The following is a 144,179-nucleotide window of genomic DNA, read 5'->3' as shown; positions in this document are numbered from 1 at the left end:
GAGAGACAGAGAAGATCCTCACTCCGGAGACACAACTGACTGGACACCTCCGGATGAAGTGACCATTCTCCTTGGTCCAACGCCTGTCGACTGCGATGGTCCGCCTTCCAATTTTTCACCCCTGGAATGTGTACAGCAGAGAGTGCTGGAATTAACCTTTCTGCCCACCTTAGAATTCCGGCTACTTCCTTAGCTGCCAGAACACCTCTCATGCCCCCTTGGTGATTGAAATAGGCCACGACCATGGCATTGTCCGATTGAATCTGTACCGGACATCCCTGGAGACAAACTGTCCAATGATCCAGGCAAAGCCAGATCACTCGGAGCTCCAGTACATTGATCGGTAGCCTGGACTCCCCCAGGGTCCAGACCACTTGAGCACAATCAGTGCCGAGGACGCAGGAGAGCAAAGCCACCAAACCAAGGACCCCCTTGTTCTCCGGTTCAACATGATCAGATTGTCCAGAGACTGAGGATCCTTGTCCCACTTCACCAGAATCTCCTTTTGCAGAGATCTTGTGTGGAACTTTGCAAATGGAACTGCTTCGAAGATAGACACCATCAGGCCCAGCACCCGCATGCAAGTTCAAAGAGATGACCGTTCGCTGGACAGCAGAAGCTGAATCACCTCCTGCAACTCCTGAAGTTTGCCAGAGGGAGAAACACTCTGGCCCAGGCCGAGTCTGTCCCAAATACTCCAGGCTCGTGGACGGGACCAGTGCAGACTTCTGAAGATTCAGAATCCAATCGAACTTCCTCAGCGTTTGCACAGTGATCTCCAAGTTGGCCCACAGAGCAGTCAACGCAAAAGCAAATTATCTAGGTACCCCAGTATCGCGATCCCCTGCTGACACAGTAATGCTAGAACCGGGGGCCAGCACTTTTGTGAAGACCCGAGGAGCAGCGGCGAGACCAAAGGGTAAATCGGCAAATCAGAGGAAGCACTGATGGGCGATACAAATGGGGATGTGAAGGTAAGCCTCCATGATACTGATGGATGCAAGGAGGTCTCCCTGCAAGTCTTGCACTGCCCCATAGAGATCCTGTAACCGGTCTGGGGATAAGTGTAGGTTGGAAGGAAAGAACCTTGCCACGACTTTGTGGACCCACTTGTCCTGATTTAGGAAGGTCCACGGGTCCGGAAAACAGCAAAGATGTCCCCCCACCCCTTATTTTCCAACACTGCCTTAACCCTCTTGGGCAGGAGTTCACCAAAACTTCACAGGTTGCCACTGGAGTCCTCTTCCACTCTTCCATGACGACATCATAGAGCCGGTGGATGTTAGAGACCTTGTGCTCCTCCACCTTCCGTTTAAGGGTGCCCCACAGATGCTCAGTAGGGTTTAGGTCTGGAGACATGCTTGGCCAGTCAATCACCTTTACCCTCAGTTTCTTTAGCAAGGCAGGAAGTGTGTTTGGGTTTGTTATGTTGGAATTCTGCCCTGCGGCCCAGTCTCTGAAGGGAGGGGATCATGCTCTTCTTCAGTATGCCACAGTACATGTTGGCATTAATTATTCCCTCAATGAACTGTAGTTCCTCAGTGCGGACAGCACTCATGCAGCCCCCGACCATGACACTCCCACCAACATGTTTGACTGTAGGCAAGACACACTTGTCTTTGTACTCCTCACCTGGGTGCCGACACACACACACACTTGACACCATCTGAACCAAATAAGTTTATCTTGGTCTCATCAGACCACAGGACATGTTTCCAGTAATCCATGTCCTTAGTCGGCAGCTTGTCTTCAGCAAACTGCTTGCGGGCTTTTATATGTGCATCATCTTTAGAAGAGGCTACCTTATGGGATGACAGCCATGCAGACCAACTTGATGCAGTGTGTAGCGTATGGTCTGAGCACTGACAGGCTGACCCCCCACCCCTTTAACTTCTGCAGCAATGCTGGCAGCGCTCATACATCTATTTCCCAAAGACAACCTCTGGATAGAACGCTGAGCACATCCACTCAACTCCTTTGGTCGACCATGGCGAGGCCTGTTCTGAGTGGAACCTGTCCTGTTAAACAGCTGTATGGTCTTGGACACCGTACTGCAGCTCAGTTTCAGGGTCTTGCCAATCTTCTTATAGCCTAGGCCATCTTTATGTAGAGCAACAATTCTTTCAGATCCTCAGAGAGTTCTTTGCCATGAGGTGCCAGGTTGAACTTCCAGTGACCAGTATGAGAGAGCGAGAGCGATAACACTAAATTTAACACACCTGCTCCCCATTTACACCAGTGACCTTGTAACACTAACGAGTCACATGACACCAGGGAGGGAAAATGGCTAATTGGGCCCAATTTGGACATTTTCACTTAGGGGTGTATTTACTTTTGTTGCCAGCAGTTTAGACATTAATGGCTGTGTGTTGAGTTTTTTTTGAGGGGACAGCAAATTTACACTGTTATATAAGCTGTACACTCACTTCTTTACAGCAAAGTATAATTTATTCAGTGTTGTCACATGAAAAGATAATAAAATATTTACAGATATGTGAGGGGTGTACTCACTTTTGTGGGATACTGTAAATATATATATATATATATATATAAATGATATAAATACATACACAAATATTACAATTAGGTTATAATCTGATGTAAATCGTATATATAATCAATGTCACTGGTAGCTTTTCAAAAAAGAAAACAAAAACAATAGTCAGGTATGTCTTTATCGAGCAAGAAAACTGCAGGATAAGCTTCCCTCTTCTGCATAATTTACCATAATTATACTTTAAGGATCAAAATAGACAGGAAAACAAGTAATTAACATGTACAGCTGTATAATTAAGCAAATGCATGGTATAAACTGAACTAGCCCCAAATTAGTCCTCATCAAGGCTTCCATACAAACCAGAACAGAGTGCAACCATTTATCCACAATCATACTTTGGGGGGGGGGGGGGGATTTACTAAAATTGGAGCAGAGGGAATCTGGAGGAGCTGTGCATAGTAACCAATAATCTTCTAAGTTCAGCTTGTTCAGTTAGGCTTTGGAAATGAAAGCTAGAAGCTGATTGTTGCATAGTTACATCGTTTAGAAGGTTGAAAAAAGACACAGGTCTATCCAGTTCAATCTATTTATGTATTTGTGATTTTTATTCTCTAACAAATCCCATTGCCTCGTATGTTATGCTTCCCAAGGAAGACATTGAGGGCTCATTCACAACATCTGCAGAGACCTGAGTTTTTTTGCACTAGGAAAACGCAGGTCTCTGCAAGACACAGAGAAAACAAATGCCTTTTATGTGTCCTGTTCACACCAAAACTCAGTTGAGATGTGCGGTGAAACTAAACTGAAGGAATCTACAGGTGCTGTGTGTGTACTAGTATCCTGACAGCATGGCCACAGCTAAGAGGGGGCAGCAGAAAGAATCGCATGGTGGACCAGAGGGGGGATCAGTGTGGCGGGGGAAGAGTGTGGGGGGGTGGAATTACAAGATCCAATTATTTGTGTGTCTCTGCCTGCAGCTCCTTAAAACCAGCTTCTCCTCCTCTCCCTCCCCCCAGTTTTCACCTGCTGCAGGGAGAGGCACATAGGAGATCAGTTCTTGTAATTGCCCCTAATATTACCCAGCACTGCCGGCTTCCCCTCCTGTCCCTCCCACCAGCAGCTGGCACCAGGGGGAATTTTTCAGTCTGTAAAGTAGGGGAAAGAGCTACTAGGAGCTTTTAAAAAATATAAAGATAAAGGAACACTATCATCATTTAAATTTCACAAAGAAAATAACAAAAATATGTAAAAAGGAAATAAAGACCACAAAAATTCAAATTCAAAAAGAATGACAGATTGCAAACGATAGCAGGAAAAACCCCATAAAATTCTTCAAATATATTAAGAGTAAAAAGGTCAGGTCTGAGCATGTAGGCCCTTTACTAAAAAAATTAGAGTGGGTGACAAAAAGAAGGCAAATTTATTAAATACAGTGCCTTGAAAAAGTATTCACACCCCTTCGATATTTTCCACATTTTGTCATGTGTGCCTTGAAAAAGTATTCACACCCCTTCGATATTTTCCACATTTTGTCATGTTACAACAAAAAAAGTAAATTTATTTTATTTGGATTTTATGTGATAAACCAACACAAAGTGGCACATTCCCATCAACTCTGACCATCTTCCTTGTCCCTGGGGAAGAAAAGCATCCCCATAACACGATACTGCCACCACCATGTTTCCCAGTGGGGATGATGTGTTCAGGGTGATGCGCAGTTTTAGTTTTCTGCCACACACAGAGTTTTGCTTTTAGGTTAAAAAGTTCAATTTTGGTCTCATCTGATCAGAGCACCTTCTTCCACGTTTGCTGTGTCCCCTACATAGTTGCATAGTAGGTGAGGTTGAATAAAGACAATAATCCATCCAGTTCAACCTGTGTAGGTGTGTGTGGCTGTAATCATCTCACATAGCCCTGAATGTTCTGATCCTTGAGATGTATGTCTAAGAGTCTTTTGAAAGCCACCATACTACCCGCAGAAACAACCTCTTGTGGTAGAGAATTCCACAATCTTGTAGCCCTAACAGTAAAGAACCCCCCACGTTGCCTGAGGTTAAAGCGCTTCTTCTCTAATCGCATTGTATGCCCTTGAGTCCTCATGCAATCCCTACGACTGAACAGCTTTTTTCTAAGCTGAGATCCTTTAAAAATTGCTGTCATGTCCCCCCTCAGGCGTCTCTTCTCCAGGGAGAATAAATCAAGCGATTGCAGATGCTCTTCATAATTAAGGTCCTCCAATCCCCTAATTAGTTTAGTTGCCCTTCTCTGGACTCTCTCCAGCTCCAACACATCCCTCCTGAGGACTGGCGACCAGAACTGGACAGAGTACTCCAGATGCGGTCGGACCAGAGTTTTATAAAGTGGAAGGATTATAGACTTATCTCTGGAATACATACCTTTCTTTATGCATGCTAATATTCTGCTGGCTTTAGCAGCTGCCGCTTGACATTGCATGCTATTGCCTAGTCTATCATCAACCAAGACTCCTAGATCTTTCTCCATTTTTGATTCCCCCAAGGGTTCCCCTCCTAATGTGTATTGTGCTTTTATGTTTCTAGTCCCCAAGTGCAAAACCTTACACTTCTCCACGTTAAACCTCATTTGCCAAGTCGTTGCCCACTCCGTTATTTTCTCCAGGTCATCCTGTAGGATATCTGCTTCATGCTGTGCAGTTATTGCCCTGCCCAATTTTGTGTCATCTGCAAAAACTGATATCGAACTACTGATCCCGTCCTCAATGCTGTTTATGAATAAATTGAACAAGGTTGGTCCCAGGACTGAGCCTTGGTGCACCCCGCTTGCCACCTCAGACCAGTCTGAGTATGCGCTGTTTATTACCACCCTTTGGACAAGCCCTTTTAGCCAGTTCCATATCGTACATGGCTTCTCACAAACTGCAAACGGGACTTCTCATGGCTTTCTTTCGACAATGGCTTTCTTCTTGCCACTCTTCCATAAAGGCAAGATTTGTGGCATGCACGACTAATAGTTGTCCTGTGGACAGATTCTTCCACCTGAGCTGTGGGTCTCTGCAGCTCCTCCAGAGTTACCATGGACCTCTTGGCTACTTCTCTGATTAATGCTCTTAAACTGCTGGCAACAAAAGTAAATACACCCCTAAGTGAAAATGTCCAAATTGGGCCCAATTAGCCATTTTCCCTCCCTGGTGTCATGTGACTCGTTAGTGTTACAAGGTCAAATAATATCCCAATAAATATATTCACCTTTTTGGTTGTAACATGACAAAATGTGGAAAATTTCAAGAGGTATAAATACTTTTTCAAAGCACTGTACCTTCTGCAACTCTGTGTATACAAAGGAGCATGGGGGAGCTCATGTCTATAATGGGGATGGTATTGACACAGCCCCAAATCAACCACAATGGCTCAAAATTGATATGGTCCAGAAATATTTAGACAGACTAAAAGTGAATAAAGCACCTGGACCAGATGGCATACACCCAAGGATCCTAAAAGAATTGAGCTCTGTCATTTCAAAACCATTATTTCTAATTTTTAGTTAATGACTGGGATAGTACCGCTGGATTAGCGTAAGGCCAATGTGGTGCTTATAAAGTGCCTTGCGAAAGTATTCGGCCCCCTTGAACTTTGCGACCTTTTGCCACATTTCAGGCTTCAAACAAAGATATAAAACTGTAATTTTTTGTGAAGACTCAACAACAAGTGGGACACAACCATGAAGAGGAACGAAATTTATTGGATATTTCAAACTTTTTTAACAAATAAAAAACTGAAGAATTAAGCGTGCAAAATTATTCAGCCCCCTTAAGTTAATACTTTGTAGCGCCACCTTTTGCTGCGATTACAGCTGTAAGTCGCTTGGGGTATGTCTCTATCAGTTTTGCACATCAAGAGACTGAAATTTTTGCCCATTCCTCCTTGCAAAACAGCTCGAGCTCAGTGAGGTTGGATGGAGAGCGTTTGTGAACAGCAGTTTTCAGTTCATTCCACTGATTCTCGATATGATTCAGGTCTGGACTATGACTTGGCCATTCTAACACCTGGATATGTTTATTTGTGAACCATTCCATTGTAGATTTTGCTTTATATTTTGGATCATTGTCTTGTTGGAAGACAAATCTCCGTCCCAGTCTCAGGTCTTTTGCAGACTCCATCAGGTTTTCTTCCAGAATGGTCCTGTATTTGGCTCCATCCATCTTCCCATCATTTTTAACCATCTTCTCTGTCCCTGCTGAAGAAAAGCAGGCCCAAACAATGATGCTGCCACCACCATGTTTGACAGTGGGGATGGTGTGTTCAGGGTGATGAGCTGTGTTGCTTTTACGCCAAACATAACGTTTTGCATTGTTGCCAAAAAGTTCGATTTTGGTTTCATCTGACCAGAGCACCTTCTTCCACATGTTTGGTGTGTCTCCCAGTTGGCTTGTGGCAAACTTTAAACAACACTTTTTATGGGTATCTTTAAGAAATGTCTTTCTTCTTGCCACTCTTCCATAAAGGCCAGATTTGTGCAGTATACTACTGATTGTTGTCCTATGGACAGAGTCTCACACCTCAGCTGTAGATCTCTGCAGTTCATCCAGAGTGATCATGGGCCTCTTGGCTGCATCTCTGATCAGTCTTTTCCTTGTATGAGCTGAAAGTTTAGAGGGACGGCCAGGTCTTCGTAGATTTGCAGTGGTCTGATACTCCTTCCATTTTAATATTATCGCTTGCACAGTGCTCCTTGGGATGTTTAAAGCTTGGGAAATCTTTTGTATCCAAATCCGGTTTTAAACTTCTCCACAACAGTATCTTGGACCTGCCTGGTGTGTTCCTTGTTCTTCATGATGCTCTCTGCGCTTTAAATGGACCTCTGAGACTATCACAGTGCAGGTGCATTTATACGGAGACTTGATTACACACAGATGGATTCAATTTATCACCATTAGTCATTTAGGTCAACATTGGATCATTCAGAGATCCTCACTGAACTTCTGGAGAGAGTTTGCTGCACTGAAAGTAATGCCTCGTACACACGTGCAGATTGTCGGCCGAAAAGATTCGGCCGATTTTCGGCTTGTTAGTATGATGCTTCCGACAGCCGACAGCGCACTTTCGGCAGAAAAGAATCTGTCGTGCAAGCATTAAAATTTTTGTTTGCCGACACCAGAGTGGCCGATTGTTCGCCAGTCAATACAGAATTCAGCCGACAGACAGCAGATTTGCAAGACTGGGCATGCTCAGAAAAGAAAAAAAATAGGGAAAGTTAACCATCACATGACATCACTTCTGCAGTCGGCTGTAGTCGGCGGACAAAATTCTTGTGCAGTCTTTTGCACTTTTCAACAGACACGACAGCCCGGGGACAAAAGACGGCCGATCGTTCGGCCGACGATCTGCACGTGTGTACGGGGCTTAAAGGGGCTGAATCATTTTGCACACCCAATTTTTCAGTTTTTTATTTGTTAACAAAGTTTGAAATATTCAATAAATTTCATTCCACTTCATGATTGTGTCCCACTTGTTGTTGATTCTTCACAAAAAATTACAGTTTTATATCTTTATGTTTGAAGCCTGAAATGTGGCAAAAGGTCACAAAGTTCAAGGGGGCCGAATACTAAATACTAAATACTAAGGCACTGTATTTAAAATAGGATCAAAGTCTTTACCAAGTAACTAGACACGTTAGTTTAACTTCTATAGTTGGGAAGATGCTGGGGAGTAATAAAAGGCCACATACTGTAGATGAATTCTTGCTGGATAAAAATATTTTAAGCAACAGACAGCATGGATTCATTAAAGACAGAAGTTGTCAGACAAATCTGATTTCTTTTTATGAGGAAGTAAGTAAATCCTTACACGGGGGGGGGGGGGGGGTGGGTGTCTGTGGAGATGGATTTTGCAAAAGCGTTTTACATATGGCTAATGTGTAAGGTAAAGTCTACAGGCTTGGAAAAATTAGTTTCTAAATGGATAGAAAAATGGCTAAAAGACCGTATTCAGAGAGTAGTGGTTAATGATTCTTACTCTGAATGGTCTAAGGTTATCAGTGGTGTACCCCAAGGTTCCGTGTTAGGCCTTTAGTTTTTGATATACACTGCTCAAAAAAAAAATGAAAGGAATACTTTTTAATCAGAGTATAGCATCAAGTCAATTCAACTCCTGGGATATTGATCTGGTCAGTTAAGTAGCAGAGGGGTTGTTAATCAGTTTCAGCTGCTTTGGTGTTAATGAAATTAACAACAGGTGCACTAGATGGGCAACAATGTGACAACCTCCAAAACAGGAAGGGTTTTACAGGTGGAGGCCACTGACATTTTTTTCCCTACTCATCTTTTCTGACTATTTTTTAATCATTTTGCATTTGGCTAGGGTCAGTGTCACTACTGGTAGCATGAGGCGATACCTGGACCCTATAAAAGGTTGCACACGCAGTCCAACTCCTCCAGGATGGCACATGAATACATGCCATTGCCAGAAGGTTTGCTGTGTCTCCCAGCATAGTCTCAAGAGCATAAAGGAGATTGCAGGAGATAGGCAGTTACTCTAGGAGAGTTGGACAGGGCTGTGGAAGGTCCTTAACCCATCAGCAGGGCCGCTATCTGCTCCTTTGTGCAAGGACGACTAGGATGAGTACTGCCAGAGCCCTACAAAATGACCTTCAGCAGGCCACTGGTGTGAATGTCTCTGACCAATCAGAAACAGACTTCATGAGGGTGGCCTGAAGGCCCGACGTCTAGTGGGCCCTGTGCTCACTGCCTGGCACCGTGGAGCTTGATTGGCATTTGCCATTGAACACCAAAATTAGCAGGTTCGCCACTGGCAACCTGTGCTTTTCACAGATGAGAGCAGGTTCACTCTGAGCACATGTGACAAACATGAAAGGGTTTGTAGAACCCATGGAGAATGTTATGCTGCCTCTAACATCGTTCAGCATGACCGGTTTGGTGGTGGGTCAGTGATAGTCTGGGTAGGGATATCCATAGAGGGACGCACAGACCTCTACAGGCTAGACAATGGCACCCTTACTGCCATTAGGTGTTGGGATGAAATCCTTGTGGAGCACTTGTCAGACCCTATGCTGATGCCTTGGGTCCTGAGTTCTGATTTTACCAATGTACAAATCCTCAGTAAGACCTCATCTGGAATATGCAGTTCAGTTTTGGGCACCGGTTTTACAAAAAGGATATCGGGGAACTGGAGAAAGTGCAGAGAAGGGCAACCAAACTGATAAAAGGCATGGAGGAGCTCAGCTATGAAAAAAGATTAGAGGAACTGAATTTATACTAGGAATAGGAGATTAAGTGGGGATATGATCAACATGTATAAATACATAAGGGGTCCATATAGTGATCTAGGTGTTGAGTTATTAACTTAAAGATCATCATAGAGGACAAGGGGGGGGCTCTTTACATCTGGAGGAAAAGAGATTTAATCTCCAAATTTTGAAAGGTTTCTTCACAGTAGGAGCTGTGGAAATCTGGAACAGACTCCCTCAAGAGCTGGTTCTGTCCAGCTCAGCAGATTGCTTTAAAAATAAATGGATTATTTCCTAAATGTACAGTACATAATAATTTGGATAATAATTTTTATAGGTAAAGTTGTTCCAGGAAATATCCAATTGCCTCTTGGGGGATCAGGAAGGATTATTTTTCCCCTGCTGGAGCAAATTGGATAAAATTTCTGTGTATAGGATTTTAACTTTTTTTTCCCTTTTATTGGTTGAACTAGATAGACTTGTGTCTTTTTTCAACTATGTAACTATGTCATTTACCAGCCCCTTCCTTTTCTGAAATAACATAGTCCGTGATCAGTACTGATCACTCACTGTGTTCATTAATAACTGAAGCACAGTATACATGATATGCTATGCTTCAGCGTATGAATAAACAGGAGCCTCTGTATAAAGCCTCCTGTTCGTTCTTTCTGCAGTACACCTAAGGCTGCAGAGAAAGGGATTGAGGAATGTTCTCAGTCCCTTTCTATTTGAAAATTGAGACATCAGCGGTCTGTTAAGACCCCTGATATTTCACCTAGCCCCTCTAAAAAGTACTGAGAAAAAATGTAAAAAATAGAAAATTCTAATGAATAAAAAAAATGTTGAAAAAATATTTTAAAAATGTAAGGCCTCATTAAGACTTGCAGTTGGGGGGGGGGGACAAAAATGCGCAGTTAAGCTATGTTGTTTTTGCCACCTGCCAACCCCCCCCCCCCCTTCCCATCTTAAACTGCAATAGGCAGCAGACAGGGCTTGGCATTACATATCCTATTGCTAAGAGCGCTTTTACACGGATATGTTTTTTCTGCGTTTTTACAGTGCAAGAAAAACGCAGGGAAAACATTTCCCTTCCTTTTTCCTTCCCTTTCCATAATCCTATGGATCCCATGGCGATACCGAGAATTAGCTAATAGCACAAATCCCCTGACTAGGAACACTTTTAGGATATGGGATGGCCTGCGTAGGCTATACAATTAGGAATATAATGCACCTTTAATTTCATTAATAGACACTAATTATTTTTAACCAGGAATAGAGGATTACTTATAGTTTGTTGGATGGGCAAAAACGAGGTGATACATTTACAGGATGTGATGAGAGGGAATAGAATATGCATATTTTTTTAGACAAAAATGGGGAAGCATGTCACTAGATAGATGGGGGTATACACAATTACAGCACTTCTCACAATCATTACCACAACCATTGCGAGGGAAAGACAATTTGAGGTCATTAGAGAAACTTTTTAGCTCCCCCCAGTGCGTAAAGCAAAGTATAACTAAAATATATAAAATACTGGTAAATGAAGCAGAACCTGTATACCCACCATACTTAGGGAAATGGGAGCAGGAACTAGGAGGCATTCGGGATTTGGAAAATCGGAGCAAGGTCTTGAGATTAGCTTGTTTCTCATCAATTGATGCTATGACAATAGAGATGTGCTACAAGCTCTTCACCAGGTGGTATGTAACCCCGCAGGGGGTGTGGGGGTTCGAAGCAGACGTCCCCCCCAACATGACCTTCACATACCTTTGGTGGGAATGCATAAAAATACAGCCTTACTGGGAGGGGATCATCAAGGCAATTCACCATATTACAGGAGAACCTATACAGGTAGAACCATTAAGATGCTTGTTCGATGGCACAGAAAAAACGGTATCCCAGTACAAGAAGACTCTAGTGCCCCATTTATTAAATGCAGCTAAAAGTTTGATACCAAGATTCTGCCGAATGCCAGAAGTCCCAAGTATCAGAAAATGGGTTGTAAAGGTTGATTGGTTGAGATCCTTTGAAGAAACAATGCACATAGTGTAGTATTTTCCTAGGGAGTCCTCTACTATCTGGGGGAAGTGATTGAAGTTCAAAAAATATACGGGATATATGGATATGCTTGATGTCTGAGGTTGTTGACAGATGTGGGTTAAGACACTGGATTTTCCGAGTCTAAGAGGAGTGGTCATAACCTTGAAATGGATATGAAAGAGAAACCTGGTCCTTTGGAGGGGTTTTTATTCTACTTTTGAGGGAGGGAGCAGGTTTTCAGAACTGTTATGTAAAATGTCTTGAATTAATGATTAAATGTGTGTAAGGGTTTTTCACAGGTGCAGGAGGCCCAAAAACATATCAGAAATGCACAGGAAATGCATCTAAAACATAGCAATCACAATTTTGCTACAGAGCAGTGTGAAAGGGGCCTAAGTCTGTGAGCTACAAGAACCCCTAGATTCCATCACTGATTTCCCAGGGGAGACCCTGCTAATAGGTAATTTGCATGTGTATTTTTGCATAACTGTGCATAACCTTTTTTTTTTTTTTTTTAGACTTTTTAATATTGAACCTCATCTGCCATGTAGCTGCCCAACACCCTATTTTATTAAGGTCTTCCTGTAATGATGCTATAACCAGTGTTGAAGTTATTTCCTAACATAAATTGATGTAATCCGCACACATAGAAATTCAGCTCTTGACTCCAACCAGAAGCCTGGGGCACACTGTTTACATATTTAGACCATTCAGAGTCGTTTATCCCTGGACCCGTTCAACTAATCCATTTTTCTATCTATGTACATACATACAATTTTCTCATCTCCGGACTTTATTTTATGGATTAAATGTTGAAGAGGTACAATATCAAATTATTTAGCAAAATCTAGATAAACTATGCCTACAGGGCTTCCATCATCCAATTCACAGAACGAGAACAGATTGGTATGACCAGATTGGTATTTCATAAATCCATGCAGGTTGTTACTCATGATACCTTTATCACAGACAAATTTCTGTTTACCATTCCTTTAAATACCTTACATATCTATTGACGTGAGGCTGATGAGTCTGTAGTTTCCTGGTATACATTGTGTTTTTTTGTTGGCATTTGCTCTATGCCAATCGTTTAGTACCATTCCAGTCAGTAAGGTGTTGTCTTGGCTATAGTTGAGCTAAATTTCCCAAGGACCCGTGGGTGTAAGCCATGTGGACCTGGTAATTTTTGTTTGTTTTGTTAATTTTTGTTTACAATAGGTCTCGCTAGTCTTTTTTGTACCTGGATTTCAGTCAACCACAGAGGTAACTTCAGAGAAACATCAATAATATTATTGTTAAGACTATCAAATCTGTATTTCTTTTATCTGTAAAAACTAAAGAGAAAGAAAATTTAAAAGAGAAGTATGGGATTTTTAAAAAAATGTACAATCATACTTACCTAGGTGGCTGCAGTATCGGTTTGATGCCGCATCTGTCCCCCACTGGCTCCAAGCCTGAGAACAGATCTCTGCTCAGGGAGCTCTGAGAACTGAGTGATCGGTGGTGTCTGATCGCTGGGTTCTCAGAGCTCCCCCAGCAGAGATCTGGTGACTGTCATTCACTGTCTCTCTGTTCTGCTCGGACCACCCCCCCCCCCCCACACTGGAGCACTGGGCTGTGGAGGGGGCAGTAGCGACTGGCTAAGGCTCTAAGTGGCCCACTTAGAAACTGAGCAAGGTGTCGGTGCAGGCATGTGGGTGGATCCTGACTATATGGTCACAATCTTTCCCGAGCCAGGACCAGCTCTGTGACTTCAGCCCGCTGTCTGCTGAAAGCAGGTCACAGGAGTGCAGAACGAACAGCACTTTTGTGATCCACAGAAGTACAGCAAAACAAGCTTTGCCTGTACTTTTCCTTTAACCACTTGCTTACTGGGCACATATATGCCCTTCCTGCCGAGGACAATTTTCAGCTTTCAGCGGTCAAACTTTGAATGACAATTGTGCGGTCATGATACACTATACCCATATGAAATTTTTATATATTTTTTTTGCACAAATAGAGCTTTCTTTTGGTGGTATTTAATCACCACTGTTTTTTATTTTTTATTTTTCTTTGTTGCTAAACAAGCAATTGTGAAAAAAAAAAACAGCCGGTTTTCACAGTTTGTTAAAAAGTTTTTCAATCAGGTACATTTTCTCCTTCATTGATGTGCGCTAATGAGGCTGCACTAATGAGCACTGATGGGCACTAATTATTAGTACTGATGGGCACTGGTAGGCATTGATTAGCAGTACTGACGCTGGTAGGTGGCACTGGCGGGCACTGATTAGCAGCACTGGTGGGGACAACATTGGACTGATGTCCCTCTTACAGAAGCTGGTGATCAGCTTTATTTTTTCTCCTCACGCTGTCAGAGAGGAAAAAAGCAGATGACCGGCTTCTGTTTACATCAACTAATCAGCTGTCATTGGCTAACAGCTGAACACGTGGTAAAGGGCTTTTACTCCGATCTGTGATCAACTGCTATCGCAAGGATGTTTACATTCCTTGCGATAGCAATAAAAGTGATCAAAAATGTTCTTTTAAAGGACAGTATAAAAAATAATAATTAAAAAAAAAAAATAGTTTTTAATTTATAAGTGCCCAAAACCCCATACACAATAGTGAACACATACGTAGGTCAGGCTCACATATGCACCACACATGTGAGGTATTACTGCGAACATCTGAGCAAAAGCAATAATTCTAGCACTAGCCTTCCTCTGTAACTCTAAAGTGGTAACCTCTAGAAATTTTTAAAGCATCGCCTATAGGAGATTAAGTACTGTAGATTGGGGCCATTACACAGCATGATATGTTAGGTATCTATTTACTCAGTGTAAAATCATCTTTCATATTATACAAAAAAATTATATATATTTTTTTTTTTTTTTAAATTCATAAAGGTGTATTTTTTTTTAAATTGCGTTTGAAAAACCACTGCGCAAAAATATATATATACCCCAATTTTTTTGTATAATATGAAAGATGATTTTACACTGAGTAAATAGATACCTAACATATCATGCTGTGTAATGGCCCCAATCTACAGTACTTAATCTCCTATAGGCGACGCTTTAAAAATTTCTAGAGGTTACCACTTTAGAGTTACGGAGGAAGGCTAGTGCTAGAATTATTGCTTTTGCTCAGATGTTCGCAGTAATACCTCACATGTGTGGTGCATATGTGAGCCTGACCTACGTATGTGTTCACTATTGTGTATGGGGTTTTGGGCACTTTAAAAAAAAAAAATAGTTTTTAATTTATATTATTATTTTTTATACTGTCCTTTAAAAGAACATTTTTGATCACTTTTATTGCTATCGCAAGGAATGTAAACATCCTTGCGATAGCAGTTGATCACAGATCGGAGTAAAAGCCCTTTACCTCGTGTTCAGCTGTTAGCCAATGACAGCTGATTAGTTGATGTAAACAGAAGCCGGTCATCTGCTTTTTTCCTCTCTGACAGCGTGAGGAGAAAAAATAAAGCTGATCACCAGCTTCTGTAAGAGGGACATCAGTCCAATGTTGTCCCCACCAGTCACAAATTGGGGTATATATCATATTTTTTTTTTTTTAAATTCATAAAAGGTGTATTTTTTTTTAAATTGCGTTTGAAAAACCACTGCGCAAAAACCATGTGACATAAAAGATTTCGACAACCGCCACTTATTCTCTAGGGTCTCTGCTGAGAATATATATAATGTTTGGGGGTTCAAAGTAATTGTTAATAAAAGTGATTAATCAGCGCTAACCAATAAAAAAAATGAGTGACCCCAATTAATTGCTAAATATCCAGATAAGGGGACCGATGGCTGCCAACATAAAAGTGCATTCATCTAACACCAAAATGATCCAAAAATGTATAAAAAAATGTAGCGCCAAAGGATAAATAATAAATAAACGCAAAGTAATTGTCTAGCGGAAAAATACTGATTTTAACCTGTGCGCAACAAATGTCAGAAAAAGGCTGAGTCAGCAAGTGGTTAAAGTGGTTCTTATATAAGCACCTGTCTGGTATTGAATGGTATATTGGTCGGTTCCAATATGGCATTGGCCACATGTGTCATGAAAGACCAACATATTCCTACGTTTCAGCACAGCTTTCAGCTTATTTATAAAACCATGGACAATCAGGAATGCACTAGTCACTTAAATTTAAGCTGGGGAATTTCACACAAAATTTCAATTTTACCACTTTTTTGTTTTATAGAATTAGTCAGTTTTTTCATTATGAAAATTCAGGACTGTTCAAGAACGATACATAAAGTGTATTTTTTTTAGTGAGAACGTCATTTCAGCATTTACTTGAATGTATTTTTTTTTTTTTTTTTTAATTATGGCTTTTGGATTCATGTTTGACCTTTTGATTTGTGCTGAATGAAATATAGAGATTTGTTGATTATTCAATGGCAGGATACCTTTGTGACTTACAGCCAGCATTCTACTTCCTGCATAGCAAATGTTGAGATAAGATATCAGCCACAGAGGAAATACATTTTTTTATGAAAACAGACTTACATTGCGAGATGGAACACAAGAAATCCTCTGCAAAACCAGTTTGCGTTGAGAACCTGGAAGCAGAGAATGCATATGGAATTAGGAAATATATCTGCCTCCATAGATATATTTTATTACAGCATGATTGAGAAACATTTTCTAAAACTGTAACACCAATAAATTATATCACGCTGATATCCTTAACATATTTAGGTATAACCCCAATTCCAAAAAGTTAGGATGCTGTGTAAAATCTACATAAAAGCAGAATGCAATGATTTGCAAATCTCATAAACTTGTATTTTATTCACAGTAGAAAACAATGTTTAAACCAAAAAATTTACCATTTTAAGAAAAAAAATAAGGTAACTTTGAAAACGATAGCAGCATCACATTTCATAAAAGTTAGAACAGGGCCATCTTTACCACAGTGTAGCATCCCTTCTCTTCTTTTAACAACACTCTGTAAATGTCTGGGAACTGAGGAGGCTAGTTGCTGGAGTTTTAGGAAAGGAATGTTGTCCCATTTTTGCCTGATATAGGATTCCAAGCATCAAATATTTCCAATTGGTGAAAGGTCTGGACTGCAGGCAGGCCAGTTAAGTACCTGGACTCTTCTACTATGAAGCCATGCTGTTGTCATAGATGCAGTATACTGTTTAGCATTGTCCTGAAATATGCAAGGCCTTCCCTGGAAAATACATTGTCTGGATAGGAGCATATGTTGCTCTAAAACCTAAACATATCTTTCTGCACTTATGGTTTCCAGACGTGCAAGCTATCCATTCCACACGCACTAATGTGTGTCAGCACAAGTCTGACCATTGGAGTACAGGCAGGCTGTGCTCCCAAATAGAATGCAAAGAAGAAAGCTGACAACACTGGGATGTATGTGCTTCCATGCCCAATTTTGGTCAGTGTGAAATAGGAAAGCAAGAGTGCAAAATTTAAAGATTGCTGACAAAAAAAGCTCTTGAAATTTCAGTACAGACACTGTACTTCTGGAGAAGGGAATGAAACCACAGATAACAAAACAACATACTATATTAGGTTTTTCTGACTAGAGTCCATACCTTAATCATGTCTCTAGCTATGTATTGCATATGTTAATACAGTGCCATCTTGTGAAAGTCACCAGATACTACAGGTTTCAAAGAACATAAAAACTTGTTAAATCACATGACAACAAAAAGATGGAATTTTCCTCATTTGTGCATCAGCTTAACCAAAAGATGACATATTGCTGACACATATTCTTTGGTCACACTGGGCCTTGTTTTTCCACCAAAGTATCCAAAATGAGAATTGTTTGCATTACCCAACAGCATGCAAGGTCCATGATCTGTAAAAACTTTGCATCGCTATTCTCTACATTGTAAAGCAATGTGCAAACTGTTGGTGCTATATAAATACTGAATAATAATAATAATATTAATAATAATCTATGGGATTCAATTCAAGATCTAGCAAGGCAAAGATGTGGTCTGTCCACTCCTATCATTCTTTCAGAATTAAAAAAAGAATATGCTGATGTTATGTTGTTATTAACATACCCCCAGGAAATACCTTGAAAAAGATCATTCAAATTAGTACAAAAAATAAAAACTAGTACAAAAAATAAAAACTAAAGAAATCAACACCTCTTTAATATGGTCTAGTACAGCAAGGGGCAAGGTGATATTGTTGGAAAGTAGGAAACTTTGGACAGCTCTTATATGCTGCTAGGAAGCTGTCTATTGTACAATTGCAAATACACTTTGTGGGGTAGATTTACTAAAACTGGTGCACACAGAATCTGGCGCAGCTGTGCATAGTAACCAATCAGCTTCTAGGTTTTATTGTCAAAGCCTAATTGAACAAGTTGAAGTTAGAAACGGATTTGTTACTATGCACAGCTGCTCCAGATTTTGTGTGCAACAGTCTTAGTAAATCTCCACCTGTATCTGTTTTCTGCGAACCTACACCATTTTTTAAATCTACAGAATAAAAAAAAAAATAATTGTGTGTGCCATTATAACGTCTGCCAGGTTTTTAATATTGTGTGTGTGTGTGTGTGTGTGGGGATTCAATTTCTCAGTTTGTCTTGATGACTATTGTCACGAGGACAAAAAGTATGGGCATTGAAACATTTAACAATTGTCACTAGAGATTTCCCCCACTTCCTGATGATTCTTAAGGGCAAAAAGTGAAGTGAAATTTCCCCAGTGAGATACAGAAATCAGGTAACACCCTGACAATGGGTTAACTAAATATTTGCCCTAAGATACACTTCAAGACAGAGCAATGAGTAAAGAAACTGTGTATGCTGTAACAACCAATCTTATTCTAATATACACTCACCGGCTACTTTATTAGGTACACCTTGCGAGTACCAGTTTGGACCCCCTTTTGCCTTCAGAACTACCCTAATTATTTGTGGCATGGACTCAACAAGGTGTTGGAAACATTCCTTAGAGATTTTGGTCCATATTGACATGCTAGCATCACGCAGTTGCTGCAGATTTGTCAGCTGCACATTCATGATGTGAATCTCCACAATATTACAAAGGTGACTGTGGAAGCCATTGGAGTACAGTGAACTCATTGTCGTGTTCAAGAAACCAGTTTGAGATGATTTGAGTTTAGTGACATGGTGCATTATGCTGCATGAAGTAGCCATCAGAAGATGGGTTTGTAGTCATAAAGGGATGGACATGGTCAGCAACAATACTCAGGTAGGCAGTGGTATTTAAACAATGCTCAAATGGTACTAAGGGACCCCTAAGTGTGCCATGAAAATATCCCCCACACTTTTACACCAACAACACCCTTAACCATTGATACAAGGCAGGATGGATCCATGCTTATGTCGTTTATGCCAAATTCTGACCCTACCATCTGCATGTCCCAGCTGAAATTGAGACTCATCAGACTAGGCAACGCTTTTCCAATCCTCTATTGTCAAATTTTGGTGAGCCTGTGCGAATTGTAGCCTAAGTTTCCTGTTCTTAGTTGACAGGAGTGGCACCTGGTGTGGTGTTCTGCTGCTGTAGCCAATCTTTTTCAAGGTTCGATGTGTTGTATGTTCAGAGATGGTATTCTGCATACCTTGGTTGTGACGAGTGTTTTTTTTTTTTTTTTTAGTTCTATCATCTTGAGCTCTGACATCAACAAGGCATTTTCATCCACACAACTGCCGCTCACTGGATATTTTCTCTTCTTCGGACCATTCTCTGTAAACCCTGGAGATGGTTGTACATAAAAATCCCAGTAGATCAGCAGTTTTTGAAATACTCCGACTAGCCCGTCTGGCACCAACAACCATGCCATGTTTTAAAGTCACTTAAATCCCCATTCTTACCCATTCTGATGCTCGGTTTGAACTTCAGCAGGTTGTCCTCACCATGTCTAGATGTCTAAATGCATTGAGTTGCTGCCATGTGATCGGCTGATTAGCATTGTGTTACTAAGCAACAGAACAGGCGTTCTTAATAAAGTGGCCAGTGAGTGTATATTGCCATTGAAAACATTATTCTGATTTGCTGTAATATGTTGCTGAACCTCAGCATGGCTCAATAAATGGCATTCTCAGCAGATATATATACTAGTTACTGCCAGTTATATTTCTTGCAGAGAAGCATGTTATGTAGTGGGAAACAATCTGAAGTATGTTAAAATAATTAACAGAGACAACAAGATAAAAAAAGAATCACAAACTGGATTATAGTTATAGGAAGCAGAGATTGTATAGTGTTTATTATTTCTGGACATATACCAACGTTTATATTTAACATACAAATTGAAATAGCACCTATGCCCGAGATGGCAGAAAGAAGTGACACACAGTATGTTACCTATTTTCACACAAGCAGCTTTAAATTTCATTTTCTCTTACGTCCTCCGACAGTCGCCGCCTCTTCATATTCGTCACATATGGGGTATTAGACTTTGCTCCGAAGGAGTAGCTAGGCAACAGAATATGTTAACAATAAAGCTTTAACATATCCCACCCTCAAGGGGTGGTCCCCTCAGTCAATACCCTCCTACTTCCTGCAACCATATCTCAGTTTTAATGTCTAGCTTGTCAGGAGTGGCTGGCTCTCTCTGTGCTGGGACTTTTTGTCCCAGACTCTTTCTTCTTTTTAATATTTTGTTTGAGTTTTCTCTCTACCTTTACTTAGCTGTTATTTTTGTCAGCATTAGTTAGTTCTTCGGACGAAGAGGATCATGCGGACTGGGTCTCGGGCTGATCCCCCTGATCGCAGGTCGTGGGTCAGTGGCTTCCCAGTCTGCCATCGAGCGTTCAGCCAGGTAACGCTCCTGGCACAGTGAACGACCCATCCCTGTTCGGTGCAGGGATGATTGGTGAGGTGGCTACCTCACCGGACGCTGTGCGGTTTCTTAACCGCCATTGTGTGCGTCTTGAATTGCGACTCTCCCTGCCTCATGTGCAGCGGCTTGTTCGCCTGTGCGGGTTCCCCACGCCATGTGAGGTAAGTGTATCTATGTGGGGACCTGTCTGTCTGGGGGGGGTCTCAGTCTGGGACTGTGTAACCTGCCTTTAATCACACTGCTTGTCTCCCTATCTCTCGGCTGCATGCTGTGGGCTGCAAGGGGGGGGGGGAGCTGTATGACACTGAGTATGTCAGGCTGGGCAGTGTGAGGAGCTGTGTGCTGTGGGGCATGTTTTAATGGCATGTTGGGGCATATACAGCGATCGCTGAGGCGATCTAACATGTATCCTTATAATGGGATAACACTGTGTGTGTTTTTATGCACTGTGGAGCGGCGATTTCGGCGCCAAACGACGCCATTTTACCGGCGCCCGCTCCGGCCGCATGGTTTACATGCACGGCGGCCATTTTCTTGTAGCCTCCATAGGCTTACATAGAGCGCCCTGGCAGCATCACTTCCTCTCTCCTGGAAGCACCGATCGAGGCAGCAGCAGCAGCGGAGTCTCCTCAGGTTTTATCCTTCTATTCCTGTGTTCCATTGCCTGTATTCAGTCTGTATATTCCCTGTGGGGGTCTCATTGTGCCTGAGTGTGTTGCGGTGGGCTGCGCTTGCCGCGCTTGCTGAAAGGGGGCAGTTAACCCTTGGTTGTCTGGCATACAGGGGCAATGGATTCTCAGGAGGGCAAGTTCCCACAGTATTGGTGGAAAGCCAGGGGACCGCTGTTTCCCCCCCAGGGGGGGATTTAGCCACTATTGTGGCTGGCCTTGCTGCACAGGTGCAAATGCTGGTGGCTGCTCAATCTACTAAGCGGCCCAGAGTTACTCTGTCCTCTGATTCTGAGGGTGAAGGTGATGGGGCTGTTCTGGCAGGGACCCCTCTGTCGGGGTCCCGCTCCTCTCTTGATCTAGTGGGGTCTGAGGTGGAGGCTGAAGTTGAGGGGGTTGATAATTCTCCCCCTGGCTCGCCTGAAGAGCTTGCAATCATGGATGAGTTGATTGCTTCCATTAAGCAGACGCTACGTTTGCAGGACGAGGTGTGTCCCCCAGCTGCCTTGGCGGCTTATGGGACACAGAGGAAACGCAGGACGCCGCAGGTTTTTCCCTGCAATGCTGATTTTCAGCGCGCTGTTAAGGACCAATGGCGCGATTTGCGCAAGCCTTTTGCGGTACCAAGTAAATTTAAGCTGCGTTATCCTTTCTCGCCTGCCACTGATGAACGGTGGTGTGTGCCTCCGCCAGTGGATCATGCTATTGCGGTTTTGAACAAAGCCACTGCGATCCCTGCAGAGGGATCCCCTGTTTTCCGTGATGCCACGGATAGGAGACTGGAGTCTCTTGCCCGTCATACTTATTCTGTTACGGGTTCTATGCTTAAGGCTCTGTTTGCTTCTCTCATGGCGGCCCAGGCGATCGCAAGTTGGACGCAGATGCTTAGGCGCGTCCTAGTGGCCGATTCGGCCTCGGCGGCGACCCTGGATATGGTGGATCAGATCCACCAGGGTGTCATGTATCTGTGTGATGCGGAACTGGACCTGATTCCGTTGGCTGCACGTGTGCACAGCGTGGCGGTGTTGTCTCGCCGCCTGGTTTGGTTGAAATGTTGGTCGGTGGACCAATCTTCACGTAAAACCTTAGCCAATCTGCCTTATGATGGGTCTCGCCTTTTTGGGGAGTCCCTGGATGTGTTGATTAAGGGGATTACCGGGGGTAAGAGCACTCTCTTGCCCCATTTCCCCAAGGCTAAGGGGGCTTCTGGGAAGAAGCATGCTAATTTTCGGCCCCCTCAGGGGTCCTTTCGTGCCTTTCGGCCGCACTACAAGGGCAAACCGTTCAAGGGCCAAGGCTCTCAGAAGAAGCCCTGGTCTGGGAAACAGAAGTCCGGCCAATCCGGACCTGCGGCCCATAACAGTTCGGCCTGAAGGGGCGCCCTCACCCAGTTTTGGGGTGGGGGGACGCTTGCTCGGTTTTCTTCAGCCCTGGTTGGCCCGTGTGCGGGACAGATGGGTTCTGGAAATCGTTCGATCTGGTTACAAGATCGAGTTTCTCTCTCGGCCGGAGAGCAGATTTTTTCCCTCAAATCTACAACTGTCTCCAGAGCGCCTGCGGGATCTGCACCTGGCGGTGCGGGACCTGAGGGCTCAGGGAGTGGTGGTTCCGGTGCCTCATCGGGACAGATTTCGGGGGTTTTATTCCAATCTGTTCACCGTGCCCAGGAAGGAGGGCAAGGTTCGTCCGATTCTGGACTTGGAGGCTCTGAACCGCTCTGTGCGGGTTCGCAAGTTCCGCATGGAATCCCTGCGTTCGGTGGTGGCTGCCCTGGTTCCGGGGGAATTCATGGCCTCCATCGATTTGAAGGATGCGTACCTTCACATCCCCATATTCGAGGGTCATCAGAGATACCTTCGATTTGCCGTTGCGGAGGATCACTACCAGTTCGTGGCGTTGCCCTTTGGGCTCGCCTCGGCTCCGCGGGTTTTCACCAAGGTGCTTGCACCGGTTCTGGCATTATTGAGGGCCCAGGGCATTTCTGTCCTGGGGTATCTGGACGACATTCTGATTCGGTCTGCGACCAGTCAGGGTCTGGAGGAGGACCTGTCTGTCACAATGCAAACTCTGCAGGAGTTCGGTTGGACGATAAATGTTCCAAAGTCGACACTAAGTCCGTCGGTTCGTCTTCCCTACCTGGGAATGATACTGGACTCGGTGCAGGCGAAGGTCTTCCTGCCGGAAGACAAACTCAGGACTCTTCAGGAGGAAGTCAGGTCCCTCAGGGACGTTCCACACTCGTCTCTGCGGACGTGTATGAGATGTCTGGGATTGATGGTCTCGGCCTTCGAGGCGATTCCTTTCGCGCAGTTTCACACGCGGGGTCTCCAAGCGGAGACCCTGTCCAAGTGGGACGGGCGACCTCAATCTCTGGATCTTCAGATCTCGTTGAGTCATCGCACCAGGGAAAACCTTCTGTGGTGGCTCCAGTCCCCGTTGGTGTCCGGGGGCAAGTCGTTTCGTCCGATCTCGTGGACGATAATCACCACGGATGCCAGCCTGTCGGGCTGGGGTGGTGTTCTGGGCGTTCTGTCCGCCCAGGGGACCTGGTCGGAGGGGGAGTCTTCCCTCCCGATCAACATTCTGGAATTGCGTGCGATAAGGCTCTGTCTTCATCGCTGGACGGACCGGCTGCAGGGCTGCCCGGTTCGGGTACAGACGGACAATGCCACGGCGGTGGCCTACATCAACCACCAAGGGGGCACCAGGAGTGCCCGAGCGGCTCGAGAAGTAGCCGACATTCTGTCTTGGGCCGAGACTCATGTCCCGGCGATAACGGCGGTTCACATTCCGGGAGTGGAGAACTGGCAGGCGGACTATCTGAGTCGCCAGACCCTGGATCAGGGGGAATGGTCTCTCCACCCGGCTGTCTTCCAGATGTTGTGCGCGAAGTGGGGTCTTCCAGATGTGGACCTGTTCGCGTCTCGCCTCAATTACAAGGTGAAGAGGTTCGTGGCAAGGACGCGCGACCCTCGGGCAGACGCGTCGGACGCGTTAGTGGCCCCGTGGCATCAGTACAGGCTGATGTACGCGTTTCCACCGATTCAGTTGCTGTCCAGGTTCCTTCGCAGGTTACACTCGGAACGCAGCACGGTGATTCTTGTGGCACCGGACTGGCCTCGCCGGTCCTGGTACGCAGACCTCGTGAATCTGGCGGTCGACGCCCCTTGGCGTCTGCCCCTTCGAGACGATCTACTGTCTCAAGGACCGATTTACCATCCTGCTTTACAGTCGCTGGCTTTGACGGCCTGGCTGTTGAGACCGAGGTCCTGAAGGAGAAGGGTCTCTCTCCAGAGGTCGTTCATACTTTGATCAACGCGAGGAAGTCTTCCTCGGGGAAGGTTTATTACCGTACTTGGAAGGCCTATTTTGCCTGGTGTGAGTCCAGGGGGTTTTCACCCCGCACATACTCGGTTTCCCGTGTGCTGTCTTTCCTTCAGACAGGTGTCGATCAGCGTTTGGCGCTGGCTACGATAAAGGGTCAGGTGTCTGCGCTGGCCGTTCTGTTTCAACGTCCCGTGGCTTCCAACTCCTTGGTTGGCACTTTTATTCAGGGTGTACGGCGTCTGGTTCCTCCTAGGAGGGATCCTTTGCCCCCTTGGGACTTGAATCTCGTTCTATCTGTGTTACAACGGGCTCCTTTTGAACAGATCAGGGAGATCTCGTTGTCTATGTTGTCCAAAAAGGTCGCCTTTTTGGTGGCGATCACTTCGGCTCGCAGGGTGTCGGAACTGGCAGCTTTGTCCTGCAAGTCTCCGTACCTGGTTGTTCATTTGGATAAGGTGGTCTTGCGACCTAATCCTTCTTTTCTGCCGAAACGGGTTTCGGAATTCCATCTTAACGAGGATATTGTTTTGCCTTCGTTGTGCACGAAGCCTAAGCATCCTAAGGAGGTGAAATTGCACTCTCTGGATGTTGTTCGGGCGATAAGGGTTTACCTTAAATCGACTGAGTCTTTTCGTAAGACGGACTCCTTGTTTGTTCTTCCAGAGGGTCCTCGGAAGGGCATGGCGGCTTCGGCCTCTACCATCGCCAAATGGATCAGGCAGACCATTGAACAGGCCTATGCCTTGCAGGGGAAGGTTCCCCCTGTGCCTGTGAAGGCGCACTCTACTAGATCTTTGAGTACGTCTTGGGCCTGTCGTCATGGGGCTTCTGTAGCCCAGGTGTGTAAGGCGGCGACTTGGTCGACCGTGCACACTTTCACAAAATTCTACAAAGTAGATGTTCAGGCATCGGCGGATGCTTCCTTTGGCCGCAAGGTTCTTAGTGCGGCTGTTCCATAGGGTCCCTTGTTCGGGACTCCTGGCTGTTGGGATAGTTTTTTGTATCCCCTGGTTTTTTTTGCCTTTTCCTGGGTTGTTGCTCCTGTTGAGCACTTAATTTTGCTGTTGCCCAGCTGGTTTCCTTCCTTTGGTAAGGTTCCTTTCTTTGATGTGGAGACTGCGTTGCCTTTCGGCGCGGATGCGTTTCCCACCCCTCATGTTTGCACTGCTTTGGGACGTCCCCATATGTGACGAATATGAAGAGGCGGCGACTGTCGGAGGACGTAAGAGAAAACGGAATTTTTGTAAAATCTTACCTGTAAAATTCCTTTCTCTGAGTCCTCCGACAGTCGCCGCCCCCGCCCCTCTTTTGGGGTTTGAATGTATACTCTACTGCTATTCCACTAAAACTGAGATATGGTTGCAGGAAGTAGGAGGGTATTGACTGAGGGGACCACCCCTTGAGGGTGGGATATGTTAAAGCTTTATTGTTAACATATTCTGTTGCCTAGCTACTCCTTCGGAGCAAAGTCTAATACCCCATATGTGACGAATATGAAGAGGCGGCGACTGTCGGAGGACTCAGAGAAAGGAATTTTACAGGTAAGATTTTACAAAAATTCCGTTTTTCTCTTAAAGTAAATCCGCCATGGGACAAACACCAGAGTGACCTCCTTCCAACAATGCAAGATGACTGGCTGTAATGGAGACCCTTCTGGCTCCATTACTTTCCATGTCATTGACCCAGAACTAATACACGGATCAAGGAAGATCTGCATAGTTTTTCTCCCCAGATCAGTAAAACCAGTATTGGAGCCAAATGATCAGCATAAAAGTTAGCATTTCATAGCAAAAGCAGCCTCCATAATTCACCCATGACAATCTTTTTTTTTCCCTCTAAAGCCCCGTACACACGTGTCAAAAATTGGCAGGGAATTTTCGGCCAACGTCCGATCTGCAGATTTTCGGCTTGTTAGTATGTTGCTTCCGACAACCAACTCCGACTTTTTGGCCGAAAAAAATCTGGTGTGCAGACTATAAAATTTTTGTTGGCCGTCAACACAACGGCCGATTTTCGTGCAGTCAGTACAGATTTCGACAGGGAAAAATCTGATGAGCAAGTCTGGGCATGCTCAGTGAAGAAAAAACACAAAGAAAGCAAACCAACACATGACATCACTTCAGAAGTAGAATTTTGTTGGCCGAGAAAATTTGTGTGCAGTCTAGGCACATTCCAACCAACAAAACACAACTTAGACAAAAGTCTGACGATCGGTCGGCCGATAATCGGTGCGTGTGTACGAGGCAGTCTTGAAAAGAATTTGTTAAGTTTGGAACCTCAGCTAGCTTTTGTTGTCTGTGATCCAACTGATGATATTCCCCTTGATTCCTCTCTCTTTAACGACATTAAAAGGACAGCAAGTGAGGGGGAAATGTTCCCAACTAGAACACAAAACAGCAATCAAACACTGATTGAGGTTCTTAATCTTATTCTTATTAAAAAAAAAAAAAAAAAAAAAAGACAACCTACTCAATTTCAAAATCCTATCTAGTGACGTACTCAACTCAACAAAAACCAAGTTTACCTGACAGAAGAACATTTTCATTTGTATCTGTATGACATGCAACAAGAATATGGTGAGAATGCAGTTCCAAGGTAAAGTCTCCTACAGGACAGTGAGAGTACTATTAGCAGATAGTGGTTTCTATGATTTTTTTTTGCTGTTAAATGTGTAAACATAATCCTATTCATTTTATAACAAAATACTGATCATTTCTGAACAAATAATGTATATACAAGTTTTTATTTCCCATTTTCTTCAAAGGTGCATGCACTGGTCTGTGTATGCAGGCCCCTGATGTCCCATAACTGTGACCCTGAGCTTGCACTAAACTGAATACCATAAAGAGTGTTTTTTGCATGTTAGATTTAAGATCTACTAAACTCACATTAAGAACTTGTTGCCACTGCAGCAGCATATTAGCCTTTGGTAGATTGAGGTCCATATTAATGCATCATTGTGACTTTACACTTTTCAACAACATAATCAAAAAAGAGCCAGAGCCTTAAACTATGGAGAGCCTAAAGTAGAACTATGGGCAAAACTTTTTTTTTTCCATTTTAGATAGAGCAAGAGAGGGTTATAACCACTGTCAGATGTTTCGCCATCTCTGTCCCTTTGCAGAGATTTACCTTCACTTCCTGTCCCATAGCCCAAACAGGAAGTAAAAGGAAATCCCTGCAAATTAAGAGAATTAATTGGAGACCCCCAGGTCATCCAAAGTATTGTCTCTATTGGAAGATTTTCCCTCTATCACTTTTCTGGGGACAACCCAAAATTTGGGATTTTCTTTTACTTTTAATGATAAGGGTAAAAAGTACAAATAGAGAAGGTTAATCTTCCTAATAGAAACATAGACAGCAATAAAAATTGGCAGGTGTTTTAATCCCTCTCCAATCTATCCAAAACTAAAAAAAAAAAGTTTTTTCCTTTAGTTCTACTTTAACTTATACATGACATGGAGTTTAATGTCACATTCCCAAACCATGGCTTACCATGAGGTCAGTAAAGGAAAAAAAGCAAACTTTAATAACCTACTATTAAAAGTACTCTGTGCAGTCCCTTTTAGTTCAGATCAACAGAACAAAATTAAAAAGCAAATAAAATAAATGTTTAAAAGCTTTTCACTTTTTATAAGAATAAACATATAAACTATAGCACGTATGCTGGATACACACTTCAATAAATAATAGATTTTTATTGTCGTCCAATCTCTTGTGATAGGAATAATTGTTCTGTAGTCGATGACCCCTATGATCGATAGGTAGGTGCGATCGCAAGTTATTGTTCGCATTTGTTTTCCCCATGCAACCTCATAATCCAATTGATTGAAATTTGAACAAATTAAATGAAGTGTTTGCGATCAATGCATCATGGTCAATAATTTTCTGCATTGGCAGTTTGACTTAATTTCATTGAGTCCAATCTAAAATTAGTGAAAATAAAAATCCGAAGGGAAGTTATACCTATTTGATTGTTTTTGGTGAATTGCACATCAATTAAATAAAAAATAAAATAAAAATCGAAGCGTGTATGGCCACCATAAGTTTTTCAAATTTATGTATAAGCAATAAGAACTCAAATTTGTAATTCTAAAATGTAAAGTAAATACCTGTTCCCATGATTTTGTGCAATTAAATTGTATATATGGTCCAAGCCTTGATCGGACGTGTGTGGAAAAAAAAAAAAAAAAAGATTTGGCACAATTGCACAATAACGTCCTCTATAAGCATGGAATGCCATTGAAAGCAAAGGGGAAGCTTGCAGTATTGCCATATCATGACTTATTCTATGTTTCTGATGGACTGATGCGGTACACTATTGGTTGCAGGGAGCTCACCTGACAAGCACTGAACAGTGGATGCTTGTGCCAAACAAAAAGATCCAATGATCTGAATGCTCAGCCACTGGAAGCATGTGGAACAGCTGATTTCAAGTCTAACTAATTTGCTTTGAGGACGGAGTGTCATCTTCAATAGGATACATACACACCACATATGATTGAATGTCCCCCCACCTAATAATCTGTGTATTACCACCACCAGCTCTTGTATACAGTATATCAGCCAGTTAATGACTGCACTCTTTTGTTCATTTTGCTGCTAGGTCCTCTGGTTTGTATTTATACAAGGCAAGAGGAACACTGGTTGCATCGGACAATATGACTCAACACTTCTATTCTATTATTATTATTATTATTAGAGAAAGGAAGGATGGAGGAAGAACTGTCAACTGATAACAATTAGCAAATGACCTACAGTGGGAAGAGCCCAAAGTGTAAGAAAGATAAGGTATGGCAAAAAAGTCTAAAATAAGGAAACACAAAATTAAACTATGGTCTCCCATTAAAAAAATAAAAATAAACAACACGCTGCAGTAATTTTAGATGAAGTCCAGGCATCTATATTGGAGGAGGTTGAGAGATGGGGTGGTGATAGTGATGTCACGATCTTCACATTGTTCAATCAAATATTTGTTCCATTTCAGCATCCAAATCATGCAATGGTTGTTGCTTAGAAGTCAAACTATTTTATATATATATATATATATATATATATATATATATATATATATATATACATACACACACACACACATATACACACACACATACACACACACATATATTGATGCCAGTAGAAATAGTAGAAATAAAGCACAAGTTGTCTAAAGCTGGACCAACATGTGGAGGTATGATCATACATCCTTACTTTACTTGATGTACATCCACTGTTTAGCGCCTGTTGAGGAAATTCCCTCGTAGTGCCATTGACACAGTAATGTGCAGCATTGGGGTATGTCCATTCATGTGAACTTTATCAGCCAAAAAGGACAAAATAACAAATTAATCAACTGGACAAAATGCCAGATCCCGTTGCTAATCTCTTGGAGTCTACTGCAGCAATCTTTTATATTTTATAAATTTATATATTTATTGGACTGCTACACATCTATCTTAAAAACATTCATTTCAAGCAACAACTTTATCCAGTGTATGGCCACCAGAACACACAGTATTAAATTATCCAAAATCTCCTTTATCGTAACCACAACTGAACTTCATCCTTAGTTTATAAACACCTTCTGTGCAGCCGAGCATACCTTACTCTTTTTATACACCAACTCAGGGAGGGTGGCAGCCAACTGCAAAGCAGTTCAATCGCCTTACTCAGACTTCAAATGATGCAAGCTATTGCCCCCACCCATGGATTAAAAATCAGATGTGTTTGGTAAGCTACTGAAGCTTTTATACATATTTCAGTAATCCCATCTATCGATGTGTTAGCTTTTGTTTTAGATTTATTGGTTCTTTCAAGAAGCCCCTAGATAAAAAATAAAATAATATAAACTCTACAAGCTACAAATAATTCTAAACTAGGCTGGATCTGAAAAATGTACTACAGATCAGTGCAATATAGAGCAATTATCTCATAGTAACATGAGTTACCGGTGAGCCTGTTAAAATGCATGTATTCAAATACCTAATAAAGCAAGGTGCAAAAAAACAATTGCTGTTGCTTCATTGTAGGCATAAAGGAGGTAATTAAATAACACTGAAAATTTCAGTTGATCTTTCATGAAACATACAGAATTGGGTCCAGTTGTTGTGTCTCATAAATTAGGTACTGTATCCTTAAACTGCCTTATCTTATATTACATAACTATTTAGCATGCTAAGTAAGGGCATGTTCAAAGGCTATTAGACTAACAAACCAGGGGGCCCTTGTTTTCCTATACAGGGAGTACCAGTCCTATAAAAAGTAACCTCGTCTAATAAAAAGCTAAATTTTAGAGACAGAAATCATGGTTCCTGGGGTGAAGAATCTGGCTGGCCCTCCACGCTCTGCTTGCCAATCCACTCTGCATCTTCTGGGTACTGAAGCTGCAGCTCTTTTTTTGTAATGTAGTGAGTTTCCGCAAACTCTGAGAAGTAAAGATCTATATCCGGATGTGGTATTTCTGTTGGGGATGGATGTGGTTCAAGGTCCTCTGCGACAAATGCAAAAAGAAATCAGTACCAAAGTATCACTACATTTAAAGTACATGCACAACACCAAGACCTTTTTTTAGTTTATTATATAGTAAAACAAAGAAGAGTGACGTAGAAAAAGTATATAAAGGATCAACCTTGTGCTAAGACAGATTTTTAAAACCACTTGCTGCACTTAAAATTCCCTGAATACTGGAAAATGGACAAAAGATATATAATATAAAAGTGCGCTACTGGGTGACAAAATTTATACTCAAACTGTAGTGATAACTCAACCAAAAAATTGTTACTTAAAATAGACAAATTAATATCAGAAATGTGAAATCAGGTGCAATAAACATCCAGCACCCACATAAGTGAAAAAAGGTGCCTCTGTTAATCATACAGTGCCTTGAAAAAGTATTCACCCCCTTTGATTTTTTACCTATTTTGTTACATTACAGCCTTAAGTTCAATGTTTTGTTAATCTGAATTTTATGTGATAGATCAGAACACAATGGTTTAAGTTGGTGAAGTGAAATGAGAAAAATATATACCGTATTTTTCGCCGTATAAGACGCACTTTTTCTTCCCCAAAACTGGGGGGGAAAAGTTGGTGCGTCTTATACGACAAATACACATTTTGCCTGCATTAAAACTGCCCCTAACTTTGTGTGGTGCTTGCTGCTAGCCAGAGCCAGTGTAGAAGAAAAAAAAAAAATCATTGCCACTAACCATTAAAGTAAGTGTTGCGGCCGTGGCTGGTACTTGGGAGTATTCAAATTACACTGGCCGCCTTCTCTGTCTCGGCTCCAGTGTGTGTGTCACCTCCCAATGCTGCTGACTGGCCAAGGCAAGCGGGGTCGGGACGAGCGGCAATGCAGATTGGTTTGGAGCAGTGTGGGTGGGCGGGCTGTGGGCGGGAGCCAGAGCCAGAGCAAGAGAGCAGAGCAGCTTTCCAGGCAGCACAGCACAAAAACGAACCGGCTTACCAGTTACCACAGACAGTGAAGGCAAGACAAACAGGATGGTAAAAACCTCCACTCACCTCTGGCGCTTTGTATGATTATTTCAGCCTCGCTGACACCTCGATCAGGAACCTGTTAAATTAGACCACCAGCACTCCTGATGTCTCTCAACATCTGTGGCAACCTTATTTAATCGTTGTTCTGAGGCGCCGGTGGGTTCCTGTACTCAGCTTTTTTAGTCTCATGTGACCAGCACAGCACCAACCAGTACTGTGCAGACACAGATTATACATCAGCAGAGTACTAGAAACTCCTCAAAACTTTCCCTGAGGACAGCAAAGACCTGAGAATTTTTTTTTCTAGATTTTCCTCCTTTAAAATTGGGTGCGTCTTATACGGCGAAAAATACGGTACATACATTTTTTTTTTTAGAAATAGAAAACAGAAAATTGGCATGTGTGTATGTATTCACCCCCTTTGTTATGAAGGCCATAAAAAGCTCTGGTGCAACCAATTACCTTTAGAAGTCACATAATTAGTGAAATGATGTCCACCTGTGTGCAATCTAAGTGTCACATGATCTGTCATTACATTTACACACCTTTTTTGAAAGGCCTCAGAGGCTGCAACACATAAGAAAGAGGCACCACTAACCAAACACTGCCATGAAGACCAAGGAACTCTCCAAACAAGTAAGGGACAATGTTGAGAAGTACAAGTCAGGGTTAGGTTATAAAAACAATATCAAAATCTTTGATGATTCCCAGGAGCACCATCACATCTATCATAACCAAATGGAAAGAACATGGCACAACAGCAAACCTGCCAAGAGACGGCCAACCACCAAAACTCACGGACCGGGCAAGGAGGGCATTAATTAGAGAGGTAACACAGAGACCTAAGGTAACCCTGGAGGAGCTGCAGAGTTCCACAGCAGAGACTGGAGTATCTGTACATAGGACGAAAATAAGCCGTATGCTCCATAGAGTTGGGCTTTATGGCAGTGAAGAGTGAAGAAATCCATTACTTTCAGCAAAAAACAAAATGGCACGTTTTGAGTTTGCGAAAAGGCATTTGGGAGACTCCCAAAATGTATGTAGGAAGGTGCTCTGGTCTGATGAGACTAAAACTGAACTTTCTGGCCATCAAAGAAAACGCTATGTCTGGCGCAAACCCATCACATCACCCAAAGAACACCATCCCCACAGTGAAACGTGGTGGTGGACGCTTCATGCTGTATGGAATGTTTTTCAGCAGCCGGGACTGGGAAACTGGTCAGAGTTGAGGGAAAGATGGATGGTGATAAATACAGGGATATTCTTGAGCAAAACATGTACCACTCTGTGCCTGATTTGAGGCTAGGACGGAGATTCACCTTCTAGCAGGACAATGAGCCCAAACACACTGCTAAAGCAACACTTGAGTGGATTAAGGGGCAAACATGTAAATGTTGGAATGGCCTAGTCAAAGCCCAGACCTCAATTCAATAGAAAATCTGTGGTCAGACTTAAAGATGATTGCTATTCACAAGTGTAAACCATCCAACTTGAAGGAGCTGGAGCAGTTTTGCAAGGAGGAATGGGCAAAAATCCCAGTGGTAAGATGTGGAAAGCTCATAGAGACTTATCCAAAGCGACTTGGAGCTGTGATTGCCGCAAAAGGTGGCTCCACAAAGTATTGTCTTTAGGGGGGTGAATAGTTATGCACACTGACTTTTTTTGTTATTTTGACCTATTTGTTGTTTGATTCACAATAAAAAAAAAAACATCTTCAAAGTTGTGGGCATGTTCTGTAAATTAAATGATGAAAATCCTCAAGCAATCCATGTTAATTCCAGGTTGTGGGGCAACAAAACACACGAAAAATGCCAAGGGGATGAATACTTCTGCAAGGCACTGTATATGAAACAATAAGATATATTGCCAAAACAAATTATGTAACCAAAACATTCATTCAAAAATTCACTTAAAAATGTATTATAAAAGTGTCCAAATTATTTAAAAGATAAACAAAGTGAATCAAGATTCTCTCTTTCCAGTGTTTCTTGAAACTTGAATCAAACAAAGTGCTTCTATGTTCCACCAGTGCTCAAAAATAGAAAAATGTGCCTCTTACCAAAACTCCATGATCTCTAAATTATAGGAGATCATGAACAGCATGGGATGTAGGATACTTTCAATCACCCAGGATCAGGATCAGCTGTATACCGGCACTGACGTAGAAAAGTCTGCCCCTGACAATAGACCTGTTTGTTCCAAGCATGTTAAAATTACCTTACTGTTGACTGAATCACTACCTATGTTGGAAGTCTGCACTAAACATCAACTGTTTTTTTTTTTTTTTTTACAAAAGGTTAGGTTTGAGGTTTTGTCTCTGTGTACTTGGTCTTGCTTCCAATTGAAAATACTGCCCTCCTGTACCTTTCCCTTATTTACTGAAGACTGGGCTATATTCAATTCCTGATGGGTTTCATTTATCAGGCCTTTCACTATTTTCCTTGCCCATCTCTGGACTTGTTCGAATATATCAATATCTTATTGGAAAAGAGGCCAGAACACAGTATTCTAAATGAGGTCTACCTAAAAGGTCTCTAAAGAGGAATCAGGACCTCCTTCCTCTTGTTCATGATGCCTCTAGTGAGAACTAAAGATCTATATAGAATTTTGAACATTTTGCAATAATTTGAAATAGGTACCCCTAATTATTTTCCTACTGCAGTTCTGGGCTCATGCTGTACCCCCAATATTGTACTGGGTGGATTATTTTTCAATAAATGCATTATTTTGCATTTAAGTGATTGGTAAAGTCCTCTTTTTTTAAAAAGAAAAATAACAAAAATTTCATACTTTAGGATACTTTCATACTTACCTGCCTTGTGCAGTTGGTTTTGCACAGAGAAACCTGGATCCTCTTCTTCTGGGATCCCTCTTCACTGCTCCTAGCCCCTTCCTCCTGTCGAGTACCCTCCACAGCAAGCAGCTTGCTATGGGGGCACCCGAGCCGAGCTGCAGCTCTGGGCGTTCATTCAGACACAGAGCTGCAGTTCGGCCCCGCCGCCCCTCTCCTGATTGGCGGACGATGATTGACAGCCACAGGAGCCAGTAGCACTACGGCTGTGTCACAGCCAATCAGGAGGGAAAGTCCTGGATGGCCAAGGGACTCGTGTACATTGCTGGACAGAGATGGCGCTAAGGTAAGTATTAGGGGTGCTGGAGAGGCTGCTTCACACAGAAGGCTTTTTATCTCAATGCATAGAATTAATACAACTGCCTTTACAACTCCTTTTAGAAACTTTGAACTGCATTTTTCTTTGGCTTTGACTGATCCTCTAGCACCAATCTTCCAAGTAGTAGGGAGCTTCCTCAAAGTCTTGAGGGGACGCAACGCATAAGTGGAGTTTTTGCTATGATATCATCACATAGGAGAGTCCCAGTGAGGGGAGAATTAAGAGTTATTTATGCACTATGCTTACGGGACACTGGATGCTAGTGTCAGATGAAAAACATTTTTAATGTGAGGGCTTTTGATCTTTTGTAAAGTATTTAACAAAACATACGTAAAGTATTATGATGTTTTTGTTTTCCTTCTGGGAATAATATCTGACCTCCTGTAATCTAAGAGGTACAATCTCAGAGGTAAGTGTACATCCATAAAATACTTTGCGAGGGTGGAGTCACAGATAAAGAGTGTGGAAAAACATGGTGATGTATTATAGAAGACATGCTGAAGATCAGCTTGGGGAGTGAGCAGTTTATAGACACTATAGACTTTTTGATACATTTACGTTTAATCTGACAGTATCACATGGAATTTTTTTTTTTGTACATTTATTAGGTTTGTGCATTAGAAAATTTATACTGGTGGGGAGGATTCACACTATGTATCTGAAGCGTACATTTTCTTCACAAGCAGGGGATTGTATATTTTTGGGAGACCTGCACAATTCTGGCATTTACTTACACTATATATTCTAGGAATCACATTTGTGTTAGCCTGCTCCTTGTTAGGGTACTACTTTTTGTGGCTGCGTTGAGATATTTTTATTTAAATCTCCCAGCACTGCCAAGTCACATTCCATGTTAAAAACATCCCCAAAAATATTTTACACCTTTGCGCTATCAGCAAAAAGACATACCTTGCCCACCAAAATGTCAGTTATGTCACTTACAAACAGTCTAAATAGAACAGGACCTAGCACAGAGCCTTTTGATACAAAAAAAAGGAGAAAAAACACAGTTTGGGGGTTAAATATAAGTTTCAGTTGTAATGCTAGAAAGATTCATTATAAATAGCAATAGAAGTGGTAGAGATAACAGATACTGCCATATAAGTAGAGATAGGAGCTGCAGTAAAATGCAGACATAACAGGGGCTGGGGGGAGGAGCCGGGTCATGGCGCCAGAGCTGAGTGCACGCTAGTGCAGACCTGGGAGCCGCCCGAGACATGCTATTGAACGCCTCAGACCACCCCGCACACATGGAGAACTAAAGCGGACCAAATATCCCTCTACCTGATCTCCAGTAACGCTGCCGAAGGACCCGGTGGATCGGTTGATCCCTGCTGAGAAGCAGGTGCCTCCGTTGAGCAGTCTCCGAGGGACGGAGGGACAGCTCCGGGGATGTAGATCCCGTGTAGCCACCAGGGTGCAGTAGCGAGGAAGCAGCAAGCCCGAGCCGCCCGCCCAGACCATCCGCACGCGTCCAGCCGGCACAGAGAGACCCCTCACGAGGTCCCGCACTCGGTCCGCCATCGAGGGGACAGCTCACCAGACCCGGAAACGGCTCTGGGGAAAGAGAGGGTTCCCAGCATTCGAGTAAGGAGGGAATCAACGCTCGAAGGGGGACGCAGAGGCAGCCGGATACCCGACAAAGCATGTAGCTAAGGAGCCACAAACCAGACCTGGAGGAGTGGTGAGAGGGTGAAAACCCCCAAATTCCTTTCCTTTCATATATGATACATGTTATAAGATCTATAGACTGGGACAAGTGCCAAGGTATACCCCGGGTGAAATAAGATACTGACAGACTACCTTGAACTGCAATAGAATTACTGCTGACACCCCGGGATACGCCGGGTATACTAAGGCCCCCTCAGGAGGAGGGAGAAGGGCTTGGAAATAAGAACCCTGCTAGCGTGTTGGAAAATGTTCAATGAGCACTTGGTTTAAAGGGACGGAATGATAAAAAAAAAAAAAAACCCTAAACCTCCCAAGTCTCTCCGAACCGTATGTTGAATAGGAGATAATTACATGAAGGAACCCCTTGGGACCCCCCAAAAGGCCTTTTCTCGCTGGAGATAAATATTATATATATATGGTGTAGAAGATTACCGGTATCTTACAGGGGCTTCCCTTGGCCTTTACTTCATTCTATAACTGAACGAGGGAAAGACTGTATGAGAATAAAGTAAACTAAAATTACTATCCAACTCGTGTCTTCAAGGGAAAAAAAAAAAAAATAATATATATAAAAAGGCCAGAGGTAGCTCTACTGGAGATTATTGGTTAGGAGAAGTTGGAAATACTGGATAATTATACCCTCCCATCTTAAAGCAGTACACCCCTTAAATATACGCCGGGCCCACCCCTGAAATATTATATCTGACCACTGTTTGGTCAGGTAGACAGTTGGCGAACTATACTGAACTCTTTAGCCCCCCAGCTCTAGACCTTAAACAGAGCCTAAAAAGTAGAAATATGTCAAAAATTAAGAATAAACAGACAAAAGATGGGGCGGAGAAACCCGCAAAAATAACAGCTAGCCCCGGAACCATCAGAAAGTATATGACTCAGGATGGGAAGGGACAAAGGGAAGCAGCGGACTGTCAACCAGCTGTAAAATCAAAACAAAATAATGAGGGGAAAACAAAGACAAAAGGCACAAAAAACTCGGAGCTACCGGGAGAGGAGACCTTGGACTCTTCTAGGGAAAGTACACAAATTATGGGAGACTATGCATCAGGAAAGGAAGAAGAACAGAGGAGAAAAGATCAGCCACCGACAAAATCTGAAATGATAGAAATGTTCACAAATTTGGAAAAATCAATCAAATCGGAAATGGCTAACCTATATAGGGATTTAGGACATACTCTGGCTAGAGTGGAAGAAATAGAAACGAAAATAAACTCCCAGGGGAGGAAGTTAAAAAATTTAAAAGATCAAATGAAAAGAACACAGCTTGAACAGAGGAACATGGCGTATAAGATGGAAGACCAAGAAAATAGAAATAGAAGGAAAAACTTGCGGATTAGGGGCCTACCGGAAAAGGGCAGAGAGGAAAAACTAGAAGAAATGCTTGAAATCATCTTTAATCCCCTCCTAGGAAAGGAAATGGCTGACAAAATAGAATTTGAAAGAGTCCACAGAATACGAAAACCTCAGAACGCTCCAAAAGATAAACCAAGAGATGTAATAGCGAGATTTCATAAATACGATGTAAGAGCTAAAATCTGGGAAAAGATGAGAGACAGACCAATAATGAGAAATGAAGATGCAGATATACAGATTTTCCCGGATTTATCTCAGGATACAATCAATAGAAAACGTGTTTTGAAACCAGTGGTAGATATTTTGAGGAAGCAAAATATACAATATTTCTGGAGCCACCCGCCAGGCCTAGGAGCACGGAAAGATGGAAAAACGGCCCTGCTAAGGTTTCCAGAAGAGACCTTGACCTTTTGTGAAATTTTGAAAGTACCAGTAATGGAGATTCCAGGATGGACTCTTCAAGAGTCCCTAGATGAGGACTCAGAAGACGAAAACGAGTGGCAAGAAGAGATTAAGAAGAAAAAGAAGAGCAAAGGGAAAAGTTAAAAACTGTTTTGAGTAACGGGGAGGGTACGGGGAAATTGGGAGAAGGAAGGAGGGGTTTTGAGAGGATAGGAGGTAGGGAGGTGGATAAGGGGCATTATAAAAGAGTTTCAAGAGGGCGGCCCCATGGGGGCACTAGGGTGTACTTTACCCTCAAATCCCAAAATAGGGGGGAGAGGAAGTGATGGCGAGCACGAGCCGAGCTCAACCCCGGGGAAATGTCGATGGAAGGGAAGGAGAGATAAATCGACTAACCTAGTCAGGAGGCAAGGAGAAACTAGGTACCCTTGGAGGCGAAGACGGCCAGGGGGGAGGGGGGAGGGAGGAGGGGGGAATGGGTGGGTGGGAGGGGGAAGGGGGGGGTTTAGAAATAGGGAAAAAGAAAAGGACGACACAAAAATAGATTGTTTGAATATGCCATGTATCCCTAGCTCATATAGAAAACATAACCCACATATAAGAAGGAGAGCCCGAACTTTCGAGAACACCAGCCTTATAAATCCAGATGTGAAGGTATAGAACCAAAAATTTGGGAAAATAGGAAAAACAAGACAAAGGGATGGATGAGGTAAATATTATATCATATAACATACGGGGAATGAATTCACCGGTGAAGAGACAGAGAATTATGAGAGAAATTAATTATCTGAATGCAGATGTTATATTCTTACAAGAGACTCATATTACACATGATACAAACATTAGATTCTACTCACAAAAACACCCAATATGGTATTACGCAGATTCATCTAAGAAAAAATCTAGGGGAGTAGCAATTGGCTTTGCTAGAGGGACAAGATTCATACTGGAGGAAAGGCTGGTGGACCCGGAGGGAAGGTTCCTCTTCCTGAAAGGAAAACTAAACGAAGAAGATGTTACTCTAGCCAACCTATATAGTCCAAACGAGGGACAAGTACCCTTTCTGGGTAAAATCCTGGGGAAATTGACAAACTTTAGGAAAGGAGGAGTGATCATGGCAGGAGATCTCAACCTGAGCTTAGATCCAAAGATTGATAATACAGCAAGGCACCAAAGAATATCGATCCATCAGAATAAAGAGATCACGAAAAAATTATTTCAAAATCAATTAGCAGATATATGGAGAATCTTACACCCAAAAGAAAGAGACTACACTTATTACTCAAATATACATGGGACATACTCAAGAATCGATTACTTCTTGGTGGAACATAGATGGATTGATAAAGTAATAGAGGCGAAGGTTGGGATCAGAACATGGTCAGATCACTCCCCCATTACACTAAAAATAAGAATGGGCAAAAAACAACCCAAAATGAATGTATGGAAAATCAATGAAGACTTAATCAAGGATAAAATGTGGGGGAAAGAAATTGAGAAAGAATTGGAATTCTACTTCCAAAATAATGATATAGATGAGACTCCTAAGAACATCATATGGGAGGCACAAAAAGCCTATATGCGGGGGATACTAATAGCTAAGGGAGTGCAAAGGAAGAGAGAAAGAACTCAAAATAAAGATAGACTGATGAGAGAGGTATATGATCTGGAACAAAAACAAAAAAAAATAATAAAAAATAAAGAGGAGTCCAACACCCTGTTGGAAGGTAAAAAAGAAGAATTAAAAGAACTATTAGAACAGGAAATTAGACAAGACTTTAATAGGGTGACCAGAGAGAAATATGTGGAGGGAAATAAAATTGGAAAAAATTTGGCAAGAATTACTAAGAAAAAAAAAGCAAGAAATTATATAGACAAGATCAAAAATAAAGAAGGGGAATTAGTCCATTCAGTTACTGAAATAGCTCGGGAGTTCCAAAAATACTATAGCAACCTTTATGCGGTAAAAGGAGAAGGGAAGCAAGACGATAGAGGGAATAGAGAAGAGAAGATTAAAATATACCTAGAAAACGCAAAAATGCAAAAAATAGATGAGGAAAAACTAAAATCACTAGAGGCTCCAATTACAAATGTGGAGATACTCAGAGCAATAAAAGAAACGCCCACGGGTAAAAGTCCTGGACCAGATGGATATACCATCGGGTACTATAAACAATTTAAAGACCTACTTGTCCCAAGGCTTGAAAAGTATATGAATGGTTTAGGGACTAAATTTAATATGAGTAAGGAAGCCCTCCTAGCATCTATTACAGTCATTTTAAAAGAAGATAAAGACCAAACGCTATGTTCTAGTTATAGACCGATATCTCTTCTAAACGTAGATACCAAATTATTTACAAAAATATTAGCTACAAGAATGAAAAGCCTCATGAATGAATGGATTCATAGCGATCAGGTAGGCTTTATACCCGGAAGACAAGGCAAGGACAACAGCATCAGAACAATTCTCCTGACAAAACAAATGCTTAAAAATAAGACCCCAAATATGATCCTGTCGATTGATGCTGAGAAAGCATTCGACCGGGTCAATTGGGAGTTCTTAATGAGAACATTAGAGGAATTAGGACTAGGACCGAGGATGATGGCATGGATAAAGATATTATATAATCAACCCTCTGCAAGAATAAAAGTAAACGGGATACTATCGGAACCTTTTGAGATGCACAACGGAACGAGACAGGGATGTCCCCTGTCTCCAATGCTGTTTGTGATCTCATTGGAACCACTATTAGCCACTATAAGAGGATGTACTGATATCAAAGGGATAAAAGTGGGAGAGGTGGAACATAAGGTCGCGGCTTTTGCAGACGACCTCCTGTTCTACGTCTCCAACCCCAGAATAACCTTGCCAAATTTAATAAAGAATTTGAAACACTATGGAGAACTCTCTAATTTTAAAATCAACCAAACAAAATCAGAGATATTAAGTATAAAGATGGACAAACAGGAAAGGAATAGGATGGAAAAAGAATTCCCTTTTCTGTGGAGAAAAGGTGAATTAAAATATCTAGGAGTTAAACTAACCCCCCACCCAGAAAAGCTATATAAAATAAATTTTTTGCCCTTACTAAATGAAATTAAAACAGAAATAAATAGTCTAATACTGAGAGCTATATCATGGATAGGAAGAGTTAACATTATAAAGATGGTAATCCTTCCCAAAATAACATACAAATTCCAGATGTTACCAATACAGATTCCTCAGGCATTTTTCAAAACATTAAAAGCATTAATAACCAAGTTTGTATGGAAAAAAAAAAAACCAAGAATAAAGTACACAACACTGAGTAAAAGTAAAGAAGAAGGGGGCTTAGCACTACCGGATCTTAAAAAATATTACCAGGCATCAATTCTTACACGGGTGTTGGAATGGGGAAAAAAAGAAAGTGGAAAAAAATGGGTGAAAATGGAAAACATAATGAGTGACACAGATTTAGGTAAAATGATTTGGATTCCACCAAAATATAGAAAGCTAAACAACAATACACACATAATCACACGACAGGCACTGAAAATATGGGACACAATAAACACTAGTCAAAAATGGAAATACAACTCACCACTAATACCACTGAAAGACACAAAATATTTCTCACCAGGGGAGGGAAAGGAATATGGAAAATGGATGGGAGAAGGGGACGTAAGGTTAAAGGACATTATGACACAGGGAAAAATAAATGCGTTTATAGATTTGAAAAAGAGGGGAGACTGGAACCTCACCGAATGGAGATACCGCCAGCTAAAACACTTTGTGGACTCCCTTCCTCAGCCGATTAGAGGGATAAAAGAATTATTGCCGATGGAGCAGATATGTATATCGGAGAAAATGCGTAATAACGTCTCTAATATTTATAAAATTCTTAATGAGGGGGAGAGGCTGGCGGTACCTCCATTCGCAGAAAAGTGGGAAAAAGAACTGGGGGCACATAGCCAAGGGTTCCAATGGGAAAAAAGTCTGAAACTGATCCACAGCTCCGCCATAGACATGAGTACGGCAGAAACTAATTATAAACTGGTCTCCCGATGGTATAATACACCAGACAAAGTTGGGAATTACCATGGGGAGAATTCAAAAAATTGCTGGAGGGGCTGTCAAGAAATCGGTACAATGACTCACATTTGGTGGAAATGCCCAAAAATTAGAAAATATTGGCAGGATGTATTAGCTACAATTAAAAAAATTACCAATATAGAAATAATGGAAGATCCCTGGGTCTGCCTATTCCATGGGACTCAACTATCAATAAAACAATATAAAAAATCATTGATTCCACATCTCTTAAACGCAGCAAAAAGTTTAATCCCCAGAAATTGGAATGAGATAGAACCTCCATCACATAAAGAATGGCTTATGCGAGTAGAAAAAACTAGAAAGTTGGAATATTTAAAAGTGTGGGGAGAAGAACGATACGAGAACAGGATTGAAATTTGGGAGACATGGCAAAAGTTTAAAGAAAGTTGAAATGGTCGTTAGATACAAGATAGAGAAGGAAATGGGGTAGGGGGATTTGGGTGGGGGGGTGGGGGTAGGGGAGTCCTAGAGGGGATAAAATGTTTACTTCATGTGAAAAAGGAAATGATTTGTATCACATTTTTACCTTTGTATTTGTAAAACTTTAATAAAGAAATATATAAAAAAAAAAAGAAGTGGTAGAGATAAGTTGAGCAGTAGTAGAGGTAAGTTGAGCAATTATAGCTTGTTTGTAATATTGAAATAAGTCAGGACAGAAAAATTATTGTACTATATTGCATTTCACACACAAATTACTGTGTATTTCTTTTACTGGTTTTTTTAATGGTCAGGCTTTCAAGACTATCTCAATACAATTTTTCAGGACCTCAAAGCCTGACCTAAGAGACCCCACAATCTTGCAGCTTTAGAAAATTAAGTTAGCCAAAAAAGGGTATCACTAACTCCAAATGGAGAATTTAGTTGTGGTTGCATTATGCCAGGATGGATGAACTACTGTGTGCATGTGCAGCAGTCATGTTACCCCAGGCCAGCCAACCAAGATGGGCAATGCGCCAAATTTAGAAGACCAGGCGATGATGTAGATGCTGGAGAGGTAGTTTGAAAAGTTTGCATTGATGGAGCAGACTTACAAGTAACTAGTCAAGTATCTCCACAACTATGCCCGGATGGGTAAAATGCGTTAGAGGGGTGGTCCTCCTTAGGTGGAAGTGTGCAGCATGCGCTGTCTTACCAAATACATTTTCTTGGAGGAAGGGATGGTATCGGTGTGCGGCCTATTGTCTGATACTAGGCGTTTACACAAAGCGGGAGTGGGCTCCAGGGTTGGCAGAAAGGAATGAATTAGAGCTTGGAAGCAGTGAGGTTCAGGGCTATTGTCTAATTAGAGTTAGAAGAAAGTTTAGTTCCACTTTTTAGTAGGCTCATCAGGAGACACAAATGTTGTATTAGGTATTTACTTGACATAAAAATGACTTTTTTCGCTTTTCCTTTTTGAGAAATTAGTAGCCAAAAGAGCAATTTCTTTTTTACCCACCTTGAGCGACATAATTACAAGTACCATCTTCAAGAAGCACACTATAAAATGGCTGAGTTATTCCTTTTGAGAGGTGGTAGAGATCCAGGTTTTCCATCCAGTCCGGTGGCATCATACACAAAGGATCCCAGCTGAAGATCACACAACTATAATCATATCTGTAAAAGTGAGAAAAGGGCTGCCAATTCAGAAGAGTGAAGAGAGAGGGGTGTACTTGAAAATAAATAAAACAGTTACTGGGGAATACATTAAATAAGTTCACCTTTTCAATATGTTACACCCTTATTTAGGGGTGTAACATGTAACGAAAAATAGAAACACCATAATATAAAGGCAGGTTTAAAATACCCCACTCACTCTCATGCTTTAAAAAAACAGCCCTATCTCAATGACAGGATAGTATAAAAAAACGAAAACAAACAAAAACTAAGAGGTGGGTGTGATGGCTAATCATAAGCTGAATGATACATTTGAAACATAGTAAGTGAAATAGAACATGCCATCAAAGTATATTATGTTCAACAAGCAGTCCAACTGAGGGGTGGGCAACAGCAACAAAACACTAACAGGCCCACAAAAATAACATAACTGGGGACTGCCTGCAACTCAAAGGTCCACCTGAAGGACATACGCCCAAAGTTGGCATCAGAGAGGGCCTGAAGAAATCCAAGTTTGAGACCGCACTCAGGGTATTATGATGTAATCAAAGGTTTCTTTATTCCTCATATAAAGTAGACAGACAGTGTACAAAACAGACGTGTCCAGTTGACGCGTTTCACGGCGCTGTAGGTCGCTTACTCATAACCACACAAGTGTGGTTATGAGTAAGCGACCTACAGCGTCGTGAAACGCGTCAACCGGAGACATCTGTTTTGTACACTGTCTGTCTACTTTATTTGAGGAATAAAGAAACCTTTGATTTCATCATAATACCTTGAGTGCGGTCTCAAACTTGGATTTCTTCTACTCTTGGATGGCGGATCTGACCTGCACCGGGTCTGGAACATACACCTGAGCGGCTCTCTCCCCTTTTTTCTAATTATCTCCGTGATCAGAGAGGGCCTGAACATTAACCTGGGAAAACTTTGAGAGAATGTGTGAACTGAAGATCAGGTGGCATTCTTGCAAATCTGTGAAACAGTTGCTTGATACTGAAAAGTACTCACAGATCTAGTAGTGTGGCTTGACAGGAAAGGGTGGAACCCGATCCTTGAAGAAGAAATGGTGAAATGAGAAGCAGGTTCCTCTTTATAGTGAACAATATGACTTTAATGGTTGCAGGAGCTGTGAAGTAAATGCGCAGTCCAAACTACATTCAGAAATAGAAGGAGATCTCCTTCTGGTAAACTGGGCCAGATAGAGAATGATGTCTTAATAAAGGTGAAAGGCCAAAAACAACCTCCGAAAGAAAGGAAGCAAGTTGTGGGCCTCAGAACTACTTTTTTTTTTCCTTGTGTAAGACCAAAAAAGGGCTCTTTACAGGAAAAGACCACTTGTAAGACGATCTTGTAAACGTGAAAATAGGAATACCCCTAAATTGAGGGCTGTGAGACCCAAATTCAGATCCCAAGAAGTCATGTTGGAACGCACGGGGTAACCACATAGAAGACTTAAAGTAGAACTCCAGGCAGATATACTGTGAATAGTATAAAAAAATAAAAAAAGTTACCTTTATAGTTGTTTATATCATATCCAGATCACTACTGTGTACTGCAAAAAATGTTACTTTTAGTCATTCTGAAAGGTATAGCCAGTGCAGTACTTTTGGCACTGTGGCTATCTACAAAGAAGAGATAGTGTAATTTATACACCCCTCTTTTACCCTTGTTAAATTAACAGAATAACTCACGAAAGGGAGAGAAGAGATTTTAAAACTTGTGAAAGGGAAGAGGAGGTCCACATTCAACATTCCCCACCTGTGAGTCAGGTCCTGGAACACCTCCGGGTGAAACACCACTTCCAGAGGAAATGACCGGGATGTAAATGGTGGACAAGGCTGGAACATGAAGTTCTGCCCAGGACAGGATTCGCTCTACCTCTCTTGCCATTACAAGACTTCTGGTTCCTCTCTGATCACGGATGTACGCCACTACTGTGGTATTGTCTAAATGAATTTGGATCAGATGATTCTCCAGTTGAAATGTCCAGGGCTGCAGGGACAGCCAGGTCGCTTAAAGTTCCAGAATGCTGAACAGGAGACAAGATTCCTCTGACATCAAAGTCTCCTGCACCAACAAGGTTCCCAGGACCACTTTAGACATCCAGAGTGGAACTGGGCAAATCAGCCTCAGAACCCTCATATGCAGATGTGAAGAGTTGGACGATTCCTGGACTGAAGACTCAAAGCCTGGGGGTGAAGAGTTAGAAGTATCTCCTGCCTTGAGAGTGTCTAGGATGAGGATATTCTAAGTGATGAATTGATTCCACTACTGACTTCTGAAGTTTCAGGACCCAGTCAAATCTCTACAGGGTCTGGATGGTTCAGGCTTGGTTACCCATCAAAACCTGCGCTAACTGCTCCCTCAACAGGAGGTAATCCAGGTAATCCACAATGGAGGCAGTAACACACGATTAACTGGTGCAGATGATAGGTCAAATGGCAGGGTCACAAGCAAGAAGTGCTGCAGCAAAGCGGAGGAATTGTTATGCAATGAAAAAATGGGGACAGGCTGAAAATGCATTTGACCTGCGGTGCATAGAAATTAAGGTAAAGCCCCTTTTCAAAAATAATGGAAAAAAAAAAAAAAGGTAAACACTACCTTGTGTTGTAAAAATGCACTACCACTGCTCATACAGAAGAGACATCAGACCACAAAGGAAAACAACTAGTTTATCTGTGTTGCCTGGTGTGAACGAGCCCTTGTAACGTCCTCCTCGAATGGGGTCAGGGTGCTTCCAATCTTCATAAAGCATGACTATGAACAGCAAGTACACCTAAAAAGTCTTGGGAACCCTAAAGGAGCCTAGTCTGGGAACAGCACTAGCAGAGGTTACAGGCTGATCCTTAACCACTTCCATACAGAGCAGTTAGACACCCTTCCTGCCCAGACCAATTTTAACCTTTAGCACTCTCACACTTTGAATGACAATTGCTCAGTCATGCTACACTGTAACCAAACAAAATTTTTATCATTTTTTTCACACAAATAGAGCTTTCTTTTGGTGGTATTTGATCACAACTGGGGTTTTTTTTTTTCGTGATATATGCAAAAAAAGAGCAAAAATTTTGAAAAAAAAACACTTTTTTTTAGTTTCAATTATGAAATTTTGCAAAAAATAAATTTTTCTTCATACATTTGGGCCAAAATGTATACTGCTACATGTCTCTGGTAAAATTAATCCAAATTAGTGTATATTATTTAGTCTGTGTGAAAGTTATTGAGTCTAGAAGCTATGGTACCAATTACTGAAAATTGATCACACCAGATGTACTGACTGCCGATCTCCTTTCTTGAGGCCCTGAAATGTCAGGACAGTACAAATACCGACCAAATGACCCCTTTTTGTAAAGTAGACAGTCCAAGGTATTTAGTAAGAGGCATGGTGAGTTTTTTGAAGTTGTAATTTTTTCCCACAATTCTTGGGAAAATTAAGAAAAAAAATTTTTTTTCTTTTTTTTCCCACAAAGTTGTCAATTTATAAGCTATTTCTAACACATAGCATGTACACAGCAAAAATTACACCCAAAAATACATTCTGCTACTTCTTCCGAGTATGGCGATACCACATGTGTGAGACTTTTACACAGCCTGGCCACAAAAAGAGACTTCATGTCCAAGAAGCACATTCAGGCGTTCTAGGAGCATAAATACACATAAAACTTTCTTACTACCTATCACACTTTTCAAGGCCCTAGAGAACCAATACAATGGAAAAGTCCACAAAATGACCCCATTTTGGAAAGCAAACACTCCAACGTATATTCTATGAGGCATTATGGGTCGTTTGAACATATCATTTTTTTCCACAGGTTTTTGGAAAATGTGGGAAAAAATTTTTTTACACAAAGTTGTCAATTTATAGGATATTCCTAACACATAGCATGTACACTGCAAAAATGACACCCCAAAATACATTCTGCCACTCCTCCTGAGTATGGCAATACCACATGTGTGAGACTTTTTCACAGCCTAGCCATATAGAGGGGCCCAACATCCAAGGAGCATCATCATGCATCCTAGCCACTTGCCTAGGCCTATTTTTGACATTTGGTGTTTACAAGCTAAAATCAGTTGTTTTGCTAGAAAACTGCTTAGAACCCCCAAACATTATATATTTTTTTTTAGCAGAGACCCTAGAGAATAAAATGGAGATTATTGCAATATTTTTTATCACACCGTATTTGCGTAGCGGTCTTCTAAAGGCAATTTTTTTGGAAAAAATTCACTTTTTTTAATTAAAAAATAAGAAACCAGTAAAGTTAGCCCAATTTTTTTCCATAATGTGAAAGATAATGTTACGCCGAGTAAATAGATACCCAACATGCCATGTTTCAAAATTGCGCACGCTCACGGAATGGTGACAAACTTTGGTACTTAAAAATCCCCATAGGCGACAATTTAAAAATTTCTACAGGTTGCCATCTTTGAGTTACAGAGGAGGTCTAGGGCTCAAATTATTCCCCTTGCTCTAACGATCGCGGCGATACCTCACATGTGTGGTTTGAACACCGTTTACATATGTGGGCGGGGTTTCTGTATGCATTCGCTTCTGCGCGTGAGCTAACGGGGACAGGGCGCTTTAATTTTTTTTTTTTTTTTACTATTTATTTTATTTATTATTTTTTATTTTTACACCGTTTAAAAAAAAAAAAAAAAATTGATCATTTTTATTTCTATTAAAAGAAATGTAAATATTCCTCGTAATAGAAATAGGCACGACAGGACCTCTTTTTTGTGAGATCTGGGGTCAAAAAGTCCTCAGATCTCACAAGTACACTAAAAGATATATAAAAAAAAAAAAAAAAAATAATTATAATATAAAATGAAAAATGGACCTTTAAACCGGTTGCTAGGCAACAACATTTTCCGTAGCTCCGGTCCTCCAAGACCATAGAGTCAAGTGAGGGCAAGCTTGCCCTCACTCGACATCCTGTCTGTGAGGATTCGGGACCGGATTGTTTTCCCCGCTGCCGGCGGGTCCGGTAAGCGGGGAAAAGGACCGGAACGCGTCGGGAGGGGGGGGGGGGCGCCTCTTCCGCCATCCCGGAAGGGTGATCCTACGGCGAATCCGCCGCTGGGACCACCCTTATCGGAAAGCCAACCGTCCACCGTTTAAAAAAATACCAGGGTTATGGCAGCTATCTGCTGCCATAACACCGGTATTTAGGTTTAAACGGAGGACGTATATAAACCTTTTTGGACTTGGACATGGTGGCTGTATGAAGGGTGACAGGTACTCGGGTACTTTGTTGGGCAGGTGACAGGTACTCTGGTACTGATGAGCAGGTGGCAGGTACTCGGGTACTCCGATAGGCAGGCGACAGGTACTCGGGTACTCTGATGGGCAGGTGACAGGTACTGATGAGTAGTACTCACTGACTGATAGGTGATAGGTGATACTGTACTGATGGGTACTGATGATCAGTACTGATACGTGATAGGTACTGTTGAGTAGTGATGGGTACTGATGAGCAGGCGGCAAGTACTTGGGTACTTCAGGCGTCAGGTACTCTGATGAGCAGGTGGAAGGTACTCGGGTACTCTGATGGGTAGGTGACAGGTACTCAGGTACTCTGATGACGGGTACTCCGTTGACAGGTACTCAAAGTACCCGAGTACCTGTCATCAGAGTACCCGAGTACCTGTCATCAGAGTACCCGAGTACCTGTCAGAGTACCCGAGTACCCGTCATCAGAGTACCCGAGTACCCGTCATCAGAGTACTCGAGTACCTGTCATCAGAGTACCCGAGTACCTGTCATCAGAGTACCTGAGTACCCGTCATCAGAGTACCCGAGTACCTGTCATCAGAGTACCCGAGTACCCGTCATCAGAGTACCCGAGTACCTGTCATCAGAGTACCCGAGTACCTGTCATCAGAGTACCCGAGTACCCGTCATCAGAGTACCCGAGTACCTGTCATCAGAGTACCCGAGTACCCGTCAGAGTACCCGAGTACCTGTCATCAGAGTACCCGAGTACCTGTCATCAGAGTACCCGAATACCTGTCACCAGCCCATCAGAGTACCCAAGTACCTGTCATCTGAGTACCTGATGGGCTGGTGACAGGTACTCGGGTACTTTGATGGGCTAGTGACAGGTGCTCTTTATTGGGGGGGGGGCAATCAGTGTGTTTAGGGTGCACTGTACTTGGTAACTAGCTGTTACCACACTCTCCTCCTCACACAGGATCAGTGTGTGAGGAGGAGAACACGGTGACAGCTAGTTACCGTGTTCTCTGTTGACATTTGTGACCAGGTGTGATTGGACACAGCCGGTCACGTGGTAAAGAGCCAATTTAATTGGCTCTTTACCTAGATCGGGGATCGACTCTGTCCGAGGGACGAGCCTCGTCCCCGATCGCTGCTCTGCGCGCCCCCGGGGGCGCGCATTGCAGAGAGAACGAGCGGCTCGTGCTGGAGCCGCTCATGTGATCGGCTGTGATTGACACAGCCGATCACATGGTAAACAGCCAATTTCTATTGGCTGTTTACCTTGATCAGGGATGGGCTATGTCCGAGGGACGAGCCTCATCCCTGATCGCGCCGCTGCGCGCCGCCGGGGGCGCGCAGTAGCAGCTAGAACGGGCCGACGTCATATGACGGCGGCCCGGATCTAGACAACCACTTTGCCGACGTCATTTTACATGACTCGGTATGGAAGTGGTTAAAGTGGCTGTAAACCCCATTCATGAAAGCTGACCTATCTGTAGTTTTTACTTATCTCTCTCTAAAGCCCCAAGTCCCGTGTCTTTCTGCTGCTTCATTCCTCTGTTATCAACATCATAACTTCTGACAAGTTCTCCGACACAGGAGATAAAAGCAGCTGGAAAATTGTCAGGGTGGGTGCATAAAGATAGATAATCAGAGAGCTGATCAGCTCTGGACGTTTCTTTCTTCCTCTGCCTATGTGGAGGGGGGTGTGTGCCTTTCTTCCAATCAGCTGTCACAGAGTGTATGCCAAAATCACACCCAGTGCTGGGACAGCAAGGACAAATTTTAACACAATGCTCACTTTCTAAACAGTGTAGAAAGCTGAAGACAGAAGATTTACAAATAAAACTTATGTAGGGAGATTTGTTTCATCTCTGTGTATCATCTGGGGCTGTTCATTTCACTGGGTATATGTGAGGGTTTACATCCACTTTAAGCTTTAAGGTGCTGTGCTCCACATAAGCGAGAGCCAAGACAGTCTCTAAAATTGGGAGTAATAGCAGAGGTCTGCAACACTTCAAGCGTAGAGTTGTCCATTAGGTAGAAGTTCAGTCAGAATCGATAATTTATTCAGATTGTCATGATTGGCTCCTAGCACTGGCTTCAGTGTAGAGGAGGGACAGATTAGTAAGATTCCTCCAGAAAAAAATGGTTAGGACTTTTGAGGTATCACAGGTTTTTCACAATGAAAAATTTGCTGTACTGTACCTCAAAAGTCCAAACTATTTTTTATAGAGGGATCTTGTTAATGTGTACTTTGTGGACATGGAAACTACTAATAGAGAGATTGAATAAAACACCACCCCATTATTTTTTTTTTTGTTAGAGAAGGGACAGCCGACAACGGATAGGCCAAAGTAAGTCTCTGGGTGACATCACTGCATTAACATGTTGTTAGCGATCTCTCCTCTTCACTGAAGCTAGCTGCTGGGGAGATCATGTTTTAGGAATGGAGCACCCTCAGAAAAAGGTAAGTATAAGCATCTTTCCTCTATAGGGTAGTCAGTATAGGGCTTAGAATTGGGGTGGAAGCAAGTTTAAGTTGAGATTTTGACTAGATTTCTACTTTAAGAAAGGACTAACTCATCATCAGAAAGGGTCTCAGTGCCAGAAGGGGCAGGTCAGATAAGGTTTCTGTGTTCAGAAACCGCAATCAAATGGGCTTTCTGGATTATAAAATTCTGCATGATTGTGGTGAAATCCTCCCAAAATAGAGCTGAAGAGGGGGCACCATGCCTGATGGAGCCAGTGAAGGTTTTGAAATCAGTAAAAATGCAAGCAGAAGGCTAAATGTCAGGCTATCATTGTCATGAAGTTTAAGGGATAAACTGCAGACACCACCAGAAGCATTAGTGGAGCATGAGCTTGGGTCACCTGGGACAGAAGGACTGTTCTCCATGTGTCTAGACTATGACATTTTGCACTGCAAGGCATGGGGCAACATAGCTCAAAGTACCAGGCGAGGTGCTGAATACTCATGAACAGAGCTGCTGGGTCGCAGAAGAGGGTCGAAAGGTCAGGAGGACAAAAAGGTGGCCAAGTCAGGCAGCAGAGATGACCTTAGAAAAGTTCCACAAGTCAAATGCAGTCAGGAGCAGTAGTAGAAAGGAGCATTCTCAACGGTGAATGATAGGCATGGCATGAATGCCCTCAGTGCTCCATCCTTCAGTGTTAACTGATTGCATTATGGAACTGGCAGAAGTGGGAATAATAAAAACAGTGCCTAACTATCCTAATATACAGCATCTCACAAAAGTGAGTACACCCCTCACATTTTTGTAAATATTTTATTACATCTTTTCATGTGACAACACTGAAGACATTACACTTTGCTACAATGTAAAGTAGTGAGTGTACAGCTTGTATAACAGTGTAAATTAGCTGTCCCCCTCAAAACAACTCAACACACAGCCATTGATGTCTAAACCGCTGGCAACAAAAGTGAGTACACCCCCAAGTCAAAATGTCCAAACTGGGCCCAAAGTGTCAATATTTTGTGTGGCCACCATTATCTTCCAGCACTGCCTTAACCCTCTTGGGCATGGAGTTCATCAGAGCTTCACAGGTTGCCACTGGAATCCTCTTCCACTCCTCCATGATGAGCTGTTGGATGTTAAGAGACCTTGCATTTCTCCACCTTCCATTTGAGGATGCCCCACAGATGCTCAATAGGGTTTAGGTCTGGAGACATGCTTGGCCAGTCCACCACTTTTACCCTCAGCTTCTTTAGCAAGGCAGTAGTCGTCTTGGAGGTGTGTTTCGGGTCGTTATCATGTTGGAATACTGCCCTGCAGCCCAGTCTCCGAAGGGAGGGGATCATGCTCTGCTTCAGTATGTCACAGTACATGTTGGCATTCATGGTTCCTCAATGAACTGTAGCTCCCCAGTGCCGGCAGCACTCATGCAGCCCCAGACCATGACACTCCCACCACCACGCTTGACTGTAGGCAAGACACACTTGTCTTTGTACTCCTCCTGTTTGCTGCCACACAAGCTTGACACATCTGAACCAAATAAGTTTATCTTGGTCTCATCAGACCACAGGACATGGTTCCAGTAATCCATGTCCTTAGTCTGCTTGACTTTAGCAAACTGTTTGCGGGGTTTCTTTGCATTATCTTTAGAAGAGGCTTCCTCCTGGGACGACAGCCATGCAGACCAATCTGATGCAGTGTGCAGCCGTATGGTCTGAGCACTGACAGCCTGACCCCCCACCCCTTCAACCTCTGCAGCAATGCTGGCAGCCCTCATATGTCTATTTCCCAAAGACAACCTCTGGATAGGACGCTGAGCACATGCACTCAACTGCTTTAGTCAACCATGGCAAGGCCTGTTCTGAGTAGAATCTGTCCTGTTAAACCGCTGTATGGTCTTGGCCACCGTGCTGAAGCTCAGTTTAAGCGTCTTGGCAATCTTCTTATAGCCTAGGCCATCTTTATGTAGAGCAACAATTCTTTTTTTTAGATCCTAATGGAGTTCTTTGCCATAAGGTGTCATGTTGAACTTCCAGTGCCCAGTATGAAAGAGTGAGAGGGATAATGCCAAATTTAACACACCTGAGACCTTGTAACACTAACGAGTCGCATGACACTGGGGAGGCAAAATGGCTAAATGGGCCCAACTTGGACATTTTCAATTAGGGTTGTACTCACTTTTGTTGCCAGCGGTTTAGACAATAATGGCTGTGTGTTCACTTATTTTTAGGGGACAGCAAATTTACACTGTTATACAAGCTGTACACTCACTACTTTACATGGTAGCAAAGTGTAATTTCTTCAGTGTTGTCACATGAAAAGATATAAAAAAATACAGTATTTACAAAAATGTGAGGGGTATACTCACTTTTGTGAGATACTGTATAGGAGGTTCCTGGTGCTCGGATGTCATAATCACAATGAGTTTTCAGAGACAGGGTTCCACCTGGTGGGCCACATGCAGTACATAGAGGTCAATGCCTGTAGGTCACATTCCAGGCTAGACCCGCAACATTCAGTCTAGCAAGGTCCAGGTATGCCACACGAGTAATGGTTAGAAAAGACCGATCCGGATATCTACATTGAGAGACCAGGAGACCAGTAGTGATGCTGCAAGCATATTGACTTAAGAACACACAAAGAAATGCAAAAAACTGGAGAATACTGGAAGTAGGAGGGGTTAGACTGGGCTGGTTCACAATTTTTTGTTTGCAAGTGTCCAATGCTCCTAAAGGTGACAGTGTAATCCCAAAGTCTCTGAATTCCCCTGACAATTTGATATATAAAAGCTCTATAAGCAAGACCTGCTGCTTCTCTACAAGGACCTCCCAGTGGGCTCTCATGGCCAACTGCCAGAAAATTAACTCTGTGATTACACTATCAAAAGCTACAATCATTAACACAAATATTAACTATGAAATATACATACCTTTTATGTCTCATAATAAGCCCTACAGAATAGCACACTTCCTTCTCATTCGATCTCAACTTTGCATGAAGTGAGCTGTCATCTTTTCTTCTCTCTATATGCTCCAAAGTATGCTGGACTAGATATGCCACAGCACCATGCTGTGATGGATCCAAAGCCTGAATATTCTGCAAGATATCCAAGACCTACCAAACACAAATACTGCATATAATCACACAATTAACCAGAATGTTGTCCATACACTGATTTCACATTCACCTCAGGTTTCAAACACATTAGCATAGAAGTGTAATAAATTCATATATATCACACATAATAAATGTCTTTTTTTTTTTTTACAAATTCTGCATAGTTATAAATAGTAACTGCCCTGTTTCAAGTACGGCTTTTTGAATTGACATACCTCCATAAGTCTCAAACTGTCCAGACAGTATGGTCACCTGCTGATTCAGTACCCTCCACAGACCACTAAACCGTCCATTAACCACTTAACCCCCGGAAGATTTTACCCCCTTCCTGACCAGGGCCTATTTTGCGATTCGGCACTGCGGGATTTTAACGGACAATTGCATGGTCGTGCGTCACTGTACCTAAATGAATTTGACGTTCTTTTTTTCCCACAAACAGAGCTTTCTTTTGGTGGTATTTGATCACCTGTGCGATTTTTTGATCATGCGCTACAAACAAAAAAAGAGCGTCAATTTTGCAAAAATAACAATATTTTTCAAATTTTTTTATATGAAATTCCCAAAAAAAATTTTAAAAATCCAAATTTTTTAACATTTTAGGCCAATTTGTTTTATGCTACATAGGTTTGGTAAAAAAAAAAAAAAATCGCAAAAAGCGTATTTTGATTGGTCTGCGCAAAAGTTATTGCGTTTACTAACTAAGGGAAAGATTTTTGTAATTTTTGTTGTTTTTTTTTTTTAACGAGTAATGGCGGCGATCTGCGATTTTTTTTGCGGGACTGCAACATTGCAGCGGACAGTGAAGGAGTTAACTTTATTGGAGAGGGAGGGGTTAAGTGTGTCCCTAGGGGCGTGTTTCTAACTGTGATTGGCTGTGGCTACTAGTGTAAGAACAGATATCAAACGGTCCTACATAGCAGAACTGTGTGATCTCCATTCTTACACAGGGAAGAATAACAGGCGGCTTTGTTTACATTAGCCGCCTGCCTTTCTTCCGGTGTAACGGACGATTCCGTGTGCCCGGCGGAAAACAGGTCCGCGCGGGAGCGCGCCTCCAGCGGCGCGCGTTTGCTCCCTAGAGCCTCACAGGCTAGCGACGTAGTACTATGTCGCTTTGCCTGTGAGGGGCTGACCGCCGTGCGGTGGTCGGTAATCGGTTAAGACATGAAAGTTGAATGAAATGCAATTGTTCTTCTCTGAATGCATTACAAAGGGTGTTTTTTATAGTTTCTTGAAAAGACAATCTTCCCAGCCTAGTGTCTGCTTTGAAGACTTGAGGGAACACGGTAAAGACAGGGAGGGACCAACTAAGTGTACCCTATAACATCATACAGAAGACAAAAACAGAAGGTACATACAAAATTCTGCTATATAGACCCTTTAGTTCCCAGACCCCAGCAATCATTTCAAGGAAGTTGGTTTTCCCTGATATTGTACTCATTAAAATAGTACCATCATTTCTACCAGTCACCTTAAACACACAGTGGGCCGCTCCTATCTGCACTACAACAGTCGCTATTATCCCAAAATATTTCTAGGACTAAATTTTGTAGGCTTAGAAAAAATTGCACACTTGGGGATGTTTATATTAAACTGAGTGTGATTGTAATTACAAATCCTTAAAAAAATATTATATGTCAAAAGTAGGGAGAAGCCTACCAGACATATCTAATAATTTTCCTGAGCAAAAGCAAATTACACAAGAAGGCAGAATATCATATCAAGTTCATCACCCATTTCAATTCTAAATTCCGCTTGATTAAACATACTAGGCCTTACATTGTCATCAAAACCTACACCAGTGTTCAGAAAGGCTCCACATATTAAAGTGGTTGTAAAGGTACTTTTTTTTTTTTCTTAAAATAATCGAACATGGTACATTTACCTGCTCTGTGCAAAGGTATTGCACAGAGCAGCCTCAAACCTCTTTTGGGGTCCTCTGTCGGCGCTCCAGGCTGTTCCTCCTCTGTGTTTGCCCCTGTAGCAAGTGCTTGCAATGGTTGCCGACATGCAGGCTTGATCCTGACCTGGGCTGTGTACGTCTATTGACACACACAGCAAAGCTCAGCCTGCCCCCTGCTGGCAGGATTTGATTGACAGCAGCGGTTGCCAATGACTCCTGCCTCCATGTCCTGTGAGGAGAGAAACAGAGAGAGAGCAGTACCGTTGCTCTCAGAGACAGCACTGGATCAAGATTGGGCTCAGGTAAGTATTTAGGGGGAGGCTGGGCGGAGCTGACATTGAAAAAGTTTTTTTCCTTACTGCAGAGAATGCTTTAAAACTGCCTTTTTTAACCACTGCGAATGCACATCAAATGCATGTAAACGTGCAAGGAAAAAACATGCAGTAGATGTGCAGTTTTTACTGTGAATGGGCCCTAGATCAGCCTTTTTTAACCAGGATGTCCAGGCACCCTGGGTGCTTTGAGGTTTCTTCAGGGGTGCCTTGGCAAAATGCCTACAAATTGCCCCAAAATTGTATACAAAATGGCATGTGGATGAAGACTGCCTTTTAGTTACACTAAGTCATAGGTTTTCATTGTGCACCATTACAATCTTCTAGCTTCTTCTCACCCAATGACCAATGGAGTCATCAGTTAATAAGGAGGATGTCAGTCGCATGCATTTCTTTGTTTGACCCTCCCCTGCCCCTTCCCCTCATCAGTGGGGGTCACATTAGCCGACTGATGGAGAAACATTGGAATACTAGTCATTACCAGTTTGCAAATGTGTAATTGCTTTGAAAGCATAAAAAACACCTCTAACATTGGGTGTCCTACTTGGACTTGTAGGTGTTGCTGCATTATGTAAAACTATTAGAATAGGTTATACATTTTAGAATGGGGTGCCTTGAGACTGTCCATAATTTTTAAAGGGCGGCCCAAGATTGTCCATAATTTTTACAGGATGCCTTGACAGAAAAAAGGGTGAGAAACACTGCTCTAAAAAAATAAATTGTCATTAGAACCAGGTTAAATAGGAGCTCCAGGCTCTCCCCCAAAAATTAAAAAAGTCAGCAGCGACAAATACTGTAGCTGCTGACTTTTAATATAAGGACACTTACCTGTCCAGGGATCCAGTGATGTTCTTGCTCAAAATGATTCTTCAATCAGCTTCAGGTGCAGGCGCTGGCATCTCAAGTAAGGGGAAAAAAGGTAGTGAAGCCTTGCGGCTTCACAGCTGGTTTCCTACTGCGCATGCATGAGCTGCGCTCTGCCTTGTGAATGGCCCTGTAGTCTTCTGGGACCTGTGATGTGTCCCGGAAGATTGTGGGGGAGGGGGGGGGGTGGAACTTCCAGCTCAGATCACAACAGCAGATCTGACCAGAAGAGGGAACGGTACCTCTCAAAACCAGGTAACCAACCCCCCCCAAAAAAAAAACTGCTAAATGTTGCAGTGGAGGGGGGCGGATGCAAACAAGCAGAACTTTCCTTTTTGGGTGAACTTTCGATTTAAGGTTCCACTTAGCAAAATACAGTAGAATTTGATCCCTAGGACAGAAACTCAATATATTCCCCTTTGTTCATTCAGTAGGTAGGTTTGTTCCAATGCAGAAAACTCAGATGCCTTACATGTAAATTTACCGAACATGGTAGAAAAAAAGAAGAAAAATTAAGAAAAATGATGTACCGACCCTAATGGGAAAGAATAAAAAAATTCAAAAATTCCTAAACTGTTTTAGCAAATATGAGGTTTATAAAATAAGCTGCCCATGCTCCCTACGCTGCATATGTTGACCACACTAAGAACCCTTAGAAGACTAGTCGAGAGCCGAATCATAAAATAATCCACTAAAGAAATCAAAGTGTTTTCATGGAATGTATTTCTTCAAAAAAAAAAAAATATTCCCCTTGTAATTCAGCATGGTTCTATAAAATACTTATACACACACGTGTATGTAGCAGTCCCTTACATGAATTCCCCAAAACTCTACTGCCCATTCAACTCTTTTATAATAAATTTCCCAAAATATGATGCAGAATAATGGACAATTTTTACCACATTTCTCTGAGTTCATTGACGGACACAGCTCTTCATTATTTAGAACTATAAGGTAATATTGCCCCCTACAGGAGTAGGACACTAGGCAGAAAAAGGACTTGGCTATGCCTATGGGCAGTCCTAGGTAGTATACATCCCCCTCTTTGCTATAGGCCTTCAGTTTAGTAACAAGCAATGTCAGAAGTATTAAACCTTCATAGAAGGGTGGGTGCTTTGTCCGTCAATGAATTCAGAGAAATGGATTTTACTGTAAGTACAAAAATCCCATTTTCTCTTTCGTTCATTGACGGACACATCTCTCTATTATTCAGAACCATATGGATGTCCCAAAGCAGTGCCAAGCATGAGGAGTGGGACAACTAAAAAATCCCAAAGCTAAACACAATAGTCATCCAGGTACACAGGAGCTCAACAAAAACTGGAGCCCAACCTGAACAATACACCCCCAACAGACCCTCCAAACAGCAGCCTGCAAAACCTTGGGGCCAAAGGAACCATGCTGCCTGAGGACGGAAGGCCCAAGAAGCACTAAGTGCCCAGGTAGAGTGTGCCTTTACAGGGAAAGGAGGAACTTGACCCTTGATAGAATTGGTCAGAGACACCATCTCTCAGATCCATCTGGAAATGGTCGCAGAAGAAGCAGAAAACCCTTTTCTTGGACCATTCGTGATCACAAACAGCGAGTCTGTGAATCACCGACCCAGGCAAACCTCTATCCTTCAGCACCTGGCTTTCAACAGCCAGGCCATCAAAGCCAGCGACTGTAAAGCAGCATGGAAGATCGGCCCTTTGGACAGTTGATCTTCCCTGAGAGGCTGTCCCCAAGGGACGTCGGCAAACAATTGCACCAGGTCGGCGTACCAAGACCGACGAAGCCAGTACGGGGCCACTAGAATGACTGGAATGCCTTCGGCCTCGATCCTAAGCAAAAGCCATGGCAGAAGCCATGGCACGGCAGAAGCTTGAGAGGAGGAAAGGTGTAAATCAGATGATACTGGCCTCATGGGGCCCCCAAAGCATCTGTGGCGTCCGACAGAGGATCCAGTGACCTTGCCACAAACCTCAGTACCCGGGACGCCAAAAGATCCCCCTCGGGGGTGCCCCACCAAAGACATATCTGATAAAACACGTCCGGGTGAAGGGACCACTTAGCTTGGTCCAACACCAGCAGACTGAGGTAATCCACCTGCCAGTTGAACTCTTCCATCATCCAACAACTCTGAGCAGAGCTCAGTCCCAGAACACCTCCCCACCCAGACAGACTGGCATCCATGGTGACCACTGTCCAATACCAGGGGAGAAAGGATTTGCCCTGCTGAAAAGCCGGAGAGCGAAGCCACCAGACCAGGGACCCCCTGGTTTTCCGGCTCAGCCGAATCGGATTGTCCAGAGGCCTCGGACACTTGTCCCATTTTACCCTTTGAAGGGACCTCTTATTGGAACTGTGCAAACGGAACAACCTCGAAGGTAGATACCATCAGGCCCAGCACCCACATGCAAGTCCGGAGGGAGGATCACCTGCAGGACAGCAGTAGATGAATCACAGCATGCAACTTCTGGAGTTTGTCCAGAGGAAGGGACACTCTGGCTAGAGCTGAACCCAGAGTCAGACCCAGATAATCCAATTTTCTGGATGGAATGAAAGCCGACTTCTGGTAGCTCCTGATGAAGGGATGCCACCACCATTCGAATGAGAGTCCATTCTGAATTTCTTTACTCGCACAAAGCAATTCAGGGCCTGGAGGCCCAGAATTGGACATACCTTGCCCTCCTTCATTGGGACTGTGAACAGGCTTAAATAAACCGTGACACTGTTCCGAACCAGAATTGGGACAATCACACCCTGAAACAACAGGTCTTGCACCACCCCAAAGAGAGCTTGCAATTTCTCCACGAACAGACGCACATTGGAAGGGAAGAACCCTTTCGGAGGGCAAGAGCGAAACTCTATCTTGTAACCGGACATAAGAAGGTCCACTGGCCCGGAAACCAGCGAAGATGTCCCCCCACCCCAGGCTGGGGAGAGGGCGTACCTTCATGCTGAAGGAGCCTGGTCTGCGGGTCCAGAAATACCCGCTCTCGGCTTGCCAGACCAGGGCCACTTGGAACCTCCCGAAGAGGATTTGAAAGATTTTGAACCCTTGTCAGTGGACCCTTAGGGACAAAAATACTTCTTGTGAGCCGAGAAAAACGGGCCACGTTTGCAACGAGGTTCTTTCCCCATTCCCAGACTGTGGAAAAAAGGTACTCTTCCCCCCTGTTAGACTCCTAATGATGTCATCCAGGGTAGCCCCAAACAGGCGATTGCCTAGAAGGGAGAAAGCAGTCAGAGCTTTTTTAGAAGTCTGGACCAACACTTAAGTCACAATACACGCCTAAGCACCACTGCTAAAACAGATAGCTTAGAAATCATAGGAGCCCCATCCAAAGAGGCATCACAGACGAACTGCAGCCCCTGGACCAACTGGTCCGTCAATTTGGCAAAGGCAGGAGGAACCTGCTCACCCTCTAGGTCATGGCGCAAAAGTTTAGCCCATTCAGTTAGTGTTTGTGACACCAGGGCAATGGCCAGGACTGGCCTAAGTGAACATATTGCGGGTCACAGCCTCCACCTTCCTGTCAGCCAGATCTTTAAAAGCCGGAGATTCCTCTACCCAAATCATGGATGCCTTGTTCAACCTAGAGACAGGGGGGTCCACCACTGGTGGAACAGTCCACTTCTTGAATAGCGACTCCTCAAAGGGGTACCTCACAGCAAAGCGTTTAAGAACCACAAGGGGGTGTTTTGGACGCTCCCATTCAATATAGACAAATTTGCCAAACTAGGAGGGATAAGGAAAAACTTTTGCCATGTGATACGGCTTTCGAGTGCCAAAAAAGGGTCAGCCACCTACGCAGCCACCTCAGCTGCATCCTCCATCTGCAAAGTCTCCACCACGGATGCAATCAGTGCGTCAATCAGCGCCTCTCAAGCACAACTAGAGCTGTGGAGGAATCATTCTCACTATCTGAAAGGTCAGGGAGCATGGCTATAATCCCCCAGAGTGGGCCACGTCCACGCCGACAGAGCCAGATTCAGGATCTGATGACAGATTAGACAGGGGAGGGCGCTACCGGGAAACACAAAAAAAACCCAAAGGGGGCCGACTAAGGGCCCACGAAGAAGACCGCTGACAAACCATGAAAAAAAGGGGGGTGCCCGCTGATGCCCTTCCAAGGAGGCCCACAGAGGAGGCTGCAAAAAGAGCCCCCTTTAGGGGGGGGCCACCCGCCGTGATGCGGCTAGTCCCGGAGGCAGAACCCCCCCCTAGGGCCCCACAACACCGCTGAGAAAGGCGTTCAACAGCATAATAGCGGCTACAGCTGCCAGCGACCTGGACCACCCCTACTGAGTTGCCCCTCCAGAGGAAGGCGCCCGGCTCGGCCACACAGCCCTACCACGGGAGGGGGGGGGGGTTGGAGGAGAACCCCCGGAGTACCTGCGCCCAACACTGTCCAGGAAAGGAGGGAAGGGGCCATCTACTTACCGAACCAGCGTGCCTGTGGGTAACACTCCCAAGACAGAATCTCCTCACCACTGAAATGGGGGGCTGTCGGCCAGAGTAACACTGTGACGCGGGCTATTTGCACGCAGTCATATGTGTCCACGTGAGACGTTTAACTCACTGGCTGCCCCAGTCCAGGATGGAGCTCTGGTCTGTGTGCTCTCGCTGGCCAGACTGGACCACTGGATCTAGATTATCCAGCTTGTCGCCCAATCTGGAAGTTAACTGTAGATCTCACAGGAAAAAAAATGCCATAAAAATAAAAAAATAAAAAATAAAAAAAAAGCAAATTTCCAGGATCAGAGATCCCAGCAAGGAACTAGGTCCTTACTCCTGACTAGGCAGAAAAAAAAAACGGAAGGCCTATAGCAGGGAGGGGGATGTATACCACCTCAGACTGCCCATAGGCATAGCCAAGTCTTTTTTCTGCCTAGTGTCCTACTCCTGTAGCGGGCAAGAATGGAGAGCTGTGTCCGTCAATGAATGAAAGTGAAATATAGTTTTTATTAATATTTCTCATCATTACAGTTAAATTAAATAAATATATATTTTATAAACTTTTTTTTCTATGAAAACTAACCCTTGTTCATTTTAACTAAAGCTTCTAGAATCTAGATAATATTGTTACCATCACTTCAAAATATATTTGTTACTTTGTTTCCTTTTTCCATTGCAATACACATAGTGGGTATATATGTCTGTACAAATGTCCCCTTCTAGTGGCTAGTAGCGGTATCTCTTTGAAAATTATGAATGAAATGTATAATACCATGAATTATAGGTCACGGTTTTAAAACTTTTATTTCCATAAAGCTACTTATATCAAGAAACATACAAATCCCTGTTTTATAGTATTTGCTATAAACTATTTTGCTATATTACTATTTTTAACACAATTTTAGCTATGTCATGCATAATATGTGGCAGTTTAACAACACTACCTGCTCTGAAAGGTGTATATACTGTAGCGCCCCATCAATCTTGATAAAGAGGAAAAATCCTTGAAAAATGTGCTGCCTGCTTCCCTGGATTTCCACAGTCTGCACCTCTTCCTCCCCAAAAGACTGCTTGATGTCAAGGGTTTGAATAACCTCTAAGGTGGGCCTGTCTACAGAAATGACAGCCACCGCTGTTAATGGCATGCTGCTGTGGACTGTTCTCATCTGGGCTGATGTGCACCAAACAAGCGGGGAATCTTGTTTGGTGCAAAGGACCACTTTGCTTTTATTTATAATAAACTGTGACATTTTCGGCCAAGTGCATCCTGAATTTTTCGGTTTTGGTACCAAAATTTCTGTTCGGTGCACCTCTAATTATAACTTCAAGAAATTTATTTATTTTTTTATTTTTTTTTTAGGCGGGAGTTCTACAGTATATATTTAGTTTTTGTACTACGTACTGCCTAGAAATTGGGAAAAATGAATATTCTTTTATTATATGTGGAATTTCTGTGGGTTTCTGAGCTGGGTTGGGTCTAATAAAAAAGCTGAACTCAAGTCCTCCAGCTTAAAACTCTGAAATAAAAAAAAACCCTTTTACATAAGCCATACTTTGAATTCCACAGCGTGGAATATACGCTTTATGTAAAGTCAAAACTTACTTTTTTAGTTTTGCATAGAGTAGGTCAGTGATGGGATATTTCCACTTGAAAATGTTACCTGTCCTCATGTCCCTGTGGCAAATCTAAAATTTTGGAATTCACATCACTTTCATTATTTATGTTAAAAAATATATATCTCATACTCCAATATTTAATTACATGTATGAGGTGGTCTCCTACAAAGGGTTTATATTAGCGTTACTCCATGTTACTGAACATTTTTCTCCAAGATTACCCTCTCAGAGCAGCTTCCCAATGGGAAAAGGATGTTGGGGTTTTCGAAAAAGAGCAGTGGGAGGAGGCTCTATTAGCAGTCCAACAATGTTCCTTAAATGTTGCTCAATGCCTTTGTATTTACTTCTGAGGGTACATTATAGACCTGTGGGATTATTTTGTATGGGAATGACAGAGGATCCCACCTGTACATGATGTAGTAGGGATCATGGCGATTTATTACGCTTAAAATGGTGGTGTTCAAAATTACACCCTTATTGGAAGGGGGTCATAGCCACTATTACCCAGGTTTTTCAAGTCCAAGTATGTGAAGACCCCAAACAATGTCTGTTGGGTATTCTATGCAATCTCTCTGCTGAGGATATACCTAAACAAGCAATAGAAAGGGCCCTTTTTCAGGCTGGTAATTCTAAAGCACTAGAAATCGACTGATTCCCCCTACGCTGAAAGAAGGGATATGCCAAATGGGGGATACCCTACGACTTGAAATATGTATTAGCACAGAGGGTGTTTCGGTAAATTTGATAAGCGCTGGGTATCACGGTTGGATACTCTGGGTCTGGCCCCGGTAGATCTTATTATGAATCAACTGCTACAGTGTTGAGGGGTAATTAAGTGTTATGTTATAACTCTGTTCCTGAGGGATGGGACATGTCTGTTTGATATGCCTATATGCTTGTCTATACATGTTGGTGGGTAATCTTTTGTATTTTGGTGTATTGGTGTCGCTGGAACAGGATGATTCTGGCTACCAACAGACTGAGTTGAGAAATAATTCAATCTTCAACCCGAAAAATAATAATAATCATTTCTCTGAAGTTTTCAGGGCTATAGTAGAACAAGACCTTGAGAAACTCAAAATTAATCCCACAAGACGTAAGAGATATTGAAAAGGGTTTGGAGTCGTTAGAAAAGAAGAAACAGATTGTTATCAGAGCAGCAGACAAGGGGGGAGGGTTGGTGATTCTCAATAAATCCGACTATTTAGCTGAATTAAATAAATGAGTGGGTGATAAAGAAACTTATGAGGAGTTGAAAGGAAATCCAACAAATACATATAGAGCCAAACTTAAATGATTGGTTAAAGAGGCATAGAAGAAGGGAATATTGAATAAAAAAGAGGCCAGATATTTAATACAGGATGCACCAAGGATACCTGTCATTTAAGGTCCAAAAGGATCATCTCGAACCCCATGGGGAAACCCATTGTAAGTGGAGTAGATTCTTTGTTTTCTAGAATAGGTGAATATCTTATATCTTGTTTTTTGCAGCCCTTGGCACAAAAATGTCCAGCTTATCTCAAGAATAGCAAAGATCTGATGGAATTATTACAAAAAATGGAGGTTGACGGTAGATGTATATTAGCTAGTAGCGATGTCAATTCCCTATATACCAACATTCAACAACATGCCATTGAGGCAGTGTTGTGGGTCCTAAATGGCACCAATTTCAAAACAAAAAGAGTTCCTACTGAAATCGTTAGATTTGGCCATGAGCCACAACTTCTTCTTGCATGAGAAGAACTTCTTTAGACAGAAGACAGGAGTGGCCATGGGTGCCAAATATGCCCCATCAGTGGTAAATATTTTCATATTTTATATGATAATAGCATACCTCAATTGAGGTTTTTTTTAAAAGGTACATAGATGACATTATATGTGATATGTTCAACTGCTGCCCATTTCCACCCAATGCTGAAATTTTGAAACCTGCATTTTCCTATATTTGGTCTTTAAATGTGGTATGTTTATTTGTTTAACCATCTGTAGACTGCTCTTTGCAATGTTTTATCTCTTACCTTTTATAGCCTTTGATCTCTATTATATATAATTATAATAGTTATCGGTCTTAGTTGTCCGCTTATAAATCTGTTTCTGAAGTGAAAATCCTGCTCTGCCTATTTATTAATTCCTGATTAGTTAATTGGAAAGCACCCACCCCTTCTCTAACAGTATATAAGAACAGCATCTCTTGGGGAAGGCACGTTTGGAGGGGGGGGGGCACGTTTGCTTTTGGGGCTCTCTTCTCAAAGTGGGGGTATTTCTATAAGTGGGAGCACTTCTGCACTTCAGCGAATGCACAATGTGAATGAACAAAAGGAAAGGCTGAGATAAACACCACACAGACTGCATGTGACCTTATTTACCCCTTCAGCTCTCTCTCTCCTTATAACATGCACTCTCTACTACTTCTTCTGACAGCCGTGTCCTCTATCCTTAAACTCTCTCCTTCACCCCCCAGCTTATATATATCCCCCTCACGTCTGTCCTCACCTTATTACTGCACTCACCATCTCCTGTTATTTCTAAATCCACATGCACACAAAACCTCTAGGACACTGGGGCATGTCCCTTCATCACACTCTCATATTACCACCCTCACCTTTCTGCTTCTCCTAACCTCTGGAGACATATCCCCAAACCCCGGGCCCCCATCATTTACCTGTGCTGAACACACCTCTCACCCTGCACCCTCTGGCTGCAGCCGCACTCAGCACAATCTAGTTTCCATCTCTATTCTTCCCAAGACCAGACTCCCTTTCTCTTGTGCCCTTTGGAACGCCCGCTCTGTCTGTAATAAACTTACCTCTCTCCATTACCTTTTTATCGCTAACTCATTTAATCTACTTGCCATCACCGAAACCTGGCTTCACGAATCTGACACTACGTCTTCTGTTGCCCTATACCAAGGTGGTCTTCTATGGACTCACTCCCCCAGACCCAATGGACGCAAGGGCGGGGGTGTTGGGATCAATCTAGCCCCACATAGCACCTGTCAGGTACTCCACCCACCTCCCTCTCTGTCACTCTCCTCATTTGAGGTACACTGCATTCGTCTTTTCTAAGGATAGCTGTTATCTACCGCCCCCCCTGGACCAGTATCAACTTCTCTGCCTGGCTACCCTACTTTCTCTCTTTCGAAATCCCCACAATCATTCTCGGCGACTTCAACATCCCTATTAATACGAACACTTCTGCCACTTCCAAACTTCTCAGTCTAACATCCTCCTTTGACCTGAAGCAATGGATACATGCTTCTACTCACTCTGAGGGCAATATCCTTGACCTTGTTTTCTCCCACCTATGCACTCTGCATAACCTTTCAAACAATCCTTTTCCTCTCTCTGATCACTACCTTATTAGTTTCACCCTCTCCCTCTCCTCCACCTTTTCTTCCTCCAGCTACCTTACAGTTACCCACAGAAGCCTACGCCATCTCAACCCTTCTCTTCTCTACTCTGCTACCGACCACCTCTATGACAAAATCGCACCTCTGTCCTGCACCAACCTAGCCACTTCTGTCTACAACGCTTCACTTTTAGCCTCCCTGGACACACTGGCCCCCCCCCCCCTCACCACACACCGAATCAGGCCCGACTCCTTCAACCTTGGCAAACAGATAACACTAGAAGTCTGAAAAAGCATAGCCGTGCTCTTGAGCGACTAGGTCTCAGAAAGATTTCAACCAATATAAATCTGCCCTCCAAAAATACAATTCCAGTCACCACACTGCCAAGCAGACCTATTTTATCACTCTCATTAACAGCTTGTCATCCCGCCCCCGGCAACCCTTCGTTACCTTTAATTCTCTATTCCGTCCTCCACTACCTCCTCCCACTGACTCACTCACTGCCCAAGAGATTGCCAACCACTTCAAATAGAAGATTGATACAATTCGTAAGGAGATCATTGCTGTTCAGATACCTTCCATGCTTTATGCTTCATTCCCACAGGTGCAATCACTACTTCCCTCATTCAACCCCACCACTATAGATGAAGTTGCTAAACTACTTGCTAACGTCCACTTAACCACCTGCCCTCTGGATCCAGTTCCCTCGCAAATGCTACGTTCACCCTCTTGCCCTAATCTACGCTCTCTAACCCACATCTTCAATCTCTCCCTCTCTTCTGACATCTTCCTCAATTCTCTAAAACATGCACTAGTCAGACCCATACTTAAAAAGCCCTCACTGGACCCGAACGATCTTAACAACCTACGCCCTATTTCCTTGCTCCCCTTTTTTATCCAAACTCCTTGAACGTCTGGTCTACAACAGACTATGCGACCACCTTGCCGAGAATAGCCTCCTTGATCCCCTTCAGTCTGGATTTCGGCCTCAACACTCCACTGAAACTGCTCTCCTAAAACTGACAAACAATCTAGGACAAACCCAATGGACACTATTCTGTACTCCTACTCCTGGACCTTTCTGCTGCCTTTGATACGGCTGACCATCCCCTTCTCCTCAAAAAACTCCATGCCTTTGGTCTCCGGGACTGTACTCTTCACTGGTTATCTTCCTACTTATCCAACCGCACCTTTAGTGTTACTTACAATTCTACTTCCTCCTCTCCTTTTCCCTTCTCTGTTGGGGTCCCCCAAGGCTCTGTTCTTGGACCCCTCCTATTTTCATTCTACACCTCCTCTATGGGTCAGCTGATAGCCTCCAACGGCTTCCAATACCATCTCTACGCTGACCTAAATCTATTTATCCACCCCTCAGCTCTCTCCCTTAGTCTCCTCACGTATCACTAATTTACTATTAGATACAGTGGGTACGGAAAGTATTCAGACCCCCTTAAATTTTTCACTCTTTGTCATATTGCAGCCATTTGCTAAAATCATTTAAGTTCATTCTTCTTCCTCATGAATGTACACATAGCACCCCATACTGACAGAAAAACACAGAATTGTTGACATTGTTGCAGATTTATTAAAAAAGAAAAACTGAAATATCACATGGTCCTAAGTATTCAGACCCTTTGCTCAGTATTTAGTAGAAGCCCCCTTTTGATCTAATACAGCCACTGTGCTCTTAGGAACCTTAAGTGCAGCAGAAATCTTTTTGTAACCTTGGCCAGATCTGTGCCTTGCCACAATTCTGTCTCTGAGCTCTTCAGGCAGTTCCTTTGACCTCATGATTCTCATTTACTCTGGAAGGTCTTATATAGACAGGTGTGTGGCTTTCCTAATCAAGTCCAATCAGTATAATCAAACACAGCTGGACTCAAATGAAGGTGTAGAACCACCTCAAGGATGATCAGAAGAAATGGAAAGCACCTGAGTTAAATATATGAGTGTCACAGCAAAGGGTCTGAATACTTAGGACCATGTGATATTTCAGTTTTTCTTTTTTAATAAATCTGCAACAATGTCAACAATTCTGTGTTTTTCCATCAATATGGGGAGCTGTGTGTACATTCATGAGGAAGAAGAATGAACTTAAATGATTTTAGCAAATGGCTGCAATATAACAAAGAGTGAAAAATTTAAGGGGGTCTGAATACTTTCCGTACCCACTGTATATCGGTCTGGATATCACACCACTTCCTCAAACTCAATCCATCCAAAACCGAGCATATAATTTTTCCTCCACCACGTGCCCCTTCCCCTGATCTCCCTGTCAATATCAATGGCATTACTATCAGCCCATCCCCGCACGCCAAGATCCTAGGTGTTGTTCTAGACTCTGAATTCTCCTTCAAGCCCCACATCCAATCGCTGTCCAAATCTTGCCGCCTCAACCTGCGCAACATCTCCAAAATACGCCCCTTTCTAACCAAAGACACAACAAAGCTCCTAGTTCACTCCCTGGTAATCTCGTGCCTCGAATACTGCAATTCCCATCTCATTGGCTTACCTCTACACAGGCTATCCCCCCTTCAATCCATCATGAATGCTGCCGCCAGACTCATCCACCTTACCAATCGCTCAGTGTTCGCTGCTCCTCTCTGTCAAGCCCTCCACTGGCTTCCGCTCACCCAACAAATTAAATTCTAAATACTAACAACATCTTACAAAGCAATCCACAGCTTAGCCCCCAGCTACATCACTAGCCTAGTCTCAAAATACCAACCTAATCGCTCTCTTCATTCCTCTCAAAACCTCCTGCTCTCTAGCTCCCTTGTCACCTCCTCCCATACTCGCCTCCAGGACTTTACCAGAGCCTCTCCAATCCTATAGAACTCCCTACCCTTATCTGTCCGATTATCGCCTACTCTATTAGCTTTTAGGCGATCTCTGAAAACCCTCCTCTTCAGAGAAGCCTATCCTACCCACACCTAACAACTATACCTCCATTTTCTCCATCAGCCCATCCCCCACGGTTATTGCCTTTTATTTCACTTGACCCTCCCTTCTAGATTGTTAGCTCTAACGAGCAGGGCCCTCTAATTCCTCCTGTATTGAATTGTATTGTAACTGTATTGTCTTCCCTCACATTGTAAAGCGCTGTGCAAACTGTTGGCGCTATACAAATCCTGTATAATAATAATAATAATAGTGGTTTGGGGTTTCAGAGGAATCTTTTCAACAATTCCTTAAGAGAAATTGGTAACAATATATATATATGGCATTTCATTTTCAGCAACTTTTGATTTAGAACATGTTAATTTTTTGGACCTTGTAGTATATAAAGAGTATAATCAACTTCTAACCAAAACCCTTTTTTAAAGGAAGTTGACATGAATAGTTATATCCCTCTGGGGAGTTGCCATCACCCCAGATGGTTGGGAGCCCTTTCCAAAAGTCAAATGATGAAAGTAAGGCAAAATTGTAATAAAAGGGATGATTATGATATACAGGCAAATATTTTGGTGTTAAGGTTTTGTGAGAAGGGCTATAGTGTCAAAGATTTAGAGAAATTTAAAAGAACAGTAGGTTATGTGAGTAGAGAGGATTTGTTAAAAAAAAGAAAGAAAAAAAGATTTTGGAGTTGCATTTATGACAGACTTTACCCGACAATACAAACAGATAGAGAAAATTATAAAACAGCATTGGGCGATCTTGTTAAAGGATGTAGAATTACGGAATGTTTTGCCGGATAGACCACCATTTTATTTATACCAAACCCCCAGCATTATGTTTGAAATCAGCTCATAATGTAGTCGATCCACCCAAAAAGACTTGCACTTTTTTAGATCATGTGGGATTTTTTTTAGCTGTGGCAAATGTATGTTTGTAGGACTTCTAAATTTAGAAAGAGGAAGACCACACATTTTCAAATCACATTCACGTGGTGAGTCCTACTGAATTAAAAAATGTATTACATGTCAAATCACGCATGTCACATATCTCCTAGCCTGTCCCTGCAGGTTCCAATATGTGGGCTGAACAACTAGGAAGCTGGGAGTCAGGCTCAGGGAACACGTGAATAACATAAAAAAGGGCTTTAAACATCATAGCCTATCTAATCATTTCAGGCTCCACCATGGGAAGGATCCTACTGTTTTGACTTTTTGTGGGATAAACAGGGTTGAGCCCCACTGGAGGGGAGGAAATTTAAAAAGGGCTATTTCCCAAAATGAAACACAGTGAATTCATCGTTTGGGAACTATGAACCCTGAGTTGGATCTCAACTGTTTTATTTCTAATTAGTGGAAGAATGTGATATATTGTATAACTACTTTCATTTTTTTGTTTTCATTCTCTTTTTTCATAACATTTTCAATTTTTTTTTAGTTATTATTTATTTTTATATTTCTTTTTACTATATTTTTATACTTAAATTTTTTTATTTTTTATTCCTACAACTTTATATTTATCAGAAACGTTATTTTTTTCAGAAATAACATTTACCCATATATTTTTTTATTATTTTTGTATAGTCTGATATACAGGTAGTTAGAATCAGTTGGCATTGATTGTTTTAAGTAAATTTATATTTCATTTTGTAATAAAGTCTGTTAATGTTATGTATAATTAGCTGTAAGTGACATCATTGAGACTATTTCTAGTAAGTGGGTTTATTGGTACATTACTATTAATTAAATCTTGTCTTCTAAAATGGCCATCATGATTTTTGATTGGTCACTGGGGAGGAGGTGGCTCTTCTCTGGATATAAATAGAGGTCTGTATTTACCGGAAATGACGCCCTGTGGGAGGGCGAAACGCATTGACGTAATTTCTGGTTCCAAGTTGTACTGATGTCACTTCCGGTTGCCGTGGAACGCATGGTGGTTACAGCGTTCGTGGAAGCTTATTGTTGTTTACATGCTGTTTTACTACTACCATTTTGTAAGTATGTTTTTATTGCGCTATTAAACTGAACCCTTCGGTACTTCACTATTGGCTCCTTCTCTTTGTTCAGCACTTGAGGATTATTTTGAACATCTTAGAGGCTACCGGGGAGTTCTTGATCCGTTCCTTGTGACCCATCAGTCTCATTTAAGTCAAGTCTGTTTGACTCCCAGACTGAAAAGCTGGGGGTCCATTGTTTCTGGTAAGGAGGAAAATAAAAGGGGGCGTGTGTGTCACATCATGGAACGAATTTATGTGGAGCACTTCAGCATTTTTAAGAAGATTGGAGCACAAGAGCACTTTATATATATATATATATGATGCTAGCGCTGTTTTTTATATATTTATTTCATTGTTGTCGTTATACTCCATGTAAGATGCAGATCTGTGTTGTTTCTGTGTGATGTATGTGTGGACTGTGGACTGTTTAAGTAAATTGCTCAATAAAGTTCTTTGAAATACATATATCTATCATTTTTTTTTTTTTTTTTTTTATTACCTTGTTAACATTATCTTTTTTACACTTTGGTCAGTTAAATATTATTGTAAATAAAAAGTTTAATATTTATTATACAATTTGTCCCATAAAAAATAATATGATTAAAAAATACAAGATAAACGTTTAAACATTAATGGTTAAAGTAAATAAATAAATTAAAAAATTTAGCAGGAGAATATTAGCTTAAAGGGAAAAAGGGCGAGAAGAATTTAAAAAGGACTGACAATGGCACATTATGGGTTAAAAGTAAGTAAAATAGAAACGTTTCTTTTTTCTTTCACATGTCTCTTTATCACATTTTAACAACTGTCATTTTGACAGTTGGGAATTGCTGGCAAGTGCAAAGGGGGAATGGACAGTGGGGCAGAAGGAAAAGGAGTACTACATACGCTCTTTGTACTTCGATAACATTTGCGTTGGTATGTATAGTGCATCCAGTGTCCACAACTGGTTTATGAATACAATGTGACTGTCACATAGCATTACCTGGAGCAAAATGATTAGGTTAGCAAAATCTGATATTTCTGCCATAGAACTCCTTGTTTGCCCCTTCCAAAAATGAAAATTTTAAATCAACAATAAATTGTTGGCAAAAGGACTGTATGGAAATAAAAGACATGACACAGTTTTATGCTGTAGTTACAAGTACTTTTTGCTAAATTCATTATTTTTCTGGCTATTAGCTTATTCTTTGTCTTTGGTTTTTTACCTTTTCAGGCCATATACCGAGGTGAAAATACAGTCGCGCTTGTAGCAATAGGTGTTGCACGCTGTCTGGATACATGGCTAGGTACAGATCCAAAGATACTCTCAGCAGCATAAAGCTACGGTCTTTACTTTCCCTGTAAGGGACATGTGTAAAACAGAACAAGAATGGTAAAGTAATAATCTACATATAATAAAATGAGACCAACTTAATATCAAAGTTTATGCAGCTCTTATGTCTGTGAGTGTTCTCATTTATATATGTGTATCTAGTTTTAGTCACATTCAACTGGAGTTGTTCTGTAATGTTGAAGATTTATAGTAGCCTACCAAACCTTTCTCTATTTCCTAGAGTGTCAGGAAGATACCCCAGCATTTACTGTATATTCACAGCGGAGGACACCTTAATCCACTCATCACAGAATATGTAAATGTTGATTGTCCAAGAGCCGGATAGGAGGTGCAAAAGTTGTGGTGCCATCTTGTCCCACAACAGTATAATCAGTCCAACAAGCTTTAACCAGACACACAGAAGTCCTACGATTGCTATATACTGCTGATGAGAAAAGGTATTTAGCAGTTTATATTTACTAAAATAATTGCGTTTCCATGTTGTGTACTGTGGGAGACCAACTATAGTGAATGCAGGGTCATGGGTTTAGTAACACTTTAAAACAGCATCATATGTGGAAAAAAGATGATGACTAAGGGATGGTTAATGGATTGTTCTATTTTGACGTAGATGGCTTCTTTCATATCACTTGTAAGCCAGTTGTCCTCTCAGTCCAAATTTGCACTTTGCTGTCCTCAAAAGAATGCCCCTATTTCCCTATGGCCAATTGCACATGGAAATTAACTTACAGATGGTTATGCTCAAGATCTCGTTGGCATAAAGATCCCGAGTAAAATGTTACATAAAGACCTTGTGCGAACAAATGTAAATGAGCGTACGCGCATACACGCATAAAATTCTTCTTCATTGCCAGTGTTGAGGATGGGCAGGTATACATGCGTATGCGTGTACATTACTGCACTCAAAACATATACTTTAAATTTTTGTTTTATATCTTTGTACTCATCACTTTACTACTGGTCTTTACACATCTGCGTGCATTGTTCCATAGACAACAATGCCTGTATGTACAGATCTGTAAAAAATTAGCCTTTTTTTACTCCTATGTGCAAGAGGTCTTAGATGTAGGAAGACTGCTGAGTAGATCACCCTTAGCTGGCAACACAGTACATCATATTTTGAACGTGAAAAACATTGTCAACATGGTACGTGGATTGAAGTTCGAGCCAGCGGAAATATTGGTGTCCTATGACGTCAGATCCACTTCCACTAGTATACAAACTGCAGAGGCTATTGAGACTAAGGAAATATCTGAAATGAGATCACACTCAACAGTCAAACAGAGCTCAAGTCAGATTAAAGTGGAACTTCACCTAAAAACTCGACCCCCGCTGCTCTTGCACTTTTGAGGAGCGGGGGGGGGGGGGGGGGTTGGCAACAGCAGTTCTCCTCTCTTTCTCCCTCTGCAGTCTTCTGGGACACTGACAGGTCCCAGAGGACTGCATTTACCAATCCAGGATGCACCGCGCGAGTCGCACATGTACAGTGGGCACCCGGCTGTTAAGCCGCAAGCTGTCACAGCCGGGTGCCCATAGGGAAGATGTCTGCGCCGCCGAGGGAGGACGGGGGATGAAGACAGCTTGGGTGAGCTCACCGCTAGACCATGGGACAGGTGAGTGGCTGTTTTTTTAAAGTCAGACGCTACACTTTTTGTAGCTGTTGACTTTTATTTTTTCTATAGGTGCCTGGAACTTCTCTTTAAGCTTGTTCCTTGTTGGACCAATGTCTCAACACAACTTATTTCAAGTAACTTTCAAGTAACTTCTACAGACAGAAACATGGCTGTGCTATAGAATCACATGTGCCTCTCATTGTAGTTAACCTGTACATGGAGAAGGTGGAGAATATAACCTTCAATTCTTTCAGAAATGTTCAGGTATGTGCATGATACATGGGCCAAGATTAGAACAGCAGGTACACAAGCGTTTAGTACAATAAACTCCGTGGACACATTCACCAAGTTTATATGGCACAGAATGAACAATTACCTATTTAGACTGTGTGTTAATCTTAATGATTTGGGCATTGAGGTCTACAAGAAATCTACTCACACAGACCAGTATCTGCTTTGTGACTCCTGCCACAAGTTGGAACGCAAACTATTAGTAATCTGCAACATTGGGCTGAGACAGTATCAACAAACAGTCTAAAGAAAAAGAACACAGACATCTCAGGGTTGTTTTAAAGGTTTGTGGCTATCCAGACTGGGCCTTCGTTAAACTATTCACAAGGCCAAGCAAAAACTCTGGACCACTGAACAGAGAGAAAAAGCAGAACACATTCAGTAATATAGTCATCCCAGACGTAGCAGGAGTGAAAAATATCTATAACAAAGACAGCATCCCTATGTCCATCAAGCCCAGCAATACACTAAGACAGAAACTTGTACATACTAAAGACCCTACACCCAAATATAAGTAAAATAAGTATCATAGTATATGCAATGTAATGTAGTGATAAACGCAAAGACCCATATATTGGGGAGACAAAACAAACTATCAACAAATGGCCCAAGAAAAGAGAAAATTCTACAGGCCAAGACTCAGTACTCTTCCTATACTTTAAAGTGGCTGTAAAGGCAGGTTTTTCATCTTAATACATTAAGATAAAAAGCCTTCTGTGTGCAGCAGCTCCCCTTAGCCCCTCTAACACTTACCTGAGATCCATCTAGATCTAGTGATGTTGCAGAAGAGTCTCAGCTGCCTGGGACTCTCCTCCTCATTGGCTGAGACAGCAGCATGGAGTCATTGGCCCCCGCTGCTGTCAATTAAAGTCAGTAAGCCAATGAGGAGAGAAAGGGGGAAGAGGTGTGGCCGGGGCCAGACAGCAGGTCCATGTCTAAATGGACACAGGGAGCTGTGGCTCGGCTCAGGTGCCCCCATTGCAAGCTGCTTGCTGTGAGGGCGCACTTAATAGGAGGGAGGGGCCAGGAGCACCGAAAGAAGGACCTGAGAAGAGGAGTATCTGGGTTGCTCTGTGCAAAACCAACTCCACAGAGCAGGTAAGTATGACATGTTTGTTATATTTAAAAAAAAAAAAAAAAAAAAAACTTTAGTATCACTTTAAGCAAAAGAGATATTCTTTCACGGACAGAAAACTGCACATTTTGGACAGAGAGAACAAACTAGTTCACAAGCAATCCATCTATGTCAAAATGGAACAACTATCCCTGGGCATTAGTTCTTTTCTTTCTTCCAAATATAATGCCATTTTAACATCTCTAACCTAGTGATTTGACAACAATTCAGACCTCTAGCTATGTCATTTGAGGCTTCCTGACACCAACAATAGTGTTATGTAGCTAGGACAGGATGGCACTACGACTTTCACACCTTTCATCATCCTGTCCAGTTTGTTGTTTGAATCTAGGAGCCAGATCTAGATCTAGACATTGATGACAGAGATAGTCTGACTGGTAAATTTCATTGCTTGGCATGTGGACCAGGACCAAGAACAGTGCCAAAACGTGGAGTTCTGCCCAAGACAATAAAGTATGCTAGTGCCTCCTTAATGACTGATGTAAGCCATGGCTGTAGCATTGTTCAATTGGTGTCCTCTCAAAACAGGAGTGCAGAGTTGAAGGGACAACAAAATTGTCCTGAATGTTGATTGGAAGGTTTGCCTTCTCCAACAACAAAAAAGCTCCCTGCACTGAAAAGGTACTCAGGACTGCCCTGCAGTCCGACAGGCTAGCATCTGTTGAGAGAACAATCCACCACTATGGTAAAATTGTTTCCCTAAATCCAGTGCTGGATTGGAACTCCACCACAATAGGGAGAGATTGGCCTTAGGGTTCATATGCATTGGGCGGTCCAAGGACTGATTTTGTTCCACACAGCCAGAATGTTAGGTTGCAATGGTCTGGAGTGAAACTGGGCATATAGCTCTGCCTTGAAGAAGGCTACCATTAAATCCAAAACCTACATGCATTCATGAACCAGGGGCATCCTCTGGGCCTTGGCATAAAAACAAAGGGATAGAGGTTTGTCATAAGGCTGAAGAGTTCTGGACCAATTCATGTTAAGCATCAGACCAAGGTACCCCAATCTGTGAGTCTGATCCAGCAAACGATTTCTGTAGGTTGACAATCCAACCGAAGCTCTAGGGAAGCGTGTCCTCGTCTAGTTCTAGTTTATTTTTGCCACAGTTAAGTGTTATCAATATCTCAGGCTTTCGTATATATGTTTATTAAAAGTCAGCAGCTACATAAAGTGTAGCTCCTGACTTTTAATAAACACACACTCACCTGTCCCACGATCCAGAGATGCAGCCGCCCAAACCCTCAGTTCTCTCCCTCGCCTCTCCCCAAGCTGGTAACACAAGTGTGGGCACCCGGCTGTGACAGCTTGCGGTTTCACAGCCGGGTGCGCACTGCACATGTGCGACTCGCACTGTGCCTCCTCAATGGCCGGGCAATATTCTGGGACCTGTGATGTGTCCCAGAAGATTGCAGGGAGGGAGGGGGAGAGGAGAACTTCTGCTCGGGCCACCTTCCACTTTTGAGTGGAACTCCACTTTAAGTCTTCTAGTGCATTCTCCTCCCTCAGGCTGACAATGCTGCTGTCCAAAGAGGTCTCTGTACTCCTCCATCCAGAGGCGCTCTAATACAGGAGGTGTGTTACTGGTCAGATCACCTGGTGAAAACAGGAAAACAAAGCCTAAAAAAAAAAAAACACACTAATGCAGCCACTACACCCAATAATTGGTAAGCTGCAATATACAACATTTTTGGATTTGAGTTTAACTCATGGCATTCTGGTCAAAAAGTATGAGATAGGAATTGCCAAAGGGAAGGGCCAAAGGGAAGGAAGGCAGAAAGTCAAAATGGAGGCAATCATCAGAGGAGAGGGAGCAGGGCCCGAGGTAACCTTTCCTCTTATGGTGTGTAGATAGAATGTTCCCAGTGGGGTATTCATGACCTCCACAGCAATGGTGCAGGGGCAGAGATGCCTTCGTGCAAACAGCTATAGGCAGCTGTAACCGAGGATTAGCAAAAGTAAACCAATATGAATATGTCCTTATGATCCAGAACCAGAGGTTGCTTGGTTGGTGTCCAGAATGCAAAGAAGAAGAGGCAGGGTGCACAAGCTCAGAAGCTTCCCTGAAAAAAGGTAAAGCATGTGTAGTACATGCTTTCAGCTGCACTGGCGCAGTAGTGCCTGGTTTACACAGGTACAGTGCAAGGATTTAACGAGAGGGACATTCAAATGCTACCAATGCGACATTAACTTTCGCCATTCTGAACTGTAAAATGCACCATTGGAAGGGTTGAAGACAGATTTTTCTAAACCCCAAATGGGAAACAAGTAATGACACCCTGGGAGTGAATGTTTACAGGGCTTCTGCCCTGGGTATTCATCACATCATTAACAGAAATAGAGGGGGATTAACGCCTTCCTGGTTTAGCCCTTTCCATGGAGGTAAGGGGTCTTCAGAGGCTGGGCACTGCATCAGATGGATCACTGGGCACTGCACCTATGGATCTGTGGATCAGCCTGCAGCTATCTCCACATACTGCACTACATGCCAAGCAGAGCACCCACAGCAGGATCCAGTGCAAAGCAACATTACAGGCCCTGCATCTTCCATAAGGCAGGGTCCCCCAAAACTCTGCCGAGATGTCCACAGATCTGGAAACTGCATAAAAAACCGTGGTGGCTATGGTGCATCGGAGTGATGAAGGAATCATCATGGAAGTAATCCATCACCTAAGGACAGTGGGAGGGAATATATAAGGGATGTCCCTGCATCCTTTTTTTCGCCAGTATCTAATCACCTAAAGATAGCTGCATGTAACCCAACTGTAAGGATTTAAAAAAAAAAAAAAAATGAGCCTGTGTCCTGTATAGTACAAGCAGGAAATACAATTCTATATAAAGAGATATGAGGGAATCCTACCTTTTGCCGAGGTTGAGCAGGTTTCCTATCATACGCTGTAAGACCTCCTTAGTGTTGACAGCTGCAAAGAACTCCTCTGTTACAGGCTGACCAATCAGGTGTTCACACTCTTTAGCAGTTCGGTATTTTCCAGAGCCAAATGCATCCACAAAAACATAGTCTGTAACAAATGAACTTCTGTAGGGAAAATATAAAACATATGTTTTTGCACATTTATATTCAAATGTTTTACACAATAACTAGTGGCAGCCAATGTAGCTCTGTCATACCACAACCTAGGGCACAAGTGAACTCATTCAACTGTGTCCCATCAACTAATGTTTAGTAGAAATGTGCAAGACCCCTTATGACATACAGCAGTGAATGATTCAGCTATATCATTACAAAAACCTAATTGCATTATATAAACAGAACTCTGGTATATGTTACAGTCCTTAACAAAACAAATTACCAATATTTTAGTGTGGTTATAAAAATATACAAAATTATTTGGTTACAAAATATATTCAAAAAGTGACCAGCATGAACAATATCATTGTAAGTTCAATTATGGTCAATTAGGTAATAGGGGTGCAAAAAAGGCACTGTATGTGCTATAGTAACCCCATTAAACTGTTAGAACAGAAATATTGGAGCTTTTATGCCCTGCTTGTTTAAAAAAAAAAAAAAAAAAAAATGCAAAGTGTGGAATGGTCATTGACCTACCCTCGAGCTAACAGCCAATTTTTACTCCTGCAGCTATGAAATGTAACCACTTGTTTGCCATCACCTGAATAGGCTAGAGCTACATAGAGTTTTGTAGTTCACTTCTGATACTAAAAATTGCTGAAAAAAAATCATTAAAGTTATTGTAAAGTTACAATTTTTTTTTTTTTTTTATAACAGACATGTCATACTTACCTGCTCTGTGCAATGGTATTGCATAGGACAGCCCCGATTCTCCTTTTCTTGGTGCCCTCATAGTAAACGGTTTGCTATGGGGGCACTCATGCGTGCTCGCTCCCGAGCTGGCTCTGTGTGTACCCATTGACACACAAGAGTGTAGCTTGGACCCATCCCCTCTATCTCATCACTGGCTTTGAGTGGACATTACTGGATAGAGATCAGGATCAGGTAAGCATAAGGGGGGCCGGAGGGGAGGGGAGCTGCACTCAGAAGCTTTTTAACATTATTGCATAATGAAAGATGAAAAAAACCTTCTGCCTTTAGAACAGCTGTAGGTTTAGCAAATTACTTCTAAACAAATGAAACACATGGCTCCCAAAAGAGTAAGCTACACTGATAGGTAAAAGATGCTAGTATCTTCGAGATTACTTTGGTTAGTGATCATTTGCTACAAATAGTTATTACTCTCTAGCAATTTTAGTAGCAGAAATTAGCTATTTAAAATATGTGTAGCATAAACCTATTAAGGTGATTGACAGCAAGTGGGGAAACCTCTTAACATGTGGTGACTTCTTAGTAGCCAAAGATTAAAATTGTGTATCCCTAGGGTTAGTCATTGACAGCCACTGAAAAACTGGATTGGGATTCTGGACCTACATACTGGTTTCAGATGTGTAACTCACTAAGTAGTGAATCCAGAATAAAAAACCCTGGATTGCCTAACTTTAAATCAAGTCCGCAATGGCAGCTCCCATATTTATAACCCGAAACTGCCTAATATATAGGATTTGTTTAGCTTAATGTTATTAAAACAGGATATTAAATTCCCTCTGATCACACTCACTTTAAGTGCCCAGAGCTCTGAATACTGAGCTTTCTATAGTGCCAGACATAAAAGTGCTCTAATTTCATATGTAAGAAATTCTATTTTAAAATAAAACTAAGTTGGCTTATTTGCCTTGGCACAAGCTTTATAAAAGAAACTTGTCAAGTCCACAAAATATAAGATCTATGGTTAACCATGGTGCAAATGGAATACAAAGTGGTCTAGAAATCTTCATTATAACTGTGATACTGCTGAAGCACTGTAGCTACAAATAATGAGAAAAATAGATATGCAACAATTCTATTAATCCATGTTGGAAACCAAACATTAAACAGTAAAGCGGTCTTTTACCTGCTTTAATGGTTTGACTGCTGCAGAACATTCCTTCCTGGCAGATTTGAGTAAAATGTATTAATCAGGTCAGAAATGTTTCCACCAGCCCAAGCTTATGACCTATAGCATTATAGGAAGGAGTTTCTTACCCACGGGTACCTTGGCACCATCTTAGCATGAAATGATGAGGAAAATTGACTGGCTCCAGAAAAACTCCAAGGCGCATAGCAAGGGTGAGATAGAGTACGCAGAGGCTTATGGGGATTCCGGTCTTATTAATTAAAACCTTAAAAAAGTAAATAAAAAAATGTTTAAAGAACAACTCTGTCAAGCATTGTTTCCATCTGTTCTCACAATATAATGTATCCATAAATTCAAGAGTTCTTCCAGAATAGCAGGTGACAAACAGGCCCTTTCAGTGCCCAGTTAACACCACCACTTTTTAAATGAAACATGAAGATTGCAGTTGCGGACATCTCATTCTGCACTTGATAAATGCGTAGCCTTTAGGTTCACATTCTTGCTTTAGTACTTTGAGTCAGTAAACCTGTACAAGTATTTTGAGAAGGACTTTTGGCTTTGGCAATTTTCCTGGTATGTATGCCAATTGCAGGTAAGTGACTTGAAAAGTACTGAACCCAGTGAATCAGCAGAGCAGCAAATCAACCAGCATTTCAGAAGGTGTTAGGCAATGGAAATCTCATATCTCTCTAAGGACATGTTTACTTTTAACAACATACAGTGGGTATAGAAAATAATCCCTAGTCTTTAAAATATTCACATGTTGTTGCTTTGCAGCCTGAAATGAAGACAGACTGAGTTTTTGTTTTATCCAACTGTATTACAACTTATAACATCCAAGTTAAAGATATAACACCAACATGTCAGAAAACAAAATCAAAAGCAGAATCACAGAACTGGAAAAGGGATCACCCCTTAACCACCTTTTGATTTAATTACAGCCTTAAGTCTGTTGGGATATGTCTCTACTAACTTTGCACACCTAGACTTTGCAATTTTTGTCCACTCTTCTTTGCAGAACTGCCCAAGTTCAGGTACATTTGATGGTGACCATTTGTGGACTGCAGTCTTCATGTCATTCCACATAGTTTCAATGGGGTTTAAGTCTGGACTCTGACTAGGCAATGCAAGGAAATTCACCTTTTTCTCCTTCAATCACTGTATGCTTTGGGTTATTGTCATGTTGGAAAGTAAACCTTCTTCCCATTGACAATTTTCTGGAAAAGGGCAGCAGATTTTCCTCACAAATTTGACAGTATTTTGCCCCTTCCATTTTTCCTTCTATCCTGAGAAGTTCTCTAGTCCCTTCTGCAGAGAAACACCCCCTAACAGATAATACCACCTCCATGCTTTACTGTAGAAATTGTGTTTTTTGGATGGTGAGCTGTATTGGTATTCCGCCAGACATATCGTTTGGGGTTGAGGCCAAATAATTCAATTTTAGTCTCATCAGACCATAACACATTTTTCCATGTGGCCTCAGAATCTTTAAGGTAAGTTTTAGCAAGGCTGAGTCATGACTGCATGTGGCCTTTCTTGAGTGGCTTTTTTCTTGCAACCCTCCATACAAGCCACATTTGTGGAGAATTTGTGACATTGTTGTCACATGCACACAATGAAAGAATGAGATTCCCACAACTGCTTCAGAGTTGCTGTAGGCCTCTTGGTAGCCTGTCTGACCAATTTCCTCCTGGCTCTTTCATCCAGTTTGGAGAGACGTCCTGATCCAGGAAGGGTGTGTTGTACCAAATACCTTCCACTTCTTAATAATAGACTTTATTGTGCTTCTAGGGATTGATAAAGCCTTTGAATTTTTTTTTTTGTATCCATCCCGACTTGTGCCTGTCCAAAACTGTATCCTGGAGTTCTTTAGACAGTGCCTTGCCACCCATAGTTGCTTGTTTGCTTCAGTTGCACTACCAGTGAAAATGCTCCAAGAAAGCTCTTTTAATGCTGAGCTAATTAAAAAGAACACAGCTGGTCACAGTTGAAAGTCCAAAGGCTTTATGTACCAATGTACGGGTCTTTTCACACGGTCCGCCTCTGCCAGTGGACTCCGTGCTGCTCAGCGGAGGATCGATCCTCCGATCCCCGCTGAGCAGGTGGATGACAGCTCCGTCTCCACTCACTGTGCGGAGAGGGAGGTGTCAGGGCCCCGCTGCTCTCTTTGGGGTAATCAGATGAGAGCGGATCGCCTGCCCGTTCTCATCCGATCCGATCCCCTGGACGGATGGAAAATAGGGGTTTCCATCCGTCCGGATTTCACGGACAGGATCGGAAGCGAATAGCAGCGGGTGTCAGTGGACATATCTCCGCTGACATCCGCTGCCCCATACAGATGCATGGAGGATCCGATCAGGTCCGCCTAAAAAACTGACAGGAGGATCTGATCGGATCATTCATGTGAAAGGGGCCTAACACTGAGAAGGTGATTAGCTACACCTGATTGAGTTAAAAAGTATTTTTAAGGGGGGGGGGGGGTAAAATGATGTTGTGACATGTTGGTGTTTTATCATTCACTTGAATGTTATAAATTGCAGCTGGAAAAACCAAAAACGGTGTATATCCTCAATGGAAACAAGATATACCTGTGCTCAGATTCCAATAGCTTGTACATGCATATAATCTACCAGGTGCTAAAGGGGTGGGGCCACATTAACTAACACTAAAGATATTGGATGAACCATCTGCACACTGTTATACCCTTTCAAGCAAACTTTGCAATAACAAATAGGGATATTTGTTTAACTTACATTGCAATACATGTTTAAGCTGGCCAACTGTGCCAAAGTAATCCCTCTTTAGCCAGTCTCGCTTTGCTTTGCCACTGCAAATGCTATTGTGGACACAATGCCAACATGGGACAAACAGACACAGAATGGGGGAGAGCTACATTGTTTAGGTCTGGTCAATGACCTGCAATACAATAGAAACAAGATATACCTGTGCTTGGATCCCAATGGTTGTACATACATATAGTCTACCAGGTGCTAAAGGGGTGTGACCACATTAACACTAAAGAGGGTTCATGCAGTATCTTTAGTGTGTCTGTCTTCCTTTTAGGCTGCAAACACAGACTAATACCTGAACATTTTGCAAAAGATACCAGGCTGGCAAAAACCAAATCTACACTGAATGGAAGTATGCGTTCCCTACGCAACATAAGCCATTGGTATTAAAATATTACTTTTATTTGTATTCTATAAAACATTTCTGGACTTAATAAATGTACAAAAAGGGAGGGTAAGTTTATTGGTTGGCCAATGGTGTAATGGTGATTAGTGCACACAATAATATTTAATCAAGGCATGAGAGAGAATGAGGATAGGGAAAGAGGGAACAACCAAGCTAATAGCATGTAGGACGTCCCTAAAAAAACACACCCAACCAAAATCAGAGGGGAAAAAAAAACCCCTTCACTTCTTATACTTCTTGGTACTATCAGCTGTCAACTGTACCAGTGTTAATTTCGTCGACTAAAACCGACTAAAACGTTTTCGTCGACTAACACAATTCAGATGACTAAAATACGACTAAAACTAAAATGGCATTTTAGTCTTAAGACTAAAATACGACTAAAACTAAAATGGCATTTTAGTCAAAAGACTATAACTAAAACTAAATCGAAATTTGCTGCCAAAAATTAACACTGGTGCATGCTCAAAGCATAAATAATAACATATTAGATTTTTCACTCCAGGACCAGCAGTAGTATATAATGAGTTTGGAAATTGTAGAGAAATGCTTAAATAATGCATTACAAATTACAATTGAACTACACCCATTTGATTATAGATGACTAAAATGAGTTTTAGTCGACTAAAATGTAGGGCGTTTTAGTCGACTAAATACGACTAAAACTAAAACACTTGCAGAAGACTAAAATGGGACTAAAACTAAAATGCCATTTTAGTCCTAAGACTAAGACTAAAACTAAATTGAAATTTGCTGCCAAAATTAACACTGAACTGTACTCCTACTAGGTTTAGATCTCAAATAGCCCACGCGTGTACTCTGACCAGATGACATTTACAACTCTGTCTCAAAGGATCTCATATTGAGCCAGTCTCAATAAAATGGTTTGTTGGGAGTCTGGGTAGCTAGAAACCACTAGTTAGGCTATCTCCTCTTGCTCATCAAGCCTACCTAGTAAATTGTATTGAAGGCAATTAGACTCTATTGTCTCTCTGACTCATATCTGAAAAGATCCTGAGTATCTTCTCTAATAGCATAACTATCAACTGGAGCTAGTATCTGTATGTACACTGCTCCCAAAGCTTGGTAGCTGACTGGCAATTGGACTGACAGATTTTCTCCTACCTAGTCTAAATTACCTAAAAAGCTGAAAAATACTGTTCAAACCTGCCTCATAATAAAGCTAGGCACTAATTGCACTAAATCTACCTGCCAACACTCAAAAAACACGCTCCCCACAAAACCATGCTGTACCCCAAATAATATTAGTGCTCCCAAAAACCTAAAAAACTCTACATGTTTCGCTTAATAGGTTAGCTTAGTCAGGAGTGAAAAATAAATGCACCAAATAAAAAGTGTCTGAAAATAAAGAAAGAAAATGGAGGGGACCAAACTATGCCCACATGGTTAGAGTCAAAATGGCGGCATCCCCTTTCTTTCCTCTATTTATAGAGTTTTCCCATGTAATTACCGCATTCGCGTCATCACGCACGTCACAACGTTACCGCGGAATCGCGTCATGACGTAAATACACGTCCAGGTGCAATTTCAGTGAAAAAGATCACCATCTAGTGGGGAAAAGCCAGAAGACAGTCTCCTAATCTGAGGATATGTCAAAAACCTGACCTGCAATACAATAGAAACAATATATACAGGTCCCTCTCATTATTTTCTGTAATGTACTGATAAACATTAGACTTTCATATATTTTAGATTCATTACACACAACTGAAGTAGTACAAGCCTTTTATTGTTTTAATATTGATGATTTTGGCATACAGCTCATGAAAACCCAAAATTCCTATCTCAAAAAATTAGCATATTTCATCCGACCAATAAAAGAAAAAAAAGTGTTTTTAATACAAAAAACGTCAACCTTCAAAAAATTATGTTCAGTTATGCACTCAATACTTGGTCGGGAATCCTTTTGCAGAAATGACTGCTTCAATGCGGCGTGGCATGGAGGCAATCAGCCTGTGGCACTGCTGAGGTGTTATGGAGGCCCAGGATGCTTCGATGGCGGCCTTGGGCTCATCCAGATTGTTGGGTCTTGCGTCTCAACTTTCTCTTCACAACATCCCACAGATTCTCTATGGGGTTCAGGTCAGGAGAGTTGGCAGGCCAATTGAGCACAGTAATACCATGGTCAGTAAACCATTTACCAGTGGTTTTGCCACTGTGAGCAGGTGCCAGGTCGTGCTGAAAAATGAAATCTTCATCTCCATAAAGCTTTTCAGCAGATGGAAGCATGAAGTGCTCCAAAATCTTCTGATAGCTAGCTGCATTGACCCTGCCCTTGATAAAACACAGTGGAGCAACACCAGCAGCTGACATGGCACCCCAGACCATCACTGACTGTGGGTACTTGACACTGGACTTTAGGCATTTTGGCATTTCCCTCTCCCCAGTCTTCCTCAGGGTCCGGCCACCTCTTCTCGTTGCGCAGCGTTTTCTGCCACACTTTTTCCTTCCCACAGACTTCCCACTGAGGTGCCTTGATACAGCACTCTGGGAACAGCCTATTCGTTCAGAAATTTCTGTGTCTTACCCTCTTGCTTGAGGGTGTCAATGATGGCCTTCTGGACAGCAGTCAGGTTGGCAGTCTTACCCATGATTGCGGTTTTGAGTAATAACCCAGGCTGGGAGTTTTTAAAAGCCTCAGAAATCTTTTGCAGGTGTTTAGTGTTAATTAGTTGATTCAGATGATTAGGTTAATAGCTCGTTTAGAGAACCTTTTCATGATATGCTAATTTTTTGAGATAGGAATTTTGGGTTACATGAGCTGTATGCCAAAATCATCAATATTAAAACAATATGGGACATAGATAAAAAAGGCGCTGGTGATCTTTTAAATTACTGGAATAAAACTTATTCAGGGTATCACGTGTATTGAGAATTATTAATAAATTAATATAGTTAAAGGTTATAAATATATTTTAAAGTGCACAACTCAAAATTAAGAAAATTATTCCTATTGCTTATTACTAGATAAATATATAAATAAATATATATATAAATAAATAAATATAATATACGTGCAACAAGCAAATCAATTATATAAATATAGTATTCCGTGCAACAGGCAAAAAAAGTGCTTAATAGTGCGTGCATAAAAAACTCATCAAATATAAACGGATATAGTCGTGCTCTCCAGTGAAAAATAATTGTATATATAGCAAGTGTCTCTGCAATTCGTGCAACAAAATATGCTCCTTAAAGTGCTTCAGGTGGTGGGGTGTGACACACGTGGCCTCTTACCAGCTTCCAATGAGTCGCAATAACCCCCAACGCCTGTGATCCTTTTAAATGGGTGGATCAGACCTCTCCTCGATATCTTTTGGGTTGGATATCTGCTCCTACATTAGGCATGTATGGACCATATAGTCCGCATAAAGATAAACAAAAAAAGCCTCCAATAGTGAAATATTGTATGCTTTATTTTAAAATTACTAAAAAAGGTATACAGTTGGTCCCTTACTATTAGTTGTGCCCTCCTGGCACTGGGCAATTCGGCAGTACACAAATCTATGAGTAGTGGGGAATCGTATCCGAGGATCTGCAGCTTCCTCTTATCCTTCCTCTCACTGTGCTGTGTGCGGCGGTCGGCGAGCGTCCCTGCCTCTGCTGCGAATGCCTGTGTGGTTACTGACAAACCCGGAAGCAGACACACAGGCATTCGCAGCAGAGGCAGGGACGCTCGCCGACCGCCGCACACAGCACAGTGAGAGGAAGGATAAGAGGAAGCTGCAGATCCTCGGATACGATTCCCCACTACTCATAGATTTGTGTACTGCCGAATTGCCCAGTGCCAGGAGGGCACAACTAATAGTAAGGGACCAACTGTATACCTTTTTTAGTAATTTTAAAATAAAGCATACAATATTTCACTATTGGAGGCTTTTTTTGTTTATCTTTATGTGGACTATATGGTCCATACATGCCTAATGTAGGAGCAGATATCCAACCCAAAAGATATCGAGGAGAGGTCTGATCCACCCATTTAAAGGGATCACAGGCGTTGGGGGTCATTGCGACTCATTGGAAGCTGGTAAGAGGCCACGTGTGTCACACCCCACCACCTGAAGCACTTTAAGGAGCATATTTTGTTGCACGAATTGCAGAGACACTTGCTATATATACAATTATTTTTCACTGGAGAGCACGACTATATCCATTTATATTTGATGAGTTTTTTATGCACGCACTATTAAGCACTTTTTTTGCCTGTTGCACGGAATACTATATTTATATAATTGATTTGCTTGTTGCACGTATATTATATTTATTTATTTATATATATATATATTTATTTATATATTTATCTAGTAATAAGCAATAGGAATAATTTTCTTAATTTTGAGTTGTGCACTTTAAAATATATTTATAACCTTTACCTATATTAATTTATTAATAATTCTCAATACACGTGATACCCTGAATAAGTTTTATTCTAGTAATTTAAAAGATCACCAGCGCCTTTTTTATCTATGTCCCATATTTTATATTGTTTTCACAATTAAAAGGGCAGCAGGTTCAGATATATCTTTAAAAAGGGCCAGGCGCCTTCCTATAATTTGCTATTAATATTAAAACAATAAAAGGCTCGCACTACTTCAGTTGTGTGTAAATGAATCTAAAATATATGAAAGTCTAATGTTTATCAGTACATTACAGAAAATAATGAACTTTATCACAATATGCTAATTTTTTGAGAGGGACCTGTACTTGAGCTCAGATCCTAATAGCTTGTACATACATATAATCTACCAGGTGCTAAAGGAGTGTGAACACATTAACTCCAAAGATACCGGATGAACCCTCTGCACACTGCTATATCTTTAGTGTGTCTGTCTACATTTCAGGCTGCAAAGCAACAAAATGTGATTATTTTAAAGGAGGGGGGGGGGGTGTGATTTATTTTTATACCCACTGTATATTATACAGTATCCCCTCTGAACTGCTGACATGCTATAAGACACTTTATTCCCTAAAAAGATGCTGTAAAAGTAATTTTGGTACATAATCATTAATACAGCAAAATATAAATTTACTAGCACAGTCACACATAACCTTGATCTGTGACAACACAAGTCAAGACAACACAAAAAACAATTGTGATTTTTTTCTTGGGAGTCTGTTACGGGACACAGGGATAAAGTAATTCATAGGCATGTGAAATTATATGCATCTTCCATCACAAAGTGGGCACAGGGAAAGAAAACACTTTTAAGGTTCACTATAAACCAGCCCTTCAACATCCTGCCTATGTTTTGTGAGCAAGCAGCACATAGAATCAAGACAGAGGGGTGGAATCTGTGCTCCTAAATGGATTCCAAGAAAGTGATTTTACCATAAACATAAAAATCTTATTTTCTTTATCTCCCAGTGAGGGAAACATGGATAAAGAAATTTGTAGACATGTGGGATGTCCAAAAGCAACCCAACTGAGGGGTGGACATCAGCCACTGAGAGATCCAACGGATGTGGAAGAGAAGATACTATAGGAGTTTTAAATAAATAATAAAAAAGGAATATGGAAATGGCTACTTTGTAGTGAAGTACCAAAATAATCTGGTGTACAGAACAGGACAGGTGGCAGCACTGGGTGCAGATTGTTATTTGAAGGATAATGAACCTCAACAATAAAGTGGAGGGCAATCCAACAACCACTGTACCTCTAATTGTAGTCTCAGTTTTTAAAAAATAAAAATAACACGTCATATATATCTCCTCTGTGCAGTTGGTTTTGCACAGAGTAGCCCAGATCCTCCTCTTCTTGGGTGCCTCTTTGGCTCTCCTGGCCCCTCCCTCACATTGGGTGCCCCCAGAGCAAGCAGCATACTATGGGGGCACCTGAGCCGAGTCACAGCTCCACCCTGAAGAAACTCGCAGAGCAAGTGGGTGAAACACATCAGTGTTAGTGCCCACGCATGCCTGCCATCCTGATCATGCTGGAGCTTTTTACCATCCCATAGCTCCGCTACACCACCGTATAACTGAAGTGAAACTGGAGACCGGAAACCGGAAGTGAATAGCCGAACGGTTCCTCGCTGGGTGAATTGCATTCCTCCACAGTGAGCAGCCCCTTCCTTAAACTGTTGGGGAAACAGGAGATCTAGCACCAAGCAGCAGCGGTGAATCATCCCAATGCAGCAGCTGAACACACCTTTACAGCCTCTGAAACTGTGAGTCACCCCATTGGGGATCCAAGTAGCCAGTGAGCACTGTATATTATACTGGTACCTTGTTTTATTACCAGTATCACCTTACCGTGTAAGGATTATGTGACTTTACCACTGAAATGGTATAAAACAGCTGCGAAGGCCAGAACACATGGGAATGAGTGCCTGGCCATTACTGAATGTTTCTGATCATTGTTCACCTCCCCCTGCTGTTCTGGATATACAAGCATGCAAATACTGAACTGCCCTTTGTGGCCATATACTACTTTGCTGCACCATAACCAAACCTACCTGCCTTCCTGGTTAACTATACACGTCATCTGTTTAAGTGATCTCCTAAGTAGTCCATAAGTGGTCTCCATAGCAAGTAATTCACAGCTGGGAAACCCATAGGCAGAATTCTTCATCTCACCTCTCTTAGCGATCCATCTCACTCGCAAATATTCATGTGTGACTATATGCAATTTACCAAGGGTCCCCATGCAAGTACAGATCTGACACCCAGCGTGTGCCCAGGATCATCTCTGACCCCAATACTCCTAGAATTTGTCACATTGTTGTTTTGTTGACTGTCTCACCATGACTAGTATGTGTGGATGGATTAGCATGACTGTGATGCCAGGCATGTGTTTTTAAATTCTGACAACTTTGTCATTTTTAGGACCATTATGCAATCACCTATTGTTTATGCCTTTTTCATGTATTTTGATTTAATTTAAATAAAGTTTATTTTAGGGGAAATTGCAGGAGTGTTCCCTGTCCCTCGGCTGAGGGAAGGACTTCTTTAGGGTCTTTTTCCCCCCTTCCTCTTTTTTCTTGACAATTGGCATTGTTCTAATTAGGGGAACTAAACCCAGTATCGGGTGAGTCGGTGCTCCAGAACCCTGATTAGACCAGTGAGACTTATGGTCATCAGGATCCTGTTGTTTTTATCAAGTATCTAGTATTACCGTGTATCCATTCAGACACAGAGCTGTGGTTCGGCCCCACCCCCCTCTCTCTCCTCATTGGCTAACTGACTTTGATTGACAGCAGCGGGAGCCAATGGCACCACTGCTGTGTCTAAGCCAATGAGGAGGGGAGTCCCAGACGGTTGAGAAATTCGTGGACATCGCTGGATCAAGGGGGCGCAGGTAAGCATTAGGGGGGCTGCTGCAGACAGAAGGTTTTTTATCTTAATGCATTCTATGCATTACGATAAATATAAAAAATCTTCTGACTTTACAACCCCTCACAACAGGTAAGAGGATAAAAAAGGTTTGTAAGTTAAAGGCTAAAGCTAATGAGCTAAAATAAAGATATGCCAGACAAAAAAGAATGTCTCAAGCAAAACCAACCAGTGATACAACTTATCAAAAAAAAAAAAAAAATAATATATTTTCAGCCCGATAGTAAAAGAACAGAAAAAAGAAGGGACATTCGGATGTAGGGATGCAGAAACAAGAGTCAGAGTCTGGTATGACAAAGCGTGCATAGTCATATACTATCGCAGACAAGTATAAAGAACCAACATTTGGAGTGACAAGTACAAGGAGAGTCAATGTAATACTGACTTACATAACCAATTGGAAAGAAGGTTTCTATCATGGGGGTGTTGGGGAAGAGAAAATATATTTCCAATCCAGAAACCAGCATCAGAAAAAGAAATCCGGTAGATCAAGGACTATCAGTTGTGCATAGTCCAAAATCTAGAGTGTGCAACTCAGGTAACAGGCAAGCAAGTACTGACTGAGGGACAGTATGAAGGTTCAAGGGTTTGTTACCCCAACATTTCATATTCCTGATATGTGGCTGCTGTTCCATGTACTTGTGTAAAAAAGTATCCCGTTCGTTTTGTATTGCTTCCTTTGTCTGAAAACCTTGGTGTTCCTGCTAGTCCCCTTCTTAACCTGTTAAAAACTGACCACACTAAGCAGGAGAGCACACTATGGTCAGTTCTCTAGCTATGCTGGGAACTCAACCTGCTCTCCTCCAATGATGAGTGCACCTGCACAGTCTTTCACTAGGAAGCTCAGTGTACTGTTGCTTCTCCTCCCCCCAGCTCTCTTTTTTTTTTTTAATACAAACTTTTTTATTTAAAAACTGAATTTTTGTAAAATCTTACCTGTAAAATTCCTTTCTCTGAGTCCCCCGACAGCCGCCGCCCCCTCTAAGTCATCACTGTTGTGTATGGTCATCTGCTCCCCAGGAGTAGCTAGGCATATAGACTTAGTTAAAAACAAAAGGCATTTGCATGTATACACCCCTGGGGGCTGTCCCATCTGGTCAATACCCCCCTGCAGTGTCCACTCCCAACTCAGTTTGGTAGCATAGCAGTAAGAAACAAGAACCCCATATAGAGGGGCGGGGGCGGCGACTGTCGGAGGACTCAGAGAAAGGAATTTTACAGGTAAGATTTTACAAAAATTCCGTTTTCTCTTACGTCCTCCGACAGTCGCCGCCCCCTCTAAGTCATCACTGTTGGGATGTCCCAAAGCAGTATAAACATGAGGGGTGGGAGACGCAACCGTATAGGAGGCAACGCAGTACCCATAGCAGAGAAAGGAACCTTACATGCACTGTAAGAGAACCCACTGGGCAACAGAAAAAACAATGCTCAACAGGAGCAACCGCTCAGGAAAGCAAATACCAACAGCCAAGGACCCATAAAAAACAAGGGTCCTTCATGGCACTGCCGCACTGAGAACTTTGCAGCCAAAGGAAGCATCAGCCGATGCCAGAACATCTACTTTGTAGAATTTCGAGAAAGTGTGCACCGACGACCAAGTCGCAGCCTTGCACACCTGGGCCACCGAGGCCCTATGCCAACAAGCCCAGGACGTACTCACAGATCTAGTAGAGTGCGCCTTAACAGGGAAGGGTGGAACCCGTTCCTTCAAAGCATAAGCCTGCTCAATGGTCTGTCTGATCCATTTGGCAATAGTTGCTGCGGATGCAGCCATGCCCTTCAGAGATCCCTCAGGAAGAACAAACAGGGAATCCGTTTTACGAAAGGATTCTGTAGACGACAGGTAAACCCTGATCGCCCGGACAACATCCAAAGAATGCAAAGCAAACTCCTTCGGATGCTTTGGCTTCGTGCAAAGCGAAGGCAGAACAATTTCCTCATTAAGATGAAATTCAGTGACCACCTTGGGAAGAAAGGACGGAAGTGTTCTCAACACCACCTTATCCTTATGGATTACCAAGTAAGGGGAGCGGCAAGACAACGCCGCCAGCTCCGATACTCTGCGAGCCGAAGTGATCGCCACCAAAAAGGCGACCTTCTTTGACAGCAGAGGCAAAGAGATCTCCCCGATATTTTCAAAGGGAGCACGCTGTAACACTGACAGAACCAAGTTCAAGTCCCATGGAGGTAAAGGCTCCTTTCTGGGAGGAACCAAGTGTCGCACACCTTGAATGAAGGTGTGGACCAAGGAATTAGACGCCACAGGGCGTTGGAAAAGGATAGCCAGGGCAGACACCTGACCCTTTATCGTGGCCAGCGCCAAACGCTGATCCACGCCAGACTGGAGGAAAGCCAACACTCTTGACACCGAGTACGAGCGAGGGGAAAACCCCCTGGACTCACACCAGGCGAAATAGGCTTTCCAGGTACGGTAATAGATTTTACCGGAAGAGGATTTCGGAAGATCGGTCCTTGAGACAGAAGATCTTCCCGCATGGGCAGTCGCCATGGAGGCGCCACTGCCAGGTGAACAACGTCAGCGTACCAGGACCGGCGAGGCCAGTCCGGCGCGACCAGAATCACCAGGTGCGGCTCCGAGGCTAGCCTGCGGAGGAACCTGGACAGCAACTGAATTGGAGGAAAGGCATACATCAGACGATACTGATGCCAAGGGGCCACCAACGCATCCGAGGCGTGCGCCAACGGATCGCGCGTTCTTGCCACGAACCTTCCCACCTTTCGATCTAGCCGAGATGCGAACAGATCCACGTCCGGAGATCCCCACTTCGCACACAGCATTTGGAAGACCTCCGGGTGTAAGGACCATTCCCCCTGGTCCAGGGTCTGGCGACTCAGATAGTCTGCTTGCCAATTCTCTACACCCGGAATGTGAACCGCCGAGATTGCCGGGACATGAAGCTCGGCCCAAGACAGAATGTCTGTCACCTCCCGGGCCGCCCGAGCACTCCTGGTGCCCCCTTGGTGGTTGATGTAAGCCACCGCGGTAGCATTGTCCGTCTGTACCCGGACAGGACGACCCTGTAGACGGTCTGACCACTGGAGGAGGCAGAGCTTGATCGCTCGCAATTCCAGGACGTTGATCGGAAGAGAGGACTCCTCCTCCGACCAAGTGCCCTGGGCAGACAGGGTGCCCAGGACCCCACCCCAGCCCAACAGGCTGGCATCCGTGGTGATCACCGTCCAAACCAACGGACAGAAAGACTTGCCCTCCGTCACCGACGGAGACTGGATCCACCACAGAAGAGCCAATTTTGTTTGACGACTCAAGGAGACATACAGATCCAGGGACCGAGCCAGTCCGTCCCATTTTGCCAGGATCTCCGCTTGGAGAGCCCGCGTGTGGAACTGAGCAAAAGGTATCGCCTCGAAGGTCGACACCATCAACCCCAGGACCCGCATACAGGTCCTGAGTGACGATGCTGGCACATCCCTGAGGGACCCGATCTCGTCCCGCAATGTTCGGAGCTTGTCCTCCGGCAGGAATACCTTCGCCTGTGCAGAGTCCAGAATCATCCCCAGTTAGGGAAGACGAACCGAAGGGGACAACGATGATTTCTGAATGTTGATGGTCCATCCGAACTCCTGAAGCGTTCGGACCGTGATGGACAGATCCCGCACCAGGTCCTGACTGACACTTGATCTTATGAGGAGATCGTCTAGATACCCCAAGACCGCAATGCCCTGAGCCCTCAGTAGGCCCAGAACCGGCGCCAGTACCTTGGTAAAGACCCTGGGAGCCGCAGCGAGACCGAAAGGTAACGCCACAAACTGGTAATGGTCTTCTGCGACAGCAAACCGAAGGTACCGCTGATGACCCTCGAAGATGGGGACATGCAGGTACGCATCCTTGAGGTCTATCGAAGCCATGAACTCCCCTGGGCTCAGAGAAGCCACCACCGATTGGAGAGACTCCATACGGAATTTTCGAACTCGCACAAAGCGGTTCAGAGCTTTCAGGTCCAGGATAGGACGCACTTTGCCCTCCTTTCTGGGCACAGTGAACAGATTGGAATAAAAGCCCCGAAATCTGTCCTGGTGAGGCACCGGGACGACCACTCCCTGAGCAAGGAGATCCTGAACTGCACGGTGCAAGTCCTGCAGACGCCCCGGAGGCAAATGAAGATTCGAGGGGAAGAATCTGTCCGCTGGCCGGGAAAGAAACTCGATCTTGTATCCCGACCGAACGATTTCCTGAACCCACCTGTCCGAAATCCGAAGCAGCCAAGGTTGGAGGAAACCGCGCAAACGTCCCCCCACCCCAGAAACGGGTGAGGGCGTGCCTTCAGGCAGAAGTGGACTGGCCCGTCGAAGCGGTATTGCCTGACTTCTGCTTACCTGCCCAGGCCTTCTTCTGGCCGCCCTGGGACTTGAAGGGTTTGCCCTTGGATTGGTTCCGAAAGGCACGAAAGGAACCCTGTCTGGATCTAGGCGCAGAACTCCGCTTGCCCCGGAAGGACTTGTGCTTCGGGTTCTGGGGCAGCATAGTGCTCTTGCCCCCCGTGACGCCTTTTACCAGGGTATCCAATGCCTTGCCAAAAAGGCGAGAGCCAGCATAGGGAAAATCAGCAACCGTTTTCCGCGAGGACTGGTCGGCCGACCAGCTCTTCAGCCATATCAGGCGTCGGTTAAGCACCGCGACACTGGAGAGGCGAGCCACCAAGGGGGCCTCATTCAAGGCCGCATCACACAGATACATAATTCCTTAGTGGATTTGATCCACCATTTCCAGCCGGGCAGGCGGAACATCATCAGACACGAGGTTGTTCTTAAGCACCTTAGTCCAATCAGCAACTGCCTGTGCCACTAACACGGACGCGAAAATGGGTTTGAGCAGAGAGCCCGCCACCGTATAGAAATGGCGGGCCAAAGACTCCAAACGCCGGTCCGCTGGATCCCGGAAAACCGGGGAATCCTTCGTAGGAACCAAGGTAGCCTTATTCAACACTGCAACCGTGTGATCCACCTGTGGAGGTACACACCAGCGCGATTCCGTAGCCGGCGTAAAGAGATAAAGCAATTTGAACCGACTGGGCACCACGAACGGACGTTTTAACGTGCGCCACACTTCATTAACAGTGTAATGAAACTCAGCGGGACAGGGAAAAACCTGCGCCGACTTGCGGGTCCTGTGCGTCCCAAAAGAGGACGCAACGCCTGGAGGACTGCTCATCCTCCAAGTGCAAAGTTTCCTTCACAGAAATAATCAATTCATCCATGGTCGCCCGTTCTTCGGGCGACCCCAGAGAGGAGGTATCAACCCCCTCTACCTCCGCCTCCCCCTCAGACCCCTGCAGGTCCAAGGATGAGCGGGACCTTGAAAAGGGCACGCTCGCCGCAGCAGCAGCCATATCACCATCTGAATCAGAGGAGAGGGACAATCTGGGCCTCTTACGAGCAGCACGTTCAGCCATCAGCATTTCCATATTAGACACCAAAGTCGCCACTACAGCGGCCAAATCAGGTCTCAGAGGGGCCACAGGAGAACTGGGAGCCCCCACCAAGGCTGGTGGAAATTTGCTATCCTGAGAATCTATGCTCAGGTGAGAAAAAAAAGGACAGTGCAAGATTTAGGTGCTGTCCCTTTAAAAGCGCTGCGAGTGCGCAGCCCACCGCTCCAGCTATAAAGATAGAAAAAGACCCCCAAACAGGAAGGAGACAAAACTGAGCCAGAAGCGACAGTACAGAGATATATTGAGAGCAATAACCTGCAGAGCCCCGCAGAGTGTTGCCACCGCTGTCCTGCTTCAGAGGAAAGAGGAAGTGCTGTAAAAGTAGGCTAAACCATCTGCTGCATGACCCAGGGAAAATGACTGCCCCATAGGAACTCCACCAAATGGCCGCCGACATGCGGCCGAACCGATCGGTCGGTCACCGCAAAAATGGCGGCGATTGGCGCCAAATCAGCATGTATTTGTGCCCATAGAGAAGCTCACATGCCTGCCCAGTGTATAAAAATGATGGCGGACCGTGCGGTGTCCCCCCGCCGCGGCCCATACACAGTCTGCACCCCCAAACACCTAAGTGACCCAGGGAAGGGGACCCCCAAACACACACAGCGCCGAAGCACATGTACAAGCGATCCCCGCAGGGATCGCAGCAGGGAGTCACACAAGGCACAGACATGGGGAACACACAGCAACCAGGACTGCTACCCCACACAGAGGCCCCACACAGAAGTACTTACCTGTACCCGATGGCGTGGGGAGCCTCACAGAACGGAAAGCCGCTGTCCTCATCTGACAGGGAATGCCGTTTGCCAGGGACATTGCACTGCTGAGTCGCAGATGCGCCCAGTGAGGTAGCCACCTCACAGCTGCATCCCTGCTGCGAACAGGGATGGGTCGTTCATAATGCCAGGGCGAACCATAGCTGAACGCTCGATGGCGGGCTGGGGGTCCATCTGACCCTCTGTGCCATGGGGAACCAGGGCGGCCAGTCCGAATTCCAGCACTGCATGTCCATCTTCATCCGAAGAGTCGACTAAAAACTAAAGCTGACAAAATAAACAGCTAGTAATGAAAGAAAAACTGACATTTTCAAGAAAATCAAATAAAAAAGAAGATAGGCTGAGACCGAAGCCCCAGCACAGGGAAAGCCTAACTACTCCTGATGCTAGGCAAATTAAAACTGAGTTGGGAGTGGACACTGCAGAGGGTTATTGACCAGATGGGACAGCCCCCAGGGGTGTATACATGCAAATGCCTTTTGTTTTTAACTAAGTCTATATGCCTAGCTACTCCTGCGGAGCAGATGACCATACCCAACAGTGATGACTTAGAGGGGGCGGCGACTGTCGGAGGACGTAAGAGAAAAAAGGTTTTCTTACAAATATTTAAGGCAACAATAATACAAAATACATATGAGACGTAGTCAATTATGGATACACTGAAAATGTGTGTTCTTATAGACAGATGGTTATCTTACATGGCATATAACAAAGTGTCACTTCAAATAACTATTGTTATAGAAAAAGAATAAAAAATAGAATAAAAAAAAAAGAAATGAAATAATGGCAACCAAGAAAAAAATTTATAAAAATCTAAAACATTATTAGGAGTACAGTCATATGGAGGTATCTGTTTGAAATCTATGCATTAATGGATGTCTGGTAATAAAACCAAGAATCCCATTTAAGATTGAATGCTTTCTTGGTATTATTGATTGTATGGAAAATATTCTCCATGATCTAGATATCTTCTATTCTTGCATATACTTGTGAAAGGGGTACAACTCTAGATTTCCAATGATATACAATTGTCCAGTGTGTGGCGACACACATTGCGTGGATTAATTGTAGCAGAGGTGGTTGTACATCTGGAACACTTTGAAATAGCAAACAGTTAAGGTGGATAAGAACAATGTTTTTACCTGCAAGACTATCAATAAGGGAAAAAACTTCCTTCCATATAGGAGATAATGGGATTTCTGACTTACCGTAAAATCCATTTCTCTGATGTTCATTGACAAACACAGCACTTCATATTCTTGACCATAGGGTTATATTGCCCTAGGACACTAGGCAGAAAAAAACCCTACGGTCAAAAAGATGAAATGCTGTGTCGGTCAATGAATGAAGGAGAAATTTTTTATTTTTTTTTTCAATACTTTGTGACAAAAAGCGAGATATGCAAAATACTAAACAAGCAATATATAATGTAAGTGACAACTTTGGGTAAAAAGAAAAAAAAAAAAAGTCGTCATTTTCCTAAAACTTGTGGCAAAATATAAAATATTCCATGGACTCAACATGCCTCTCAGCAAATAGCTTAGGGTGTCTACTTTCTGAAAAGGGGTCATTTGGGGGGGGGTTGTGCTGTCTTGGCATTTCATGGCCCCCGAAACTGTGATATGTGAAATAAACGATTTACGCCCTTAGAAAGCCTGAAGGCAGTGATTGGTTTTCGGGGTCCTGTAAGCAGCTAGACTGCCAAAAAGTCTCACACATGGGGTATCCCCATACTCAGGAGAAGCAGTAATGTATTTTGGGGTGTAATTCCACATATACCCATGGCATGCATGAGCAATATATAATTTCAATGACAACTTTGTGTAAAAAAACATTTTTTTTTTTGTCATTTTTCAAACACCTGCATAACGCATGCAGAGAGTGGAGTGTTACACACACAGTCTAAGGGAACAAAAACGTGTCAAGATGCAGCAGTAAATGTGTGGTTGCAATACATTATTTACAACACTGGGACTACGGGCTCACTTCCAGCAAATGTATACACTTTATAGTTTTTTATAGCACTGGGATTGTGAACTTAATTACTATTCAAAGTACTTTTATTGATTTGCGGATGATTATGTGATTAATGCACTTTATTGATTATTGAGTATTTATAGCACTTAGATTTGTGGATTTAATTATCTTTATTGAAGCACTTCAGGGTTATACAAGGTTGATGTATTACTTTTTGAGTTGCAGTACATTTCGTGGACATGTAGACCTTATTTTTGATTTGCAGCACTGGGATTGTGGATTCTATTTACTATTTTTATGTATGCATTTCACATGTAAAGGGTAGTGCTACACTGCAATGTTTTATATTTACATTACTTAACTGTTTGATGTGGGAACACACCACCTGCAGTATTAAGTGCATTAGGTGATTGCTTTGTATGGGCAGCACAGGAGTTTTTCTACTAGGATATTTTTGTCACTTATAGAGGCACACTTGCTGAGACATACTTAGACTTAGAGATCTCAGTGACATGGGAATGTACTCCTGCTTTGAAAGTGAGAAGCACTCTGCAACTAACTAATACAGTATGCAAGTTTAAGGAAAGTACTACGCACAAAGTATTACGCTCATTGCCACATTCCAGGATGTTGTTGCCCCTTATGGAGGCATGCCCACCACAAATTCATTAGAGATAGAGAGAGCAGAAGCCATAGTATATAGTGGTAAAGAAAGTTCCATTAGCAGAGCCTAGTTCTTGAAGGTCACATTCCAGTCAGCCTTCGTCCCCCGTGGGTGTTACTCACAATAGAGTATTCAGAGACAAGGTCACACAATTGCTGTGTTACAATTTTGGACCCGTGGAGCATTCTGGGGCTAATGAGCTAGACACAAGGTGTCTAGGGATCAAATGAGTTCAGAGCCCAAAGATCATATTACAGACAGCTCCTGCAATTTTCGGTCCAGTACAGCCTCTGAGGCATTGCTGAGGATAAGCTGGTCTGGATAGCTGTGGTGAAGAGACTTGCTTTAACAGCACACACATATCTGGAGTAAAGTAAAATTAATTCATGAAAATAGAGAATGTTGATAAGAAAAAAAAGGTAAAAACCAAGCCATGAATAGAAACATACCAAGCTTAGGCCAAACTCTGTAAATGTCAAACAAGTCATAGAGTGAAAATGCTACGATTAAGCCCAATCCGGGAGAAACGCAAAGGAGGAGACTGTAGCTGAAGCCGGAACTTTTACTATATGGCTTGCTTGACATTCACAGAGTGTACCTGAGCTTGGTACCGCAAGGGTGGAGTGGGACATGCTCCTTGAGGGACCGGCACCTGGGGCAGAGGGGGCACCAACAAGGCATTACACAGGAATCTTTGAGCGACGCTATTTACACAATGCAAAAGACAAAAAAGCGAATTTACCTCAGCAGAGCTAAAGGAAATTAGGGCTCTTTCACACGGGTGAAAAACTGACATAATGTATCTCTATGTAAATACGGATGTCATCAGATGATCATCCTCTGACATCCGTTTTTTGTCAGTTCAGTTCAGTTCAGTTTTTTTGAACGGAGGAGAACCCTATTTTTTTTTCTTCCTTTCAAAAAACGGAACGGAAGCAAAAACGGATGTCAGTGGTGTCATCCGCAGACATCTGTATTTACATAGACATGCATTATGTCAGTTTTTCATCCGCAAACGGATGGGATGAAAAACGGACATACGGACCGGATGACACAAGTGTGATCCGTGTCCGTTACTAAAAAAAAAAAAGGACCTGATCGGGCAAAAAAAAAGGAACCCCCGTGTGAAAGAGCCCTAATGCTCAATCTCCTAGGACAAGGTATGAAGGTTAGGGGAGCGGTTACAGTGGACAGGCCTTAAACATTTGTTCGTCAGTGTCCACCTCTTGAAGGCAGCTGCATGTAGCCACACATTTCTATTAATTTCTCTGTCCCCGTGTCCCTCAATGCAGGATAAAGAAATTAAGTTAATTTATACAAGCTATAGTTAATAAAAGCTCTCCTTTTGGAAAAAAGAAATAAAAGATCGAACAAACTCTTAATTTTCCTACCTGGTGTATATAGGAATTAAGAGGGTTATAGAAATCTGATACATTTCCTTGAAACTTCAGGTCAACAAAGAGGACATGATTTAGAGCATCCAGTGCCTCTCCCTGTAGATCAAGGTCTTCAATGAGAGATCTCCTACCTACAAAGATACAGGAAAAGATATATTGGGAAAGAGAAAATAGTATAGTGGCAGAGACCACAATAAATCAGTAAATTCAGCCTCAAACCTAAATGCTCTAAAAGAAAAAAATGCAGTGGATATAATAAATGTCTACACACCCCTGTTAAAATGTCAGGTTTATGTTATGTAAAAATATAATAAAAATACATAATTTCAGAACTTTTTCCACCTTTAATGTGACCTGTAAACTGTACAACTTAATTGAAAAACAAACTTGGGGGGTTGAGTAAAAATAAAAAAAATAAAATAATATGGTTGCATAAGAGTGCACACCCTCTTCTGACTGGGGATGTAGCTGTGTTCAGAATTAAGCAATCACATAATTTAGAGTGCCTCTGATTAACCCCAAATAAAGTTCAGCTGTTCTAGTAGGTCTTTCCTGACATTTTCTTAGTCACATCCTACAGCAAAAGCCATGGTCTGTAGAGAGCTTCCAAAGCATGGAACACAGTGAAGACAGTAATCATCAAGAGGAGAAAATATGCCACAACAGTGACATTGGTTAACACAAATTCCACGCTAGGATATCCAAGGAGTATAAAGGCTGCTGCCTACCTCAGATACTCCTAAGGGGTATGGCAATATGAGAAGAATAAAAAGGTATAGTGGCACTGCCTAAAGACAAAGAAAACAAATTGATAAAAGCTTTGTAAAATGTATATAAAAATAGGTATCAAATGTGCTCAACTATTCCTATACAAAAACTACATAAATATAAATAAATAAAATGCCAATCAATTAAGGCCTAATAATATATATATATATATATATATATATATATATATATATATATATATATATATATAAATAAATAAACAGTGCTGAAAATCATAAATCAATATCATCATCCAAAAATAGTTCAATAGTCCCAGTAGTGCAAAGTGCAAAAAATTGTCCGTAATTCTAAAAGTCCTGGGCGGCTATAGGAAGGAAAGAAGAGAGACACTGGAGTCCTGGGTGGCTATAGGAAGTAAGGGAGAGAGAGAGAGTGAAGCGGAGATAGAAAGCTGAACATGAAGAGGAACTTCATCTTTCATCATGACAATAACCCAAAGCATACATCCAAATGAACAATGGGATGGCTTCACCAGAAGATGATTAAAGTTTTAGAATGGCCAAGCTAGAGCACAGACCTGAATCCAATTGAAAATCTGTGGGGTGATCTGAAGAGGGCTGTGCACAGGAGATGCCCTCGAAATCTGACAGATTTGGAGTGTTTGGCTGTGCTTCATCTTTAAGAATTCATACTTGAATACATTTTTTTTTTTAACCAGCGTTAGTATCACTTTAACTCTCCTGAAGCAGTCAAATTACCTAGCACGTTCAGAGTGCAGTTGGCGACAGGGTCTCTTTAAGGGCAAGTTTCTCAGAGTTAGGTAGGATTGGAAAATACCTAAGTACAGTGGATATAAAAAGTCTACTTCTCCTGTGGATTAAGGGAGTGCAGCGCATTCTGCACTCCTGTGATCTGCTTTCAGCAGACAGCGGCTGAAGCCTGCTGTCGGCTCACGACATAGAGCCGGTCCAGGCTGGAGCAAGATCATGACAATGAAGTCGGGATCCACCTACATGCCTGGACTAGCACCCGCATCAGCCTCTCAGCGAGCTGCTGAGAGCCTGAGCCAGCTGCTCCTGCCCCTCCACAGCCCAGAAAAATTATACATAAATCATCTGCCCTTACTCAAGATATCCACTGCCAGAAATGCCAGAGGATGTTTTTCAAAATAATTTGTCAGCAAAATAAAGCATGGAGAAATGGATGGATGGGGGGGGGGGGGGTTTGTTTTCAATTTAAAAAATGAATTAAACAGTGTTTTTGGTTTGTGCTGCTCAGAATTGCAGTTCCACTTTAGGCAGCTGAATGGATGGGGGAAGCAAAGGGGAATACTATAGAGCAGTGATGGAGAACCTTGGCACCCCAAATGTTTTGGAACTACATTTCCCATGATGCTCAACTATACTGTAGAGTGTATGAGCATCATAGGAAATGTAGTTCCAAAACATCAGGGGTGCCAAGGTTTGCCATCACTGCTATAGAGTGTCACTTGAGTGATAGCTCTCAGTTTGCAGGATATTCTGCTATTACATACAAGATGGGGATACCCAGCAGGAGTACAGGGCTTTTAGATGTCTAAATAAGACAGGCTTGAACAGTTAAAGAACATCCCTAGAATACGTTTAACCACTTCCCGCCCGCCCTATAGCAGATTGATGGCGGGAATGTGGTTGCATTATCCTGACCGGACGTCATATGACAGCGGCAGGATAATACAGCTCTGCGCGCCCCCCGATTGACGTAGCTCTTTACCATGTGACCAGCCGTGTCCAATCACGGCTGGTCACATAGTAAACAGGAAGAGCCGTTGATCGGCTTTCCTTAGTTCGTGCCTGATAGGCACGAGTAAAGGAGCGCCGATCGGCGGCTCCCCTGACAGGGGGGGGGGGGTTCGTCACTGGTAATCAGATCATTGATTACCAGTGCAGACCCTCGGGGGGGGGGGGTTGCCACTAGAACCACCAGGGATGCCCACCCATGACCCCAGGGATGCCCACCCATGACCCCAGGGATGCCCACCTATGACCACAGGGATGCCCACTATGGCCACCAGGGATGGCAATCAGGGCTCAGGGAGCCCCCCATTGCCCTCCCCATCAGTGCTGCCCGCCAGTACCCTCCCTATCAGTGCTGCCCACCAGTGCCCATCATTGCCATCTTTCAGTGTCGCCCACCAGTGCCCATTATTGCCCACCAGTGCCGCCTATCAGTGCCCATTAGTGCCCATCAGTGCCGCCCGTCAGTGCCGCCTATCAGTGCCCACCAGTGCCTCCGATCAGTGCCTCCGATCAGTGCCCATTAGTGCCCATCAGTGCCGCCCGTCAGTGCCGCCTATCAGTGCCCACCAGTGCTGCCGATCAGTGCCCATTAGTGCCACCTATCAGTGCCCATCAATGCCGCCTATCAGTGCCCAGCAGTGCCGCCTATCAGTGCCCAGCAGTGCCGCCTATCAGTGCCCAGCAGTGCCGCCTATCAGTGCCCAGCAATGCTGCATATCTGTGCTACCTATCAGTGCCACATATCAGTGCCGCCTATCAGTGCCGCCTATCAAAGCCACCCCATCAGTGCCACCCCATCAGTGCCACCCCATCAGTGCCACCCCATCAGTGCCTCCTCATCAGTGCCTGTCAGTGCAGTCTCATCAGTGCTCATCAGTGCAGGAAAAAACTTATTTATTTACAAAATTGTATAACAAACAAAAAACTTTTTTTTTTTTTCAAACTTTTTGGTCTTTTTTTATTTGTTTAGCAAAAAGGAAAAAACCCAGAGGTGATCAAATACCACCAAAAGAAAGCTCTATTTGTGGGGGGAAAATGACATAAATTTGGTGTAGGTACAGTGTTGCATGACCGCGCAATTGTCATTCAAAATGCAACAGCGTTAAAAGGGGAAAATTGGCCTGGGCAGGAAGGGGGTGAAAGTACCCTGTATTGAAGTGGTTAATGCATATATAATATTATAGGAAGAACAGGCAACAGGGTTTCAGTAATGTGATTGTTCCCTAAAAGAAAAAAAAAAAAACAGGTACTAGTAGAAGGTATAAAAGAACAGCTGACAGTAGAGGCATCTTATGCCTGGTACACACGATGAGAGTATCAGACGAATGATCGCTTGTTTTTTTACATGCTAATCTCATATTGAAAATGAAGAGTTTACTAAAGTTACGAAAACTCTCATATGACAGAATATGAAGCGATGTCATGTGTTGTAATGTATTTGTATTATATTTTCCAATGACAACTGTACGAGTTAAAGGAAAATCGTACGAACATTTTTTTCTTGCTTGTCCCATCAGATGATATCAGATGAACTGTCGAGAATGGCTCTCATAAACTTTGTGCTAAAGATCAGATTATCATACGATCACTATCTACAACAGTTTCATTGCCTCTTCAGTCTGAATAGAAGACTGGCGGTAACAGATCTGGCCTCATATACAATACAATATACAGTACAGACTGCTTTAGTTATCATCATGAGCCAAACCGAATGGGTAGGTGAAAAGCATACTACTCCGACACATTTCAGAGCATTGGTCATAGCACCAAAAAGGAAAAAGGATACCGAGAAGCCGTTCAAAGACATTACCAGACGCAGAAGCACCTATGTACAGCAAATTAACTGCCTCATATTATAAATGAGATTCATAATTGTGTGTCCATTACAAACCTGTCTGCAGAGACAGACTAGGGTGTCTACTGTTCTTCATACTCAGGTAAACTTTCACCTTTCTCAAGATATCTTCAATCTGTGTTTCAATATCTGCAAAACTCACATCTTCAAGAGGATTACAGTACTGATCAATGAGAACAGCTCCTAAACACAACAAAAGAGAAACAGTTCAAAAATGTCACAAAAACAAATACTGCGCATGCTTTATTATTTAATTGTAACTCCAGACAAAACAATTCTATTTTTTTTTTCCATTTTGGATTGAGCCCCTACTGGTGAGAATTACTTTACTGCTGATGCTGCATCTTTCCCCCGATGAATCTAAGACTGAGAACCGAGCAATCAAACATCACTGATCGCTGGGTTCTCTGTCAGTCACCGGCTCTCTGCTCTGCCCCCCTGTGCTCACTGGAGCGCTGGGCTATGGAAGGGGCGGGAGCCGCTGGCTCAGGCTCTCAGCGGTTCACTGAAGTCCAGGCACATGGGTAGATACCGACCGTTTGGATGCTATCTTTTCTGAGCCTGAACCAGCTCTGTGACATCGCCCTGACTGCTGCAAACCGGCCACAGGAGTACAGAATGAACTGCACTTTTGTGAACCACAGGAGAAGTACAGCTCTGGCTGTACTTCTCCTTTAACTTTAGACGAAGGATGAAAGACTAAAGCTACCTCGACTAGACAGCACTTCACCAGTGTATATAGTCATAAATATAACAAAGGAAAAATATTTAATCTATTATTTGCAGGGGGGGGGGGGGTTACATTCTTTAAATTTACTCTTCACTAAAAAAACAGTGACAATAAAAGGCAACCTTTCCAACGAGGATATTTAAAGCGGAGTTCCGGCCTCAAAAACTACTTCGGCCCATCCGCTTGCTGTAAATAGCCTAAAAATCAATTGGATAATCCCAATTTTTTTTTTTGCTTTACTTACCTTGTTTTTGAAGAAAATATACTTACCTTCCTTCCACTTCCTCCCTCTGCGCTGCAGCCCGAGCAGTCTCTTCCTACTTGCATTGACTCCTGGGAGCGATGATGTTAAGTTCCCAGGAGTCAATGCACCTGCACCGGCCATGCTCGTCACTTCCAGTGGCGGCACGTCATTCCTTGCTAAACAGCTTCTGGGCATGCCCAGAAGCTGTGCAGGGATGACGCGCCTGCACCGGAAGGGACGAGCAGGGCCAGTGCAGGGCATTCTGGGACTCCGACATCAACGAAGAGGACACTCTGGCTTCAGCTGCCCACACCTGAAATGGCAGCGCTGGACAAGACATTTTAAAGGTAAGTATTTCTTCTAAAAGGTAAGTGAACCGGGGGACAGTTCAGAGGCTATCATTGCTGAAATGTACTAGCCCTGACTGTCCCGGGGGTATTTTTATCTAAAACATTTTTTTGAGGCCGGAACTCCGCTTTAATACTCACCTCTCCTGTTGCCCATGCTGTTGATTGCTGCTATACTGTAGAACTCATATGCTGAAGAATCTGGGAATATTGAATTGTTCCTCAGCCGTACATAGTGGTTCATTTCACTGATTCCTACGTCACCCTCCTAGGAGTCAGTGGGAGGAACTACCAAAATGACACCCCCTTTATACATAAACATGCATGATGCAATAGCTATTTATTGGGTTGAGTACATTTTTACAGTATATCAGAATACCTTGTGTCTACTATTTGCTAACCTTGCAACTGAAAGACAAGTAATGCAAAGACAAAAGAGGCAGCCAGGAAGAATACGAGGTATGCCTCCTAGAATTGCATAAAAACTGTGAGGCCCTGTACACACTATGAGGAAATCGGGCAATTATCTGGTTTTCTTAAATGGTTTTACAGCAGGTTGAAACCGAGAATGGTACTAATTGTATAAAAATCCTGGAACAAATTTTTTTCTTGTTTCACTTATTGTTGTTTATTGTTTCTGATTATGCACGGCCTTTCGTATCAGATTTTTCTCATACGACAACAGTACACATTAAGCAAAAATTGTTAGTTCTGTTCATATACGAGAAGAGTTTGCCCTTAGGAAATTTGGAAAGTCTGAATCGGATTGGTCAAAAGTTGTGTACGCATGTTACAAAATTCAAATAATCGTTCCTCGTACGGAATTTTGCTTCTGATTTTCCTATAGTGTGTACCCCACTTAGGTGTATAGCCCAGTGCTCCTATTGTTCTAATTGGTTGCTTCAATCCATGTACGGCCAGCCTAAATTGGTCAAAACTTGCGTTTTAGTTGGAGCCACTCTCTCTGTACTCCTCTTCCAATGTGCAAACTGCCCTTATCTTTCAGTAGCAATTTAGAGAAAATAGAGGGGGAAGATAATTGTATGATGGTTAGGTATTTTTACACATACTAAGCACTTGCCTATTTAGTTTGAGAACAATAGGAGCCCTGGGCTTTTTTTTTTTTTTTTACAACCCATCAGGCTTAATAAAAAAAAAAATAAAAATATGCGCAGATCGCTGACACAAGCGTTTTTTAGTGCAGTGGTGTCCCCCGCTGAGCTATTGTATAGCGACAGGGGGACTGCTGCCCTCCCAGCCAGAACACAATGATCAGCGCTCACAGCCATTGGCTGCAAGCATTGAATGGATGCTGGTTTTCCAGCATGCTCGTTCAACAGAAGTCGGCTGCCAGACCGGCTTCTGTCAGAGCGGAAGCTGTACAAACTAACTGAAAGTCGTCCAGTTTCTGCCGAACCAACTAATGTGTATTAGTGTCACACAATAAGCATATAATAAGTGTATATATATATATATATATATATATATATATATATATATATATATATATACACACACACACACACGGCAGCTTAAACTGGCCATACATATATCAAAATTCGGCTGGTTCAGCAGGGACCGGCTGAGGTTTGATCCATGTATGGGCAGGCTGATTGTATCCAAGTCAATCCAGCAATCATGTTGGGTACAACCACCCTGTCGGATTTTTTTTACATGCAATGCCGCTATAGCCGCTGGCAGTAATCATTGTGTTCTGGCGGCTAGGAAGGCACCCTGCCCCCCCCCCCCCCCGTCCCACTAGCAGAACACAATAAAGCTGCGGGATCCATTCTCCCCAATAACACTGATGGTATTGATGGGGGAAATGAGAAATTGTCTTTCCTTCCACCCATGGTGGGGAAAAAAAGAAAATCGAATCATCTATGGGCTGCCTTAGTTTAACACTTTTAGGTCAGAAAAGACATGCAAGCAAAGCAGGCAAAAAAATAATAATAAAATACCTTCTAAAATGTCTTGTTGGTCTACAGGTCTTTGAAGAAACTCTTTAAATTTAGACATGGTAGACTCTTGGCGCATGCAATATAGAATCTTCTTTGCACAATACTTCTGTATAAAACACTTCCTAAAATTAAAAATCGGTCATCAACCTTATGTTAAAATGGCTTACAACAAGGGTGCTTATCATTTTATTATGAAAAGGATGAGAGTTTAATTTAGCACTGTTCCTGGTGCCCTTTAATGCAAGAACTACATTCTTTTTAGAGCAGGGCTTCCCAAACTTTTTTTGGGCCGAGACCCACTTCGGAATACAGTTATTTTTTGGGACCCACTTGCTTGTAATTGAATATTGTAAAGTGCTACAGAATTGTTGGCGCTATATAAATGCAAATAATAAAAAAAAAATAATACATAAAGTATTTACTTATGTGTGGCCACCATGTTCTAAGTGAGGGGTCAGAAACCTGTGGCATGTGTGGCATATAAGCGGAGTTGTAAGTAATCAGCACCCTCATAGACAGTATAAGGCAGAGGACAGAAATCAACCACCCCAGGACAGTGATCAGCAGGCTATATGGCACTCACCCTCCTTCCTCTCCCAGTGGTCCACAGTGAAGGTGAAGCCCCTGGTTGCCCTTTCCAGGGCCCCAGCACACCTCACCCAGAGTCTCCATGATGAGGAGCTCTATGCTGGTCTTGGTGTCCTGACTCTTATCCTTCAGATCCTCTACTGGGGGTCACAGAAGCTGCCATGAACTCCTGACACCGCCAGGCCACCTGGTCCTCCTATGACACCGAGGCTGGGTCTCTGCCCGCTATAGCTGAGAGAATCCCGCCGCCAGTCTAGCCACCACCGCTGCCGCCAACAGGACCGAGGAACTGGCTCTGCACCCCATGAACATATCCTACTTACTACATGACAGCCCACATATGTACTCACTGATGCAAGTATCCTCCTCGCGGGAAATGCAGACCAGCCTCCATGAACTGTATGGGCGGGGCCCTGAATCCATCGCGATTTGACTGCTCTGGCTCTCTGTAATTTACATGGGCTCACACAGCACAATTTAAGGGGGGCCTGCTCTAAGTGATTTCCGGCTCAGAGCGACCCACTCAAACGCAGCTCGCGACCCACCAGTGGGTCCCGACCCACAGTTTGGGAACTCCTTTTTTAGAGGATTCAGTTAAAACATTTTCTATTTCTGTGGCCTTACCTCAACTGAACCATTATAACAATACAACTATGTGATTTAATTTGGTGGTTTCCATACAGGCAGTGTACATAACTTACAAATTGGTCTGTATCTTTTTTCAGTCTCAGTTTTAGCTTTCCGTTACATCAAAACAAAATATGCGCAAATCAAGTTTGATTTCTTTAGAATTAAGCCACAACTTGAGTAGAAAACGGAATTTTTGTAAAATCTTACCTGTAAAATTCCTTTCTCTGAGTCCTCCGACAGTCGCCGCCCCTTCATATTCATCACCAATGGGTTATGTCCTCTTATCCGTAGGAGTAGCTAGGCAATAGAATATGTTATTACAAAGACTTTTAACATATCCCCACCCCCAGGGGGTGGTCCCCTCAGTACATAACCCTCCACTTCCTGTATCCAACTCAGTTTCAGTGGAATAGCAGTAGAGAGTACATCAAAAACCCCAAAAGAGGGGCGGGGGCGGCGACTGTCGGAGGACTCAGAGAAAGGAATTTTACAGGTAAGATTTTACAAAAATTCCGTTTTCTCTTACGTCCTCCGACAGTCGCCGCCCCTTCATATTCATCACCAATGGGATGTCCCAAAGCAGTGTAAACATGAGGGGTGGGAAGAACGCAGCCGCGCCCAAGGCAACGCCGTCTCCCCATCAGAGAAAGGAACCTTACCAAAGGAAGGAAACCAGTTGGGCATAAGAACAAAACACTCGCTCAACAGGAGCAAGAAAACCCAGGGAAAAACAAATGTCCCAAACAGTCAAAGAACCCGTAACAAGGGCTCTAGGGAACTGCCGCACTAAGAACCTTGCGGCCAAAGGAAGCATCAGCCGATGCCTGAACATCTACTCTGTAGAATTTTGTGAAAGTGTGTACGGTCGACCAAGTCGCCGCCTTACACACCTGGGCCACAGAGGCCCCATGACGACAGGCCCAAGACGTACTCAGAGATCTGGTAGAGTGCGCCTTCACAGGTACAGGGGGAACTTTCCCCTTCAAAGCATAGGCCTGTTCAATGGTCTGTCTGATCCATTTGGCGATGGTAGAAGCCGACGCCGCCATGCCCTTCCGAGGACCTTCCGGAAGAACAAACAAGGCATCCGACTTGCGAAAAGACTCAGTCGATTTTAAGTAGACTCTAATCGCCCGGACAACATCCAAGGAGTGAAGCAGCACCTCCGTCGGATGCTTAGGCTTCGCGCAGAGCGAAGGTAGGACAATGTCCTCATTGAGATGAAAGTCCGAAACCCTTTTTGGAAGAAAAGAAGGGTTAGGTCGCAAGACCACCTTGTCCAAATGCACAACCAGATACGGAGATTTGCAGGACAAGGCTGCCAGCTCCGACACTCGACGAGCCGAGGTGATAGCCACCAAAAAGGCGACCTTCTTGGATAACAAAGACAGCGAGATCTCCCTGATCTTTTCAAAAGGAGCACGCTGCAATACAGACAGGACTAGATTCAAGTCCCAAGGGGGAAGAGGGTCCCTCCTAGGAGGGATCAGATGACGTACCCCCTGCACAAAAGTGCCAACCAAAGCGTTAGATGCCACAGGACGTTGAAACAGAACGGCCAAAGCGGACACCTGACCCTTGATCGTAGCCAGCGCCAAACGCTGTTCAACACCCGTCTGAAGGAAGGACAACACCCTAGACACTGAATAAGTGGTAGGAGAGAAACCCCTGGATTCGCACCAGGCAAAATACGCCTTCCAAGTACGGTAGTAAACCTTCCCCGAGGAAGACTTCCTCGCATTGATCAAGGTGTGAATGACCTCAGGGGAAAGACCCCTGTTCTTCAGGACCTCGGTCTCAACAGACAGGCCGTCAAAGCCAGCGACTGTAAAACAGGATGGAAGATCGGTGTCATAGGAGGACCAGGTGGCCTGGCGGTGTCAGGAGTTCATGGCAGCTTCTGTGACCCCCAGTGGTGATCACCGTCCATGAAAAGGGACGAAAAGACTTGCCCCCCGACACTGAGGGGGACCGAAGCCACCACAGAAGATCCCTTCTGGTCTGAGAACTCAAGGATATCTGAAGATCCAGAGAGTGCGGTCGCCCGTCCCACTTGGACAATATCTCCGCTTGGAGACCCCGAGTGTGAAACTGGGCGAAGGGAATCGCCTCGAAAGCCGAGACCATCAATCCCAGACACCGCATGCACGTCCGAACGGATGAGAACTGATTGTCCCTGAGGGACCTGACTCCCTCCTGAAGAGTCCTGAGTTTGTCGTCCGGTAGGAAGACCTTCGCCTGGACAGAGTCCAGAATCATTCCCAGGTATGGGAGGCGGACCGACGGGCACAATGTTGATTTTGGGAAATTGATCGTCCAACCAAACTCTTGCAGAGTCTGCAACGTGACGGACAGATCCTTCACCAGACCTTGGTTGGTCGCAGACCGAACCAGAATATCGTCCAGATATCCCAGGACCGATATGCCCTGGGCTCTCAACAAGGCCAGAACCGGAGCCAGCACTTTGGTGAACACCCTCGGAGCCGAGGCGAGACCGAAAGGCAAAGCCACAAATTGGTAATGATCCTCCGCTATGGCGAATCGAAGGTACCTCTGGTGACCCTCGAAGATGGGGATGTGAAGATACGCATCCTTCAAGTCGATGGAAGCCATGAATTCCCCCGGAACCAGGGCAGCCACCACCGACCGCAGTGATTCCATGCGGAACTTGCGCACCCGCACAAAGCGGTTTAGCGCCTTCAAGTCCAGAATCGGACGTACCTTGCCCTCTTTCCTGGGCACGGTGAACAGATTGGAATAGAACCCCCGAAATCTGTCCCGATGAGGCACCGGGACCACCACACCCTGAGCCTTCAGGTCCTGCACCGCTAGGCGCAGGTCCCGCAAACGCTCCGGGGATAACAGAAGATTTGAGGGAAAAAATCTGCTCTTCGGCCGAGAGAGAAACTCGATCTTGTAGCCAGATTGAACGATTTCCTGAACCCACCTGTCCCGAACCCGGGACAGCCATGGTCGAGAGAAGCCGAGCAAGCGTCCCCCCACCCCAGACTCGGGTGAGGGCGTCCCTTCAGGCCACACTGTTGTGGGCCGCAGAACCGGATTGGCCGGACTTTTGCTTACCTGTCCACGGCTTCTTGTGGGAGCCTTGACCCTTAGACGGCTTGCCCCTATAGTGTGACCGAAAGGCACGAAAGGACCCCTGATGGGGTCGAAAGGAAGCATGCTTCTTACCAGGAGCCGCCTTGGGCTTGTGGGATTGAGGCAAGAGCGTGCTCTTACCACCCGTAACTCCCTTAATCAGTGCATCTAAGGATTCGCCAAAAAGGCGAGAACCATCATAAGGCAAATTGGCCAAAGTCTTATGGGAAGATTGATCCACAGACCAACACTTCAACCAAACCAGGCGGCGATTTAACACCGCCACACTGTGTACACGTGCAGCCAACGGAACCATATCCAGGTCCGCATCGCACAAATACATGACACCCTGGTGGATTTGATCCACCATATCCAAGGTCGCCTGGGGGGCAGAATCAGCCACCAGGACCCGCCTAAGCACCTGCGTCCAGCTCGCGACCGCCTGGGCCGCCATAAGAGAAGCAAATAAGGCTTTTAACATAGAACCCATAATAGAATAGGTGTGACGGGCAAGAGATTCCATTCTCTTGTCCGTGGCATCCCGGAACACCGGGGTGTCTTCAGCCGGAATCGCAGTGGATTTGTTCAAAACCGCTATCGCATGATCCACCGGCGGTGGAATACACCAGCGCTCATCAGTAGCAGGCGTAAAGGGATAGCATAGCTTAAACCTACTAGGTACAGCAAATGGTTTGCGTATATTACGCCACTGTTCTTTCACAGCGTTTTGGAAATCATCAGTGCAGGGGAACACCTGCGACGCTTTGCGTCTTTTCTGCGTTCCATAAGCCGCTAAGGCAGCTGGAGGACATGATTCCTCCTCTAATCGCAGTGTTTGCTTGATAGAAGCAACCAATTCATCCATGAGTGCAAGCTCTTCAGACGAGCCAGGGGGAGAATTATCAACCCCCTCCACCTCAGCCTCCATCTCTGACCCGATAAGGTCCAGGGAGGAACGGGACCCCGATAAGGAGATCCCAGCCACAGCAGCCCCAGCACCATCACCCTCTGAATCAGAGGAAACTGACACCCTGGGCCTTTTTGTGGATTGAGCAGCCACCAGCTTTTGCACCTGAGTCGCAAGGCTAGCCACAATCGCAGCCAAATCCCCCCCGGGGGGGGAGATTGCAGACCCCTGGCTTCCCACTAAGGCTGTAGGAAATTTGTTTTCCTGAGAATCCATGCCCCTGTAGCAGAAAAATAAATGGGTGACCGCCCCTTTAAGAGAGCGCTGCGATCGTAGCCCACTTCACACAAAAAACCCCCCACACAAGGGACCCCCACAGGGACAATGAACCAAGGCAGGACACAGGGAATAGAGGGAAATGAACCTGAAGATCGCTGCTGCTGCTGCTGCCTGCGGTGCTTCTGAAGGAAAGGAAGTGCTGGTATACAGGGCGCTCTATTAAAGCCTATGGAGGCTACAAGAAAATGGCCGCCATGCATGTAAAACATGCGGCCGGAGCGATCGCAGCCAAAATGGCGCCGTTTGGCGCCGAAACCGCCGCTCCCACACCCCATGAGGGTGAAATAGTAAAATACACCAATTGCCCAGCAAAAGGAATAAACATGTTAAACCGCCGCAGCGGCGCTGTAATGTGCCCCAAGCATGAGAAACTCAAGCCCCACAGCACACAGCCGTTCACATACAGACTGACACAGAGTGCAGCACAACCCCCCCTCCTGCAGCCCACAGCATGCAATACGAGGGATAGGGAGACAGTAACAGTGTGAACACAGGGTAAGGTAACACAGTCCCAGACTGACACCCCCCAGACAGACAGGTCCCCACATACATACACTTACCTCTTACATGGCGTGGGGAACCCGCACAGGCGAACAAACCGCTGAACATGAGGCAGGGAGAGTCGCATCTAGGACGCATCAGAGGGTGGGTTGAGAAACCGCACAGCGTCCGGTGAGGTAGCCACCTCACCTGGCATCCCTGCACGGAACAGGGATGGGTCATTCAGAAAACTCAGGAGCGATACCTGACTGAACGCTCGATGGCGGGCTGAGAAACCACTGACCCACAACCTGCGACCAGGGGGGTCAGCCCGAGACGCAGCCCGCATGATCCTCTTCTTCCGAAGAACTAACTAACGCTGATAAAATAACAGCTAACAAGAAAGAGAGAAAAACTCAAATAAAATCCAAAAAAAAGGAAAGAGAGCCGAGACAAGGTGTCCCAGCACAGAAACATCCAGCCACTCCTGACAGCTAGACAAATGAAACTGAGTTGGATACAGGAAGTGGAGGGTTATGTACTGAGGGGACCACCCCCTGGGGGTGGGGATATGTTAAAAGTCTTTGTAATAACATATTCTTTTGCCTAGCTACTCCTACGGATAAGAGGACATAACCCATTGGTGATGAATATGAAGGGGCGGCGACTGTCGGAGGACGTAAGAGAAAAGCCTTTTTCTGGCCAGCATGCTCTAGAGAAGGACCCTTGCTCTTTGTGTGAGGCAGTGGGCTCTCTGCAGAAGTCCAACACCCCCTTCTCTTGGGTCAGACCTATACCTCCACAATCCGAAAGGATCATAATCCCAGCTGACTGGTAAACTAAATCTACAAATCTCCAGGTTTCCACAAATCTACAAAATAAATATATTTCTACATTGTTTCAAATGGGGATTTTTTTGGTAGAATAAATAATAGAATAGACAAATCACCCGAGGAAGAAAATGTGGATCTCCTGAATTTAACAAAAGTTTCTGTTGGTGCACACATACCACTGTCTAGGGATTGTGCTCTATGGCAGTGCGATTACAACTTTACCAGCATAAAGATCACATTAACAAAAATGTAAAATTAAGTCAGAATACTTAAAAAAAAAAAAAAAACACTGTCATGATATCAAAAGAAAACACTGCAAAAAAAAAAAAATGAAAGAAAGAAACTACAAAATGACCAAGCTACTTCTGGCTAGAAATCCAGTTTATAAGACTCCATGCACCCTTGGGCGACTTCAAAATGGTGCAATTTCCAGTGTGCATTTATCCACCTAAGCCCCGGAAGATTTACCCCCTTCCTGACCAGGGCCTATTTTGCGATTCGGCACTGTGTGAATTTAACGGACAATTGCGCGGTCATGCGACGCCGTACCTAAACTAATTTGACGTCCTTTTTTCCCCACAAACAGAGCTTTCTTTTGGTGGTATTTGATCACCTGTGCGATTTTTTGATCATCCGCTATAAACAAAAAAAAGAGGGTAAATTTTGCAAAAATAACAATATTTTTCACATTTTTTTTTATATGAAAATCCCCCCAAAAAAAAAAAATGTAAAAATCAAAATTTAACATTTTAGGCCAATTTGTTTTATGCTACATATGTTTGGTAAAAAAAAAAAAAATGCAAAAAGCGTATTTTGATTGGTTTGCGCAAAAGTTATTGCGTTTACTAACTAAGGGAAAGATTTTTGTCATTTTCATTGTTTTTTTTTTAACGAGTAATGGCGGCGATCTGCATTTTTTTTTTGCGAGACTGCGACATTGCGGCGGACAGATTGGACCCTTGACTGTAATTTTTGAGACTTTTGGGGTTACCAGTGACATTACTACAGTAATCAGTGCTATACATATGCACTGTTACTGTAAAAATGACACAGGCAGTGAAGGGATAACTTTATTTGAGACGGAGGGGTTAAGTGTGTCCCTAGGGGCGTGCTTCTAACTGTGATTGGCTGTGGCTTGAGGTGTAAGAACAGAGATCAACGGTCCTACATAGCAGAACCGTATGATCTCAATTCTTACACAGGGGAGAATGACAGGCGGCTTGTTTAAATTAGCCGCCTGCCTTTCTCCCGCTTAATGGACAATCGCGAGTGCCCGGCGGACATCGGGTCTGCCGGGCACACGCGCGCGCGGGGGGGGGGGGGCAAGTGGTTATATTGCGACTTTGGTCAGCTCTTCCCCACAACCCTGGCCTGGGGTTGTGGGGGTGTGAGGGTGCCTTATCAGAATCTGGAAGCCCCCTTTAACAACGGGACTCCCAGATCCTGACATCCTCCTATGTGAATGAGTATGGGTTACTCATTCACAAAAAAAAAAAGAAAAGAAAAGAAGAAGGTGGTATAGTGTAAATAAAGACAGCAGACAGTTCCCTCGGTGTAGATCCATCATCAATTATGATTAATGCCGCTTTGCCGAACTACATAAAAAAGAAAAAAAAAAGGAAGAAAGGAGGTACACACCCAATGCTGGCCCCTGCCTGACAGTCCTGCCCCCTTATGACGTCATAAACCTGGCATGCCCGGGCGCAGACCTATTTTCATTTTTTTTTCCCTGTTTGGGTTCGACGGCTTAGGTTTTTGATAAAAGGTCAGGTCAAAAACTGGCTGTATGTTTTATTTACTTTAAACTTTTTTTTTTTTTTTTTGAGAATGAGTAGGGGTACTATGTACCCCTACTCATTCACATGGGGGGCTCGGGATCGGGGGGGGGTCCCTTGTTAAAGCGAGTGCCTAACAACCAGGGTGTGCCTCTAAAGTTGGTCAAACCTTTTGCATGCAAAACATTCAGGTGCGACTTTCATGTGACTTTTAAGAGTTAACAATGAAGTCTAAGGCCCTCAAGTTGCATGAAAGTCGGACCAAAGCAGTGCATAAACGTTTTTGAAGTTGCTGCAACTTTAAGTCGCATAGATATGAACGGTACTCATTGGAGTACATTGGCTGCGATTTTGAAGTCCAAAGTCTCATGACAAGTCGCACAAGTGTGAATGGAGCTTAAATCAAGCTTTGTTTTCAGGTACTAGGACAGAGGTGGTAAATATAGAGCTTTAGACAAATAGATTATTGGGGAATATCTAGAATCTGACAGCCATATGCAAAAACATCATTGTGATAACTTACCAGCTCTCTATACCAAGTATCGATAATAACTCATCTTCAATAAAATGTACAGGATGGCCCAAACTCTCAACATCATTAAAACCTTCACAAGGCAAACGCTAATGAAAAAAAAAAAAAAAAAAAAAAAAGTTACTTTACCATAAAGGTTACAATCTGCATAACTCAGAAATATACAAGCTGGGATTCTAAAATGCAAGAAAGACTGGCATAGTACTTGTTAGTAATCCTAAAAATAAATAAATAAAAAATAATAACAATTATAATCATTAATGGATTTTTGTATTCACTATAAAATCTTTTTGTAGGAGTATTTTGAGAGCACAGGAATCCAGATATTGTCGGGATGTCCTAAAGCAGTCCAGCTGAGGGTTGAGCAACACAGCAAAAATTGTTAACGAGCACAACAAGAAAACCGAGAACTACCTGTAGTAAAGAGCATGATCTATGAATGGAGGGTGTGGAGCTATCAATCATCCACCCATCCAATTAACAAAACCCCCTGAATACAGAGCTATCAATCATCTCCATTGAGCAAAACTCCTCTGGATACAGGGAGAAGAAACGGTTGCAGCCCTCTGAAGAGGCATAAGGATCACACTAGGGACTACCTGGTATATAGAGACAGACTTATGGTCTGCTTAGAAACCTGTAACAAAAGAAAAAGGGGAGGGGAAATAGAAGAGGGGGGTGGTGATCTTAAAAAGGAGCCCAATGCTCCTCTGAGAGAGGAAAGGGGTCTAACACCTTGTCTGATGAGGGATCTGAAACTACAAAGGCCATGGAACTCAGTAGCAAGAACTTTAGACCGAAAACCTTACCCACAGGTGACAGATAGTTACAATGCTGGAATCCGACAAATCCTGACCCAGCCTGATCTTGCAGGTGTTCGGCCCTTTGGCAAGGTAATTACTCTTCATAGGAGGTCGTCAAAGCATCACGCAATGGGGGTTCCAGAAAAAAGCACTGGGCTGAACACAGAAGACAGTGCTTTGAGAAGTAACAAATATGGATGGGAGAAACCAAGTCCTTAGCTAGGGAGTTGGTCCTGGTGAAGGTAGGCCCCTTCTGTTTGCTGGTCAAGCTAGTAGGTCCGAGGGTCCCTCCAGAAAAGAGGGGCACCATGCACTATGAAGACATTTTCAGGTCCCACTGATAGGTGATTTTTCAGGGGAAAGAGTAGAGGCCCAAATGGGGCACAACTCAAGAGATTGAGTTGACACATCGGCTGGAACAAGGGGTCCAGGGGTAGGAGGAATTCAAGGAGACAAGGAAACATGCATCAACTGCGTGGTAGAAGGGGAGGTAAAAAGGAGCAGCTGAAGGGGGCACCAGGAACAAGGGATTAGCCTGTGTGCTTAAAAAGGGAATCTCTCTGTATCTGTGTGCTAGAGAGGCAAACAGAAGGGGCCTACCTTCACACAGAAGGCTTACCCAGGCTCTGACTTCCAGTCCTATGGGCTGTCTGGGAGTCAGGCTTTGAAGACCAGAGGCTATGTAGTTCTATAGTTCCATCGTTAGTTATGAAAAAAAGGACACAAGCCCATCTAGTTCAAGTGGAAAACCCCCACTATCCTTTACTCACAGTTGATCTGGAGAAAGGCAAAAGAACCCTAAAAAGCATGACCCAATTTGCTCCAGCAGGGGAAAAAAATATTCACTGGATCAACTGCCCCCGATACCTATAAATGTTAGTACAAAAGTGCAATGCAGGACAAAAGTTTAGATGCTTGTAACTAGCCATGACAATTGAAGCGTAAGGCTCCGGACACCTGTTCCAGATGCTCAATTAAGAAGTGGTCTATCCAGGGGCACAGACAGCAATAAAACGAATCCCTCTCCACTCTATCCAAAATAAAAAAAAAAGTTTTGCCTGTAGTTATTCTTTAATTCTACAGCGCAAATGGCTTTACTCTTAGGGTCCTTTCACATGGGGCGGACCGTTTTTTGATCCGCTCTGGCACTTTTTTTTTTTTACGGACATGGATGACACTTGTGTCATTCAGTCCGTATATCATCCAATCCATTTACAGAGGATAAACGGAGATAATGTATGTCAATGGGATTGCGGATGTCAGCGGATGACACCGCTGACATCTGTTTTTGCGTCTGTTCCGTTTTTTTAAACAGAAGAAAAAATAGGGTTCTCTTCCCTTCCAAAAAATGGAACTGATAGGAAAGGACACAAATCGGATGTCAGTGGATGGTCATCCGCTGACATCCGCAATCCCATTGACATGCAATATGTCCATTTTTCATCCGCAAAAAAATGGATGAAAAAACGAACATACGGACCGCCCGTGTAAAAGGACCCTTGGTGAGTTCTTCAGAGACAAGTGCTTAGGGAGCACCATGGCTTCAGACCTGGAAAGTGCTGCAAACTTTTACCACCACACAAAGGTCTACAAGCAGTAGACCCATATGTCCAGTCCAGCCAGCTCCAGACACAGCACTCCAAAGTCCGGCTGATTTAGATAACTGCTAAGTAGAGATCAGCTCAAGCAGTGATGCGGTGAGGAATCTGGATTGAAGTTGTTGGATTAAGCATTCAGAGAAAAAAGCTAGCAAATGTTGGTTTAGGCATTTTTTAGCAGAGCTGAGGACACTAGCAAAAAAACTAGAAATTTTTGGTGGAAGAGCAGTTGTCATGAGACTGGCTTCCATTTTTGTTTATTTGCCAGTGGCCAATTCTCCTGTAGGCAGCAGTATAACCCAGCAGTATCTGAATGTGTGTCCATCAGTGAGCAGATATATGCAGCAGATTTCCCGAGTTCCAACTGCCATGGTCCCATGATTGTGTAACAATCTCATGATAGATTTTCCATAATGTCCTGCGAAACGCGCCAGCTGCGCCCCATCTGATGGGTATGAGCCTGGTGGTATCTTGCCTATTGTAACGCCTGTGTAATTTCTCCTCTTGTGAGTATAATGGTTTTACTTTTTTATTTAATGAAAGAGTTTTACAGTAATGCACTAGGCTGGTGTGCCTTCTTCTTTGTTTTTTGGCCAGATGATTTCTGCCCACACCCTCCTTAGGGCTCTTTCACACAGGCGGTCCGATCAGATCCGCCTGTCAGTTTTTTAGGCGGATCTGATCGGATCCTCCATGCAGCTCTATGGGGCAGCGGATGTCAGCGGAGACATCTCCGCTGACACCCGCTGACACCCGTATCCGATCCTGTCCGTGAAATCTGGACGGATGGAAACCTTATTTTTCCATCCGTTCAGGTATCGGATGAGAGCGGATAGGCGGTCCGCTCTCATCCGATCCCCCATAGAGAGCAGCGGGGGCTGTGACACCTCCCTCCCTGCACTGCAAGCGGAGACGGAGCTGTCATCCACCGGCTCAGCGGGGATCGCGGATCGATCCCCGCTGAGCAGCACGGGTCCGCCTACGGAGGTGGACCGTGTGAAAGAGCCCTTAGAGACCAGAAATAAGGGGCTGAATCAGCAGTTGAGAGCTTTCCTTTTACCATCAAACAAGGAACATTAGCAATGGCGTATGAGAGCCACTGATCCCCCTTGCTCATTGGATTCGACTTTGCCAAACCTGCAGACCCGGGCTTTGTTAAGTATTTTTAGTCTTAAATCCTTTCTATTTCTCTGCTGTATTATTGTCTCCTTAACACCAATAATAACCTTTTTCTGTAAACATTTTATTTGCACCGTTTTACCTGCTTTATTATTAAACAAGATTTTTAAGATCGTAAAATTATCTCTGATGCACTAACTCAGAAACAAAAGAAGTCTCTCTGAAGAGTGCTACTACATGGTAAATCTGTGGACATACCTGTCTGTGGTGACATTGTGTGTTACAGACGTTTATATAAAGTCATTAATGTTTTTGCTAATATGGTGAACGTTTGATATTTATGACAAACTATCTAGTGGAAGAGTAAAGAGTTAACTGCGTACTTAACAAAACCCAGCGACAATGGAACTCAGTCAGCTGGCCCTCAGATTGCGGTCCCACAAGCTGGAAAATCTTTGTTCAGGGGGAGAGTGCCATCGTCGTATATCAGTGACAGCGTGGTGTGAGTTTGACCAGCCATTTGTTACAAGTTAGTGAAGGTGGACGGTGTTTGACTCCACGTCTGTCACAAGCATGTCTATTTCTAATAGCAGTAAATTAATTTCTATTTTACAGGGAACATAAAAAAATGACATATAAAAAGCAACTTAAAGGTCATTAAAAACACAAACTGTTAAATCTATGTAAAGACTACAGCCAATTTACTGAAATAACCACTGACATCCTAACTGGTTCCTCATAAAAGACCTCAGCTCCATGGACCAATGACATTACGAAGCCTGAGGCTTCATTCACATGTCAGCGTTGCGATCGCGGGCAGAATCACCGCTATTCTGCCCGCGATCAGGAAATCATTGCAAATCGCGGGACGCCTGTGCGTTGCCTGTAATTTGCATTAGCCCCCCAAACGCTGTGCGATGTTGCCGCGATTTGCACCTGCCAAATCACGGTAACATCGCGCAAAAAAAATTGCGGGACGCATGACGCCCCAAAGAAGCTCTTGTACCTTTTTTGGGCGTCATGCGTCCTGCGATTTTTTTTTGCGCGATGTTACCGCGATTTGGCAGGCGCAAATCGCGGGAAAACATCGCACAGCGTTTGGGATGCTATTGCAAATCACGGGCAACGCACAGGCGTCCCGCGATTTGCAATGATTTCCGGATCGCGGGCAGAATCGCGGTGATTCTGCCCGCGATCGCAACGCTGACATGTGAATGAAGCCTTACATCGGCTCACTCAGAAGACAGACTGCATTGTCTGTCATGTGAGCTAAAAACAAAGTTTGACTATAAACATCGTGATTGCTAGGTTTACAGACGAAAACGCCAACTCGCCAAAATCTCCAACCATGTCACTTCCGGTGACTCTTCAGCAGGAACAATTGGAGATTTCGACGAGTTGCTGTTTTCACAGACCACCGGCAGCCAATACACTACAGTACACAAGCAGTTGCCTCTTTTACAGAATACTGGGTACGGAGGAAAAAAGCTGTCGCCGCCTTGAAGGCGGCCATGTTGTTGGTCACTAGCGGGCGTTACTAACAATGTCCAGTACTTATAGCTTGTACTGTAGTGTATTGGCTGCTGGTGGTCTGTGAAAACAGCAACTCGTGGAAATCTCCAATTTTTCCTGCTGTAGAGTCACCGGAAATGATGTGGTTGGGGATTTGGAGAGCTGGAGTTTTCGGCAGAACACCGACATAAAAAGTTGATAAAAAGTAAACTTACATGCTCCACGATGAGTTCCTTTGAGAATGAGGACACTAGTTTTCGTGCAGCTATGCCAGCCCTGTGCCGACTTTTATACTCTTCCTGCCAATCTGGAAGGTCCATTTGGTTATAGTACTTGATTATCGATGGCCATCTACATAATACAATGAACACTGTGGGTTATCTTGTGAACATATATTTTGGAATATTAGCCTTTAAAGTGATTGTAAACGATCGCCTTGTAAAACAACCCATTCAGTTTAAAATAGAAATGAAAGGCAAAACATTTTTGTATAGAAATATGAAAATAATTAGAAATACCTTTTTCCCTTTTTTTATAAGTGATCACATTCCCTCTGTTCTCAGCTGCATAGTAGCTGGCGAAGGAGAAGCAGCAACACACTGAGCTTCTCAATGAATGGCTGTGCAGCAGGGGAGTGTCAGGACACGTCTGATCATTGCACACTGAGTTCTCAGCAAGGCTAGAGAACTGACTACGATGGCTCTCCTGCTTAGTGTGGTCAGTTTTTATAGGAAAGCAAGGGGATTTGCAGGAACACCAGGGATTTCACATAAAGTAATTAATACAAAGAGAACAGGATATCTCCTCATACATGTACAGCAGGCACATATCAGGAATATGAAATACTGGGGTAACAAAAGCTTTAAATATAGTGTCAGTCTTTGGGATGCAAAAACAAAAATACCTCAGATAGGACTTATCCAGGCTGATCAATAAAAACTGAACCAATATAACTATAACACAAGTCCTGGAGGATCAGTATCATCCACCAGTTTTGGGAGTTTATTAGTCAACAGTTAGAGACCACATCTAATGCAGTGGGATGCAGTTGGTTGCATTTTTGACTACAAACTGCATAGACAGTCCAAAATCAAGGTAATTAGGTAATCCTATGGGCACAGTTCACATTATTGTAGTGCAGTAAAAAAAAAAAAATAGAGCACGCTGCATTTTTCCACATGCAAAAGCACAATGTACATAGAAGCCCAGGGAAAGAAAGAAGAAGGAAGTGACCTCAGGACAAATTCAGATAGAAAAATGAGCGTCAACTATATGTTACATACAAGGAAAAAACATGCAGTAGATATGCAGTTTCTAATATGAATGGGCCCTAAATAATGAAGGAAGCAGAGTGTGAATCCACTGAGCAAGGATAGCGTGTTTACATCAAAATCCTGGATACAAAATATAGAGTTGTGCAGCGCTGTCTGTGTGAGGTCTGTGTTTGCCTTGAAGGGGTGCACAGATGGCCCATGCATCCTTCTGCAGGCAGTCCTAACCATGATCATTGGAACACTGCAGCTGCACTGACACAGCCACTGCTCTCAATCGGACAGCCCTGCAAGTGGACTGGAAAAACCATTACACTACACCCACCATTTAACTGCCTGACATACTGACCAATTCCTGAGCTACCAATAAAACCTGATAATATGACCAATCTCTGATCTCCTTATACCTTGTTCTACACTGACCAATCCATGATCTCCCGGTCATTTCACACACTGACCAATCCCTAATCTCCCTGTACCTTCTTTTCACACACTGACCAATCTCTGACCTCCTTGTCTTCTCACACAATGACCAATCCCTCACCTCCTTGTCTTCTCACACACTGACCAATCCCTGATCTCCATGTCTTCTCACACACTGACCAATCCCTGATCTCCATGTCTTCTCACACACTGACCAATCCCTGATCTCCATGTCTTCTCACACACTGACCAATCTCTGACCTCCTTGTCTTCTCACACACTGACCAATCCCTGACCTCCTTGTCTTCTCACACACTGACCAATCCCTGACCTCCTTGTCTTCTCACACACTGACCAATCTCTGACCTCCTTGTCTTCTCACACACTGACCAATCCCTGACCTCCTTGACTTCTCACACACTGACCAATCCCTGACCTCCTTGTCTTCTCACACACTGACCGATCCCTGACCTCCTTGTCTTCTCACACACTGACCAATCCCTCACCTCCTTGTCTTCTCACACACTGACCAATCCCTGACCTCCTTGTCTTCTCACACACTGACCAATCCCTGACCTCCTTGTCTTCTCACACATTGACCAATCCCTGACCTCCTTGTCTTCTCACACATTGACCAATCCCTGACTTCCTTGTCTTCTCACACACTGACCAATCCCTCACCTCCTTGTCTTCTCACACACTGACCAATCCCTCACCTCCTTGTCTTCTCACACACTGACCAATCCCTCACCTCCTTGTTTTCTCACACACTGACCAATCCCTGTCCTCCTTGTTTTCTCACACACTGACCAATCCCTGTCCTCCTTGTTTTCTCACATACTGACCAATCCCTCACCTCCTTGTCTTCTCACACACTGACCAATCCCTGACCTTGTTTTCTCACACACTGACCAATCCCTGTCCTCCTTGTCTTCTCACACACTGACCAATCCCTCACCTCCTTGTCTTCTCACACACTGACCAATCCCTCACCTCCTTGTCTTCTCACACAATGACCAATCAATCACCTCCTTGTCTTCTCACACACTGACCAATCCCTGACCTCCTTGTTTTCTCACACACTGACCAATCCCTGTCCTCCTTGTTTTCTCACACACTGACCAATCCCTCACCTCCTTGTCTTCTCACACACTGACCAATCCCTGATCTCCATGTCTTCTCACACACTGACCAATCCCTGATCTCCATGTCTTCTCACACACTGACCAATCTCTGACCTCCTTGTCTTCTCACACACTGACCAATCCCTGACCTCCTTGTCTTCTCACACACTGACCGATCCCTGACCTCCTTGTCTTCTCACACACTGACCGATCCCTGATCTCCATGTCTTCTCACACACTGACCGATCCCTGATCTCCATGTCTTCTCACACACTGACCAATCCCTGATCTCCATGTCTTCTCACACACTGACCAATCTCTGACCTCCTTGTCTTCTCACACACTGACCAATCCCTCACCTCCTTGTCTTCTCACACACTGACCAATCCCTGATCTCCATGTCTTCTCACACACTGACCGATCCCTGACCTCCTTGTCTTCTCACACACTGACCAATCCCTGACCTCCTTGTCCTCTCACACACTGACCAATCCCTCACCTCCTTGTCTTCTCACACACTGACCAATCCCTCACCTCCTTGTCTTCTCACACACTGACCAATCCCTCACCTCCTTGTCTTCTCACACACTGACCAATCCCTGACCTCCTTGTCTTCTCACACATTGACCAATCCCTGACCTCCTTGTCTTCTCACACATTGACCAATCCCTGACCTCCTTGTCTTCTCACACACTGACCAATCCCTGACCTCCTTGTCTTCTCACACACTGACCAATCCCTGACCTCCTTGTCTTCTCACACACTGACCAATCCCTCACCTCCTTGTCTTCTCACACACTGACCAATCCCTGACCTCCTTGTTTTCTCACACACTGACCAATCCCTGTCCTCCTTGTTTTCTCACACACTGACCAATCCCTGTCCTCCTTGTCTTCTCACACACTGACCAATCCCTCACCTCCTTGTCTTCTCACACACTGACCAATCCCTGACCTTGTTTTCTCACACACTGACCAATCCCTCACCTCCTTGTTTTCTCACACACTGACCAATCCCTGTCCTCCTTGTCTTCTCACACACTGACCAATCCCTCACCTCCTTGTCTTCTCACACACTGACCAATCCCTCACCTCCTTGTCTTCTCACACACTGACCAATCCCTGACCTTGTTTTCTCACACACTGACCAATCCCTCACCTCCTTGTTTTCTCACACACTGACCAATCCCTCACCTCCTTGTCTTCTCACACACTGACCAATCCCTCACCTCCTTGTCTTCTCACACACTGACCAATCCCTGTCCTCCTTGTCTTCTCACACACTGACCAATCCCTCACCTCCTTGTCTTCTCACACACTGACCAATCCCTCACCTCCTTGTCTTCTCACACACTGACCAATCCCTCACCTCCTTGTTTTCTCACACACTGACCGATCCCTGACCTCCTTGTTTTCTCACACACTGACCAATCCCTGTCCTCCTTGTTTTCTCACACACTGACCAATCCCTGTCCTCCTTGTTTTCTCACACACTGACCAATCCCTCACCTCCTTGTTTTCTCACACACTGACCAATCCCTCACCTCCTTGTCTTCTCACACACTGACCAATCCCTGACCTTGTTTTCTCACACACTGACCAATCCCTGACCTCCTTGTTTTCTCACACACTGACCAATCCCTCACCTCCTTGTTTTCTCACACACTGACCAATCCCTCACCTCCTTGTTTTCTCACACACTGACCAATCCCTCACCTCCTTGTTTTCTCACACACTGACCAATCCCTCACCTCCTTGTCTTTTCACACACTGACCAATCCCTCACCTCCTTGTCTTCTCACACACTGACCAATCCCTCACCTCCTTGTCTTCTCACACACTGACCAATCCCTCACCTCCTTGTCTTCTCACACACTGACCAATCCCTGACCTCCTTGTCTTCTCACACATTGACCAATCCCTGACCTCCTTGTCTTCTCACACATTGACCAATCCCTGACCTCCTTGTCTTCTCACACACTGACCAATCCCTGACCTCCTTGTCTTCTCACACACTGACCAATCCCTGACCTCCTTGTCTTCTCACACACTGACCAATCCCTCACCTCCTTGTCTTCTCACACACTGACCAATCCCTGACCTCCTTGTTTTCTCACACACTGACCAATCCCTGTCCTCCTTGTTTTCTCACACACTGACCAATCCCTGTCCTCCTTGTCTTCTCACACACTGACCAATCCCTCACCTCCTTGTCTTCTCACACACTGACCAATCCCTGACCTTGTTTTCTCACACACTGACCAATCCCTCACCTCCTTGTTTTCTCACACACTGACCAATCCCTGTCCTCCTTGTCTTCTCACACACTGACCAATCCCTCACCTCCTTGTCTTCTCACACACTGACCAATCCCTCACCTCCTTGTCTTCTCACACACTGACCAATCCCTGACCTTGTTTTCTCACACACTGACCAATCCCTCACCTCCTTGTCTTCTCACACACTGACCAATCCCTCACCTCCTTGTCTTCTCACACACTGACCAATCCCTGTCCTCCTTGTCTTCTCACACACTGACCAATCCCTCACCTCCTTGTCTTCTCACACACTGACCAATCCCTCACCTCCTTGTTTTCTCACACACTGACCGATCCCTGACCTCCTTGTTTTCTCACACACTGACCAATCCCTGTCCTCCTTGTTTTCTCACACACTGACCAATCCCTGTCCTCCTTGTTTTCTCACACACTGACCAATCCCTCACCTCCTTGTTTTCTCACACACTGACCAATCCCTCACCTCCTTGTCTTCTCACACACTGACCAATCCCTGACCTTGTTTTCTCACACACTGACCAATCCCTGTCCTCCTTGTTTTCTCACACACTGACCAATCCCTCACCTCCTTGTTTTCTCACACACTGACCAATCCCTCACCTCCTTGTTTTCTCACACACTGACCAATCCCTCACCTCCTTGTCTTTTCACACACTGACCAATCCCTCACCTCCTTGTCTTCTCACACACTGACCAATCCCTCACCTCCTTGTCTTCTCACACACTGACCAATCCCTGACCTCCTTGACTTCTCACACACTGACCAATCCCTCACCTCCTTGTCTTCTCACACACTGACCAATCCCTCACCTCCTTGTCTTCTCACACACTGACCAATCCCTCACCTCCTTGTCTTATCACACACGGACCAATCCCTGACCTCCTTGTCTTCTCACACACTGACCGATCCCTGACCTCCTTGTTTTCTCACACACTGACCAATCCCTGTCCTCCTTGTTTTCTCACACACTGACCAATCCCTCACCTCCTTGTCTTCTCACACACTGACCAATCCCTGACCTCCTTGACTTCTCACACACTGACCAATCCCTGACCTCCTTGACTTCTCACACACTGACCAATCCCTCACCTCCTTGTCTTCTCACACACTGACCAATCCCTCACCTCCTTGTCTTCTCACACAATGACCAATCCCTCACCTCCTTGTCTTCTCACACACTGACCAATCCCTCACCTCCTTGTCTTCTCACACACTGACCAATCCCTGATCTTCATGTCTTCTCACACACTGACCAATCCCTGACCTCCTTGTCTTATCACACACTGACCAATCCCTGACCTCCTTGTCTTCTCACACACTGACCAATCCCTGACCTCCTTGACTTCTACAGACTGACCGATCCCTGATCTTCATGTCTTCTCACACACCGACCAATCCCTGACCGCCTTGTCTTCTACGATCCCCAGGTTAAAATTGCCCTGTCACACCCGATCAATCTCTTACCGAGTAAATAGCTGCTTCCTCCATATTTTCCCCCGGGTGGCACACACCGCTCGGAGCTGCCTGCAGACACTGCTGACACTGGCGATGTCCCTGTAGTCCAGATCCCCCTTACATAGGATGAGCTCCAGTAGCTCCTCCGGCAGCCCCGCCAGGCCCGGGCACATCAGCAGAGTCCTGTTCCCATCTGTCGGGGAGCAGCTCGCCGTACTGGCCGAGGAATCGCTGTCATCGTGCAGACTGCTCTCTGCATCTTCAGCTGTCAAGGCAGCAGCCATCTTTTGTTTACATGGCCTAGGAGAGCCGGTAGTCGCAGTGTGATGACGTAGTGCGGGTTTGTGTAATCCCAGTCCTGGAGGGAAGGATGACAGTGAGTGGGGGCAGGGAAGGGGAGCTCAGACAGAGATGTCAGGACAGGGCTCTGTCATTCACAGGGACTGTAATGTGATGGACATTTGATCATGTGTGGAAACAGCCCTGGCTTCTTTCTTTCAGAGGCTGACTTTTTCCTACCATTTTAAAATGGAAGTAAACTTCCATATATGACTTTTACCAACAGGTAAGCCTATAATAAGGCTTACCTATAAGGAATGTAAATATCTCCTTAACATGTACCGTTTAGGAGATATTTACATTACATGCAGCCAGTGCATGCGCTCTGAAGGAACGCCCACCCTTGCCTGTGCTTGTGCGGGAGTGATGTCATCACGGCTCTGGCCAGTCACAGAGCCGGAGTCTGTGAACCTGGAAGCAAGACAGGTGCAGATGATAGCCCACTGTAGCTCTGAGATCTCGGTGTGGGAGGGCTTCATTTTAAGGTAAGTTCAACATAATGTGCTAGTATACAATGCATACTAGCACATTATGGCTTTACCTTGCAAGGTAAAAGGAAAAAAAATGTCCAGTGGTTTACACCCGTTTTTACCATGAAGGAACATTTGATTATGTTCTAGGGAAGACATTGTAGTCTATAGGGTACAGCACGGCACAGTCTAGGGTACCTTACACACACAATTCTGCACAATAAAATATCTCTAAAGATGTTGGGTAGGCAGGAAATTGTCTATCACACTTTGAGAGACCCTAAAATCAAAGGCTGGAAATGTTATGATTCGAAAAAGTTAAGTTACCAAAAAAAAAGTTTAAAAAAAAAACAGTTTTTTTAGAGTCAACATTCTATTGTTACTGTTTGTTATTGTTAAAGCAGTTGTAAAGTCTAATTTTTTTTCACAAACATGTTATACTTACCTGCTCTGTTGCAGTGGATTTGCACAGAGCAGCCCAGATCTTCCTCTTCTGGGGTACCTCTTCTGTGATCCTGGCCCCTCCCTCCTGTTCAGTGCCCCCACAGCAAGCAGCTTGCTCTGGGGGCACCGAGCCAAGTCACAGTTCCCTGTGTCCATTCAGACACCCTAGCCCAGTAGTGGCAAACCTTGGTATCCCAGATGTTTTGGAACTAAATTTCCCATGATGCTCATGCACTCTGCAGTGTAGTTAAGCATCATGGGAAATGTAGTTCCAAAACATCTGAGGTGCCAAGGTTCGCCATCAGTGCTCTAGCCTGATCCAGCCTGCCCCTCTCTCTCCTGATTGGCTAGCCAACTTTGATTGACATTGCCATTGACACCTGCTGCTGTGTCTCAGCCAATGAGGAGAAGGAATCTCAAATGACTGAGACACTCGTGGACATCGCTGGACAGGGAGGGACCTCAGTTAAGTGTTAGGGAGGCCGAGAGGGGCTGCTGCACACAGAAGGCTTTTTATCTTAATGCATAAAATGCATTAGAATAAAAAACCTTCTGACTTTACAACTCCTTTAACTGTCATTGTTTGCTTTGCAGGAACGTCAATCAGCTGCAGCACTGATCTGTGTATTCTGACAGTAGCAGAGTGCTGCTCTTAGAATACATATGTCAGTGCCTGCAGCACTGCAGGGGGAGATTTCTCCATCTGTAGTTAAAAAAAATAAAATAAATTGTATGCCAAGCTTGGGGTGGTCAGTGAGCGGTAGCTCCTGTACTCAACATATACTTTTCTCACTTTTTTCTGGCTGAAATTTATTCATCTACATTGACTGATGTGAATGGGGGAATCTGTTCTTTTTTCCATTCAACCCCATATGTGGCTAGAACAGTTAAATCCTCTACTAATAAGAGAAAAACATACTTACCAACGTAGGAATTCACTAAAGACATTTCTAAAATTTTGGTAGTGTTAGCTAGATGTTCAGGGACTACCCCACTACAATTAACTTTACAGAGCTTACTTCAAGTATAATGCTATCCATGGTTGCTGTCATATATGCAGAACCCATATACCCCCTAATGCATCAGTCAGTTGTTGTCTCACCACCTGGCCTGACACATTTTATACTCGCAGTTTGGTCTTTTTCTGTCTGGTACTGCTGATGCATGCTCATGTCTTTAGATCCATAATTTACTGTTTAAAGGGTAAGATAACCTTTACAGAAAATCTGTAATGTGAATTTACACTGGACCCCCTTCCCATTTCCCCCGGTCCTGCTATACAGGAGTGCTGCAATCTCCCGCTATGAGACATCAGGTCGCCACTGTACCGGTCCAGGGATTTGAAATCCCAGCGGCTTAATCTCCTATACCTACCTCTTAGTGTGTATGGATAGGAGGCGTTCTAATTGGTCAGCGCCATTACATGAATGGCGCTGACCAATCAGAACCCCCCTAGCCCATCCTGTCAGCACTGGAGAAGTGGAGAGAAAGCCAAGGTGATTTCAAGTTCTGGATCGGTAAAGTGGCGATCCAATGTCTCACAGTGGGAGATCGCGGGACCAGGGGGGAAGGGGGTCCAGTGTAAATTCACCTTACAGATATTCTGTAAAGGTGAACTTACACTTTAGGTACACCAAGCCATCTCAAACTGGTTATACAGTGAGGGGAAAAAAGTATTTGATCCCCTGCTGATTTTATATGTTTGCCCACTGACAAGGAAATTAACAGTCTATGATTTTAATAGTTGGTTTATTTTAACAGTGAGAGACAGAATAACAACAACGTTTTCCAGAAAAACGCATTTCAAAAAAGTTATACATCGATTTGCATTTTAATGAATAAAATAGGTATTTGATTCCCTATCAATCAGCAAGATTTCTGGCTCCCTGGTGTCTTCTATACATGTAACAAGATGAGATTAGGAGCACTCTTTTAAAGGGAGTGCTCCTAATCTCAGCTTCTTACCTGTATAAAAGACACGTGTACACAGAAGCAATCAATCAGATTCCAATCTCTCCACCATGGCCAAGACCAAAGAGCTGTCCAAGGATGTCAGGGACAAGATTGTAGACCTACACAAGGCTAGAATTGGCTACAAGACCATCGCCAAACTGCTTGGTGAGAGGGTGACAACAGTTGGTGTTTATGTAAAGATAAACCTATGCGCTACCAAATGGAGAGAAGGGAACGGAAAAGAGGAGGCAACAGAGGTAGATCTATGGAGCACCAGAAATCTGCAGCTAATTTTGTAGTGTCACCACATACAACAATGTAAAGAAAGAAATCAATGTAAAAAAATCAGCGCAGATACTCTAAAATCGGTGAACCATAAATATCTATGTAAAAGTGGATAATAAAAATAACCCCATAGTAATAAATACTATAAAATCATCAATCTTCAAACAATAAATGACAAAGGTGCTTGAGTGCCAAAGTGAAAGTGCACAAACAGTACTGAATATGTATAATGGTGATATAAAAGTTGATCTATTAAACCTTACATCCTGCTGTTAACCCCATATATCGCTATGGCTCTCATGCAGTATTACTGGTGAAGTTTCGAAGCCAAGCTATAAATCTTAAGGATAATTGGGCAAAGACATTTACTTATTAAAAGAAAGTAGGAGGCCATAATATCATAGAATAGAAAATATAAATAATGGTGATTAAAATACCGCTTATAATAGATTGGTTGGAATGGCGACACCTAGTGTTCATAAATTAGAAAGCTCACAATAATGAAAACTTAACCGAGATTTTATTCATATGAATATATATAAATGCCATAATTAAAAAATAGACATATTGGGTTAAAAACAAAGAATGTCGGCACAAAGATATTTCATAATATAATATAAGAATCCATAATTAAAATAAAACATTAAAATATAACTTCAGTAAAAATCATGAGAATAAGACATAGAGGAGGATAAAAGTGGATGGAAAAGATAAAATAGGTGGATAAAAGAATAATTTAATAATCTGAGATAAAACAATTGATTTATCTCAGATTATTAAACTATTCCTTTATCCACCTATTTTATCTTTTCCATCCACTTTTATCCTCCTCTTTTCATTATGGCATTTATATATATTCATATTTAGGAAGCCTTTTAAAATATCCGTTAAGTTTTCATTATTGTGAGCATTCTAATTTATGAACACTAGGTGTCGCCATTCCAACCAATCTATTATAAGCGGTATTTTAATTCGCCATTATTTATATTTTCTATTCTATGATATTATGGCCTCCTACTTTCTTTTAATAAGTAAATGTCTTTGCCCAATTATCCTTAGGATTTATAGCTTGGCTCCGAAACTTCACCAGTAATACTGCATGAGAGCCATAGCGATATATGGGGTTAACAGCAAGATGTAATCAAAAGTGGTTCCCATGGATACCAGAACACTATATATTCCACAGACTGTCACCCAATAGGCTACCCTTGATAAAGTCACGTGTTATTGTGATGCAATGCGTCGAGAAAGCCGTGGTGACGTCACGTCCTGGTCTACGGCCGAGACCGGAAGCGTTGGAGCAAATACTGCAAACCGCATCGGCGGCATCTATTTCCATCTGAATGCGCTTTATTGTCTACTAAATTGTAAGTGTAACTTTTACTTTGATCTATTAAACCTTATTTGAATATACTACACCATGAGAACCCTTCATGTCTTTCCCTGGTAAACGAGTGCCTTAAAGAGCTTTGCAGCAACCATCATTTATCTGAGACCACCATAGAAGATCCGGAGTGTGATATACACAGGGTACCCACCTTTCTGAGGATAATATCAGAGGAGATATCCCCTAAAGTCTGCAGGTTGACGTGTGACACCTGAAACGCTCTTAATGAGTGTTAATGGAGGTGAGCGGCCATTACACCTATTTCTGAATCTCTAGCTCACCAAAGTCCGCACTGGGGGTCACCGGAAGCATTTGATCACTTCACGATATATGAACTTTATTTTCACTATATTCATTATATTTAATATTGATTGCAATATTTTTTTGGACCACTACTCAGTTCTTATCTTCACACTGAATACAGTGTATATATCTAACTTGTAGATATATTGTTCACCATTATGTTTGTCGCCATTTATTTTCCGTGTTACTGAAAAGCTTTAGTGGTTTACCCTTTATAGGGCACTTATATATTTTATTAATTTAAATTTTTTCACTTGTCTCAGCGCTTTTATTTCTTCATGATGGTCACTTTCTATTGATTCACTTTGCTATACTACTGAAGAGTTGTATAGGTTCACTCTTCATAGGGCACTTCACATTTATATTTATTTTTTCTCCGGCGGAATTTGAGATCAGTACTTTGTACAACTGATTCTTTCACAGCGTTTATTTTGCACAGGATACTTATTCAATTATTATTGATTCAGCATATTTTATGATCAACTTTTATATCACCATTATACATATTCAGCACTGTTTGTGCACTTTCAATTTGGCACTCAAGCACCTTTGTCATTTATTGTTTGAAGATTGATGATTTTATAGTATTTATCCACTTTTACATATTTATGGTTCACCGATTTTAGAGTATCTGCGCTGATTTATTACTTCTCTTTCTTAACAGTTGGTGTTAAATATTGGCAAATGGAAGAAACACAAAGTAACTGTCAATCTCCCTTTGTTTGGGGCTCCATGCAAGATCTCACCTCATGGAGTTTCAATGTTCATGAGAACTAGGAGGAATCAGCCCAGAACTATACGGGATAATTTTGTCAATAATCTTACGGCAGCGGGGACCATAGTCACCAAGAAAACAATTGGTAACACACTCTGCGAAGGACTAAAATCCTGCAGCGCCCACAAGGTCCCCCTGCTCAAGAATGCACATGTACAGGCCCGTCGGAAGTGTTTGGAGGAGAAGGAAAGCTGCCTATGTCCTCAAGAACACCATCCCCACCATCAAACAAGGAGGTGGAAACATTATGCTTTGGGGTGTTTTTCTGCTAAGGGGACAGGACAACTTCACTGCATCAAAGGGACGATGGACAGGGCCATGTACCGTCGAATCTTGGGTGAATCTTCCCTCAGCCAGGGCATTCAAAATGGGTCATGGATGAGTATTCCAGCATGACAATTATCCAAAAATACACAGCCAAGGCAACGAAGGAGTGGCTCAAGAAGAAGTGCAATAAGGTCCTGGAGTGGCCAAGCCAGTCTCCAGACCTTAATCTCATAGAAAATATATGGAGGGAGCTGAAGATTCCAGTTACCAAACGTCAGCCTCGAAACCTTAACAATTTCCCTGTATGTTGGTTTGAGGAAGTGGTTGTACCAGGGTGATGCCTGCCCTGTACACCCCAGTACCATTTTTTAGAGCCAGCGGTTGGCTTTCTAGTGATAACAACTGATGTGGCTCAGTAGCTGCTTGGCGGTTATCACAAAGAGGGAACGCTCTCCCTCCCGCCACTCCGCCCGGGTCCCACCGGGAGACCCGAGCGACCAGCCGGCATGTTCACATGCTGGCTGGAGTCCTGAACTAAGCTGGATTCGGCTTGGATCGGGTCCCCAATGCAGCAACCCAGAAGTAACGTCACAATGTCACTTCTGGTTTGCTTGGCTGCCAATGGCGCTGATTTTTTTTTAAAAATGACAGTATTCAAAAACACAGATTTTTGCATTTTGAATACTTTTAAGTGCAAAGGAGGGGTTTTGGCTCTTTTAGATCCTAGATCCCTCCATAAAGAGTACCTGTCACTGCCTAATACTCTCACAAGGGATGTTTACATTCCTTGTGACAGCAATAAAAGTGATCAGATTTTTTTTTTTTTTAAAGGGACAGTGAAAAAAAAAAAATATATAGGAAACATTTTTTTTTTAAAGTGCCTCTTTCCTTGCATGTTTGCACACTGAAGAAAACAAATATGTAAGTCGCGCCCGCCAATGTAAATGGTGTTTAAATCACACATGTGAGGTATCGCTGCGATCGTCAGAGCAAGAGCAATAAAGACCCCTCTCTGTAACTCTAAACGTGTAACCGTTAAAATTTTTTAAAGCGTCGCCTATGGAGATTTGTCGCCATTCCATGAGTGTGCGCAATTTTAATCCGTAACATGTTGGGTACCTATTTACTCTGCGTGACATCGTCTTTCATAATATACAAAAAATTGTGCTAACTTTACTGTTTAGTTTTTTTTAGTTCAGTGAAGTGTGTGTTTTTTGCCAAAAATTGCGTTTGAAAGACCGCTGCGCAAATAACATGTCTTTGGTAAAAAATTTTTGGGGGTTCCAAGTAATTTTCTAGCAAAAAATACTGATTTTATCTTGTAAGCAACAAGTGTCATAAATTGGCTTGGTCCTTAAGTGGTTAAAGTAGAACTATAGGCAAAACCTTTTTTTTTTTTCATTTTGGATAGAGCATAGGAGGGTTATAACCCCTGTCAGATTTTTTTTTCGCTATCTGTGTCCTAATAGGGAAATTTCTCTTCACTTCCTGCCCCATAGACAAGAAGTGAGAGCAAATCCCTGCAAATTACGGGAATACTTTGGGGACCCCGGGTCACCAGAACTAGTGTCCCCATTGGAAAATGTTCCCTCTATTACTTTTTTGAGGACAACCCAAAATATGGGGTTTTCTTTTACTTTCAATGATAATGGTAAATAGAAAAGGCGAATCTCCTTAATGGGGGCACAGACAGCAATAAAAAGTTACCGGTGTTCTAATACTTCTCCGCTCTATCCAAAGCGTAATGTATGAGATGTCTGCAAACCTGGTGGCCAACTACAAGAAACATCTGACCTTGTTAACAAGGGTTTTGCCACCAAGCACTGAGTCATGTTTTGCGAAGGGGTCAAATACTTATTTCACTCATTAAAATGTAAATCAATTTATAACTTTTTCGAAATGCGTTTTTCTGGATTTTTTTTGTTGTTCTGTCTCTGTAAAAAAAAAAGCCTACTATTAAAATTATAGACTGATAATTTGTTTGTCAGTGGGCAGAGGTACAAAATCATCAGGGGATCAAATACTTTTTTCCCTCACTGTATTGTTATTGTCTTAGCTTGTTCGTCCTAACTTAGGTTGTCTATGCTACTCAGCTCCTATGTAAATGCAACATATAAGCTTAGTTTGGTCAATCTGCCTGATTGTTTCTGTAACAAGATTGCTGTATGTAATGTCTTTTTTTTTTTTCAATAAAACCTTTTCTGATGAAAAAAAAAAAAGGTCTGATCATGAAGAGGGTAAAACCTTCTGGAAGTTGAGTGGTTAAGCTTCTCTTCTTCTGCCAGGAGAAAAGGAGTTCAGAGGAACTGGGCAGATGCTCAGTGTGCATGAGGCCTACGTTGTAGATATGCATAAGATTAGCAAACACAATAACTAAGGTGGCATACTTGGAGTATTTCATATGATCAAGGAATGAAAGCAAAGAGAGAATAAACACAGTAAAACTATAGAGTCCTCTAACATTCGTGGTCAGTGGGATTTCCTTGGCCCTCATTCACACGGGCATACTTAAAATGGTTGTGAACCTCTGACATAAACAAGGCATATCTCTTTATAGTGTGTACTTGTCTCAATCCAGATCACTGAGTGTCATTTCTGTTTTCTTCCTATGTTATCGGCATGAGTCACTTCTGACGTGTTTTTCTGGCGTTGAAGGTGACAAGAGTGGGAGCTCCAGCACACAGCCTGTGATTTACAGCCTCAGCTCTGTTTCTGTTTGAATGGGGGTGTGTCACTTCCCTCCAATCAGCATTTATCTCTCCTAACTAAACTCTGCAGAGTGTAACTTCAGCTCCCCACCCCCTGCTCTCTGAAAACTCAGACAAGCTGTATAAATTCTGCACTTTGAAGAGATGTAGAGAAGAGGAGACGGCAGATAAAGAGGTACATCTTATGCAGGAGAATTTGTTTCATCTCTGTGTATCACCTGTCTAGTCACTTGGGTATATGTGAGGGTTTACAATCACTTTAAGAATATACCCGTGAAAGGGTGTGTTTGCCTACACAGAATGTAGAGGTTTTCTATGGATCCATCCGCAATCCCATCCCATAAAGTAAAAACATTAAAATGTTCTTTTAATGTCTTTTAATAACTTGCCTTGGGTTGTTCTAATCCTGCCTGTGAAGGGGCACACCTCTGTGATGTAATGCATATTCTTTAGTAGCACTGACATTAAGGGCCTATTCACAGTAAATGGACCAGCTGCCGGAGAGTTAACTGCAGCACTTTGCCTTTCTGGCAGCTGTCCATGCTGACTGCGGTAGGGGGTGGTGTGCGTGATTTAGCACTTACATAGCTCCTTTTCTTTTTTTTCTTACACTGAACTTTATTTGAAGTGTAATAAAGTACACTTTATTCATATCGCTGTACAGTGACAAGAAACATGCAATTCTGTACAGTGCACTGCAATAGAATTCAGCCTGTCCGCAATAAGACAAGCAGAAATACGGAAAAACGCCAGTCACTTCACATAGTGTCAACTGACCCTTAAGGAAAAAACTTATTTACAATTGCCAGAAAATTACATTTCACTCCTTGCTCCAAGGGTCTGCTATGTATTGTGTGCTGTTTTTCTATAAAACTGACATTATTTTTTTCTTTTCTGTTCTGTAGCACGTCCTACAGCAAGAATGACAAAAAAATTCTGTAGCTTGCCCCTGTAGTGTATTAACACAGACCAGGCTGTACAGGTTGCTTCTTTATTCACTGAACATCACGCATGCCTAAACTTCAGCCACACCCAGCTCCCAGACATATACATAATTGTAACATTTTGCAGACAGCAACTTAACCCGTTGCTTACCATACTACATTCCCTCCTCACTTTGAATAAAACATAACATGCACAACGTATTAATAAGATTAACAAAATGCATGGATGAACAACTAGAAATTTAAACTATAAACTCCTGACTATACACATAGTCCTTAAGGTAGGCCGGTGGATTAGTTGCTCGTTTTTCTCTTGGCCATTCCGATGTGGATGGTTGTGGATTGAAGTCTGGATCACTGGCAGTATCATCACTACTCTTTGCCTGTTCGCCGTCGTCCGATACTTGACCTTCTGACTCAATAAATTTCTTCACAAATGAGGAATTACGCACTTTTGTGTGCCCATCCAAATCCTCTAAAACCACTTGAGTACCTCTTTTCTCCTTTACAACATAAGGCTCAGGTTCAAAGGACGGAGCCAGTTTGTTAAACCGATCATTTTGAAGCAACACCTTATCACCCTGTTGAAGGCCACTAGGTTGACAATGGCGGCGGTGGTTTGCATACTGTTCAGCCCGGATCTTCCTTTCCTCATCAATATGCCGAAAAGGTTTCTGACTCGTAGGAGGACCCCCAATGTCTGGCAATTTTGTCCTGAATTTGCGACCACAAAGAAGTTCCGCAGGACTAACTCCAGTGACAGTATGCGGAGTTGTGCGATAATCCAAAAGAAAACGCCACAGTTCCTTTTTCCAGTCTCTTCTCTCTAAATGAGCAATCCGCAAAGCTTTCAGCAAGGTTCGATTCTGGCGTTCCACTTCCCCGTTAGCCTGTGGCCAGTATGGAGTTGTACGATGATGTTCAATAGCATTTGATTTCAGATAGTCCTGAAATTCCTGAGAAGTAAATTGGGCACCATTATCACTCACAATCCGTTTAGGCAACCCATGAGATGCAAAAATGCTCTCCAACCCCTCAATTACAGTTGATGATGTAGCTTTAGTGAGAACTACCACCTCTTGCCACCTTGAATAATAGTCCACAACAACTAAAAGATGGTGTCCAGATGGAATGTCACACAGATCAATGGCTAAATCTTCCCATGGTCCCTCAGGTAGAACAGTGTGAGTTACTGGTTCTGGTTTAGGTTTGCTGCCCACCAACTGACATGCTCGACATGAAGAAACCAAACATTCCACATCCTTGTCAATTCCTGGCCACCAGACTTTCTCACGTAATCTTTGTTTGGTGCGTGCAATGCCTTGGTGGCCCTCATGGGCTAAATGTAATGTACGTTTCCGTAAGTCTCTAGGCATCACAATACGATTGCCACGTAAAACTAGTTGTCCAGCAATACTCAGCTCTTGTTTGATTCTGTTATAGCTTGGGTCACAATCCACCCAAACCCCTTGTCTTACACATTTTCTCAATCAAGCAATGTCCGGATCCACAGATGACAATTCTTCAACCTCCCGCGGTGTCAATGCCTGAGGCATGGCGTTAGTAGCCACAAAACGAATGTACTCTTCTGCTAGGTTATGAACAGGTGCTGAAGACTGAGGCAATCTGGAAAGCGCATCTGCCGCATTAGTCGGTCCAGGTCTGTACCGCACTGTAAATCGGTACGGTAACAATCTGAGAACCCATCTTTCAATTCTGGCGGATGGTTTTGAGCGTGGCAAATATATCACTTCCAGAGGCTTGTGGTCTGTGATGATTTCAAAATCAAGGCCGTAGAGATAGGTGTGAAACCTTTCACATCCCCAAACAACAGCCAAAAGCTTCTTTCTCGGTCTGAGAATAACGTCTCTCTACATCAGTAAGGGATCTGCTTGCATACTGAATAGGCCTGTAATCGCCTGTGTATTGTCTCTGAACCAAGATGGCGCCTAACCCCACAGGGCTAGCATCGACAATAACTTGGGTGTGTGCAGTAGGATTGAAATAAGCCAAAGTTGTGGCGCAAGTCAGCCGTCTCTTAAGTTCATCAAATGCACCTTGTTCCAAAAGGCCCCACTTCCAAGGGACTGCTTTGCGAGTTAACAATCTCAGAGGTTCACTGACAGTCGCCATATCTGGAATAAACTTGGCACAGTAATTCACTAGCCCAAGAAAACTGCGTACTTCTGCAGGGTTTTCAGGATTTCTGGCATCAGACACAGCTTTAATTTTACAGTCCTCCGGACCAATGCCCCTGTCAGACAGCACATGGCCCATAAAAGTCATTTTATTTATTTTAAATGTGCACTTCTTCTCATTTAATGTTAACCCTTTCTCCTTCAAGCGATTTAGCACTGCAAGGAGACGTTCATCGTGCTCCGGTGTGTTTGTTCCCCACACAATTATATCATCAGAAATGTTATGCGTGCCTTCACAACCATGTAGCACTTGCTGAATGCTTGATAGGCCTCCGGTGCTGACGATACGCCAAACATCAACCTCTTGTATCTAAAAAGACCTTTATGGCTTGCAAATGTAGTGATGACTCTAGATGCTGGGGTCAATTCAATCTGATGATAACCCCATTTCAAATCCAGTTTACTGAAGACACTTGCCCCATTCATTGCATGTAGAACATCTTCAATAGTGGGAATTGGATGTCTCTCTCTCTGCACAGCTTGGTTAGCACATCTCATTTCCACACAAATCCGAATATCTGTGCCCTTTGGTACAACAACTAACGGCGATACCCATGGAGTGGGTCCTTCCACAGGTTCAATAATGTCAAGGTCTAGCAGCTCTGCCAGTTTGTGCTCAACAGGTGATCTCAGGCTATAAGGAAGTCTGCGTACTGGCTGTGCAATAGGCTTTGCATGTGGATCAATGTGAAGCTCCAACTGAAAATCCTTTAATTTTCCAAACCCAGAGAAGCAATCTTTAAATTCCTCTTTCAATGCAGAAATAGCAGGAGACAGCATATTCACTCTTGCGCTGCCTACATCACGGCCAATCTTTAACACCCCTAGTGCCATTGCGGTTTGACGACCAAGCAGAGGCGACCCTGTGCCATCTACAACATAAAATTCGGTCTGCAATGGAGGACCAGTCTCATGTGTTTGAACAGAGGTATAAAATTTGCCTTTAAGTTGTAGTGGTGTACTGGAGCCATAAGTATAAATCTGTTTAGTGGTGTTACACA

General features: G+C 43.3%; 1 protein-coding gene across 1 annotated transcript; it reads right to left on the bottom strand.

Annotated features, from left to right (window-relative positions):
• Window positions 1-30,851: 30,851 nt before the first annotated feature.
• FBXO21 (F-box protein 21) lies at window positions 30,852-131,429 on the bottom strand (the record flags this gene model as incomplete). The annotated part of the gene is made up of 12 exons (XM_082252210.1): window positions 131,115-131,429; window positions 124,751-124,886; window positions 119,495-119,592; window positions 110,321-110,442; window positions 107,075-107,221; window positions 102,671-102,807; window positions 81,975-82,111; window positions 79,782-79,958; window positions 73,755-73,887; window positions 54,959-55,143; window positions 44,183-44,340; window positions 30,852-31,039 (listed from the first exon to the last, which is right to left on the bottom strand). Exons 1-12 carry the CDS (start codon window positions 131,387-131,389, stop codon window positions 30,852-30,854), a joined length of 1,893 nt encoding a protein of 630 aa, XP_082108336.1. The 5' UTR covers window positions 131,390-131,429.
• Window positions 131,430-144,179: the final 12,750 nt, after the last annotated feature.

Source organism: Pelophylax lessonae (assembly GCF_965119305.1).
Source record: "Pelophylax lessonae genome assembly, chromosome: 1".
NCBI classification, from domain to species: domain Eukaryota; kingdom Metazoa; phylum Chordata; class Amphibia; order Anura; family Ranidae; genus Pelophylax; species Pelophylax lessonae.
The sequence above is the reverse complement of the archived record's forward strand: the minus strand, read 5'-3'. Positions and strand labels throughout refer to the sequence as shown.